Source organism: Musca autumnalis, unplaced genomic scaffold (genome assembly GCF_047663935.1).
Source record: "Musca autumnalis isolate F117 unplaced genomic scaffold, ASM4766393v1 scaffold_5, whole genome shotgun sequence".
Lineage (NCBI taxonomy): Eukaryota > Metazoa > Arthropoda > Insecta > Diptera > Muscidae > Musca > Musca autumnalis.
This window is the reverse complement of record NW_027412088.1, coordinates 198,436,359-198,558,254: the sequence shown is the minus strand read 5'-3', so window position 1 is coordinate 198,558,254 and position 121,896 is coordinate 198,436,359. Positions and strand designations below refer to the sequence as shown.

General features: G+C 35.0%; 2 protein-coding genes across 3 annotated transcripts; both read left to right on the top strand.

The window, feature by feature from the left end:
- The first annotated feature begins 2,006 nt into the window (after positions 1-2,006).
- LOC141387696 (uncharacterized) lies at positions 2,007-67,334 on the top strand. 2 transcript variants are annotated; one of them, XM_073957769.1, is made up of 5 exons: positions 2,007-2,171; positions 2,328-2,437; positions 64,593-64,775; positions 66,012-66,202; positions 66,274-67,334. In XM_073957769.1, exons 2-5 carry the CDS (start codon positions 2,419-2,421, stop codon positions 66,568-66,570), a joined length of 690 nt encoding a protein of 229 aa, XP_073813870.1. In that variant the 5' UTR covers positions 2,007-2,171; positions 2,328-2,418; the 3' UTR covers positions 66,571-67,334. The 2 variants fall into 2 exon arrangements, with proteins under 2 accessions (XP_073813870.1, XP_073813871.1); XM_073957770.1 differs by lacking the exons at positions 2,007-2,171; positions 2,328-2,437 and adding an exon at positions 56,743-57,043.
- Positions 67,335-113,102: 45,768 nt separating this feature from the next.
- On the top strand, positions 113,103-121,391 carry LOC141405386 (uncharacterized). Its single transcript, XM_073989655.1, has 4 exons — positions 113,103-113,576; positions 113,703-114,233; positions 114,338-114,447; positions 118,463-121,391. Exons 1-4 carry the CDS (start codon positions 113,226-113,228, stop codon positions 120,855-120,857), a joined length of 3,387 nt encoding a protein of 1,128 aa, XP_073845756.1. The 5' UTR covers positions 113,103-113,225; the 3' UTR covers positions 120,858-121,391.
- The last annotated feature ends 505 nt before the right edge of the window (positions 121,392-121,896 follow it).

The window sequence follows — 121,896 nt, the reverse complement described above, 5'->3', positions numbered from 1 at the left end:
TAATGTATATGATAAATCTGTTTTGTTGATACGTGTTTAGTACAAACAAACTTTGTTTTTGTTGTTTTAGGGTGTTTACTATCTCATTATGAAGAAAAACTTAAAAAAGGAGGATGTCAAAATTTGACTTTTGCAAAAAAACCGTATTTGGAACCAACGTGTAATTATACCAAATTACATAATTTTGGTCGGAAACTATTAAAAATGCTTGCGCATCCCTAATGTATGGCATGCAACAAGTGCTCTTTGCATGACATGCTGTATCAGCGTTGCCAGTATTTTTTAGACTCATTTCCCCAACTTGTCCAAAACTTTTCCCCAAAATTCCCCAGATTTTATTGAATTTCCTCAAAAAAATCCCCAATTCTTTTTTTACAAATAATTACAAAAAAATTAAAATTAGTTTTATTTTATTATTAAAATTCATATCATTAAACTTGTAAAGTATTCTATATACCTATATATGAATTAAATTAACGATAATCAAAACTTCATTTTCAAGTGATTCAGAATCATTAGTCTTATTGGATTTATATAAATTTGTATAATGAAAGAGTTGTAACATTTCTTTAGCTGGGTCAAAAATTCTACAACAAATGGAGTTGTTAGAAAATTGATTATTTATTCTAGTAACTCGTACTGCATTTTATTTCTGAATATGGTTCAAAATAGAAGACTCTTTCTACTTAAGAATTAAGGCCTGGGTACATAAGCTGCCTCGCCTAGTTGCCTGGCTTTCATACTTCATTTCTGTCATAACAAAAATAAGAGAATAAAGAAGACCGAACAAATTTCGAACTGGTTGCCCTTTTCTTTTTTATTCTTTTATCAGAAGCAAGCAAGGTAAGCAGGCGAGGCACCTTATGTACCCAGGCCTTCACTTGTTGGAACGGAAAGCATATTTAATACCATCTCCAATTTACGAATGATAACTATCTCCATTGCGATTCGTAAACAATCGTGGTGATTTTTGTGTTGACAACTGGTTCTAAAAAGGTTTGTATAGAGCTAAATTGTGTTGACCCAGTGAATTTTTTCACTATCTTCTTACTTTTATAAATGGTTTCAATATCGAGTGCACAGGGAAAAATGCATATTAGCAATGTGTATCGGTTTGAAAACTTAGATTAAGGCCCGTTCTTACATATTTTCTTTAAAATCCCTTTTTGTTATACTTTACTTTAAGAAAAATAAGGAATAAAGTTCGCATTACCAGGGATTTGTTATTACATCTTACATTCCATTTCAAGCAAAACCGTCTGTATACATCAAATTTACTCAAATTGGGTTGGTTAATTTGAATTTGCTCTTGTTTTTGGGCGCACTTTAAATTTTAAAAGAAACTCAAAGTTCCTTTTTAATTTATCTGGCACTTATTATTAAAGCAAACTTGTAGGAATAAAAAAAGGGTTATCTGTCCGATATCGGCCAACATTTAACTACAAAAAGGATATAATAACGGGACTTAGCATATTTATCTCCTTTATAATTGGAGTCATGAATGTTAAATAAAGTTTAATTTAATCATTGCCAATCAATACAGTAATCATTTCTGCAGTTAAGTCCCCTTCAGCAGTTGAAATGACGGAAAATGTTATTTCAATTCAATCCACTGTTCTAGTACGCTGTCAGTTGTCGAACCGCATGATAACACTTCAAATCTTCAAATCTGTCATAAATTATTACAGCAGCGACCAGTTAGTATATGATGCATGTTATTTGTGCGTCACGCGTGCGCTGCTACTATTAACGTACTGAAATTAAAAGATGATCTGAAGTAATTAGCCAAAAAAGAAATTCCCCAAAAATCCCCAAATATTTTTCAGATTTCCTCAACATTTTCCCAATTCCCCAAGTCGAAATTTTTTTCCCCATTTCAAATAAAAATTCCCCAATTTGGGGAAAAATCCCCAATACTGACAACGCTGTGCTGTATTGTGCTCTAGGTTCGTTTCGAACATGTTGTTGTAGAGTGTTGTTTTTGCCTTCGTTAAGTTTTAACAACAGTTTTTGGTTGGTTTGTTGGTTGTTCGTTGTATTACTTAACGAAGTCAGAGGCATTGGTATGTAACCAAATCTTTGCTAAGCAATTCAATGTTAAATGTGTTTACGTCGTGAACGGTTGTTTGTGGAAGAATAATTACGAAGAAAATTTTCAAATTTCCAAAAAAGTAAAGAAAAAAATTATAGTATTTGATATAATATAAGAATATTGATGACAAAATAAACAAATAAATTTGAAACAAGAGTGTTATACTTTTAAATAATAATTTTCAAATATAAAAAATAAATAAATTTATTTACAAATCTTTTAAATATTATTTCAGTTCGCTTACAAAATAAAACGAGATAAATCTCTGTCAAAAATACATATTTTTTTAAATATAAACGTAAAGAATCTCAACAACAACAAACAAAATGTTCAGCTCATTCACAGGTAAACAAAAAAAAATATATATTATAACATTTATAATATCAAATAAAACATTTATTTTATTTATATTTATAAAAAGGAACATATGTCAAATATTATAAATTATTAAATATGGAAACAAACACAAAGTATTTATATTTGCGGCATTCAAAAGCAAAAAATAAACAAAAATTCTAGAACAATTTGCAAAATGATGAAATCATAGCCAATTGGAGAAAAAACATATTTTTCGTGTATTTTTTAATTAAAAATATTTTTTTTTTTGAGAAATTAATTGGATTTTTTTAAACTTCAAATGAAATCACTTTGAATTGATTTGAAAACAAAAAACCAGAACCATATGATGACCATAAGCAATCAATTTTCTCCATATTTTCACTTTTCATTTTCATTGTGTTTTTTTTTCTGATTGGATGGCCATGTTAGTCATCACCAGACACATCGAGCCAAATCTCCTTGATACCCATTACCTAATAAGAGTCATACTACCATTTCCTCCATCACTTGGCCATTTATCCTTTGTGTTGTTGTTTGTTTTTCGTTTAATTTGAGGCACATGTACTCTGACACCCATACATACACACACAAACACATACACACAATGGAATGTTACGATATGGTAACACGTATAAAGGATAAATTTGTTGTTTTTTATTGACTGACTTCCAAGGATATCCTTATTGCCAACCAAGCCAACAACAATAACAACGGCGCCACTAAGTGACAACTTGCTGGCTGGCTGGCTGCCCTGACTGGTTGACTGAGTAACACAATGATGAAAGATTAGGTCATCAATTGATAAATGAAGTGAAAGACAGAAACAAATGAGAACAGCAATGCTACTACAATACGAGAGGATTATAACAACAACAACAACTCAGCAGCAGAACAAAACTTAAAAAGTTATGCATGCAACAACATCATCAACATTCATAATGCACAGTGGGATGGTTTTGGAAAAAACATCAAATGCTGTTTACAGTTATTCTGAAGAAAGAAAATGGTTTTCTATAGATCGAATGCTGTTTAGAAATATTATGAAGAAAGAAAATCTTCGGTTCCCTTCGCAAGCTATCATATAAGGGATATACTTGCTTCAGAAGTTGCGAAGATTATTTTTCAATAACTTTATAAGATGTTTCGAACTTCCAGTAAGCATAACTAATGTTCGGAGAACAAACATTTTTATTATGGTGTCAAAGGATACAAACTACGGCGTATACGAAAGCATCCTTAATGGCAAGAGGTAATCCTCAAAATTTGTATGAGACATTGGCGACAGTCTTGAGTAGTCTACGGCCTGCTTTCAAGGATAGCTTTAGACAAAAAACTTTAAAAACAATTTTAGGTGGTCTTTAACAAATTTAAAACCTTAAGCGCACCTATTGACGATCATTAGACGGTCTTCTGAAGATAAAAGGACTTTGGGATGTCTTCAGTTAATTGAAGAGCTCTTCTATGGATATAAAAAGGCTGTATGAGGTCCTACAAAGAAGAGCTTCAAGGGATTGATCGTCTGTCGATAGGAGAACTTTAGGAAGTCCTAAATACACACAATAGGTTTCACATATATTCAATAAAGGCGTGGATACATAAGCTGCCTCGCCTGCTTGCCTTGCTTTTGATAAAAGAATAAAGATGGCCGAGCCAATTTTCGAACTATGTTGCCATTTTTTTATACTGTTATCAGAAGTAAGCTGCCGAGAATTCTTTTGTACCTAGGCCTTAAGACTCTCAAGTAAACATATGATGTTAAGGAGGCCTATTGAAGAATTCGAGGGGGCCTTCTGTCGATTGAAGAGCTTTTCTACATACCGTTAAAGGCCTCCAAAAGACCTTATACAGAAAGACATTCAGGCCAGTGTTTCTATGTTTTCAAATAAAATACGCTTTTAAAGTCGCGTCATCAAAACTTGTAACATGTTTTCAATTTGCTGCATGTCCTTTTACCAGAAAACAAGTGCCTTTGTGTCTATTTTGGCAATCCGCTCGTCATTGCCCAAGTCGTGACAACCATCAAACACATCATCTGCTTTATTAAATTCCAGTTCTTTCATGATATTTGCTTTGTTGCCGTACTTTTTAATAGTAAAACTCGTAAAAGAGAGAAAGAGAAAACACTTGTTGTCACATAAAAGTTTTTTTCAAAAAGTTCGGGAACGCAAACATGGAACAAACGTCAAAAAAGCTGGAATAAATGTCAAAGTCGGCGTAGCAGCCAATCAGACGGCGGCATCCATGTTACTATTTTTTACACTCTCAAATTTGTTGGCCGGTATCTCGTGAATAAATGCATCAATGCTGTCTTCCAATGCGTCAATTGAAGCGGGCATGTGTGTATAGATATGAGCTTTAACATAGCCCCACAAAAAATAGTCTAAAATCGTTAAATCGCACAATCTAGGCGGCCAATTGACCGGTCCCGAACGTTAAATTAAATGTTCACCGAACTCGCCTCTCAATAAGTCCATTGTTACGCGTGCTGTGTGGCATGTGGCACCGTCTTGTTGAAACCACATGTCATGCAAGTCAGGCTCTTGCATTTTGGGCAAAAAAAAGTTGAATATCATCTCACGGCAGCGCTCACCATTCACAGTTACATTACGATTCGCATCATCTTTGAAGAAGTACGGTCCAATGATGCCACCAGCCCATAAACCGCACCAAACTGTGACTTTTTCTGGATGCATTGGTAGCTCTTGCAATGCTTCTTCTGATCTTTACCCCAAAATCGACAATTCTGCTTATTAACGTACCCATTGAGCCAAAAATGAACTGACCATAAAATGGAAGAAGCGCGCGATGAACTTTCTTAACAGAGCACGCATTTTGATATTAAAATTCAATAATTTGCAAGCGTTGTTCGTTTGTAAGACGATTCATTGTTAAATTATAGACCAAACTGAAGATGTTTGACAGTGAAACAAAACACCAAACGTGCGTCAGCTGTTTAAACTAGTGTTGCCAAAAAGATAATAGATACAAAAATAACCCATAAGATATAAGGCTTTAGGAGAGCTATTGAAGAACTCTTTTATGGATAAAAGAGTTTTATGCCCGATTTAGACTATGCTGGATTTAGCAAATCCAGTGGATTTAAGTTGTCATTTTCATACAACATATTTCAAATATAGCCAGATAATTGCTAAATCCAGCGTAGTCTAAATGAGCTTTTAGAGGTCGTCTAAAGCAGGCATGACCAAAAAGAGAACGGAGAAAATGTGAATGTATTCAAAATATTGGCGACTTATACCAGTGTGATAGGAAGTTTGTATTCACGCAAGCTATAAAACAATAACAAATCAAAACATTTGTTCTCTTTTGTACGATCTTTCTGTGCATTCGGGTCGTGTGCGTGTAAGTTGCCGAAAATCATCGGCACCGCCGTGCCAAATGTGACCATGCTTGGCCTAAAGACATGAGAGGGATATATTTTATTTTACTTATGACAGGAGATAAAACCTCCATGAGGTCTTCCGTAGACATAATGGGTCTTTAGGGAGTTTATTTTGAAGAATATTCGGAGGAGTTTAAAAAAAAGTGTACTTTATAAGCTCTTATATAGATAATATACCTCTAGGAATGGTCTTTATGAAACAAATAAAAACAATTTTCTTCATATTTTTCGCGACGTTTCGTTGGCTTTATTCCAACATTATTAAATTATTGAAAATCCCAAATTGAAGAATAATATCCAGTTAGAAGTTTTTTTTACTGTGGACATTGCGCAAGTTTTTCCTTTAATTTCCCCAAGGTTGGAATTATATGTTTTATCACACGAAAGAGAATAAAACACAAATTAAGATAAATTAGGAAAGAACGATTTTTGGAAGTTTCTTTCGACGTTTCACCCTCAAAAAAGATTCCCCTGATTAAATGATTAACAATTTAAACAAAACATCTACAAAAATATCCATTTATTTCTGTTTCAACAAAAACCGAAAGAAACATTTGACCGTTCTGAGCAGGGCTGATGTAAACCTAATATAACCTTCTTTATGGATTTGACATTTGAAATTCAATGTATGAAGTAAATCCGGTTATATGTAAACGTAATGGCTCATTTAGACTAGCCATAAATCCTCAACTAGATTTAATAAATCCAGTACAAATCTCATTGCATTGAGATATACCTTTGGAGGATTTAAATGACAGTCAGCTGATTTTTGTCCAGAGCTCAATTACCAAGGTAGATGCATCAGCCCATCTGATCGAATATTGAACGAAGTTGTTGTAAATTTAATTCGTCTCAAAAAACATACGGCAAATTACAAATTTATTGTTTAATATTGAAAATATTCACACATTATGCTACTAATGAGCAAATAATGAATGATTGTGGTGTTTTGCCATCGTAAATATTAGTCTTGGTTGAATAAAATCAACTTTGTATATCGAAGCAAATTTAATTTTTTCGCCTTGTTTACAAATTTTGACATTTTAAATTATTTTTGTTGTAGCAATTCACCGATGCATCTACCTTGTTTCTTGTGGCAGCTTGCAACTTTTTGTATTTTCTAGCAACATGTTGCAAAAAACAGAGTTGTATACGAGGATTTATGCTGGATTTAAAACAAATTCACTTAATACGAGGATTTATTTTTGTATGAAAAATCTGGTAGATGTTGGCCGGATTTAGCAAGTAGAACCTGATAATGCACTAAATCCGGCTAATGGTGTCATATCTAAATGGGCTATAATGTTAATTCATTTCATATTTTGCTCAACGTTTTGTTCCAACATCATAAGGAGGGCCTTCTCTTTATTAAAAATTATAAGAACGAGAACATTTTCCAATTAGAAGTTTTTTATTGTGGAAGTTTCTCTACATACAATTAGTTTATTTTTTACATATTTTAGTAATTTTATCTTTTTCATAATACTCGAATTTTGTATAAATAAATTTTCCTTTACTTTCGCTGTAAATTTTTCCTCACTTCATCCCACTGTTGGCATGATGTGCGTTTTGGGGGAGTGAAAACAGCACGTCATTCAATATTCTTCCAACTCCACCTCCACTAATGATGAAAATTGATAAGTGGAACAAACGAAACGAACAATTGTCTAGCCCAAAACATTTGACCTTTTTCCTCTTCCAAAAACACAAAAGTGTAAGGAAACAAGAAAAACTTTCTAAATTTTAAGAAAAAACAACCAAACCAAAAATTAATCAATTTTTCTTTCCCTGATAGCTCTTTAAAGAGTTATTTATTTATAGTTTTTTTTCATCACACACAGTGATTTATTTTGGGAGTTATTTTCGGTCAACACCCTCCCCCAAAATTCCCCCCAACCATATTTCAAAAAAACAAATGCATTTTTTAAACCTTAGTTTGTCTGATGCAAACAGAAAAAATGCATAAATGCATGCATGTAGCCATGTTGTGTTGTTGTTATGCATCATATGTTTGATGTATGATGACGTTGTCTGATAACAATCAAAACAACAACACCAACTTTTAGCTTTTAACAGCATCATTTGTGGTTATTGTTGTTGTTTGGGAATTGTTTAGGTTGTGGCTTGGCTTCTGAGTACTCCATCTCCATAGTGGCTTGTGGTGGCATGGCTGTTTATCATGGATTGGTTTGATGTGAAGTATTTATGCATAGGCATTCGTATCTGTTTTCTTTACATATGTATATATTTACCATATGGAAGCATCATTTATTATGTTTTTATTATGTTTTGTATGGCAGCAGCCGGCAGATAATGGGGAATCTTTTTTATTATTCCTCTTATTCTCTATAGCCTTTTCCAACATTTGTTAAAGGAGATTATTGGGTTTTTGTGTTATACCCACTTCTTCTTCTTAAGTGTATTTTCTCTACTCTTTTCAATTAATTGCGTTTTAAAATGTCGTATACAGTAGGAGGGAGGATTATTGATGCAAATCAATATGAAAACAGATAACAATAGTGAAGATGTTGCCTAATAGCTTGTTTATGTTATTAGCTTTTGCAGAGTTAACCTCCTTTTAAGGATTTATTTGAAGTATACGCATTGAAACTGACAGTTGAAACGCAATGGATTAACTAAATCCAGTATGTAAACCATGGTAGAATAAGAAGGTGTTACATCAAATCATACCAAACGTCAAATTTGGTTACAATCCCTGCCAGCAATTGGAAGTGAGTTTTATCTAATTTTATAAATGAGGATCTTTTTGGTGTCTAATTTTCTGTAAAAATGCGACATTTGTCTAATATACAACAACAATTACATTGTTATCCCATTTGCATCGTATTCAGTCAAAATTTAGATAAAAATACGATAGGCAAATAACAAAAACAATTCTGTATCATTATGATGTCTATCTATTTTCCATCGTTTATTTGGATACAAATGAGATAGCTTACATTTATTTTTAGAACTGTTGTAATTTGAACAAATAAGACATTTGTATACAGATAGTTATATGCGACGGTGGTGCAATGGTAAGCATGCTCGCTTTGCAATCTGAATGTCCGGGGTTCGATTACCAGGTCAGGCGACATCACATTTTTCAAATGAAAAAATTAATATGAGCGACAAAAATTCTAAAAACATACTCGCATAAAATATAAAATATAATGAATTATAAATAAAAAACCAAAAAGCCAAAAATAAATCAAACAAAGGATTAACGACCAATGGGTCAACAATAATAACAACACATAAAATTTAAAAGAATTAAATCAAATCAAATAAAAAAGAAAGAAAAAATATTTTTTTCTTTTTATTTATTATTATTTTTATCAATGTTTTAGCTTATATTAATGCTTTATAGCTTATAATAATTTTGTCATTCAAAAAAAATGTCGATTGGCCTGGGAATCGAACCCGTGCATTCAGATTGCAAAGCAAGCATGCTTACCATTGCACCACCCATATTATCGTTTTAATAACTTTCTGCAGTGTCCAATGAGACACTCAAAAAAGTATCTAATGAGTGAAACAGTTCCTCCCGAGAGCATGATCTTATTGGATAAGAATGCGACTATCGCATTCGTTTGTGCAATCTAATTGAAGTGACTCATTGGACAAGAAACAGATAGCAAATGTTTGCAGGGAATAATGTATGTTGTGAATTGCTTGTTTACAATTTGTATGTGTTTTTATCCACAATAATGCATTTTGACAACTAGTCTGATAACCAGCTGTTTTTGCCGCTGTACCTGTATTATTGTGCCATGACGTAAACGTACTGTAATGGGGCTTCTACACGGTATACATATGCATATTTTAGAATATTGTGTACAACAAAAGGAAAACAGCTGTTTCGTTTGTTCGCAATATACAAAACGAAAAGAACAGAAAATGAATGAAAAATAAAATTTTGCTGTGTAGAAGGAAATACATATGGGCAAAAACCGGTGATAGTTGCTGTGCATAACATATATAAAACATAGCGTGTAGAAGCCAATTAAGAATGGGAATGTATTGTTTATGAAACGCATTATATCTGGTTTACATATACGAAATCCACTCGATTTCAACTGTCAATTCCATTGATCAAACGTGAAATGAAATCCAATTGTTTTCAGATGAGTTTTCATTTGACGTATACGCAAAGGGTTTGACAGTTGAAATCCACTCGATTTTGTAATGTAAACCAGCTATTATATTGAAGCTTTATTAAATCCGGTTATATCTAAACGTACTATAAATTAAGAAATCTAGTTGTTAGAATTTTGTTGTTTACATGTACACTTCAATAAAAAATACTTTAATGTAACACTTCTGACATATTGTATTCTACATTTTAATCATGGTAGAATAAGAAATGGTAGCAGCAATACACAGCTGACTGAACTGGGTTGTAACGTTAGTGTCAAATTTCATATGACATTTTATACATTTATTTCTATTTCGATGTACATTAGGGACATATATTTTTTGAGAAAAAAAAATATATCATTCGGAAAAAACCATTTCCCAGAAAGACTTCTTCATATCAATGATATGTAACCTCCTCCAAGTTCGAACGATAAGCCGCGCAGTAAATCTCCGCTTGTAGAGGCGATACAACGTTTGTTAATATGTGAGGTATTTTGTTAAAACAAAGCCCTAATAAACATGTGCTTCTTTGATTTCTAAAACAAAACATTGAAACAGCTTCTCCCTTTTCTATGAATTTCCAGCGACCCCAAACTTTTCTGCAAGAATTCTACTTTCTGCGAGAATTTATGCATTTAGTGGAATGATGTGGAAACATAAAAATTGAAAATGTAACGAATTTTCATTCATGTTTTCCAAAATATTCAACCAAATTTGAAAAATTATTAGTTTTTAAATTCCAATAATTTATAGACATTTCCTTGTTTTGTTTACAAATACAACTGGCAGTAACGTTACGAACAAAAACAAATTCCTTTGTGGTTGTTGTTCGAGTTGTATTTGTTGTAGTATTTACTTTACCTTATATTTGTTCTACCATGCATTTTAAACCTCTTTTTGAGGATTTATTTTGACGTATACGCATTGGAATTGACATTTAAAACCCATAAGGTTTATTAAATCCGGTAAAATGGAAACACACTATCACTCACCCCTTCTTGGTGCAACGATGGCAACCCCAGATTAACCAAGAAAAATCTTTGGGCTATCTTTGTTTCCATAATAACTTGGTGAATGTTCACGAAAGCTCTCTAAAAGTCGCATTTATGAAAATTTAATGACAGTTTTTTCATGGGTTAACGTTAACCGATCGCCATAAAATTTCAAGCAGAATGTTTTTTGAAATATTAGCGGGTAGGAGTCCCAAAAAATGTTTTTGGGTCAGTTTACTCTACCCATTGTTGAAGAAGAATACACCCACTGAACCACCAAATTTTTCGTAGCCTCGTAGGTTCACTTTCGTGTCACGAGTTAAAAACAACAACCGCGTGTAAAATGTGTAAGTGATGCCAAGTTTGTTATTGAAGTTTTCACGAGACATTCAACGGACCGTATGTGAAGAGGCATTTAATGGGTACTTTACACGATATGTTTTTACATATGAGTTGTCACTTTTTATATACAAAATGTATATGCTAATGGGGTTTCTACACGGTATGTTTTTTACATATTCATGCATAGCAACTGTCACTTTTTTTCGCCCATATGTAATTCCTTCTGCACGGCAAAATTTTATTTTTCATTCGTTCTCTGTTGTTTTCTTTATTTATATCGCGTACAAACAAAACAGCTGTTTACCTTTGGTTGTACAGACGAGAATAGAGCGCGTTCTATTCGAAAAAAAATACATATGTATGCACATAACACTTTGATGCATTGAAATTTCTGTATGGTTCAAACCATGTGTACAAAATTCAGATTTGTAAAAAGTGACAGTTGGTATGCACAAATATGTAAAAAACATACCGTGTAGAACACCCTTAAGTGACAACACATATGTAAAATAACATATCGTGTAAAGTACCCTTAAGCTATCAATTCCATTTAATATCTATCAAATAAATATTAAGTATTTGATCAAAGCATTTGTTTAAGGCACCAGTGTAAACTGGTTTTAACTACCTCGTATTTTTTCATGGATTGAGTGTTTTCCATTTAATATCTATGTATGAGAGAAGTCTCTCTTGTCCCATCCGGGATGTTTGTGGAACAATTATTATTATATATGTACATATGTATATATCAAATAAATGACGTGAAAAAACCGTCATATAGAAAAAATCTTCATATAATTTTTGTTATTGTTGTTTACAATTTTATGCCATTATACGGTATATTTTGTTGTTCCTTTTATGTTTCACAACTACATTCCTTTACACCCTTAACATAACATTTAGACATATTGTTTTAAGTGTAAACCTTGTATAATATCAAACTACTTTCTTGTGGGCCAAATATATACGGTCCGTTGTGTGACGCGTTGCGCGTTGAAAACAACAATCACATGAAAAAAAGTGATGCCAAGTTTGTTCTTCAAGTTTTCATGTGGTTGTTGTAACGCGACGCTCAACGCGCCGTTAATGGCCGGGGCCATTACTATAATGCAGTAATACGAATCTATTCATGCATATACTATGGACCTAAGGAAAATGTTGTAGCTGTGGAAATTCTCCACAAGATTGACCTTTATGATATTTTCGTAGGTTTTACCGTTTTTGAGATATAGAAGTTTAAATTGAGACAATGCACTGACTGTATCGCCTGCTTCTCCTATATTCTCCGGCGATTTTTTTTTTTGTTTCTTGAGATTTCTCATCTATGAGCCTTGTAGTTTCAGAATCTGCAAAAACTTCCCAGGTGTAAGCATCTTCCATTTAAATTTGGTTAAGGCACAACGTGTATCTGTGTATGTTATTTTATTAAGAAGAAGAATACCCACTGATACTCCATTATAATTTGGAGCCTCGTTGATATATTTCGGGCTCGTAATAACTCCCTCGTAATTATGTAGTTGAGAGAATGAATTTCTTCGTATGATGAGCATAATATTCGCCGTATAGCGTTTGTTTGCAAATTCATGCCGTAAGGTTAATTTTGTTGTTGCTTTTACTACTGTTTTAAGTGTAAACCAGGGGGTGCTCATTTCTTCACGCTAGCGTAAATTGAAAATAATGTTTGGTTTACATTTACGAAATCCACTCGATTTCAACTGTCAATTCCTTTGACTAAACGTCAAATGAAAACTCATCTGAAATCCATTGGATTTCATTTGACATTTAAGCAGTGGAATTGACAGTTGAAATCGAGTGGATTTCGTAAATGTAAACTTACTATAAGAATCAGTCGTTGTTTGGACTGCAACGGATAAACACATTTTCAAATTGAACACCCCTGGTGTAAACCTTGTATAACATCACCCCTTTTCTGGCAATAGTGCAGCAAAATACGAATAGTATTCTTGCAGACTCATCAATACATAGTACATACAACACACACCCGATGTGCAATAGCGAGTAAACAAAGAACTTTGTTTTACTAAGAACACCCACTGTGATAGATAACACCTCATTTTTGTAGCCTCGTTGACATATTTCGGGCTCCCAATAACTCCCTCGTATTTTTCTTGCACTGAGAGCATCTCTTCGGTATGTGGAGAATAATGTTTGTTATTGTTGTTTACAATTGCTACTGTGCGTTGTTGTTTGGGGTTTGTTGTCATGACTTGACTTGAATTGTTCTGCTGCTGCTGCTATGTTGTTTGGGTTATTTGTTGTTTTGTGTATTAGAACATGACTGTGGGGTGTTGTATATTGTGTTGTGTACACACCCAAATGGATTAATCATTTTAAAAGAATTCATATTTTATTAATTGCCATTAAAACGATTAGAAAGAAACAAAAGTGTAGTGGAATTTAAGAAAAATCAATAGCCACAATGAGCTAATATTCTAATGATTTTAAGGGGAGGAGGGAGAGAAGAGAGTGGGATTTATTGTCTAATGGGAGAGTAATGTGGACAAATTGATGTCTTTTATTAGAACTTATTATTTTTAAGAGGATTTTTGAGATAAAACTGACAAAAAAATGAAGATATGTATTTTTCACACAAAAAGTCATAAATAAACAAATGAACATATGAATGTATTTTGTCACCGAAAAAATGTGTGGAAGTAATGGAATGGAAAGAATAAAGGAATTCGAAAAGATGATGGTGGCAGATATGAATAGTTATTTATGAAGAAGAAAAATAATGCTGGTATTTTTCATAGAGTTTTTGAGAGATGGTAGAATTGTATCGTCAATAAGTCGATAATAGTACGTTTACATATAACCGGATTTAATAAACCCACATGTCAAGTAAATAAACAGGCTATAAGAAATAATGTGTGTTTGATGACCCTGTAACTCATTTTTACAAAGATGTCAATATTATAAGATAGGAAAAGTCAATTGTGAAAAATTAACTGTAGGTGGAGTTAACCTCTGTTGCTACGACATCATAGCAACATTCTGTTAAACGAAAACTGTTATTCATTGGAATATTGACAAGAAAAACATTAAAACTCAAGTTTGACGGCATTCGCTTTTGACTTTTTCATTGAATGAACAATAAAAAAAGAAAAGAAATAAATTTCAGCCACAAAACACGACGTTAATGTTTTCTGCCGCGAGAAATGGGAATCAAAAACGATTGGCATTGCTGTTATCAATTCCAGTGAGTTGTGTAGCCATCTGTAACCAAAATGTGGAACTATTAGCATATGTTTTTGGAAAATGCATTTCTTCTAGTCTTTATTGCTATACGTCTTTGATTTTTAAATGCAAATAAAAATTAAATTGTAAGGCATTTCTTCTGAGGAAAAAAAGTATGAATTAGATTTTGACAGAAACTTAAAACGCAAAATTATGAATGAAAAATTCAATTTCAATTCGTAATTACCGAAATTATAAGCATTTAAATTTTACCGATTGTTGACGGTAACTCAAAAAATGGGTTGAAGAATCGCATAACTGAACTTTTATAGGTGCAGTCTATTGGATATGACCTCCTTATAGTTTTTCTGTCAATTCTAAATCCATAGTTGATGTTTATGGTTTTCAATTTTCCAAATTTATAAAACATGTGTTAAATACATATGTCTTTGATCTTTGAACGTTCGCTCCAAAACCACTCATCTCGACTTTCCCACCATAATTCATTGTTTATTTTTTGTTGTTTTTGTATTATTTTCGCAACATAAAAATAAACCAAAATACAACAAATATTTTGAAATTTATTTTTATTTTCATGAAATAAAAAAATATATACACACTTCATGCCGCTAGCAACAGTGAAAACAAATTTAAATGTTTAGACTATGAAACAAGGAAATAATTTCCTATGAGTGGGTATCTTAAAAATATTTTAAATTAATCTCATTATTTCCAATTGATATTCAAGGGGGGTAACAAATGAACATTTTCAAAATTTTGGAAAAAAATATTGGCGTTTTATTTCACAACTTGTTATATTTGTATTTTTTTCTTTATTAAAATTTAATAAAAAATCATATTAGCAAACAAATGCCATTACTTCCTCTTCTTGTCTCTCCCCAGAAACCGCTATTTGTTTCCTTCCATTGCCATTATTTATTTGTACGAAGAAATGCCATCACGTATTTAATGGTCATTGTCTAAATTTAGCTTATTGCATAGAATTGATTACATTTTCAAAATATTATTATTAATTTATTCTAAAATATTTTTAATTTTTTGGCAAACAGAACAACAGAACAAAGAGCTGCGCCAAGAAACAATATTAGACAATAATTAGCAAGAACAAGAGGAACGAGCATTCAATAGCGATGGTATTAGCATGTCCTCTATGAAAGATCTACGGACTTCTATAGAAGATCTATGGTCTTCCTATAGAAGACCTATTTGTTCCTACAGAAGACCTCAGGTCTTCATACAGAAGACCTCAGGTCTTCCTACAGAAGACCACAGGTCTTCCTATAGAAGACCACAGGTCTCCCTATAGAAGACCACAGGTCTTCCTATAGAAGACCACAGGTCTTCCTATAGAAGACCACAGGTCTTCCTATAGAAGACCACAGGTCTTCCTATAGAAGACCACAGGTCTTCCTATAGAAGACCACAGGTCGTCCTATAGAAGACCACAGGTCGTCCTATTGAAAACCACAGGTCTTTCTATAGAAGACCACAGGTCTTCCTATAGAAGACCACAGGTCTTCCTATAGAAAACCACAGGTCTTCCTATAGAAAACCACAGGTCTTCTTATAGAAGACCACAGGTCTTCCTATAGAAGACCACAGGTCTTCCTATAGAAGAACACAGGTCTTCCTATAGTAGACCACCACAGGTCTTCCTATAGTAGACCACCACAGGTCTTCCTATAGAAGACCACAGGTCTTCCTATAGAAGACCACAGGTCTTCCTATAGAAGACCACAGGTCTTCCTATAGAAAACCACAGTTCTTCCTATAGAAGACCACAGGTGTCTTCCAATTGATGACCACAGATCTTCCTATAGATGACCACAGGTCTTCCTATAGATGACCACAGGTCTTCCTATAGATGACCACAGGTCTTCCTATAGAAGAGCACAGGTCTTCCTATAGAAGACCACCACAGGTCTTCCTATAGAAGACCACCACAGGTCTTCCTATAGAAGACCACCACAGGTCTTCCTATAGAAGACCGCAGGTCTTCCTATAGAAGACCATAGCTCTTCCTATAGAAGACCGCAGGTCTTCCTATAGAGGACCACATGTCTTCCTATAGAGGACCACATGTCTTCCTATAGAAGACCACAGGTCTTCCTATAGAAGACCATAGGTCTTCCTATAGAAGACAACAGGTCTTCCTATAGAAGACAACAGGTCTTCCTATAGAAGACCACAGGTCTTCCTATAGAAGACCACAGGTCTTCCTATAGAGGACAACAGGTCTTCCTATAAAAGACCACAGGTCTTCCTATAGAAGACCATAGGTCTTCCTATAGAAGACCACAGCTCTTCCTATAGAAAACCGCAGGTCTTCCTATAGAAGACCATAGCTCCTCCTATAGAAGACCATAGGTCTTCCTATAGAAGACCACAGGTCTTCCTATAGAAGACCACAGGTCTTCCTATAGAAGACCACAGGTCTTCCTATAGAAGACCACAGGTCTTCCTATAGAAGACCACAGGTCTTCCTATAGAAGACCACAGGTCTTCCTATAGAAGACCACAGGTCTTCCTATAGAAGACCACAGGTCTTCCTATAGAAGACCACAGGTCTTCCTATAGAAGACCACAGGCCTTCCTATAGAGGTCTTCCTATAAGACGACCTGTGGACTTTTATAAGAAGAACTGTGGTTTTCTATGGGAAAATTGTAGGGCATTGGCCTACTTTAAGGATTTTGTGGTCTTCTGTACGAAGACATGTGGTCGTCTATATTTACTTTTATATTGTTTTTTTATTCATTGTGTATTTTTTCTTTTAATTTCATAACGGAAAAATACCCCTTAACCACAAACACCCCCAACCAAAAGAATATGTACTCCAACACAAAAATAAAACCCCGCTATGTATGACACATTCCGGCCACTACAAAACGTTGTTTTATTAGCCATAAAGCAAAACAAGAAGTAACATTTCTTTAATACAACATTTATCACCAAGTTTCAAATCATATTAAACCAAAAAGTTTTATTCAGATGACGTCAGATTTCTTCTTTCTCTATACACTTTTCAATTCATATGTCATGCATAAATTCCAAAAATGAAAAGCAAAAAAAAAACTATTCATTCATAGCTTAGTAGTCAGTCATCAGCTATTTTGTCACGTTCTCTTTCGTCTCGACCAAAAAACAAGCGATTCATATGCAAATTCTACAATTTCCGTTCACTGTCTTTTGTATCTTTTATTGTTGTTGTAAATTATTCGTAAATCGTAAAACGCAAAAATTTGTAATAGAATTGAAATAAAAAAAATCTATCGAAATTCTCAACACGAACACAATCTCTATTTCTATAATTTTTTTCTATTAACTCTATAACTATTTCTATGACTAACTCTGTTTGATAATTTTTAATTGTTTTATTTGAAAAAAATATATTAACACAAAATGCAGGCAAATCTAACTGTAAGTATCTTCCTTCTTCTACTACTGTCTTCTCTTCAAAGCTATTTTTCAACATTTTTGGTAGTTGAGTTACTTAGAAAACAGTTTTTTGCACAATTTGCCTGGTATTGTGAAAAAATTTGCACGACTTTTCTATCAAATCGGCAATTTTTTAGATTTTTTCTTAATTTGTAGTTTGAAATCTAGTCAACTTTTTGTACTCTTAAAAAATTATGGCCGGTTTATATAAGACGATTTGAATTCATTTTTTTTCGAAATTTATTTTATATTACTTCATTTTATTTAATTTATTTTATATTATTTTATTTTATAATATATATAGTATAATATTTTATTTTCAATACCAATATTTCCATATTTCTGGAGTGTTATTTTATTTTAATATTATTTAATTTTATTTTACAAAAACAAAAAACAGAAGCTTTGTAGCAGTTTGAACGAATTTTTGAGAAACAGGTCATAATATTTTATTTTGTTTTATTTTATTTTATTTTATTTTATTTTATTTTATTTTATTTTATTTTATTTTATTTTATTTTATTTTATTTTATTTTATTTTATTTTATTTTATTTTATTTTATTTTATTTTATTTTATTTTATTTTATTTTATTTTATTTTATTTCATTTCATATTATTTTATTTTATTTCATTTTATTTTCAATACCCATATTTCCCTATTTCTGGAGTGTTATTTTGTTTTATTTTATTTTATTTTATTTTATTTTATTTTATTTTATTTTATTTTATTTTATTTTATTTTATTTTATTTTATTTTATTTTATTTTATTTTATTTTATTTTATTTTATTTTATTTTATTTCATTTCATATTATTTTATTTTATTTCATTTTATTTTCAATACCCATATTTCCCTATTTCTGGAGTGTTATTTTGTTTTATTTTATTTTATTTTATTTTATTTTATTTTATTTTATTTTATTTTATTTTATTTTATTTTATTTTATTTTATTTTATTTTATTTTATTTTATTTTATTTTATTTTATTTTATTTTATTTTATTTTATTTTATTTTATTTTATTTTATTTTATTTTATTTTATTTTATTTTATTTTATTAAATTTTATTTTATTTTACCCATACCCATATTTCCCTATTTCTGGAGTGTTATTTTATTATGTTTTGTTTTATTTTATTTTACTTTATTTTATTTTATTTTATTTTTTTTGTTTTTTTTATTTTATTTTTTTATTTTATTTTATTTTATTTTACTTTATTTTATTTTATTTTATTTTATTTTATTTTATTTTATTTTATTTTATTTTATTTTAATTTTATTTAATTTAATTTAATTTAATTTAATTTAATTTTATTTTATTTTATTTTAATTTTATTTGAATTTTATTTTATTTTCAATACCAATATTTTCATATTTTTGGAGTGTTGCATGTTATTCTAAATTTAGAAATCATTTTTGGGTGTCGAAACCTATTCATTTTAAATTAGTCTTCGATTTGAATGAAAAAAAATTGCTGAATGTTCTATATCTCAAACTGAGATCAATATATTTCCTAAATTTTCTTTCGACTTCATTTTGAGAAACTCAAATAAATTATTGGAAATCCTAACTTTGGAGACTATTGAAATGTACAGACTTCAAAAAATTTCCTCTTTGAAAAAAATAATCTTAAAATTGTTTTATTCAAATAAATTTAAAGAAAACCATTTACATTTATCTATTTCTAATTTTAAACAATACAAAAATATCTCAAATTTTCTTTCCTCAATTTAGATCGTCGTTTTTTTTCAAATTTCATGCCCACTAAATACAACAAAAATGTTTAAATGTTTCCCTAAACCAAAAATAAAAAAATAAACAATTTAAAGACAAACATTCAATGAACTTTAAACAATCACACGCACACACGCGAAACGCTTCCACCTCTGCCATCCATGCTTGCTGCTGCACCTAAGCTATGCAACGCTACCTTAATTGAAATGTGTGTCGCCGCGCTATAGAAAAGGCAACAAAAAATTGAAATGAGGAAAAATCACTCACACACGAAAATAAACATTTAAACATTCAAATTTTCTCTGTCTTGTCTTTAAATCACAAAAATAGAAATTTAAAGAAAATAAAAAAAAAAACCGAAATGAAATGAAAAATGAATGAAAGCGAAAGTTGTGTGCGTTTTTTTATGGGGAGAATGTTGCAAATAAGACCATAGGTGTATAGAGAAAATACAACACTTTTGACATTGCTGAGACTAATAGGTCGTTTTCCTGCCGTACCTGTTGAATGAAGACCAACTGGTCCAACAACTAGTCTTCTTTAGGAAGACCAACTTGTCTTCTATATGAAGACCTGAGGTCTTCTATATAAAGACCTGAGGTCTGCTATATGAAGACTGGAGGTCTTCTGTATGAAGACCTGAGGTCCTCTATATGAAGACCTAAGATCTTCTATATGAAGACCTGAGGTCTTCTATATGAAGACGTGAGGTCTTCTATATGAAGACCTGAGGTCTTCTATATGAAGACTTGAGGTCTTCTATATGAAGACCTGAGGTCTTCTATATGAAGACCTGAGGTCTTCTATATGAAGACCTGAGGTCTTCTATATGAAGACCTGAGGTCTTCTATATGAAGACCTGAGGTCTTCTATATGAAGACCTGAAGAAGTTTATGAAGATCTGCGATCTTCTATATGAACACCTGAGGTCTTCTATGTGAACACCTGAGGTCTTCTATATGAAGACCTGATGTCTTCTGTATGAAGACCTGAGGTCTTCTATATGAAGACCTGAGGACTTCTTCTGTATGAAGACCTGAGGTCTTCTATATAAAGACCTGAGGTTTTCTATATGAAGTCCGGAGGTTTTCTATATAAAGACCTGAGGTCTTCTATATGAAGACCTGAGGTCTTCTATATGAAGACCTGTGGTCTTCTATATAAAGACCTGAGGTCCTCTATATGAAGACCTGAGGTCTTCTATATGAAGGCCTGAGGTCTTCTATATAAAGACCTGAGGTCTTCTATAAAAAGACCTGAGGTCTTCTATATAAAGATCTGAGGTCTTCTATTTGAATACCTGAGGTCTTCTATTTGAATACCTGAGGTCTTCTAAATGAAGACCTGTGGTCCTCTATATGAAGACCTGAGGTGTTCTATATGAAGACTTGAGGTCTTCTATATGTAGACCTGAGGTCTTCTATGTGAAGACTTGAGGTCTTCTATATGAATACCTGAGGTCTTCTATATGAAGATCTGAAGTCTTCTATATAAAGAACTGAGGTCTTCTATATGAAGACCTGAGGTCTTCCTTATGAAGACCTGAGGTCTTCTTTATGAAGACCTGAGGTCTTCTTTATGAAGACCTGAGGTCTTCTTTATGGAGACCTGAGGTCTTCTTTATGAAGACCTGAGGTCTTCTTTATGAAGACCTGAGGTCTTCTATATAAAGACCTGCGGTCTTGTATATAAAGAGCTGCGGTCTTGTATATAAAGAGATGAGGTCTTCTATATAAAGTGCTGAGGTCTTCTATATAAAGACCTGCGGTCTTCTATATAAAGAGCTGAGGTCTTCTATATAAAGTGCTGAGGTCTTCTATATGAAGACCTGCGGTCTGAGGTCTTCTATATAAAGAACTGAGGTCTTCTATATGAAGACCTGAGGTCTTCCTTATGAAGACTTGAGGTCTTCTTTATGAAGACCTGAGGTCTTCTTTATGAAGACCTGAGGTCTTCTTTATGAAGACCTGAGGTCTTCTTTATGAAGACCTGTGGTCTTCTTTATGAAGACCTGAGGTCTTCTATATGAAGACTTGAGGTCTTCTATATGAAGAACTGAGGTCTTTTATATGAAGACCTGAGGTCTTCTATATGATGACCTGAGGTCTTCTATATGATGACCGCTATATGAAGACTGGAGGTCTTCTGTATGAAGACCTGAGGTCTTCTATATGAAGACCTGAGGTCTGCTATATGAAGACTGGAGGTCTTCTGTATGAAGACCTTAGGTCCTCTATATGAAGATCTTAGGTCTTCTATATGAAGACCTGAGGTGTTCTATATCAAGACCTGAGGTTTCTATGTGAAGACCTGAGGTTTTCAATATGAAAATCTGAGGCCATTTATATCAAGACCTGAGGTCTTCTATATGAAGACCTGAGGTCTTCTATATCAAGACCTGAGGTCATCTATATGAAGACCTGAGGTCTTCTATATCAAGACCTGAGGTCTTCTATATCAAGACCTAAGGACTTCTATATCAAGACCTGAGGTCTTCTATATCAAGACCTAAGGTCTTCTATATGAAGACCTAAGGTCTTCTATATGAAGACCTGAGGTCTGCTATATGAAGACTGGAGGTCTTCTGTATGAAGACTATATGTCTTCTGTATGAAGACCTGAGGTGTTCTATATCAAGACCTGAGGTTTTCAATATGAAAATCTGAGGCCATTTATATCAAGACCTGAGGTCTCCTATATGAAGACTTGAGGTCTTCTATATGAAGACTTGAGGTCTTCTATATGAAGACTTGAGGTCTTCTATATGAAGACTTGAGGTCTTCTCTATGAAGACCTGAGGTCTTCTATATGAAGACCTGAGGTCTTCTTTATGAAGACCTGAGGTCTTCTTTATGAAGACCTGAGGTCTTCTATATGAAGACTTGAGGTCTTCTATATGAAGACCTGAGGTCTTCTATATGAAGATCTGAAGTCTTCTATATAAAGAACTGAGGTCTTCTATATGAAGACCTGAGGTCTTCTTTATGAAGACCTGAGGTCTTCTTTATGAAGACCTGAGGTCTTCTTTATGAAGACCTGAGGTCTTCTATATAAAGACCTGCGGTCTTGTATATAAAGAGCTGCGGTCTTGTATATAAAGAGATGAGGTCTTCTATATAAAGTGCTGAGGTCTTCTATATAAAGACCTGCGGTCTTCAAATAAAGAGCTGAGGTCTTCTATATAAAGTGCTGAGGTCTTCTATATGAAGACCTGCGGTCTTCTATATGAAGATCTGAGGTCTTCTATATAAAGAACTGAGGTATTCTATATGAAGACCTGAGGTCTTCCTTTTGAAGACCTGAGGTCTTCTTTATGAAGACCTGAGGTCTTCTATATGAAGACCTGAGGTCTTCTATATGATGACCTGAGGTCTTCTATATGATGACCGCTATATGAAGACTGGAGGTCTTCTGTATGAAGACCTGAGGTCTTCTATATGAAGACCTGAGGTCTGCTATATGAAGACTGGAGGTCTTCTGTATGAAGACCTTAGGTCCTCTATATGAAGATCTTAGGTCTTCTATATGAAGACCTGAGGTGTTCTATATCAAGACCTGAGGTTTCTATGTGAAGACCTGAGGTTTTCAAAATGAAAATCTGAGGCCATTTATATCAAGACCTGAGGTCTTCTATATGAAGACCTGAGGTCATCTATATGAAGACCTGAGGTCTTCTATATCAAGACCTGAGGTCTTCTATATCCAGACCTAAGGTCTTCTACATCAAGACCTGAGGTCTTCTATATCAAGACCTAAGGTCTTCTATATGAAGACCTAAGGTCTTCTATATGAAGACCTGAGGTCTGCTATATGAAGACTTGAGGTCTTCTATATGAAGACTTGAGGTCTTCTATATGAAGACTTGAGGTCTTCTATATGAAGACCTGAGGTCTTCTATATGAAGACTTGAGGTCTTCTATATGAAGACCTGAGGTCTTTTATATTAAGACGTGGGATCTTTTATATGAAGACCTGAGACCTTCTATCTGAAGACCTGAGGTCTTCTATATGAAGACCTGAGGTCTTCTATATGAAGACCTGAGGTCTTCTATATGAAGACCTGAAGAAGTTTATGAAAATCTGCGATCTTCTATATGAACACCTGAGGTCTTCTATGTGAACACCTGAGGTCTTCTATATGAAGACCTGATGTCTTCTGTATGAAGACCTGAGGTCTGCTATATGAAGACCTGAGGACTTCTTCTGTATGAAGACCTGAGGTCTTCTATATAAAGACCTGAGGTTTTCTATATGAAGTCCGGAGGTTTTCTATATAAAGACCTGAGGTCTTCTATATGAAGACCTGTGGTCTTCTATATAAAGACCTGAGGTCCTCTATATGAAGACCTGAGGTCTTCTATATGAAGGCCTGAGGTCTTCTATATGAAGGCCTGAGGTCTTCTATATAAAGACCTGAGGTCTTCTATAAAAAGACCTGAGGTCTTCTATATAAAGATCTGAGGTCTTCTATTTGAATACCTGAGGTCTTCTATTTGAATACCTGAGGTCTTCTAAATGAAGACCTGTGGTCCTCTATATGAAGACCTGAGGTGTTCTATATGAAGACTTGAGGTCTTCTATATGTAGACCTGAGGTCTTCTATGTGAAGACTTGAGGTCTTCTATATGAATACCTGAGGTCTTCTATATGAAGATCTGAAGTCTTCTATATAAAGAACTGAGGTCTTCTATATGAAGACCTGAGGTCTTCCTTATGAAGACCTGAGGTCTTCTTTATGAAGACCTGAGGTCTTCTTTATGAAGACCTGAGGTCTTCTTTATGGAGACCTGAGGTCTTCTTTATGAAGACCTGAGGTCTTCTTTATGAAGACCTGAGGTCTTCTATATAAAGACCTGCGGTCTTGTATATAAAGAGCTGCGGTCTTGTATATAAAGAGATGAGGTCTTCTATATAAAGTGCTGAGGTCTTCTATATAAAGACCTGCGGTCTTCTATATAAAGAGCTGAGGTCTTCTATATAAAGTGCTGAGGTCTTCTATATGAAGACCTGCGGTCTGAGGTCTTCTATATAAAGAACTGAGGTCTTCTATATGAAGACCTGAGGTCTTCTATATGAAGACTTGAGGTCTTCTATATGAAGAACTGAGGTCTTCTATATGAAGACCTGAGGTCTTCTATATGATGACCTGAGGTCTTCTATATGATGACCGCTATATGAAGACTGGAGGTCTTCTGTATGAAGACCTGAGGTCTTCTATATGAAGACCTGAGGTCTGCTATATGAAGACTGGAGGTCTTCTGTATGAAGACCTTACGTCCTCTATATGAAGATCTTAGGTCTTCTATATGAAGACCTGAGGTGTTCTATATCAAGACCTGAGGTTTCTATGTGAAGACCTGAGGTTTTCAATATGAAAATCTGAGGCCATTTATATCAAGACCTGAGGTCTTCTATATGAAGACCTGAGGTCTTCTATATCAAGACCTGAGGTCATCTATATGAAGACCTGAGGTCTTCTATATCAAGACCTGAGGTCTTCTATATCAAGACCTAAGGACTTCTATATCAAGACCTGAGGTCTTCTATATCAAGACCTAAGGTCTTCTATATGAAGACCTAAGGTCTTCTATATGAAGACCTGAGGTCTGCTATATGAAGACTGGAGGTCTTCTGTATGAAGACTATAGGTCTTCTGTATGAAGACCTGAGGTGTTCTATATCAAGACCTGAGGTTTTCAATATGAAAATCTGAGGCCATTTATATCAAGACCTGAGGTCTCCTATATGAAGACTTGAGGTCTTCTATATGAAGACTTGAGGTCTTCTATATGAAGACTTGAGGTCTTCTCTATGAAGACCTGAGGTCTTCTATATGAAGACCTGAGGTCTTCTTTATGAAGACCTGAGGTCTTCTTTATGAAGACCTGAGGTCTTCTATATGAAGACTTGAGGTCTTCTATATGAAGACCTGAGGTCTTCTATATGAAGATCTGAAGTCTTCTATATAAAGAACTGAGGTCTTCTATATGAAGACCTGAGGTCTTCTTTATGAAGACCTGAGGTCTTCTTTATGAAGACCTGAGGTCTTCTTTATGAAGACCTGAGGTCTTCTATATAAAGACCTGCGGTCTTGTATATAAAGAGCTGCGGTCTTGTATATAAAGAGATGAGGTCTTCTATATAAAGAGCTGAGGTCTTCTATATAAAGACCTGCGGTCTTCAAATAAAGAGCTGAGGTCTTCTATATAAAGTGCTGAGGTCTTCTATATGAAGACCTGCGGTCTTCTATATGAAGATCTGAGGTCTTCTATATAAAGAACTGAGGTCTTCTATATGAAGACCTGAGGTCTTCCTTTTGAAGACCTGAGGTCTTCTTTATGAAGACCTGAGGTCTTCTTTATGAAGACCTGAGGTCTTCTTTATGAAGACCTGAGGTCTTCTTTATGAAGACCTGAGGTCTTCTATATGAAGACTTGAGGTCTTCTATATGAAGACCTGAGGTCTTCTATATGAAGACCTGAGGTCTTCTATATGATGACCTGAGGTCTTCTATATGATGACCGCTATATGAAGACTGGAGGTCTTCTGTATGAAGACCTGAGGTCTTCTATATGAAGACCTGAGGTCTGCTATATGTAGACTGGAGGTCTTCTGTATGAAGACCTTAGGTCCTCTATATGAAGATCTTAGGTCTTCTATATGAAGACCTGAGGTGTTCTATATCAAGACCTGAGGTTTCTATGTGAAGACCTGAGGTTTTCAATATGAAAATCTGAGGCCATTTATATCAAGACCTGAGGTCTTCTATATGAAGACCTGAGGTCTTCTATATCAAGTCCTGAGGTCATCTATATGAAGACCTGAGGTCTTCTATATCAAGACCTGAGGTCTTCTATATCCAGACCTAAGGTCTTCTACATCAAGACCTGAGGTCTTCTATATCAAGACCTAAGGTCTTCTATATGAAGACCTAAGGTCTTCTATATGAAGACCTGAGGTCTGCTATATGAAGACTTGAGGTCTTCTATATGAAGACTTGAGGTCTTCTCTATGAAGACCTGAGGTCTTCTATATGAAGACGTGAGGTCTTCTATATGAAGACCTGAGGTCTTCTTTATGAAGACCTGAGGTCTTCTATATGAAGACGTGAGGTCTTCTATATGAAGACGTGAGGTCTTCTATATGAAGACGTGAGGTCTTCTATATGTAGACGTGAGGTCTTCTATATCAAGACCTGAGGTCTTCTATATGAAGACCTGAGGTCTTCTATATGAAGACCTGAGGTCTTCTATATAAAAACCTGAGGTCTTCTATATGAAGACCTGACGTCTTCTATATGAAGACCTGTGGTCCTCTATAAGAAGATCTGTCTTCTTAGAACAAGAAGACCTGGTATTTGTCTTTGTTTTCGTGTGCAAGTCTATACGTCCTGAGATAATGGCCTTAAAGCTCCGAGAAACCCTGACTGCACCAACTAAAATGGCAAATCTGCAAGATAATTCTTGCAGGGAGTTTCAGATAGGTCCAAACTTTTCACATCGTATTATTTCATTCAGTCATATTTTAGGTTGGATTAATGACTCTATCGGTCCTTCGGGTACCTCCCACACAAAATTTGGAAAAAGTGAAGTTTAAAGGGGTGAGTACATAAGCTGCCTTGCCTGCTCACCTTGCTTGCTTCTGATAAAAGAATAAAAAAGAAAAGGGCAACCCAGTTCGAAATTTGCTCGGCCTTCTTTATTCTTTTATTTTTATTATGTCAGAAATGAAGCAGGAAAGCAAGGCAATCAGGCAAGGCAGCTTATGTACGCAGGACTTAAGAGCTCCTTTCGAATCGTTTTGAAATTTATTCCAACAAGTTCTTCTTGTGGGCCCTGTTACGATGTCAAAATTTTCTCTTCCTGAGATAATACCCAAAAATTTAAAAAAGCCTGCCGGCACCAACTAAATTGGGTAGTACTTAAGATAACCCTCAAAGAGAGAAACCGATTTGGTCCAAACGTTGTACATCGCTTAATTTTTTACATCCTCGAATTATGTTCGAATAACAACTATATCGGATCACTCCACCCACCCAAATCTTTAGAAAGAGTACAGTTTAGAAAGAGTAGAGTACAATTTTTATCGGGCGCAAGTCCATACTTCCTTAGAAATTGGCCGAAAAACTCAAAAACCCCTATAAACGTCAAAAGTATTGTGTTTGATTTTTTTCTTTAGGTTTGAGGCTAAGAGTGTCGGCTCAGCTGATTGATATTTTTACTTGTTTTTTGTTTCTTTGAGAGTCACCACTTGCTGCCCTTCTTTTCCTACCCTTCTCAGTGTAGTTTCTGTATTTATTGTGAAATATTTCATTTAGTGTGGGAACTAATTACAGACGTTCCATAGGCTTCATCACACAGGGTATGGAATGCATGAAGCTATGCATCTTGTTTTCATTTTCCTCAAAATTAACCTCAAGATTCATTTACAAAAAAAAAAAAAGAAAAAAAAAAACAAATCCAGGATTGTCTTGTTAAATTTTATTTGCCCCCTCAATCAACGACCCGTCGTATACCGGTATCACAAAACAACCTTAAGTATGTGTGTGTGGCTGTGTGTGGGTTGCAGCCGGCAATAAGTTACAAAATATGTTGTCTTACAAACTACCCACGTTATAACTTCAGCATAGAGACAGACTCTGTGCCTCTGGTGTAAATTGGAGGAACAAAAAAAAAAAACAAAAAAAAAAAAACAAAAAAAGCGATCTGCTCGCCAATAATTACGAACCAGATGTGAAAAACATAAAGCACACAAATTTGTTGGCAATTGCTCTGGTTGAATATCTCGGCTGTGGTGCCGTGATTTTGGCGGTGGCGTTGTGTAGATTACAGGCAGCAGCGATAGAGTTTAATGCACTTTTGTCCCACAAATTTAGACAAGAAAAATAGAAAAAAAATAGAGACATACATACATATGTATGTAGCTACTGGCAAAAATCTGCAATACGCAAAACAATGACAACCATAATTGAATAATAAAAATTGGGATTTTTCCCTAAAGACACTGCCATAAAATTGTGGCATATGAGCGGATAGACAGACTCCAATGACTGTTATTTGGGCAAAGAAAAGAGATCACAAATTACAAATATTTCAATTGCTTTGGTTTAGTCACAAAGAAAACATGACTGACTGGCGGACTATCTTTAATCGCCAACGTCATGTCATCAAGATAAGCCATCATCAGCAGCAACCTCCTCATCATCTTCTGTATCAGCATCGTTATTATTGTGGACTGGAATTATTTGCAATCTATGAAAGACAAAACGCCATTATACACACACACCGAACCGAACCGAACACCACGCCATGAACTCATCATCAAATGCTTCTTGCATTCTCGGTTTTGTTCGCAACGCAATTTGTAGTTCTCACCATGAATGAAGCAAAGCAACGAGAAAAGCAAGAAAAAAAATCTACCCAAGTACGCCAAGCCACAATGCAATTTGTCTGCAGAATAGCAGTCGGTGTGGGGAATACAAAACGAGTATCTATTTATTCTCAATCTCAATATATGGATATAATTTCTTATGTCCGTCCGACCGATTGGGTAGTGCCTGCCTTTGTTTGTGTGTGTATTTTGCATTGTAAATATTGGCAAAAATTCCTTTGTTGTTATTCTTTACAATTTGCCCACCACCTCCTCCTCCTTCCGCCGTCTTAGAATCATTACTACCATGGCATTTTGTAAATATTTACAAAAATTTTGAAACGTAGACAGACGACCAACCGGCCACATGGTCATGTTAATGTTTCTAAAGTAATTTATTATACACATATTTACATACATATATACATATATTTAAAATCTATATCTAAATACGTAAATTATTGCAAACATTTAAATAAAATCGCTTTTAGTAGAACACTTGGCTCTCTGCGTCAAAGTGCACCACTCATCATGCATACAATGTAGTTTTGAAGGTCACTTTTTGTATTTAAATGGAAATATTTGTAAAAGATTTTGAAATTTGAATATGAAGCCAAATAAATGTATAGAGAAGACCGCAAGTCTTCAGATAAAATCCTCAAATCTTCTTATAGAGGACCACAGGAAGAATACATGTTCTCTTATAGAAGACCAGAGATCTTCTTTATGAAGACCACAAATCTTATTCTAAAAGACCACATCATTTATTATAGAAGACAGCAGTTCTTTATAAAGCAGACCCATCATCTTATAAAGACCATAGGTCTTGTTATAGAGGATCACAGAATTTCTTATAGAACAAAGACCTTTAGAAGACCTAAAATTTTCTTATATAAAACCAAGTCTTCATATAGAAGACATAGGTCTTCATGTAGAAGACCTCAGGTCTTCATATAGAAGACTTCAGTTCTTCTTATAAAAACCTCTGGTCTTCATTAAGAAAACTGCATGTCTTCATATAAAAGACCTTAAACCTTCATATAAAGGACCTCAAGTCTTCATATAGAACACCTCTGATCTTCATATAGAACACCTCTGATCTTCATATAGAATACCTCAGGTCTTAATATAGAATACCTCAGGTCTTAATATAGAAGACCTCAGGTCTGCATATAGAAGACCTCAGGTCTTCATATAGAAGACCTCAGGTCTTCATATAGAAGACCTCAGGTCTTCATATAGAAGACCTCAGGTCTGGTGTTCATATAGAAGACCTCATGTCTTCATATAGAAAACTGCAGGTCTTTATATAGAAGATCTCAAGTCTTCATATAGAAAACGTCAGGTCTTCATATAGAAGATCTCAGGTCTTCATATAGAAGATCTCAGGTCTTCATATAGAAGATCTCAGGTCTTCATATATGTAGAAGATCTCAGGTCTTCATATAGAAGATCTCAGGTCTTCATATATGTAGAAGATCTCAGGTCTTCATATAGAAGATCTCAGGTCTTCATATATGTAGAAGATCTCAGGTCTTCATATAGAAGATCTCAGGTCTTCATATAGAAGATCTCAGGTATTCATATAGAAGATCTCAGGTCTTCATATAGAAGACTTCAGGTCTTCATAAAGAAGACCTCAGGCCTTCATATAGAAGACCTCAGGTCAGCATATAGAAGACCTCAGGTCATCATATAGAAGACCTCTGGTCTTTATATAGAAGACCTCTGGTCTTCATATAGAAGATCTCAGGTCTTCATATAGAAGACCTCAGGTCTTCATATAGAATACCATATAGAAGACCTCAGGTTGTCATATAGAAGACCTCAGGTTTTCATATGGAAGACCTCAGGTCTTCATATAGAAGTGGACATCAGGTATTCATAAAGAAGACCTCAGGTCTTCATATAGAAGATCTCAGGTCTTCCTAAAGAAGATCTCAGGTTTTCCTATAGAAGTTCCCAAGTCATCCTATAAAAGATCTCAGGAAGACTTCGGGTCCTCATATAGAAGCCTCAGGTCTTCATATAGAAGACCTCAGGTCTTCGTATAGAAGACCTCAAGTTTTCATAAAGAAGACCTCAGGTCTTCATATAAAAGATCTCAGGTCTTCATATAGAAGATCTCAGGTTTTTATGTAGAAGTTCTCAATTCATACTATAAAAGACCTCAGGTCTTCATATAGAAAACCTCAGGGATTCCTATATAGAAGACCACAGGTCTTCATATAGAAGACCACAGGTCTTCATATAGAAGACCTCTGGTCTTCATATAGAAGACCTCTGGTCTTCATATAGACCTCTTGTTTTCATATAGAAGACCTCTGGTTTTCATATAGAAGACCTCAGGTCTTCCTATAGAAGATTTTAGATCATCCTGTAGAAGATCAATTATCTTCCTATAGAAGATCTAAGGTCTTCACATAAAAAACCCAAATCCTCATATAGAAGATCGCAGGACTCAGAAGACCTCAGGTCTTCATATAGAAGATCTCAGGTCTTCATATAGAAGATCTCAGGTCTTCATATAGAAGATCTCAGGTCTTCATATAGAAGATCTCAGGTTTTTATGTAGAAGTTCTCAATTCATACTATAAAAGACCTCAGGTCTTCATATAGAAAACCTCAGGGATTCCTATAGAAGACCACAGGTCTTCATATAGAAGATATCAGGTCTTCATATAGAAGACCTCAGGTCTTCATATAGAAGACTTCAGGTCATCATAAAGAAGACGTCAGGTCTTCATATAGAAGACTTCAGTTCTTTTTTATAAAAAAAAACTCTGGTCTTCATTAAGAAAACTGCAAGTCTTCATAAAAAAGACCTCAAGTCTTCATATAGAAGGCCTCTGCTCTTCATATAGAAAGCCTCTGGTCTTCATATAGAAGACCTCAGGTCTTCATATAGAAGACTTCAGTTTTTTTTTATAAAAAAACCTCTGGTCTTCATTAAGAAAACGGCAAGTCTTCATATAGAAGGCCTCTGGTCTTCATATAGAAGGTCTCTGGTCTTCATATAGAAGACCTCAAGTCTTCATATAGAAGATCTCAGGTCTTAATATAGAAGATCTCAGGTCTTCATATAGAAGATCTCAGGTCTTCATATAGAAGATCTCAGGTCTTCATATAGAAGACCTCAGGTCTTCATATAGAAGATCTCAGGTAATCATACAAAAGATCTCAGATCTTCATATAGAAGATCTCAGGTCTTCATATAGAAGATCTCAGGTCTTCATATAGAAGATCTCAGGTCTTCATATAGAATATCTCAGGTCTTCATATAGAAGATCTGAGGTCTTCATATAGAAGATCTCAGGACTTCATAAAGAAGACCTCAGGTTTTCATATAGAAGACCAATGGTCTTCATATAGAAGACCATAGGTCTTCATATAGAAGACCACAGGTCTTCATAAAGAAGACCACAGGTCTTCATATAGAAGACCACAGGTCTTCATATAGAATACCACAGATCTTCATATAGAATATCTCAGGTCTTCATATGCAAGATCTCAGGTCTTCATATAGAAGATCTCAGGTTTTTATGTAGAAGTTCTCAAGTCATATTATAAAAGACCTCAGGTCTTCATATAGAAAACCTCAGGGATTCCTATAGAAGACCACAGGTCTTCATATAGAAGATCTCAGGTCTTCATAGAAGACCTCAGTCCTTCTTATAGATGATCTGAGGTTTTCATATAGAAGATATCAGGTCTTCATATAGAAGACCTCAGGTCTTCATATAGAAGACCTCAGGTCTTCATAAAGAAGACGTCAGGTAATCATACATATAGAAGACTTCAGTTCTTTTTTATAAAAAAAAACTCTGGTCTTCATTAAGAAAACTGCAAGTCTTCATAAAAAAGGCCTCAAGTCTTCATATAGAAGGCCTCTGCTCTTCATATAGAAAGCCTCTGGTCTTCATATAGAAGACCTCAGGTCTTCATATAGAAGACTTCAGTTCTTTTTTTATAAAAAAAAACCTCTGGTCTTCATTAAGAAAACTGCAAGTCTTCATAAAAAGGACCTCAAGTCTTCATATAGAAGGCCTCTGCTCTTCATATAGAAAGCCTCTGGTCTTCATATAGAAGACCTCAGGTCTTCATATAGAAGACTTCAGTTTTTTTTTATAAAAAAAAACCTCTGGTCTTCATTAAGAAAACGGCAAGTCTTCTTATAGAAGGCCTCTTGTCTTCATATAGAAGGTCTCTGGTCTTCATATAGAAGACCTCAAGTCTTCATATAGAAGATCTCAGGTCTTAATATAGAAGATCTCAGGTCTTCATATAGAAGATCTCAGGTCTTCATATAGAAGACCTCAGGTCTTCATATAGAATATCTCAGATCTTCATATAGAAGACCTCAGGTCTTCATATAGAATATCTCAGGTCTTCATATAGAAGATCTCAGGTAATCATACAAAAGATCTCAGGTCTTCATATAGAAGATCTCAGGTCTTCATATAGAAGATCTCAGGTCTTCATATAGAATATCTCAGGTCTTCATATAGAAGATCTGAGGTCTTCATATAGAAGATCTCAGGACTTCATAAAGAAGACCTCAGGTTTTCATATAGAAGACCAATGGTCTTCATATAGAAGACCACAGGTCTTCATATAGAAGACCACATGTCTTCATATAGAATACCACAGGCCTTCATATAGAATACCAAAGGCCTTCATATAGAATATATCAGGTCTTCATATAGAAGATCTCAGGTATTCATATAGAAGATCTCAGGTCTTCATATAGAAGATCTGAGGTCTTCATATAGAAGATCTCAGGACTTCATAAAGAAGACCTCAGGTCTTCCTGTAGAAGATCTCAGGTTTTCCTATAGAAGTTCTCAGGTCTTTGTATAGAAGATCACATATCATCCTGTAGAATATCACTTATCTTCCTATAGAAGATCTAAGGTCTTCACAAAGAAAACCCAGACCCTCATATAGAAGATCGTAGGACTTAGAAGACCTCAGGTCTTCATATAGAAGACCTCAGGTCTTCATATAGAAGATCTCAGGTCTTCCTATAGAAGACCTCAGGTCTTCATATAGAAGATCTCAGCCCTTCACATAGAAGACCTCTGGACTTCATATGGAAGACCTCAGGTCTTCCTATAGAAGACCTTGGGCCTTCCGTCATATAAAAGACCTCAGGTCTTCCTATAGAAGATCTCAGGTTTTTCTATAGTAGTTCTATTTTCATCTTATAAAAGAACTCTGGTCTTCCTATAGAAGACCTTAGGTCTTCATATAGAAAACCTCAGGTCTTCATGTAGAAGATCTCAGGTCTTCCTATGGAAGTTGTCAAGTCTTTCTATAAAAGACCTCAGTGCTTCCAATAGAAGATCTCAGGACTTCCTATAAAAGATCTCAGGGGTTCCTATAGAACACCTCAGGTCTTCATATGGAACAACTCAGGTCATCATCTAGAAGACATCAGGTCTTCATATAGAATGCCTCTGGTCTTCATATAGAAAACCTCAGGTCTTAATATAGAAGGCCTCAGGTCTTTATATAGAAGACCTCAGGTCATCATATAGAAGAAGATCTGGTCTGGTCTATAGAAGATCTCAGGTCTTCATATAGAATATCTCAGGTCTTCACATAGAAGATTTCAGGTCCTCATATAGAAGAGCTCAGGTTCCCATATAGGAGACCCCATGCCTTCATATGGAACACTTCAGGACTTCGAATAGAACACCTTAGGTAATCATCTGGACGACTTCATGTTTTCATATATAAGGCCTCAGGACTTTATATAGAAGAATTTAGTTCTTCTTATGGAAGATTTCATGTCTTCCTATAGATTTAAAGTCTTACTATAGAGGATCCTAAGTCTCCCAAGGAGAATCTTAGGTCTTCCTATAGATAGAAGATCTCAGGACATAAGGTTTTCATATGGAATATCTAAGGTCTTCCTGTAAAACAACTGAGGTCTTCATTTAGAAGACTCCATGTCTTCATATAGAAGACTTCAGGTCTTCATATAGAAGTTCTTAGGTCTACATATAGAAGATCTGAGGTCTTCGTATAGAATATCTCAGGTCGTCCTATAAAAGACCTCACGTATTCATATAGAGTATCTCAGGTCCTTCTGTAAAAGACCTAAGATTTTCATATCGAAGACATCTGGTCTTCATATGGAAGATCTCAGGCCTTCCTATAAAAGATTTCAGGTTTTCATATAGAAGATCTCCGGTCTTCCTATAGAAGATGTTAGGTTTTCCTATATTAGATCTTAGGCTTCCTATACCACATTCCTTTACACAGCAGTTCTTTGGTCTTTATACAGAAGGAAACATGAGCTTAGTTCGGCTAAGGCTTACCGATTTGAAATTTATTTTATACAACAACATTTAGTAGTATACAACAAATAGCAAAAACAAAATAAAAAAATAAAATAACGAAAAAATTCTTAAATATTTATAACGTCATCCAACCATAAAATACTGCGCACAAATGCACTTTTTGTAGTATAATGGAAGCAACAACTACTACAACAGCAAAAAGTGAAAAGAATAATTAGCTATGCTTCGCTTACATTTCAACAAAGACCAGCAAAAAGCGGTCCAGTTAGAACACGCTTTGACTATACCTCACAAACACACACACACACACACTCTCATACAAAATCAAATGCCAGAAAATATTTTGAAATGTGTTACCATTTTGTGAAAATTTAAAATAAAAACAAATTTAAATTTATTTTCAAATTATTTTACTGCCGGCATTTATTTTGACATAATTATTACAACAATTTTTGAAGGCCTTCTGTTAAATATTGAAAAAAAAATTAAAAAAAAATCTTCATAAAATATAAACAAAAATCAAAAAATAAATAAACAATAGCAAAATGTGAAAATTAATACAAATATTTATATTTAGTAAACCGGAAAGATAAGCTGATTGTTTTTGTTATTGCATTTAGGCGATGTTACGAGATGATAATCGAATCAGTTCCCCATAAAGCCCCCGCACTTGAGAAATCACCGCTGGCTGAGTCATCAAAGTCTTACTTTGATGAAGTGACAGCAGGTTTTTTGTAGCAGATAGATTTTTTGTTTTGCTGTTAAGTTAATCATTAGCCAGCCTGCCAGCGAACAAACAAATTGCGCACTTAATGATCCCACAACATTTCAGTGCATTTTTTTGTCTTTCAGAAATAAAGACAAATTTATTTATATTTAAATATTATTTCATGTATGTATATGTAAGTATGTGTGTGTGTATTTGTATTGCGAAGACGTATGGCTGCATATTGCTGGCGCTGTTACTGTCTTTGGCATTTGAAACCCATTAATAAATAAATAATTGTTCAATTAAGCTTTTGTTTATAATTGCAAAAGGAGCCGAGTGGGAACAAAGGCAGGCATGAAATAATTTCTAGGCATTACAACAACAAATAACAAGCAAAAGGAGTGCCACTGCAAATGTGAAAAACATGTTCACGGTGCGATTTAGATAACCTGGAATGTGATATCGCATATTTCCATATCGTCAGACAGAGGGCCAGGCGGATAGCCAGCCAAGACACATCAATCAATGTAATTAGACAAATTCAAGGTGATGAGATGTTTTCCTTAATTATATGGGAAATTTATGGTTCCTGAGAAAGGGCTACAGTTTTGACTACATATACGATTGGAAACGTTTATGGGATTGAGATCTTTTCGAAGAAGAGCTCAGGGCCTTTCTCTCACAGAAGAGCTAATGGTATTCTTATAGAAAAGCTTATGGTCGTCTTCTCATAGAAGATTTTAAGGTCTTCTCATAGAAGAGCTTAAGGTTTCCTCATAAGAAGAGTTTAAGGTCTGCTCATAGAAGAGCTCAAGGTCTTCTCATAGAAGATCTCAAGGTGTTCTCATAGAAGAGCTCAAGGTCTTCTCATAGAAGATCTCAAGGTCTTCTCATAGAAGCATCCTTTCGTTCCGAAAGGGTCTATAATAGAAGCACCTTTTCGTTTTGTAAGGATCTGTAAGAATCTATAGAAGCACCATTTCGTTCCGAAGCAATCTTTCATTCCGAAAGGGTCTATGGAAGACCCCTTTTGTTAGGAAAAGGTCGATAGAAGCACCCTTTCGCTCCGAGAAAGTCTGTAGAAGCTACCTTTCGTTCGGTAAAGGTCTAAAGGTCGTTCCGAAAGGGTCTTTAGGAGTATCCTTTCAGAAGTGGCCCATAGAAGCACCCTTTCTTTCGGAAAGGTTCTATAGAAGAAACAATTGGTTCCGAAATGGTCTATAGAAGAAACCATGGGTTCCGAAAGGGTCTATAGTAGCACCCTTTCTTTCAGACAGGGTCTATAGAAGCACCCTTTCTTTCAGACAGGGTCTATAGAAGCACCCTTTCCTTCAGACAGGGTCTATAGAAGCATCCTTTCTTTCAGACAGGGTCTATAGAAGCATCCTTTCTTTCAGGAAGGGTCTATAGAAGCACCCTTTCGTTCCGAAAGGTTCTATAGAAGCACCCTTTCGTTCCGAAAGGTTCTATAGAAGCACCCTTTCGTTCCGAAAGGTTCTATAGAAGCACCCTTTCGTTCCGAAAGGTTCTATAGAAGCACCCTTTCGTTCCGAAAGGTTCTATAGAAGCACCCTTTCGTTCCGAAAGGTTCTATAGAAGCACCCTTTCGTTCCGAAAGGTTCTATAGAAGCACCCTTTCGTTCCGAAAGGTTCTATAGAAGCACCCTTTCGTTCCGAAAGGTTCTATAGAAGCACCCTTTCGTTCCGAAAGGTTCTATAGAAGCACCCTTTCGTTCCGAAAGGTTCTATAGAAGCACCCTTTCGTTCCGAAAGGTTCTATAGAAGCACCCTTTCGTTCCGAAAGGTTCTATAGAAGCACCCTTTCGTTCCAAAAGGTTCTATAGAAGCACCCTTTCGTTCCGAAAGGTTCTATAGAAGCACCCTTTCGTTCCGAAAGGTTCTATAGAAGCACCCTTTCGTTCCGAAAGGTTCTATACAAGCACCCTTTCGTTCCGAAAGGTTCTATAGAAGCACCCTTTCGTTCCGAAAGGTTCTATAGAAGCACCCTTTCGTTCCGAAAGGTTCTATAGAAGCACCCTTTCGTTCCGAAAGGTTCTATAGAAGCACCCTTTCGTTCCGAAAGGTTCTATAGAAGCACCCTTTCGTTCCGAAAGGTTCTATAGAAGCACCCTTTCTTTCCGAAAGGTACTATAGAAGCACCATTTCGTTCCGAAAGGTTCTATAGAAGCACCCTTTCGTTCCGAAAGATTCTATAGAAGCACCCTTTAGTTCCGAAAGGTTCTATAGAAGCACCCTTTAGTTCCGAAAGGTTCTATAGAAGCACCCTTTCGTTCCGAAAGGTTCTATAGAAGCACCCTTTCGTTCCGAAAGGTTCAATAGAAGGAGCCTTTCGTTCCGAAATGTTCACTAGAAGCACCCTTTCGTTCCGAAAGGTTGTATAGAAGCACCCTTTCGTTCCGAAAGGTTGTATAGAAGCACCCTTTCGTTCCGAAAGGTTGTATAGAAGCACCCTTTCGTTCCGAAAGGTTGTATAGAAGCACCCTTTCGTTCCGAAAGGTTGTATAGAAGCACCCTTTCGTTCCGAAAGGTTGTATAGAAGCACCCTTTCGTTCCGAAAGGTTGTATAGAAGCACCCTTTCGTTCCGAAAGGTTGTATAGAAGCACCCTTTCGTTCCGAAAGGTTGTATAGAAGCACCCTTTCGTTCCGAAAGGTTGTATAGAAGCACCCTTTCGTTCCGAAAGGTTGTATAGAAGCACCCTTTCGTTCCGAAAGGTTGTATAGAAGCACCCTTTCGTTCCGAAAGGTTCTATAGAAGCACCCTTTCGTTCCGAAAGGTTCTATAGAAGCACCCTTTCGTTCCGAAAGGTTCTATAGAAGCACCCTTTCGTTCCGAAAGGTTCTATAGAAGCACCCTTTCGTTCCGAAAGGTTCTATAGAAGCACCCTTTCGTTCCGAAAGGTTCTATAGAAGCACCCTTTCGTTCCGAAAGGTTCTATAGAAGCACCCTTTCGTTCCGAAAGGTTCTATAGAAGCACCCTTTCGTTCCGAAAGGTTCTATAGAAGCACCCTTTCGTTCCGAAAGGTTCTATAGAAGCACCCTTTCGTTCCGAAAGGTTCTATAGAAGCACCCTTTCGTTCCGAAAGGTTCTATAGAAGCACCCTTTCGTTCCGAAAGGTTCTATAGAAGCACCCTTTCGTTCCGAAAGGTTCTATAGAAGCACCCTTTCGTTCCGAAAGGTTCTATAGAAGCACCCTTTCGTTCCGAAAGGTTCTATAGAAGCACCCTTTCGTTCCGAAAGGTTCTATAGAAGCACCCTTTCGTTCCGAAAGGTTCTATAGAAGCACCCTTTCGTTCCGAAAGGTTCTATAGAAGCACCCTTTCGTTCCGAAAGGTTCTATAGAAGCACCCTTTCGTTCCGAAAGGTTCTATAGAATCACCCTTTCGTTCCGAAAGGTTCTATAGAAGCACCCTTTCGTTCCGAAAGGTTCTATAGAAGCACCCTTTCGTTCCGAAAGGTTCTATAGAAGCACCCTTTCGTTTCGAAAGGTTCTATAGAAGCACCCTTTCGTTCCGAAAGGTTCTATAGAAGCACCCTTTCGTTCGGAAAAGTTCTATAGAAGCACCCTTTCATTCGGAAAGGTTCTATAGAAGCAACTTTTCGTTCGGAAAGTTTCTATAGAAGCACCCTTTCGTTCCGAAAGGTTCTATAGAAGCACCCTTTCGTTCCGAAAGGTTCTATAGAAGCACCTTTCGTTCCGAAAGTGTCTATACAAGCAGTTTTTCGTTCCGAAACGTTCTATAGAAGCACCCTTTGGTTCCGAAGGGGTCTATAGAAACAGCCTTTCGTTCCAAAGGGGTCGAAAGAAGCTTCCTTTCCTTCAGAAATGGTTTTATAAAACTCCCATTGGTTCTGAAAGTGTCTATAGAAGCAACGATTGGTTCCAAAAGGGTCTATAGAAGCAACCCTTTGGTTCCGAAAGTGTCTATAGAAGCAACCCTTTGGTTCCGAAAGGGTCTATGGAGGCACCCTTGGTTCCGAAAGGATTTATAGAAGCACTTTTTGGATCCAAAAGGGCTTCGAAAGAGTCTATAGAAACACCCATTGGTTCCGAAAGGGTCTATAGAAGCACCCTTTGGTTCCGCAAGGGTCTAGAGAGGCACCCTTTGGTTCCGAAAGGGTCTATAGAAGCACTTTTTGGATTCAAAAGACGCAATAGAAGCACCCTTTGGTTACGAAAGGGTCTATAGAAGCACCCTTTGGTTCCGAAAAGGTCTTTAGAAGCACCCTTTCGTTCCGAAAGGTTCTATAGAAGCACCCTTTCGTTCCAAAGGTTCTATAGGAGCACCCTTGCTTCCGAAGGGTTCTGTAAAAGCAACCTCTCGTTCCAATGGGTCTATAGAAGCACCGTTTTGTTCCGTAAGTGTCTATTGAAGCACCCTTTCTTTGCGTGTATGAAGTCCTTATATAGAAGACCACAATTTTGATCATCTTAGAGAGTATAAAGTTCTTCCTATAAAAAAATGATTTAATCCATGAGGTGTTCTTATAAAATATCATGAGGTATTCCTTTGCAAGATCACAAGGTCTTTGTAGAGTTGGCCATGGGATCTTCATTAAGAAGATTTAGATGTCTCTATAGAAAACCATGACATCAACAATTAATTCTTGCTCGTATTATTTTTGTTTATAAACATAAATAAAATTAATCATTGCTACCCTTTTGTTATCGCCAACAATAACAATGACTAGAGAACCAAAAACCGGCTTCAAAACCCACAAAATAACAAAATCAAGTTACAGCAAACAGCAAAAACAACTTCTTTGCCATAACAAAACAAAAAATACTTCGACTTAAAAACATTCTTTAAAAATGATGATAATGATCGTAGAATGAATGATGTTCATCAGCGTCATTAGGTAGGTTGGTTGAGTGGAACTTTTTTCTGTTGCTTTCAATCTGTTCTTTTATCAACGACAACAATAAAGGCGTGAAAGCTGTTACCGGCCAAAACAGACAAGACAAAAACGAAAACACAACATGAACTTAAGACAATCCAGCCAAACAAGAAACCTGAGAAGAAGACGAAGAAGAAGAATAGAACACAACAATAACAAAAACAGCTTGTAAGCCACCGAACAAGTTTTGCCAGTAACGTGACCAACAATGATTTGGCTATGGTTGGGCTTCTTAACTTCACTGGAGGCAAACAAAAACAAGGAATATTTCTTGACAGGAAAAAATGAAAAATTACACGCCAACACACGTGCAACACAACAGAAAGGAGAGAAAGATCGCCTTAGCATCACTTTGGAGGGGGAAATACTTAGCATGATTAATGATTCAGGTACTCGCGTACTCAAGTATGACTATGTTGCAGTTGAAAGCAAAAAACGAAAAAAACTAGAAAATTCCTCTGGTATTTCAGATTTCCTCTAGACTAATTAAAATTCCCCTGGCAAGTCGGCATTTATTGGCTAATGGCCAAAAAGTGTGCTATTTTATTACGCCATACTATGACCGAAACGATATTCATATTCTACGTTTTAAGTTAAGTTCAAGCCATAAATAGTTGGCAAGTGCTAGCATTACTGTTTTTTTTTTTGTTACTTTTTATTTTTTCATACTCCTGCCACCGGAGGAGAATAAAACCGACAAAAATTGTCAGATATGTATCTCGGCTACAATTCGTATGCCACCAATAATAAATCGGCAATCGACCGGTCGTTCTGAGTTGTTGGTAGCAGCAGCACAACTTTTTTACGTTTTACGTTCGTTCTTGGTAAGCTACGTGGTTGTAGCTTTATGGCTCTGTACTGTTCTACTTCTACGCTGGTCGTACGTACGCTCGCTCGTTCGTTGGTTCGTGTGATGATGTCATGTTCATTTAATTCAAGGGCAACCTACTTTTTTTGCCCAGAGTGTTCATTCTAGACATAACTGGGGATACATAGCAGTCATCAAATATACGTACATACATACCTACTGGATGAACATGATGTAGCTACGTAAAATGTTCGAGCCAAAACTACAAACTCAAAAAAACCTGAGGTTGTATGTAGAAATAATGGTGTTGGGTGTCATTGTTTTGTGGTTTTGCTGTTAGAATTAAAAAAACACCAAATAATCTGACAAATAAAAACTGAAACAAAATTGTTCCGCAACAAATCACATTCCCCACTATGATGCTAATAGTGTTAATTCAGTTAAAAAAATTATTTGAAAATTAAAAAAAAGGTAGATGATTTGAAAATACAGTAAAAACTATTTATAACGAATGGAGAAAATATCACGTGTTAAATTTAAGGATTAAAAGAAGAGAAAAACTATCCTATGAGAAGACCTTAGGCTCATGCAAGAGAAGGCCTAACGATCTTCTAAGAGAAGTCCTTTAGATGTTGTATGAGAAGACATAAATCATTTCAATGAGAAGGTATTAATCTCTTCTTTGAGAAGGCCTAAAGCTCTTTAAAGGGAAGACTTAATGCTCATCTAGTAGACGACCTTCAACACTTCTATGAAAAGACTCTAATCGTTTCTTTGAGAAGATCTTAAGCTCTTCGATGAGATGAAGGCCTTAATCTGTTCTTCTACGAAAAGGCACCTGAAGCTGTTGCTTTTCTCATTAAATTTTATCCCTGAAGATGGTTGACGATATATATATATATAATTGTTCCACAAACATCCCAGATGGGACAAGGGAGACTTCTCTCATATCAATGAGTGCACGCCGATTCATATTGGCTCAATGATATGGGACCTACTTTTTATTGCCGAGTCCGAGCGGCGTGTCTTACGACACCACTTGTAGAAAAGTTTTTCATGGCTTAAATACTCAGGAAATGGCGCCAGCATTACTGAGGGGGAATTTTGCCACCGTTGAAAATTTGATGTTGCTTGGCCTGGGATTCGAACCGCAGACCTTCTGAGTGCAAGGCAGACGTGCTAAACATTACACCACGGTTGACGATGTCAACCGAAATAAAAATAAACAACGAAACAACAAAAATAAACAAAAAACGTTGTTTATTTTTGTTGTTTCCTTAAGCCGAAGAAACATCAAACAAAAAAAAAGAGGAAAGAAAACCTTAAGAAGTTCCTTTATGCGAAAAAGACATTAAACACTTCTAGGAAAAGACTTGAAACTTTTTACGAGAAGACCTAAACCTTTTCAAAAAGAAGACTTAAAATACTTCTATAAGACATAAGCTCTTCTATGAGAAGACTTCATGGTCATCTATGAGAAAATCTCATGGCCGTTTATGAGAAGACCTCTATGAGATGACTTTGGATCTTCTATGAGAATCTTCTGAGTCTTCTATGAGAAGATTTTAGAGTTTTTTTATGAAAAGACTTCATGATCTTCTATGAGAAGACTCCATAATATTCAATAAGACGAACTCTTTTCATAGAAGACATGTTGATCGTTTATAACAAGGCTTCTATGAGAAGGCCTCACGGTCATCTATGAGAAGAGCTCATAAACATTTACAAAAAGGTCTGGTAAACTTGTATGAAAAGATCTTACGGTCCTCCATCAGAAGATCTCATGGTTTTCTATGCGAACTACTCAAGGCAAAGTACTTATGGTATTCTATGAAAAGACTTCGTAGTCTTCTATGAGAAGACCTCATGGTCTCCTATCAGAAAAATTCATAAGATGATCTCATGGAGTTCTATGAGAAGAATGTGCTGGTCTTCTGTGGGATCACCTACGAGAAGGCATCATTGCCTACTATGGGAAGACTTCATGGCCTGCAATGAGAAGACTTCATGTCCTTCTATGAGAAAACCTTTTAAGGCATCTACGGATATATTGAACATCTTTTAGAACGTCGTCTGTTCTATAGAAAACTTCTTACAACGTATTTCATTCTATAGAAGACCTCTTAAGGCGTTTTTTATCTATAGAAGACCACTTAAGGCGTCTTCTAATATATAAAAGAACGCTAAAGGCGTCTTCTGTTTTATAGAAGGCCTCTTAGAGCGTCTTGTATTCTACAGAAGACCTCTTAAAGCGCCTTCTATTCAATAGAAGGCCTTTTAGACCGTCTTCTGTTCTATAGGAGACCTCTTCGAGCGTCTTCTGTTCTATAGAGGATTCCTTCAAGCGTCATCTGTTCTATAGAAAATCTCTTCGAGCTTCTTCTGCCCTATAGAAGACCTCTTCGAGCGTCTTCTATTCTATAGAAGACCTCTTTGATCGTCTTCTGTTCTATGGAAGACATCTTCGAGCGTCTTCTATAGAAGACCTATTCGAGCGTCTTCTGTTCTATAGAAGACTTCTTCGAGCGTCTTTTGTTCTATAGAAGACTTCTTCCAGTGTCTTTTGTTCTAAAGAAGACCACTTCGAGCGTCTTCTATTCTATAGAAGACCTATTCGAGCGTCTTCTGTTCTATAGAAGACCTCTTCGAACGTCTTCTGTTCTATAGAAGACCTCTTCGAACGTCTTCTGTTCTATAGAAGACCTCTTCGAGCGTCTTCTGTTCTATAGAAGACCTCTTCGAACGTCTTCTGTTCTATAGAAGACCTCTTCGAACGTCTTCTGTTCTATAGAAGACCTCTTCAAGCGTCTTCTGTTCTATAGAAGACCTCTTCGAGCGTCTTCTTTCTATAAAAGACCTCTGCGAGTGTCTTCTGTTCCATAGAAGACTTCTTCGAGCGTCTTCTGTTCTATAGAAGACCTCTTCGAGCGTCTTCTGTTCTAGAGAAGAACTCTTCGAACGTCTTCAGTTCTATAGAAGACCTCTTCGAGCGTCTTCTGTTCCATAGAAAACTTCTTCGAGCGTCTTCTGTTCTATAGAAGACCTCTTCGAGCGTCTTCTGTTCTAGAGAAGACCTCTTCGAACGTCTTCAGTTCTATAGAAGACCTCTTTGATCGTCTAATGTTCTATGGAAGACCTCTTCGAGCGTCTTCTGTTTTATAGAAGACTTCTTCTATCGTCTTCTATTCTATAGAAGACCTCTTTGATCGTCTTCTGTTCTATGGAAGACCTCTTCGAGCGTCTTCTGTTCTATAGAAGACATCTTCGAGGGTATTCTGTTCTATAGAAGACTTCTTCGAGCGTCTTTTGTTCTAAAGCAGACATCTTCGAGCGTCTTCTGTTCTAGAGAAGACCTCTTCGAACGTCTTCTGTTCTATAGAAGACCTCCTCCAGCGTCTTTTGTTCTATAGAAGACCTCTTCGAGCGTCTTCTACTCTATAGAAGACCTCTTTAAGCGTCTTCTGTTCTATAGAAGACATCTTCGAGTGTCTTCTGTTCTATAGAAGACCTCTTCGAGCGTCTTCTATTCTATAGAAGACCTATTCGAGCGTCTTCTGTTCTATAGAAGACCTCTTCGAGGGTATTCTGTTCTATAGAAGACCTCTTAGAGCGTTTTCTATTCTAAAGAAGACCTCTTCAAGCGTCTTCTGTTCTATAGAAGACTTCTTCGAGCGTCTTCTGTTCTATAGAAGACCTCTTCGAGGGTATTCTGTTCTATAGAAGACTTCTTCGAGCGTCTTCTGTTCTATAGAAGACATCTTCGAGCGTCTTCTGTTCTAGAGAAGACCTCTTCGAACGTCTTCTGTTCTATAGAAGACCTCTTCGAGCGTCTTCTGTACTATAGAAGACCTCTTCGAGCGTCTTCTATTCTATAGAAGACCTCTTTGATCGTCTTCTGTTCTATAGAAGACCTCTTCGAGCGTCTTCTGTTCTATAGAAGACATCTTCGAGGGTATTCTGTTCTATAGCAGACTTCTTCGAGCGTCTTTTGTTCTATAGAAGACATCTACGAGCGTCTTCTGTTCTATAGAAGACCTCTTCGAGCGTCTTATATTATATAGAAGACCTTTTTGATCGTCTTATGCTCTATGGAAGACCTCTTCGAGCGTCTTCTGTTCTATAGAAGACCTCTTCGAGCGTCTTCTCTTCTATAGAAGACCTCTTTGAGTGTCCTCTATTCTATAGAAGACCTGTTCGAGCGTCTTCTGTTCTATAGAAGACTTCTTTGTGCGTCTTTTGTTCTATAGAAGACCTCTTCGAGCGTCTTCTGTTCTATAGAAGACCTCTTCGAGCGTCTTCTGTTTTATAGAAGACCTCTTCGAGCGTCTTCTGTTCTATAGAAGACCTCTTCGAGCGTCTACTATTCTAAAGAAGACCTCTCCAAGCGTCTTCTGTTCTATAGAAGACTTCTTCGAGCGTCTTCTGTTCTATAAAAAACCTCTTCGAGTGTCTTCTGTTCTATAGAAGACCTCTTCGAGCGTCTTCTTTTCTATAGAAGACCTCTTCGAGCGTCTTCTGTTCTATAGAAGACCTCTTCAAGCGTCTTCTAATCTATAAAAGAACTCTGAAGGCGTCATCTGTTTAATAGAAGACCTCTTCGAGCGTCTTCTATTCTATAAGGACCTCTTAAGGCGTCTTCTAATTTATAGAAGGTCTCTTAAGAAAACTTCTAATCTATTGAAGACCTCCCAAGGCGTCTTTTAATCTATAGAAGACCTCTTATGGCATCTTCTTATCCATAAAGAACCTCTTTAGGCCTATTCTGATATATAGAGATCTCTCGAGGTGTCACTATTCTACAGACGACATTCTCAGGCTTATTAAATTGTATAGAAATTCTTCTATGGAAAGAGCGCATGGTCTTCTACAAGAACAGCTCGTGGTCTTCTATGTGAAGACGAAGACTTCCAGGTCTTCTCTACGAAGACTTCCAGGTCTTCTATACGAAGACCTCCATGTCTTCTCTACGAAGACCTCCAGGTCTTCTCTACGAAGACCTCCAGGTCTTCTCTACGAAGACCTCCAGGTCTTCTTTACGACGACCTCCATGTCTTCTCGACGAAGGCCTCCAGGACTTCTCTACGAAGACTTCCAGGATTTCTATACGAAGACCTCCATGTCTTCTCTACGAAGACCTCCATGTCTTCTCTACGAAGACCTCCATGTCTTCTCTACGAAGACCTCCATGTCTTCTATACGAAGACCTCCAGGACTTCTCTAATAAAACCTCCATGTCTTCTCTACTAAAACCTCCATGTCTTCTCTACAAAGACCTCCAGGTCTTCTTTACGAAGACCTCCAGGTCTTCTTTACGAAGACCTCCAGGTCTTCTCTACGAAGATCTCCAGGTCTTCTCTACAAAGACCTCCAGGTCTTTTCTACGAAGACCTCCAGGTCTTTTCTACGAAAACCTCCAGGTCGTCTCTACGAACACCTCCAGGTCTGCTATACGAATACCTCCAGGACGCCTTTAGGAAGACCTCCATGTCTTCTCTACGAAGACCTCCATGTCTTCTCTAGGAAGACCTCCATGTCTTCTCTACGAAGACCTCCATGTCTTCTCTACGAAGACATCCATGTCTTCTCTACGAAGACCTCCAGGTTTTCTATATGAAGACCTCCATGTCTTCTCTACGAAGACCTCCATGTCTTCTCTACGAAGACCTCCATGTCTTCTCTACGAAGACATCCATGTCTTCTCTACGAACACCTCCATGTCTTCTCTAGGGAGACCTCCATGTCTTCTCTACGAAGACATCCATGTCTTCTCTACGAAGACCTCCAGGACTTCTCTGCAAAGACCTCCAGGTCTTCTATACGAAGACTTCCGGGTTTTCTATACGAAGATCTCCAGGTCTTCTATACGAAGACCTCCAGGTCTTCTATACGAAGACCTCCAGGTCTTCTATACGACGACCACCAGGTCTTCTGAATGAAGACCACCAGGTCTTCTATATGAAAAAGGTCTTCTATACGAAGACCTATAGGTGTTCTATACGAAGACCTAAAACTCTTCTATTCGAAGATTTCATGGCCTTCTATACGAAGAACTTATGGTCTTTCATATGAAGACCTCGTGGTCTGCTATACGAAGTCCTCTATTAGAAATCCTCATCGTCTTCTTTAAGGAGTGTTCATGGTCTTCTATGAGAAGACCTCATTTGTCATCTATCAGAAGACCTCAATATCATCTATACGACGATTTCATGGCCTTCTCTATGTAGACCAAATTGTCTTCTCTAAAAGACCACATTGTTTGTTAGGTCCCATACCATTGAGCTAATATGAATTGGGGTGCACTCACTGATATGAGAGAAGTCTCCCTTGTCCCTTTTGGGATGCTTGTGAAACAATTATATGGAAGACATACGGGAAGACCTTAAACTCTACTATGAGATACCTCTTCTTCTGAAAAGGTATAAATCGATTCAATGAGAAGACCTCATTTACATATGAGATGACCTAAAGTTCTTCAAAGAACAACTTTTAAGCTCGTCTTTATATTGTCCCATTTGTCATTTTGTCGTGTTCGCCAAGCAATAGCGGATGCTGTTTTTTTTTAATAACATTCATAATTTTATAAATTTTTTTTATTTCTAAGCAAAATTTATTATGGAAAGCCTCTTAGAAAAAAAAACACCCCCACTGAGAAAATTGAAAAAATTAATTCAAGTGTGTTGAGAGAATCTATTTAAAATGCAGCAAAGACCTCTCTCATTACATGAGGGGCCATCAATTAGCTTAGAACGAAAGAAATGCCTCTTCTTTTCTATTAGATTGTGGAACGTGCAATCTAAATGCATCTTAACATTCCAAAATAGAAAAAAGAAACAAAAGTCAAGTTTAATTAAATTCAATTAATTTTGATAAACCTTCCAGTTTTATTAAAAAACACTAATTGGAGATTGTTGGTGGTGGCTATTGACATGAATTCCGGTGGCCCATTATTTATTTATAACACAATTGCCATTTTGATAATGCGGGTCATAAATGGGCCAATGGGGTTGTTCTATTATCTGGCATCATTTACATTAAAACGTATTAAATTACACGAGAATACCAAGTGATTGATGGGCTGCTTTGGTAGTTGTATTAAAAGCTCGCCCTTCCTCTCCCCCAAATTTGGAAATTTAATAGAGTTTTTATGGCATTTTTGGCTCCCCATTAGCTATGCGGCATATATTTTTTTTTAATTTTATATGAATCATCAATTTCATTACAACAATGTAATCTATTATTGCCACCAAAGTAATATACCAAAATATAAGTTCAAAAGGTCATAATATTTGTGAATGTCAGATAAACATCTCGGGAGACTATTTACCTACACTAAGGCAAAAAAAAAACAATAGTGAAAAACAAGTATGTCAGAACCTCAATTAAATTCTTTTATATTTAACAATAAAAAAAAAACAAATACCGACCGACCATGAGTGAATTCTGACACAAGCAAATGCGTGAGGGTTTGAGGCAACAATGTTTGCGTGTCATAAACTAATTTACCAACAGGTAAACTAAAAAAACCCCAACCCCACAATGACTTCCCCGTTTTTCCATTGTCTGGGTTATTTAGTTTAGCCTTCTTTGTTCTTAAATCTCAGCCAAAATCTTCTTTAAAGATTCAAAATCTTGCTTAACTTAAATCATAAAAAAATATTCACACGTTTTAACATGATTTTTACTTCCTTTAATTAAAATGTTACTTCTTTCTGGGCTACTCCCTCCTCCTAACAATGATGTCATTCATTTTGTGAAAAAAACAACTTCTTTAGCAATTTTATTCTCTCACAATTTACCGACGAAAGGGTGTTCCCTTTCTTTGTTTGTTTTTCCTTTTTCATTGGCGTCATGTTTATTTGTTTGTTGGTTTTTATTTTTTGCTTCTGGTGGGAAATTTTATGAGCTGCACATGCCTGAATTATCTTGCCTTTGGTAACTAACAACGAACAACTACTGAAGCCTAGCCAGCCAACCAGTAACGTAAAAGGGAAAACTCAGGTACTTTGCAGTAGCTGGAGTTCAAGGTTATGACAGTGACCTCAATGCAAGGGAAACAACAACAACTTCGTGTGTTGTTGTGAAATAAATGGAAAATTCATGAAAATTTCATGAGGAAAAAACTCAGTTTTTTATGGAGTTGTAGTTGAGAGTAGAAAACTTAAATTTTTTAACGAAGTTATTACAAATATGCAAAAAATATAAAGTATTCTTCCTTCTCCAATTGGACCATGAGGCCTTCACATAAAATACCATAGGGTCTTCACATACATATATCAGAAGTCTTCTTATAGAGGACCCGAAGTTTTCCTATAGAGGAGCAGAGCTCTTCCTATAGAAGAGCGGAGAATAACCCATAGAAGTCCAAAGGTCTTCCTATTGAAGACCGACGACCAAAGGCCTTTCTGCAGGACATCATAAGGTCTGCCTATAGAAAGCCAAGATGACTTCTTACGTATGACCATGAGGACTTTCTATAGAAGTCCAAAGATGTCGTCCTATAAAAGATCAGAGGTTTGCCGTTTCCTATGGAAGACAGTAGGTTTTCCTGTAGAAGACCAGAGGTCTTCTTATACAGAAGACTAGTGAACCTCCTTAAGAAGATATTAAAGTCTGCTATAGCAAACCAAGATGTCTTCTCAAGTATGACCATAAGAACTTTCTATAGAAGCCCAAGATTTCTTCCTTTAAAATATCAGAAATCTTCTTCTTCATGTACAGAAGACCAGAGACTTTCCTACACAAGAGCAGAGGTCTTCTTCCTACAGGTAACTACAGATCCTCCTACAGAAGACATGAGGTCTTCCTACAGAAGGTGAATGGTGTTCCTGCAGGAGACCAGATATCTTCCAACACGAGATCAGACCACTTCCTATAGAAGACAAGATATTTTCCTACACAAGACCAGAGGCCTTCCTATAGAAGACCGGAAATCATCCAATAGAAGAAAAAATGTCTTCCTATACAAGAACAGAGGTCTTCCTACAGAAGAACAGAGGTCTTCTTATAGAATATGATCATGAAATCATCCAATATAAGACCATAAATCTTTCTATACGTGGAAGTCTTCCTTAGGAAGACAAGAATGTTTTCCTATAAAAGCTTTTCTATAAAAGAGCAGAGGTCTTCCTTAAAAAAACCGGAGATCGTAACATAAAAGCCCGGAAATTATACCATAGCAAGACCAGAGGTCTTCCTATATATGATCAGATGTCTTCATGTAGAAGACCACAGGTCTCATTATACAGAACCGAAGATCTTCATATAGAAGACCAGACATGTTCTTATAGCATGCAAGGTCCTCCTACAGAACACCATTAAGTCCGCTTATAAAACACCAGAAGTGTTCTTGGAAGACCAGAGGTCCTCTTCTTCCAGAGGTTTCCTATAGAAATCCCAAAGCTTTCTATAGAAGATCAGAGGTATTTTATAGAGGACCAGAGGTCTTCTGCAGACCTTAGTCCCATAGACGACCGAAAGTCTTCCTACAGAGGATCAAAGGTCTTCTCATAGAGGATCAGGGGCCTTCTTATGGAAGACCCGATGTCTTCTTATTGAAGACCAAAGGTCTTCCTATAGAAAACCAAAGGTCTTCCAATAGAAGACCAGAGGTCTTCTTATAGAGGACCCCAAGTATTTTTGTAGAAGACCTGATGTCATATAGAGGACCGGAGATCTTCCCATAGAAGACCTGAGGGCCTATAGGGTACTGGAAGTCTTCTTATAGGGGGCAGGGGTTTTCCTATAGAAGACCTGAGGCCTTCTTATAGAGGAATAGAGGTATTTCTATAAAAAAAAGGACCAGAAGTTTTCAAAAACGAAGATCAGTGGTCTTCTTATAGAACAGCTGAGGTCCTATAGAAGACAAGAGGTCTTCTTATAGAGAACTAGGGGTCTTCTTAAAGAAGACTGGAGGTCCTCCTATAGAACACCTGAGGTCCCATAAAATACAAGAGGTCTTCTTATAAAGAACTAGAGGTCTTCTTAAAGAAGACTGGAGGTATTTCTATAGAAGACCCCTGGTCTTTCTATAGAAGACCCGACGTTTTTCTATAGAAATAGGTCTTCTTATAGAACACCTGAGGTCCTATAGAAGATAAGAGGTCTTCTTATAGAGAACTAGGGGTCTTCTTAAAGAAGACTGGAGGTCTACCTATAGAAGACCCGAGGTATTTCTATAGAAGACCCCAGAGCTTTCTATAGAAGACCCGAGGTTTTCCTATAGAAAGAGGTCTTCTTATAGAACACCTGAGGTCCCATAAAATACAAGAGGTCTTCTTATAGAGAACTAGGGGTCTTCTTAAAGAAGACTGGAGGTCTTCCTTTAGAAGACCCGAGGTATTTCTATAGAAAGAGGTCTACTTATAGAACACCTGAGGTCCTATAGAAGATAAGAGGTCTTCTTATAGAGAACTAGGGGTCTTCTTAAAGAAGACTGGAGGTCTACCTATAGAAGACCCGAGGTATTTCTATAGAAGACCCGAGGTATTTCTATAGAAGACCCCGGAGCTTTCTATTGAAGACCCGAGGTTTTCCTATAGAAAGAGGTCTTCTTATAGAACACCTGAGGTCCTATAGAAGACAAGAGGTCTTCTTATAGAGAACTAGGGGTCTTCTTAAAGAAGACTGGAGGTCCTCCTATAGAAGACCCGAGGTATTTCTACAGAAGACCTTAGGTCTTCCTATAGAAGACCCGAGGTATTTCTATAGAAAGAGGTCTTCTTATGGAACACCTGAGGTCCTATAGAAGACAAGAGGTCTTCTTATAGAGAACTAGGGATCTGCTTAAAGAAGACTGGAGGTCTTCCTTTAGAAGACCCGAGGTATTTCTATAGAAATAGGTCTTCTTATAGAACACCTGAGGTCCTATAGAAGATAAAAGGACTTCTTATAGAGAACTAGGTGTCTTCTTAAAGAAGACTGGAGGTCTACCTATAGAAGACCCGAGGTATTTCTATAGAAGACCCGAGGTATTTCTATAGAAGACCCCAGAGCTTTCTATAGAAGACCCGAGGTTTTCCTATAGAAAGAGGTCTTCTTATAGAACACCTGAGGTCCCATAAAATACAAGAGGTCTTCTTATAGAGAACTAGGGGTCTTCTTAAAGAAGACTGGAGGTCTTCCTTTAGAAGAACCGAGGTATTTCTATAGAAAGAGGTCTACTTATAGAACACCTGAGGTCCTATAGAAGATAAGAGGTCTTCTTATAGAGAACTAGGGGTCTTCTTAAAGAAGACTGGAGGTTTTCCTATAGAAGACCCGAGGTTTTCCTATAGAAAGAGGTTTTCTTATAGAACACCTGAGGTCCTTTAGAAGACAAGAGATCTTCTTATAGAGAATTAGAGGTCTTCTTAAAGAAGACTGGAGGTTTTCCTATAGAAAGAGGTCTTCTTATAGAACACCTGAGGTCCTATAGAAGACAAGGGGTCTTCTTAGAGATCTAGAGGTCTTCTTAAAGAAGACTGGAGGTCTTCCTATAGAAGACCCGACGTATTTCTATAGAAGACCCCAGGTCTTTCTATAGAAGACCCGAGGTTTTTCTATAGAAGACCCGAGGTCTTTCTATAGAAGACCCGAGGTCTTTCTATAGAAGACTCAAGGTCTTTCTGTAAGAGACCAGATGTCTTTTTGTAGAAGACCAGAAGCCTTATTGTAGAAGACCAGAGGTCTTCTTATAGAGGACCAGAGGTATTCTTATAGAAGACCTGAGGTCGTATAGAGGACCGGATGTCTTCTGATAGAAGACTTGAGGTCCTATAGATTACCTCAGGTCTTCCAAAAGAATACTTCTGGTCCTCTATAAGAAGACCTCTGGTCTTCTACATTGAGACTTCTGGTCTTTTACAGAAAGACCTCGGGTCTTCTATAGAAAGACCTCGGTACTTCTATAGAAAGACCTACGGTCTTCTTTAAGAAGACCTCTAGATCTATATAAGAAGACCTCTTGCCTTCTATAGGACTTCAGGTGTTCTATAAGATGTATTCTCATAGAGGACCAGAGGTTTTCTTATAGAAGACCATATGTCTTCTAATAGAGGACCGAAGATCTTAAAAAAGGGGTCCTCTTGTAGAGGTCCAGAGGTCTTTCTATGGGGGACCAGGGCCAGAGGTTTTTTATAGAGGACCAGAAGTCTTCCAAACATTACCAGATGTCTGCTTATAGTAGACTAGAAGTCTTCTTATGAAGGACCATAGGTCTTCAAAAGAAGACCAGATGTCTGTTTATAATAGACCAGAAGTCTTCTTATAGAATGCTGAAAAGTCCCCTTACAGAACACGATGAACTTATCAATAGCTGTTGTCCATAGGACTTTCTATAGAAAGCCAGAAGTTCTTGTTTTGAAAACCAGAAGTCTTCATATAGAGGACCAGATGTCTTCTTAGAGAAGACCTGAGGCCCTATAGACTAGAAGGCTTCTCATAGAGTACCAGATGTCTTCTCATGTAGGATTAGCGGTCTTCTTAAAGAGGACCAGAGGTCTTCCTTTAGAAGACTAGAGGTCTTCATGTAGAGGACCACAGATTTTCTTATAGAGGACCAGAGGTCTTCATATAGTAGACTTATTATAGAGTACCAGAGGTTCTGTTATAGAGACCCGAGATCATTCTGTAAAACACTAGATGTCTTTTTGTAGAAGACCAGAAGTCTTTCTGTAGAAGACCAGAAGTCTATCTTCTATTCTTATAGAAAACCAGAGGCTCTATAGACTAGAAGTCTTCTCATATAGGACTACATGTCTTCTCATGCAGGATCAGCGGTCTTCTTAAAGAGGACCAGAGGTCTTCATATAGTAGGCCAGATGTCTTTCTTCTTCAGAAGTTTTCTTATAGAAGGCCCGAGATGGTTCTGTAAAAGACCAGTTGTCTTTTTGCAGAAGACCAGAAGTCTTATTTTAGAAGTCCAGAAGTCCTTCTGTATTAGACCAGTGGTCTATCTGTTGAAGACCAGAAGTCTTTCTGTAGAATACCTTAGGCTTTCCTATATTAGACCAGTGGTATTTTTGTAGATTATCATAGGTCTTCCCATAGAAGACCAGAAGTGTTGCCAGAAGACCGGATGTGTTCTTATATAGGGCCAGAGCTATGTACAGGATTAGAGATCTTCCTGTGGAAGAAAAGAGGTTTTCTCACAAAAGACAAGTTATCTTCTTCTTATAGGTTCTTCTTATGGTATATCAGAGCCCTTCTCATAGAAGACCATGAGGTTTTTCTGAACAATACCACAAGGTGTCGTTTATACAGAGGCCTTTCTGTAGAAGATCAGGGGTCTTCTAATGGATGGCCACAAGGTCTACCCATAGGAGATAATGTGGTATTTCTATACCCTGATTTCTTCCTATGGATGATCATGGAGATTTCTCAAAGATATTCACGAGTCCCTCTAATAATTAAAAAAATTAAACCAAAAAGACCATACGTCCATATGAGGAGAAGCCTTTTTATAAAAAAGTTTGGGGTCTTGCTGCCGAAAACTATGAGATTTCCTTATAGAAGGTGTCTCATTGATGACCACCAGCACTATATCGAAGACCATAAGGTCTTTCTATAGATTATCGTAAAGGTCTTTCCATAATACCATGAGCTCCATCTTCTTATAAAGGCCATGGGAGCGCATGAGTTGTGACCGTACTTATATGCATAGTGGTTTTTGAAGTGATCTATTTTGTTCATCTGTAATATGAACAAAAATATTCTCAAATAAAATATAATTTAAAATCGTTTTAAATAATTATTTTGGTCCGGAAGACTCTGGAAGACCTTTTTTAGAATGATATGAGGCAATGAGTATGTTTCTGCCTAAGTATAGTCCCAAGCATTATAGCGCCAATACATGCATATGATCCCACAAATATCCCCGACAGGACATGGGTCAATGAGGTTGAGGGATAAATATTAGTTCGATTCATGTTCAAGTTCGATGACAGAGAAGCTACTCCACAGCCGATATGTTTGATGGGCCGCTTCCAACGGCGAAAATTGTGGTTGTGTGGGAACGAATTTTCAGCTTTCCTCTTTCACGTGCAAAAAATCATCGGCCATTAAGCTCGACTCCAACAATAAATTAATTAAAATTGATATTAATATGATCTACGCCTTACTAGGCAAAATTAAAAATAAATCAATTATCGTTGCTTTATGAAATATGATTCTATAAATCCATTGTAAATTAATATTAATTATACGCACTTAGGACCAAAATGAACGTAATAAGTTTTGCAGGCTGTTTTTCTTCCGTAATTTCTTTAAGTATGAAGGCAGTTTCCTTAGATTTGTTGTGCATACATGAACTTTACAATGAAAGTTTGAAAGAAGTGTTCCTCAGGATCCTAAAACCATTCACCGTATGTCTATATCAATTCGCTTTGCTTTAAAATAATCGATTCTTTAAAATGCAAGCAAAATTAATATTAGTTATACGCACCCAAGATCGAATTGAAAATAATTTAGTTTTGCAGGTAAATAACAAACAATTTCAAAGGGAGATGGTGTAAAATTGCAGTTGAAAACTTTATTAATATTATCTAATGTTGAGAAACTTAATAAATCATATGATTCTTCTTAATGGTTGTATGAAATCATCTATGGAAATTATTTTTGTTAATTTAAGTCTTGTGTACCTCAGTGAATGGAAAAAGGCACAGCAAGTTTTATTCAACTTCAAAACAATAATAAATATTGCAGCAATAGATGTTTTGAAAATTAGAAAATAATTTCGTGTTAATATTTACAATTCTTGAGTCAAGTTTTCTGCTAAGATAGACTGTCTTGAAGATTGAAAAATAATTTCAGGTGCTAATTTTAAAACATTTCTCTCCTCCCTTCTCCAAGATTTTAAAGTTAGTAATTATTTGTTTATTTTTATTCTTCGGTGTCATCACTCGGCACGACCACCACCACTATCATCGTTTCTCCGTCTCTGTGGTGCCATATATTACTGTGTTTTTTAGTTTAACCTCTGCTTCGTTGTTAGTTTTGTAGTATTCGTTTGTTTTCCTGAAATTCTATGCATTTTAAATTCGTAGTTTTTTTTTTGTAGTTTTCTCCTCATATTGTGATTTAGGTATGAGATTTTTGTTGTTATTGTGTTTTAATTAGAACATTAGACGAATGCCGGTTTCGTAGCCACACAAAGTAACCAGGGTCAATCAGTTTTCTACGAACAGCAAACGAAAGCAGTTGTGTTTTTCGAGAAGAGAAAAGTAATAATCAAAAAAGAAAGTTTAAGAAAAATGTTTTCATGTAAGGAGAAGTTTTTTAAAAAAACTAATTATAATTCTTTAAGGAAGAATATTGTGAATAAATAAAAATTGTAATTTATGGAGTATAAATTTAAGAGAAAAATCCACAAAATGTCTTCATCGTTGTGCATAGTTTTTCTTCGTTTTTTTTCCTGCCATGACTCATGCGAAAATTGTGAAAGAAAATATCGTATAGATGAACTCATCCTTGCTGTTGTAGTTGTATTACCTTCAGTGTATAAAAACTACGTAGTTTCAAGTACAAGTGCACTTACCCGGAGTCAATACAATATAACAAATTTTATGTAAAATAAAATTTTAGAATATATCGTTTTTTTATTATTAACAATTGTGTGAAATTTTATGGTTGAATGAACTGTGTTTTGTGTGTGTGTTTTTTTATTTATACAAATAATTATAGTTTCCATAAATAATGTTAATTAAGTGGGCCATAAAAATAGTTTTGATTTTTAGTATTTTTTTGTGTTTTATTGTTTCGAAACAATTTTTTGTAATGAATATTCATAAAGCAAACCAAGTTGATGAGTGATGAATCAAAATAGAAAAATATATAAATTATTTTAAAGTGTTATTGCGGAAAATTTTTGAAGAAATATAAGAAAAAATGGTTGCACACATAATCGTTTTAGATATTTTTGGAAGGCCATGGGTCGTAGGAACTGAAATTCCCACAAAGATTATTAATATACCCACGAAGATTATTAATATCAAAATATAAACGAATTCCTCAACATTTACAGAAATTAATATTAGGTACACGCACCATGGGAAATTTAATATTTTTTAGCCATATAGGAATATTTGTAATATCCAAAAACGTGTTTATGATAATGAGGATATTCCAGCCCAAAACGCCATAAAAATCCTTGTTACATTATAAACCCACTTGCAGGTCAGGGCAGGAATATTTAAAAGATTTAAAACATTGAAGGCAGTTCTGTAGCAATGTTATCAGAATACTGCAGCCTGCCACATAGTTTAAATGTCCTTGTGACATAATAAAGCCACTTCCAGGCTTGGGACAAAATGGTTGCTTTATGAAGTAGAAAAATGTGTTTTTCTTAAAAGGAATTGGGAATTTCTCCTCATTTTAATTGCACACTCGAGTGGTTTTGGCATTTTTGGATAGCCAGTGGTCCTGTGAATGGAATCCAATTGACAGAATATCCATATCAATTATAGTTTCTTTAGAATGACACATTTGTTCCGATTTCACAGAAATTAAAATTAATTATACGCATCATGGGACATTCATAGATTTTTCACGCATAAAGTAATATTTAAAAGAGTTAAAACATTGAAGGTAGTTCTGTAGCAATGATAACAGAATACTGCAACCTGCCACATGGATTAAATGTCCTTGTGACTTAATAAAACCACTTACTGGGTCGGGGAAAAATGGTACTCTCATAGAAAAAATTTCTTTTTCTTAAAAGGAATTGGGAATTTCTCCTCATTTTAATTGCACACTCGAGTGGTTTTGGCATTTTTGGATAGCCAGTGGTCCTGTGCATGGAATCCAATTGACAGAATATCCATATCAATTATATTATCGTTAGAATGACAGAATTGTCCCGATTTCACAGAAATTAAAATTAATTATACGCATCATGGGACATTTTTAGATTTTTTTTTTCGCATAAAGGCATATTTGACAGATTTAAAACATTGCAGACAGTTCTCTAGCAATGTTAGCAGAATACTGCAGCCTGTCACATGGATTAAATGTCCTTGTGACTTAATGAAGTCATTTCCAGGCTCGGGGCAAAATGGTACTCTCATGGAAAATTTTGTTTTTTCTTAAAAGGAGTTGGGAGTTTCTCCTTATTTTAATTGTACACTTGCATGGTTTTAGCATTTTTTGGCAACCAGTGGCCCTGTGAATGGAACCCAATTGACAGAATATCCATATCAATTACATTTTCTTTAGAATGAAATAATTGTTCCGATTTTACAGAAATTAAAATTAGTTATACGCTCCATGGGTCATTTATAGACTTTTTACGCATAAAGGAATATTTGTAAGATTTAAAACATTGCAGACAGTTCTGTAGCAATGTTACCTGAATACTGCAGCCTGTCACATGGATTAGATGCCCTCGAGGCTTTAAAAAGCCACTTTCAGCGTAGGGGCAAATTTGTTTTTCTTAAAAGGAGTTGGGAATTTCTCCTCATTTTAATTGCACACTCGAGTGGTTTTGCCATTTTTGGATAGCAAGTGGTCCTGTGAATGGAATCCAATTGACAGAATATCCACATCAATTATAGTTTCTTTGCAATGACACATTTGTTCTGATTTCACAGAAATTAAAATTAATTATACGCATCATGGAACATTTTTAGATTTTTTACGTATTAAGGAATATTTGACAGATTTGAAACATTGAAGACAGTTCTGTAGCAATGTTACCAGAATACTGCAGCCTGTCACATGTATCAAATGTCCTTGTGACTTAATAAAGCCACTTTCAGGCTAGGCGCAAAATGGTACTCTCATAGAAAAATGTGTTTTTCTTAAAAGGAATTGGGAATTTCTCCTCATTTTAAATGCACACTTGCATGGTTTTAGCATTTTTGGGTATCCAATAGTCCTGTGAATGGAATCCAATTGACAGAATATCCATATCAATTATATTTTCTTTAGGGTGTAATAATTATTCCGATTTCACAGAAATTAAAATTAATTATACGCATCATGGGACATTTTTAGATTTTTTACGCATAAAGGAATATTTGACAGATTTAAAAAATTGAAGACAGTTCTTTAGCAATGTTACCAGAATAATGCAGCCTGCCACATGGATTAAATGTCCTTGTGACTTAATAAAGTCACTTTCAGGCTATGCGCAAAATGGTACTCTAATAGAAAAATTTGTTTTTTTTTTTTTAAAGGAGTTGGGAATTTCTCCTCATTTTAATTGCGCACTTGCGTAGTTTCGGCATTTTCGGATAGCCAGTGCACCTGTGAATGGAATCCAATTGACAGAATATCCATATTAATTATATTTTCTTTTGAATGACACAATTGTTCCGATTTCACAGAAGTTAAAATTAATTATACGCATCATGGGTCATTTATAGATTTTTCACGCATAAAGGAATATTTATCAGAATACTGCAGCCTGTCACATGGATTAAATATCCTTGTGACTTAATAAAGCCACTTCCAGGCTAGGCGCAAAATGGTACTCTCATAGAAAAATTTGTTTTTCTTAAAAGGAGTTGGGAATTTCTCCTCATTTTAATTGTACACTCGAGTGGTTGTGGCATTTTTGGATAGCCAGTGGTCCTGTGAATGGAATCCAATTGACAGAATATCCATATCAATTATATTTTCATTAGAATGACACAATTATTCCGATTACACAGAAATTAAAAGTAGTTATACGCACCATGGGACATTTTTAGATTTTTTACGCATAAAGGAATATTTGACAGATTTAAAACATTGCAGACAGTTCTGTAGCAATGTTACCAGAATACTGCAGCCTGCCACATGGATTAAATGTCCTTGTGACATAATAAAGCCACTTCCAGGCTCGGGACAAAATGGGACTCTCATAGACAAATTTGTTTTTCTTAAAAGGAATTGGGAAATTCTTATACGCACCTTAGGGCAATTTTTAATAATTCATGGATTTTGTAGTCATAAAGGAATATTTGGAACATTTCCATAGCAATGTTACGAGGATATTTTAACCTGCCACATGAAAAAGAAATGACTGCTAATTAATAAACCCAGTTACAGGGCAGGAACATTTTGCTACTCTCACAGAAATAATTTATCTTAGAAGATAAGGAGTTTTCATGAAAATGTTAATTGCACACTTTAACATTTCGAATATTTTTGACTAGCCAAGGGTCCTGAGAATATAACCCTATTATTGAAATGTTCATATAAATTAGACTTTCCTTAATATAACACATTTTTTTAATTACAGAAAAATACAAATTAATTTTACGCATCACGGGACGTTTAAGAACTTTTCAGCTATTTTGAAATTTTTGTTTTTATGACAGATTCAAAACAATATCATGACAATTTTACGAGATGATTTTAACAGGCCACATGTGTATACAGATTCTAAAATACTAATGAACCCACTTACAGGGCAGGCTTCCTTGGAAACAATTTTTTTTTTTCTTAGAAGAAATATAATTTTATAGTCATTTTGCTTGCACACTTGAATGGTTGGGATAGTTTTGGATAGCCGAGGGTCTCATGGATCGTACCCAATTGACAGTATAGCTATATCAATTAGATTTTCTTTAAAATAGCACGATTTGTGAGATTCCATAAAAAATAAAAATTAATTACACGCACCATGGCACAGTGGTCCCAAATCCAAATTTTCTAGCCAAAACTATTTCAACGTCCATTTTGTATTGAAATTAATTATTATTTATAATAAATGTGTACAAACACCAATTCTTACGTTTTATCGACCAAAATGACCAAAAACTGCCAAAATTTGTTGAACAGGGTGGTCCCGTTGTGTGGGGTCTAAACCAAAAGATTGACCTATGTTAATAATTTTTGGTACGAAGGATTCATATCTTCCAAGAGGTCAAAATGCCAAATTTCAGCCGAATCGTGTCGCTAAAATCCAAAAAATATCTAAAATCGGATGGTACTTTTATGTGGGGGCTATGACAAAAAATGGACCTATTTTCAAAAAAATTATACATATTTGTTTTCTACACTTTTAAGGAAAGTCGGTTGATAAATGTGGGTATTACCGTTCTATTTCAATTGGATACTACGTACAATCACAACAGGTATTTACAAAAAATTCTCCCATCTTGAAATAGAAAAATCCACTTTATTTTAACTGTGCCAAATTTTAGCAAAAATTTATTTCTCAATTTATTAGTTCAGTACCCCAGCTATCTTCCGAAATCAATTTGGAGGTGGAAAAACTTGGACATTTTTTTAAAAGTTTAAGAATATTTAAAAAGTATTTGTAAAAAATAATTTTTAATATATATATATATAAAAACATTGATTTTATTACGCTAATTTTACAAATTTCATCGTTCTTTTTGTAAATATTATGAAAGTACTCATTAACAGCTTCCCGATTCATAAAAACTTTGGTCTCACTTCTGTATATTTATGCAGCGACGCAATACAACAAAAATTGTATATTTTACAACACAAAGTCTGTTTTATTTTTACATACAAAATTGTCAACTTTAGTAGTGTGCCAATCAACGAATACTAACGATATTTACAAAAACTAATTATTTTCAGATGACTTGATGCGTTTTTTATTATTCTGTGCAAAAAAAAATTAAAATTTCGAAACTTCAAAAATAGGGTTTTGGCCAAAAATTTCCTGATTGAAACCTATGTGCATGGGTCATTTATGGATTTTCAGGTATTATGGAATTTTCGTTTTACTTTAAACATGCAAACCGATTCCATAATAACCGATTCCATAATAACTTTTCTGACCAACCACATGATCATGAGAACTCCATAAAACAATTAAGCCACTTAGAGGACTTTCGCCCACAGAAAAAATTGTTTTTTCTTAAAGAAATATAATTTTCTAGATATTTTGTTTGGAAACATGAATGACTTCAGCATTTTTGGATAGTCGAAGGCCCTGTGAATGCTATCAAATTGACAGAATATCTAAATCAATTCTATTTTCTATACAATATTAAAACTAACAAGATTACATAAAAATTAATATTAATTATACGCACCTAAGGCCAAATATAAATAAAGTACAATTCTTAGGCTATAAACAAAATTAATAATTTTTTTTTTGGAAAATTTTATAAATTTTTAAATTATTTTTAATTAGCTGCTCTACATTTCACAAAATTTTCTTAGAATTGCATTGTTATGCTTCGGGAAAATTCAGAGAATCGTAGATGGGAGGAAATTTGTTTTGCGAATTTTTTTTAATTTTTAATTTTTTTTTTCAACTAAGGCCCTGTGAATGCTATCAAATTGACAGAATTTCTAAATCAATTACATTTTCTTTAAAATATTAAAAATACCATGATTAAATATAAATTAATATTACTTATACGCACCCTATGTCAACTAGAAATAAAGTTGAATTCTTACGCTATAAACAAAATTAATAAATATTTTCTTGGAAATGTTCATACATTTTTAAAATATTTTTTAATTAGCTGCTCTACATTTCACAAAATTTTCTTAGAATTGCATTGCTATGCTTCGTGAAAATTCATAGAATCCTGGATGGGAAAATTTTGTACTGTGATTTTTTTTTTAATTGTCAACTAAGGCCCTGTGAATGCGATCAAATTGGCAGAATTTCTATAAAATATTATAAATACCAAGATTACATAGAAATTAATATTAGTTATACGCGTCTTAGGTCAATTATGAATAAAATAGAATTCTTAGGCTATAAACAAAACTAATAAATATTTTCTTGGAAATTTTTATACATTTTTAAAATATTTTTAATTAACTGCTCTACATTTCACAAAATTTTCTTAGAATTGCATTGCTAAGCTTCGAGAAAATTCATAGAATCCTGGATGGGAGAAAGTTTGTATTGTGATTTTTTTTAATTGTCAACTAAGGCCCTGGTGAATGCTATCAAATTGACAGAATTTCTAAATCAATTATATTTTCCTTATAATATTAAAAATACCAAGATTACATAAAAATTAATATTACTTATACGCACCTTATGCCAATTACAAATAAAGTTGAATTCTTAGGCTATAAACAAAATTAATAAATATTTTCTTGGAAATTTTCATATATTTTTAAAATATTTTTTAATTAGCTGCTTTACATTTTCTCAGTACTGCATTGCTAAGCTTAGTGAAAATTCATAGAATCCTGGATGGGAGAAATGTTGTATTGTGTATTTTTTTAATTGTTAACAATTGTCCTGAAAACTCAATGGCCGCATATTTATAGAAATGCTCACAAAGTACACATCTTATGCTACCCTAGACTAGTTAAGGGCACACTAGATAATGTGTTTTTTTTTTCTTGGTAGAAATCTAATTTTCTAGGCAGTTTGCTTGCACACTTGCATGATTTTATAATTTTTGGATAGTCAAGAATCCCGAGAATACAACCCAATTGTTATAATATGTATATCAATTATATTTTCTTTAAAATATTAAAAATACCAAGATATTCAATAAATTAATATTAGTTATACGCACCCTAGGACCATTTACAATAAAATAGTGCTTTCTTGGCTATAAGCAATGGTAATTAATAAATTTTTATTATTATTTTATTACTTTTTGTCTCTAGCTGCTCTACATTTCACAACATGTTCTTGTGTATAAATTAGAGCCTTAGAACTGCATCACTATGCATAGAATTCATTGAATTTTGGAACGAAGAATTATTTTCCGTATTTACGTTAAATTACAAACTACCATCCTGCAGCTAGATTTGCATAGCTCTAGCAATGCTCGCATATTACAAACCTTATATTACCGTAGACTAGTCACGCTTTTAAATTTTTCTAGTGTACAAAATATCTAATTCAATGTATAATTTTTCCTTTCAGCCTCCCTTAAAAGCTTGGGCGATAAGACCGCCAGCCTTTTCTCCAAGAAGAAGGAAGAAGTTGAAAAATTGGCCAATGAAAAAGTAAATGACGTTAAAGAAGCGGCCGAAGATCAAGCCAAGAAGGTCGGTGAATCGATACAAAAGACCAAGAGCGAAACTGAAAAATTGGCTGCTGATGCTGGTGAGTAAAATTTAAGGAAAAAAAAATTAAAAAAAAAAAATAAAAACAAAATAAATATTTTTGAAAGTAATTTAAAATACCCCTCAGCAATGTTGGCGACATTTCCTGAGTATTTCAGCAATGTTAAACTTCTCTACAAGTGGTGTCTTAAGACACGCCGCCGTTCGGTCTCGGCGATAAACAGCAGATCCCATATTATTGAGCTAATATGAATCGGGGTGCACTCATTGATATGAGAGAAGTCTCCCTTGTCCCTTATGCGATGTTTGTGGAACAATTATTATTATAATTTAATTATGCCGAGACATCAAGGCAATGTTTGCGGATCATCATAATATCCTTTTGGGGAAAAGACATTCCAGCAATAAGTGTGGATTTTTAAGGGACTCTCCGGGACATAGGCCTAAATATTTATTTCTTGAGAGCTTTCATGATTTTTTAAAAAATATATAAATGAGAGTTTCCGATCTCAAATCGCTGATAATTAAATAAGCTTTAAAATCGTTGACTTTTGTTTTGAAAGCTTTCAGAAATATTATGGCAATTATTTTTATATTTTGAACTTTTAACCAAAATGTTCGTAAAAGCTTTTTGGAGCTTCATAAAAGTACTTAAACTTTTTAAATAATGCCGTTCTCAAAGTTTCCTATAATTTTGAAAGTATTGTGGTTTTTGAAGAAAAGTTTTCGAGAGCTTTGAAATGATTGTGGATAATTTAAAGAACATTTTTCTGAAAAGTGATAAGTTTCTGTACTTTTGAAAGAATGGATATTTTAAATATGATATTCCTTTAAAGCTTTCTATTTCTACATTCAGGCAATAAGTGTGGATTTTTAGGGACTCTCCGAGACATAGGCCAGAATATTTTTTTCTTTAGAGCTTTCATGCTTTTTTAAAGCATATATAAATGAGAGTTTCCGTTCTCAAATCGTTGATACTTAAATAAGCTTTAAAATCTTTAATCTTTGTTTAGAAAGCTTTCAGAAATTATTTTTATATTTTGAACTTTTAACCAAAATGTTCGTAGAAGCTTTTTGGAGCTTTATAAAAGTACTTAAAATTTTTTAATAACGTCATTCTGAAATTTTGCTGTAATTTTGAAAAAATCGTGGTTTTTGAAGAAAAGTTTTCCAAAGCTTTTATTGGGGTTTTATGTTGGATTCGTGACAGTATTTAATTTGTCCCAGAGTTTCTAATAAAATCCTTGCTTTTTTCATTTCTTTCTCTATTCCATAGCCAAGGAAGCTGCTGATTTAGCTGCGGAAGAAGCCAAAAAGGCCGAACAGGCTGTTGCTGATGGCGTGGGCAAGGCCAATGCTGCCGTTGACAATACCAAGAATGTTATCAACAACACCACCCAACAGGTCAACAATGTTGCATCCAATACCAAACAAATTGCTGGCAATGTAGCTGAAGCCTCAAAACAGGTAAGAAAATAAGATAAAATAAAAATAAGAGGAAACACATAACTTATGTTTTTAATTTAATTTTATTCCAGGCCGCCGCCAATGCCGTTGACCAAACCAAAAAAGCCGCCAATGATGCCATCAACAAATCCGTCAAGGCTGCCGAACAGGTGATCGAGGATAAAATGAAACAAGCCGAACACACTGTCGATGAAACCGTGAAAGCTGCCAGCCAAACTGTTGATCACAAAATTGCCGAGGCCAATCAGTTTGTCGATCAAAAGAGAGTGGATTTGGAAAAGACTTTGCAAGACACCGCTCAACAGGGCCATGACTTGGCTGCCCAGCAAGCTGCTGGTTTAATGGGCAAATTGAATTTGGCCAAATAAATTCTATAAGCAGAACCAGCTAGAGCAGAATAACATTAAAACTAACTAACAAAAGGATATTAAAAGTAAAAAAGCAACAGCAACAACAACAACATTAACAGCTTCTTCAATTAGAAACAATAAGAAAAACAAAACCATGAAAAAAAAATTTTAAATGTGCCGTGCCAGTTTTGTGATTTTTTAAAAAAAGAAAAAAAACTTTTCCTTAAAATACTCTCTTCAGTGTAAAAGGAAATCTCTAAGAGAAGGAATGCAAATTGTTAATCTCTATTTTTTTGGTGTATGTCAAAAAGCATTTTTTGAACTATAAATAGTTAACACGAGGCCTAAATAAAAAAACCAACAATCTAAAATCTCTTTCTCTTCTACACACACACTCACACAGGCAACAAAATCGCTTTGTAGTTTGTAAACAGAAACAGAAACAACAACAGCAAACAGAACTATGTATTTAAAAATAATACAGGAAATTGTAACACTATTTGCAGCTAAATAGTGAATTAAGTACCGTTTATATATACAAAAAATATATTTTTTAGATATTTTTTCTTTGTTGCAACGGAAGAATTTTTTAACTCAAAACAAAATGGGAATTTATATTTTTTATAGCAACAACAACAGCAACAACAAGAACTTCTTTTATGTAGTAATTTTTTATCGTATGTATTTCTGAAATTGTTTTCTTTTGTTAGTCTTACTTTTTTCCATCCTTATTTTAACTTTTTTTTGCAAACCATAGCAAAACGATCAAAAAAGAAAGAAAATTCTGTATTTTTATTGATATTAGTTTTTAATTTATTTTTTTGTATTATAAAAAAAAACATATTTTTTCTTTATTTTTAATTAAAAAATGATATATAAATGTAATTTCTTAATAAAAATGAATTTAAAATAAATAAAAAAATTAAAAAAAAACAACAATAATTTTGTGTAATTAATGGATCATAGGACAAAAATATTTTTGGAAGACGTAAAAAAGACCATATGGTCTTCCCAGAGAAGACCATGTGGTTTTCTTAGAGAGGTCATGAGGTTATGATATGAGATGATATGTTCTATAGAAAAAGCCGATACAGAGTACCATGAGTACCACGAAGATGATGAGGTGTTCTCATAGAAGACCATGAGATCTGTTTATAACAGACCATGAGGTCTTCTTAAATATGGCCAAAACTTAGGGTCTTCTTAGGGAAGACCACGAGATCTACTTATAGCAGACCATCAGGATTCCTTAAGAACACTATGAGACTTTTTTTATAGAGGACCACGAGGTGTTCTTATAGAAGACTACGAAGTTTTGTTATAAAAGACTATGACGTCTTTTTATAAGAGATCTTGAAACCTCAATATAGTATTACTGTAGAAGACGATGAGGCCCTGTTAGAGAAGGTCTCATATAGTAAACTAGGCTGTCTACCTTCCAAAGCCCATGAGGACATCTGGAAGAAGATCATGAGGACTTCTTATAGCGGAAAGTGAAGTTTTCTTCTTATAAGGCCATGAAGTCTTCTTTTAGAAGCCATTGACGTCTTCATATAGAAGCCCATCAGGACTTCTTATAGTGAACCACGACTACTTCTAATAGAAGACCATAAGATTACTTATAGGGACTTATAGGGAAACATGAGGTCTTCCTATCGAAGACCATGAGGTCTTGTTATAGAAAGCCATGAGATCTTCTTAGAGAAGACCACGAGGACTTCTTACAGAAGACCATTAGCACTTCAGGGGACTCTGAGGATTTCAGAGGACCTTGAGGTCTGCCACGACTGCTTATAGAATAGAAATCCATGAGTTTCTGTTTTAGAAGGCCATGTGGTCAGCGTCTAGAAGGCCAGGAAGTCTTTCTATACAAGACATTGAGGTCTTCTTATAGAACACATTGAGGTCTTCCTATGGAAGACCAGCATGACTTTCTATAGGGGACAATGAAGTCTTCCTATGGAAGACCGTGATATATTATAGAAAACCGGTGATCTTCTTATAGAAGGCCATGAAGTCCTCTTATAGAAGATTTTGATGTCTTCCTATGGAAAACCATGATGTCTTCTTATAAAAGTCCCTGAGGACTTTCTCTGGTAGGGCCCGATGCCTTATAGTAAACCAGGAGGTCTTTTAATAGAAGACCAGGAGGTATGCCATAGAATTTCATGAGTTCTTCCTGTAGAAGGACATGATTACTTTTTAATGTCTTCTTAGATTTCTAAAGAAGACCACAAGGCCTTCATAAAACAGACCATGAGGTCTTTTTATAAGAGACCTTCAAACACACCTATTTTTATAGTAGATCTTGGGGTCTTCTAATAGAAGAACAGAGACTTCTTGTAGAAGACAATGAGGATGACCACAAGGACATCTTAAAGGGGACCCTGAGATCATCCTATGGAATACAATGAAACCTTGTAGAGGACCAAAAGGTCTTCTTAGAAGAAGACCATGAGAACTTATAATAGGGGACCTTGTGGTCTTCCTATGGAAAACCATTATACATTATAGAAGACCAAGAGGTCCTCTTATAGAAAACCAAGAGGTCTTCCTAAAGAAGGCCTTGATTTCTTCCTATAGAAGACCATGAGTTCCTCGTATATGTTCGTATGCAATTTCTTTTCTAAAGAATAACATGAGGCCTTCGTATAGAAGACCAGAAGGACCTTGTATAGAAGACCATGACACCGTACATAAGGCCATGAGGTATTCTTATGGAAGACCATGATTACTTCTTATAGGGGACCATGAGGTCTTCTTATAGAAGAGACCAAAAGTTCTTCGTGGAGAAGACCAAAAGATGTTCTTAGAGAAAATCAAAATGTTTTCTTAGAGAAGACCGTGAGGACCATGAGATCTTCTTAAAGTAGACCAAGAGGTCTTCTTATGAAAGGCCATTTAGTCTTTTTATAATAGATGACAATTGAAGGACATTCGGCCTTTTTATTGACTACCTTGAGGTCTTCTTGTGGAAGACCATAAGGCCTTCTTATGGACTTCAATGAGGTCTGCTTATGGAAGGAATGAGGTCCTCTTATGGAATACAAGAAGTTCTTTCCATCGAAGACCATGAGATCTTCTTAGAGAAGGCCATGAGATAATTTTATAGAAGAAATCGAGGAAGTCCTTGAATGGAATACCTGGAGGTCCTTCTATAGAAGACCTGGTTTTCCTTCTACAGAAGACCTGGAAATCCTTGAATAGAATACATGGATGTCCTTCTTTAGAAGACATGAAGGTACTTCCATAGAAGACCTGGCGGACCTTCTATAGAAGACCTGGAAGTCCTTGAATAGAATACCTGTAGGTCCTTCTTTAGAAGACCTGAAAGTCCTTGAATAGAATACCTGTAGGTCCTTCTTTAGAAGACCTGAAAGTCCTTGAATAGAATACATGGAGGTCCTTCTATGGAAGACCTGGAGGTCCTTCTATAGAAGACCTGGAAGTCCTTGAATAGAATACCTGGAGGTCCATCTTTAGAAGACCTGGAGGTCCTTCTATAGAAGATCTGGAAGTCCTTCTATAGAAGACCTGGTGTTCCTTCTATAGAAGACCTGGAAGTCCTTGAATAGAATACATGGAGGTCCTTCTTTAGAAGACCTGGAACTCCTTGAATAGAATACCTGGAGGTCCTTCTATAGAACAGCTGGAGGTCCTTCTTTAGAACAGCTGGAGGTCTTTCTTTAGAAGGCCTGTAGGTCCTTCTACAGAAGACCTGGAAGTCCTTGAATAGAATACATGGAGGTCTTTCTTTAGAAGACCTGGAAGTCCTTCTATAGAAGACCTGGAAGTCCTTCTATAGAAGACCTGGAGGTCCTTCTATAGAAGACCTGGAGGTCCTTCTATAGAAGACCTAGAAGTCCTTGAATAGAATACATGGAGGTCCTTCTTTAGAAAACCTGGAGGTCCTTCTATAGAAGACCTGGAGGTCCTTCTATAGAAGACCTGGAAGTCCTTGAATAGAATACCTGCAGGTCCTTCTATAGAAGATCTGGAAGTCCTTCTATAGAAGACCTGGAAGTCCTTGAATAGAATACATGGAGGTCCTTCTTTAGAAGACCGGGAGGTCCTTCTATAGAAGATCTGGAAGTCCTTGAATGGAATACCTAGAGGTCCTTCTTTAGAAGACCTGGAGGTCCTTCTATAGAAGACCTGGAAGTCCTTGAATAGAATACATGGAGGTCTTTCTTTAGAAGACCTGCAGGTCCTTCTATAGAAGACCTGGAGGTCCTTCTATAAAAGACCTGGAGGTCCTTCTATAGAAGACCTGGAGGTCCTTCTTTAGGAGACCTAAAAGTTCTTGAATAGAATACCTGGAGGTCCTTCTTTAGAAGACCTGGAGGTCCTTCTATAGAAGACCTGGAGGTCCTTCTATAGAAGACCTGGAGGTCCTTCTATAGAAGACCTGGAGGTCCTTCTATAGAAGACCTGGAAGTCCTTCTATAGAAGACCTGGAGGTCCTTCTATAGAAGACCTGGAGGTCCTTCTATAGAAGACCTGGAGGTCCTTCTATAGAAGACCTAGAAGTCCTTGAATAGAATACATGGAGGTCCTTCTTTAGAAAACCTGGAGGTCCTTCTATAGAAGACCTGGAGGTCCTTCTATAGAAGACCTGGAAGTCCTTGAATAGAATACCTGCATGTCCTTCTAAGGAAGATCTGGAAGTCCTTCTATAGAAGACCTGGAAGTCCTTGAATAGAATACATGGAGGTCCTTCTTTAGAAGACCGGGAGGTCCTTCTATAGAAGATCTGGAAGTCCTTGAATGGAATACCTAGAGGTCCTTCTTTAGAAGACCTGGAGGTCCTTCTATAGAAGACCTGGAAGTCCTTGAATAGAATACATGGAGGTCTTTCTTTAGAAGACCTGCAGGTCCTTCTATAGAAGACCTGGAGGTCCTTCTATAAAAGACCTGGAGGTCCTTCTATAGAAGACCTGGAGGTCCTTCTATAGGAGACCTAAAAGTTCTTGAATAGAATACCTGGAGGTCCTTCTTTAGAAGACCTGGAGGTCCTTCTATAGAAGACCTGGAGGTCCTTCTATAGAAGACCTGGAGGTCCTTCTATAGAAGACCTGGAGGTCCTTCTATAGAAGACCTGGAGGTCCTTCTATAGAAGACCTGGAGGTCCTTCTATAGAAGACCTGGAAGTCCTTGAATAGAATACCTGGAGGTCCATCTTTAGAAGACCTGGAGGTCCATCTTTAGAAGATCTGGAAGTCCTTCTATAGAAGACCTGGTGTTCCTTCTATAGAGGACCTGGAAGTCCTTGAATAGAATACATGGAGGTCCTTCTTTAGAAGACATGGAGGTACTTCTATAGAAGACCTGGAAGTCCTTGAATAGAATACCTGTAGGTCCTTCTTTAGAAGACCTGGAAGTCCTTGAATAGAATACCTGGAGGTACTTCTATAGAACAGCTGGAGGTCCTTCTTTAGAACAGCTGGAGGTCCTTCTTTAGAAGGCCTGGAGGTCCTTCTTTAGAAGGCCTGGAGGTCCTTCTTTAGAAGGCCTGGAGATCCTTCTATAGAAGACCTGGAAGTCCTTGAATAGAATACATGGAGGTCTTTCTTTAGAAGACCTGCAGGTCCTTCTATAGAAGACCTGGAGGTCCTTCTATAAAAGACCTGGAGGTCCTTCTATACAAGACCTGGAGGTCCTTCTATAGAAGACCTGGAAGTCCTTGAATAGAATACCTGGAGGTCCATCTTTAGAAGACCTGGAGGTCCATCTTTAGAAGATCTGGAAGTCCTTCTATAGAAGACCTGGTGTTCCTTCTATAGAAGACCTGGAAGTCCTTGAATAGAATACATGGAGGTCCTTCTTTAGAAGACATGGAGGTACTTCTATAGAAGACCTGGAAGTCCTTGAATAGAATACCTGTAGGTCCTTCTTTAGAAGACCTGGAAATCCTTGAATAGAATACATGGAGGTCTTTCTTTAGAAGACCTGGAAGTCCTTCTATAGAAGACCTGGAAGTCCTTCTATAGAAGACCTGGAGGTCCTTCTATAGAAGACCTGGAGGTCCTTCTATAGAACAGCTGGAGGTCCTTCTTTAGAACAGCTGGAGGTCCTTCTTTAGAAGGCCTGGAGGTCCTTCTATAGAAGACCTGGAAGTCCTTGAATAGAATACATGGAGGTCTTTCTTTAGAAGACCTGCAGGTCCTTCTATAGAAGACCTGGAGGCCCTTCTTTAAAAGACCTGGAGGTCCTTCTATAGAAGACCTGGAGGTCCTTCTATAGAAGACCTGGAGGTCCTTCTATAGGAGACCTAGAAGTTCTTGAATAGAATACCTTGAGGTCCTTCTTTAGAAGACCTGGAGGTCCTTCTATAGAAGACCTGGAAGTCCTTGAATAGAATACCTGGAGGTCCATCTTTAGAAGACCTGGAAACCCCTGGAGTACTATCCCATGAAAATCATGCAATTTATGAATATAAATAATGAACCGCCCTCAGTCTCCGTCCAAACGAGGGTGCTAAGAATCCCCGTGCTAAGAATAACCTGAATATTGGTACCTGGAACGTACGAAGCCTATATGAATCTGGAAAATTAGCTAATACCATTAATGAGATGAATAAACTGAATATTGATATACTTGAAGTTTGCGAAACATGGTGGCCTGATAATGGAGAATTTGCATCTCAAAACGTCAAAATATTTTACTCAGGAAACCTGAATAGAACTCATAGAAACGGAGTAGATGTCATTTTAAAAAACCACATAGCACAATGCGTAATAGGATTTGTACCAAAATCTGACAGAGCAATGCTTATAAAGTTAGAAACAAAACCCTTAAAACTAAATATTATACAAGTGTATGCGCCCACTGCAGATAAGAGCAAAGAAGAAGTGGAAGATTTTTACGAAGCTGTAAAATGCCTAATAAATATGACAAAACCCCATGATATAACTATCATCCAAGGAGACTTTAATGCCAAAGTTGGACAAGATATTGTACCAGGCATAACAGGAAAATTTGGACTAGGCGAGAGAAATGATAGAGGTGACAGACTTATTCAATTCTGTCAAGAATATGGGTTGAAAGTTACAAATACAATGTTCTGCTTGCCAAAAAGAAGATTGTATACCTGGAAATCCCCTCAGGACAAACCAACAAATATAATACGGAACCAGATAGATTATATTTTGATCAATAAACGCTTTTCTTCATGTGTAATGAAGACATCCACATATCCAGGGGCAGATGTTCCATCGGACCATATCCTGTTAATGACAAAAATAAGAGCAAAATTGAAGAGAAACCCAAAGAGAAAAACACGTGGAAAACTCAATACTGGAAAACTGGAGGAACCAAGGGTTAGGACAAGAATGAGGGAGATCATTGATCAAGAATTCAGAAAAATTTAAGCTGCAGATAGTGAACAAATGTGGAATTCTGTTAAAAATACGCTAAAATCCATAGCGGACAATAATCTAGGAATCACAACAAAACCACAAAAGAATGAATGGATGACAAAGGAGATACTAGATCTGATGGAGGAACGTCGAAGACATAAAAATCGAAACTACGAATTATATTACGAATTAAATAGAGAAATACAATCCGCAATCAGAATTGCGAAAAATAATCTCATAAACAGGCAATGCCAGGAGATTGAAAGATTGCAACAATTAAATGACGATTTCAATCTTCACAAAAAAATCAAAGAAATGGCAGGTGTATACCGCAAATCAATACCTAAAATTCTATACAATAAGGAAAATGAACCTATTTTTGATATATCAGAAAAGATGATAATATGGAAAGAGTACATAAAGCTCCTTTTTACCGACCAGAACCGATCAACATATGTGATGATGACGAATGAACCGCCAGAAGGAACATCAATAACCAAACAAGAAATTGAGTCAGCAGTAAAATCCTTAAAACTTAAAAAAGCATGTGGTCCTGATGAGATTCCATCGGAAATATTGAAGTTAATAGACGGAGATAACATTAATATTTGATAATGCTATTTAACAACATATATGAGACCGGGGAATACCCAAATGACTGGCTGAGATCAAAGTTTATAACTATACCAAAGAAAACCCAGCCGATACACTGCAGTGACTATAGACTTATCAGCCTAATGAGCCATGCATTGAAGATTTTATTAATTATAATTAATAAGCGAATATATGAGAAGCGTGAAAAAGTTATGGGTGCTTCCCAATTTGGTTTTAAGGAAGGCATGGGAACCCGCGAAGGTCTTTCTTCCCTACAAATCTTAGTTGAAAAATGCAAAACTGTTCAAAAAGATATATATATATATATATATATATATATATATATATATATATATATATATATATATATATGCTTTATTGATTACGAAAAGGCTTTCGATACAGTACAGCACGACAAGTTAATAGAGATTCTTACGTCCATTGGTATCGGGCAGAATGAAATTCGATGTATAAAAAGCTTGTATTGGCATCAGACTGCACATATTGACGTAAACGGAGAATGCACGGAAGACATAGTAATATCAAAAGGTGTCCGACAAGGATGTATATTATCCCCCTTATTGTTCAATGTATACTCCGAAAGAATATTCCAAGAATCTATCAATGATGTCAAAAAAGAAATCCTGGTTAATGGTACTTTTCTCAACAATATTAGATATGCCGACGACACAACCATACTAGCCTATAGCATTGCAGGGCTGCAATACCTACTTACTAGACTAACAACACACAGTGAAAGATATGGTCTAAAGATAAATATTAAAAAACTAAGTATATGGTTATTTCCAAAGAAAGTATGGGTAATCAAACACAATTAAAAATTAAAGATATGGACGTGGAAAGAGTACATAGCTTTAAATAACTCGGTGTCACAATAAATGACAAGTGGAACATTTCAAATGGAATAAGAAACAGAATCGAAATGGCGAGAGAAGCTTTTGTAAAATACAAGAAAATTTTTTTAAGTCATGATATTACTATAAAGTCAAAACTAAGATATCTGAAAACATATGTATGGTCTGTTTTGCTATATGGAGTCGAAATGTGGACCCTGAAGGCAGTTGACATGAAAAAACTTGAAGCTTTCGAGATGTGGACTTACAGACGAATTCTAAAAATACCATGGACCAAGTTTGTAACGGACAATGAAGTACTGCGAAGAATACACCAAGAAAAAGAGCTAATACGTACAATAAAGAAACGAAAAACAGCATATCTTGGACATATCATGCGAAACAGCAAATACAAACTACTCCAAAACATTATCCGATGCAGAATAGAAGGCAGACAGTTCAGGGGAAGAAAAGAGAAGTCTTGGATTAACAATATTCAGGAATGGACCGACATAAATGATGCTGCAACTCTACTCAGCAGGTGCAGAAATCGACAATATTTTGCTGAAATAATAAACAACTTATAAATACATATGTATGTACAGTATCGGCCAAAACTAAAGCACCCCCTCAGTAAATTTTTTTGAAATGATAATTTTTTTATGAAAACTAAATTATAAATTTATATTTTATTTTTCTTTTTATTTATTTATATCTTTATAATTGGAAAATACCAAAATAAGGAATTCAGAATTTAATAAATAAAAGTTAAAATTCAAAAAATATTTTAGGTCGCAAATATAAGCGGACAAAACTAAAGCACCCCCCATTTTGAGGTACAACAAAAACTATTGAAATCAATATTTCGTTGCGTATCCTCTATTCTGAATGACACAATCACATATTTTTGGTATAGAAGATACTAAATTATTAATTACTGCAGGCGAAATAATTGATTTTCGGAAAATTTAGCTTAAATCCTCAAAATACTGAAAATCGGAAGGTACCGTTATATGGAGGCTATACCCAAACCCAAATTACAGCTAATTTAGTAGGAAAATGTGGCTAAAATATCCGAAATACCGAAGATCGGAAGGTACCGCAAAAAGGGGGCTACACCAAAACATTAGCCGATATTGTTCATATTCATCCAAAAATGATGCTACAGCATCCACTAGTCAAATACAATACGCTAACGTTTAAAAATTAGCAAAAGAACGAATTGCAGAAGAACGATAGACGCCGGCTTATTCAGTCGTCGCGACGACCAGCAAAAAAACCTTTCATATCGACTCAAAATGAAGGAGCCAGACTGGCATTCGCCTAGACCCATTTGAACTGTTTTCCGATGAATCTATGTTTAATTTAAAGTATTCAGATGGTAAAAGGCTTGGACCAAATGGGCAACAGTTAAATCCTAAATATTGCAAAGACGCTATAAAACATGGAGGCGGAAGGTTTTTTGCTGGTCGTCGACTGAATAAGCCGGCGTCTACCGTTCTTTTGCAATTCGTTCTTTTGCTAATTTTTAAACCTAAGGGATTTAGTATTTGACCAAAGAATGCTGTAGCATCATTTTTGGATGAATATGAACAATATCGGCTAATGTTTTGGTATAGCCCCCTTACAGCGGTACCTTCCGATCTTCGGTAATTCGGATATTTAAGCCACATTATCCTACTAAATTAGCTGTAATTTGGTACTTAGGGTTCTTAGTGGTCACAAAACATATCCACCAAAAATCGTGGACCTGGGTCCACGTTTGGGTATAGCCTCCATATAACGGTACCTTCCGATTTTCAGTATTTTGAGGATTTAAGCTAAATTTTCCGAAAATCAATTATTTCGCCTGCAGTAATTAATAATTTAGTATCCGTTGTGCCTAACAGATGTGATTGTGTCATCCAGAATAGAGGATAAGCAACGAAATATTGATTTCAATAGTTTTTGCTGTACCTCAAATGGGGGGGTGCTTTAGTTTTGTCCGCTTATATTTGCGACCTAAAATGTTTCTTAAATTTTAACTTTTGTTTATTAAATTCTGATCTCCTTATTTTTGTATTTTTCAATTATAAAGATATAAATAAATAAAAAGAAAAATAAAAAATAAATTTATAATTTAGTTTTCATAAAAAAATTATCATTTCAAAAAAATTTACTGAGGGGGTGCTTTAGTTTTGGCCGATACTGTATATGCACTTAATATAATGTAATATATTTTATGTAATTGCACTGATCGCCATAAATTCGTAAAACGAATAGGTAGATAAAGAAGAAGAAGAAGTAGTTCCTTCTATAGAAGAATTGTAGGTTATTCTATAAAAGACTTGGAGGTGTTTCAACAGAAGACCTGAAGGTCCTTCTATGGAAGACTTGGAGGTATTTCTATAGAAGTCCTGAAGGTCCTTCTATAGAATACGTAACGGTGCTTCTAGAGAAGACCTTGAGATCCTTCTATAGAAGACCTGGAGAACCTTCAATAGGAGACTTGGATGTCCTTATATACAAGACCTGGAGGTCTTTCTATAGAAGACCTTGAGGTCCTTCTATAGAAGACATGGAGTTCCTTCCATAGAAGACCTGGATGACCTTCTATAGAAGACTTGCAGGTCCTACTACAAAAAGCCAGGAGGTCTTCTATAAAAGAATAGGAGGCCTTTTTATGTAAGAGCATATTTTTTCCTATATAAGTCCATAAGGCCTTCTTATAGAAGATAAGTAGGTCTTTCTTTAGAAGACGAGGAGGTTTATCTATGGAAGGCCATAGTGTGTTTCTATAGAAGAGTATAAGGTCTTCTTTTAGAAACTAGGGAGTCTTTCCATAAAAGACAAGGGGGTCTTCTTATATAAGACCCTAATCTCTTCCTATAGAAGACCATGAGACTTTATAGAAGACGAGGAGATCTTTGTACAAAAGACTATGAGGCCTTTACACAGAAGACCACGAGGTCTTTCTATAGGAGACGGGCCTCCTTTCTTAAAAGACCATTAAGTCTACCTATGTATATAAGTTCAAGTGTTCTTCCTATAGAAAACTGTGAGACCTTCCTCTAGAAGATTAAAAGTTCTTTCTATAGAAGGTCTTTATGTGGAAGACCAGGAGGTTTGGTCATAGAAGACCATGCAGTTTTCCTGTATTTCTATTGAGGATCATGAGAACATCTTAAGCATTGTAGTCTTCTTATAGAAGAGCTTGCGGTCTTCTTACAGAAACCAAGAAGACTTCTTGTGGAAGGTCATGAGGTATTACTAGAGAAATCCGTAGGTCTTTTTTATAGAATATCAGGTTCTGTCATTCGTTTTTATTTGTTTTCCCCCTAATGTAAAGGTACTGTACATTATATTTCATATCAGTGCGCCATCTATGGAAGAAATTTTATGTTGCCAATGATGGTACTAAGAGTAAGGTTTGTGTCTCTGATATGTTGCCAATCACCCTCTAGTCAATTCAATAACTTTTATGAATAGAAGTAGCTGTAGTTGACATTTATTTCCCTAGGTGATGTGGACATTACAGAATAAGAAGTTGATATGGGTTAGGTAAGAGTTTTTGTGTTCATACAATAAATCAGGGCTGTGAAGTCGATGCATTTTCGGTTAGACTCTTAATTTGAATATGAAACCATTTTTTCACCGAAATATGGAAAAACTTTTGAAAGTTTTCTATATTTTGACCATAACTGTTAGGATATAGTAACCGGATATCCAAAAAAAAAAAACATTCCTTCGAATACAAAAAGGTGAAATACTATGCTTCACGAGTGCTTTGTTATAGAACTCCAATAGAGTTTGAGACAGAAGATTTGTTAGATTTTTAGTTCAAGATTCGAATGTATTTTCAAAAAAAAAAAAAAAAAAAAAGAAAAAACGAATTATGTATCCCATAGATGACCCGAATTAACTTAAAAAAAAGGATATCACGCAACGTACAAATCGCATTTGTTGTCCGATTCCGCTGAAAATTGGGGAAGATAATTTTTTAGCCATAGGAAGAAAGTTGTGGCCTTTAGTGAGAATTAGTTCAGATCTTGATATGGTTAGGTTAGGTTCAAAAGAGGGCCGATATAAGAACCGCCACATGCCCGTATGGACATACACTTAAGCCGGGATAGGCCTGTTGTGCGCTCTAATTGCGGAAGCCTAAGGGGAATAAATTTTTTATTGCTTAATTTATTAAAAGAAAATAAATTTATCAGTTAAGAAATTTTGTGCCACTGACATAATCTCTTAAGTATTTGAACTCCCTTGTCCTAATTTGGTGGAGTTCTAGTATAGTGTTATTTCCCAGAAATTGGTTACTTAGCGCCGCAAAGGCTGGGCAATGATAGAGATAGTGTTCCCACGTTTCGTCGTCCTCTCCGCATGCTCTGCATTCACTGCTTTCTGCACAACCAATGTTGTGCAGGTGTGCTTCTAGCCCTAGGTGTCTTTTGAGGATGCCTGTCAGTCTACTAATGTCCTTTTTACTCATTAAAAGTAGTTGCTTTGTTTTATCCTCGTCTGGGTTTCCCCAGAGGATTTTTGTGTTTTTCCCTTTATCTTCAGTGTTCCAGAGGGATGTATGGGCGTTTTCTGCCCATGCCTTTAACTCTAGACGCGCCGCTTTTAAAGGCTTAGCATTATCTAGGCTTATCGTAGTTTGCTCCCTGGCTTGCCTTGCCAAGGAGTAAGCTATCTCGTTACCCCTAATCCCTTTATCTCCTGGCACCCATATAATGTTAACCGAACCATGGTGGGAGTAGTCGTTGATTGACTTTTTACACTGCAAGACAGTTTTTGATTTCACCGTCTTGCTTTTTATTGCTTTAATTGCTGCTTTACTGTCCGTTAGGATGTTTACAGTGATTGGCCTTGTGTTAGCTTTAAACCAGTTCAGAGTATATTTGGATTCTATCCCCTAAGAAGTATTATAAAGTCGTCAGCATAGCAGATGGGTTCAGATGTGTTCAAATCCCTCGTCGGTTAAGGTCATTAGGAGACTATTTATGGTGGTAACCCATAGGAGGGGTGATAGTATTCCTCCCTGTGGCGTCCCCTGGCCAACTTTGCCTCTTTTGTTACGTCTTGTAGCGCGCAGCTTATCCATCTATTCCTTAGCATATGGTCTATCCAGTGCCTCAAGGCCCGGTTTACCTAAAATTCTTCTAAGGAGTGGATTAGTGTTTCGGTGCTGACGTTGTTGAACACTCCTTCGATGTCAATGCATACTGCGAGTGTAAACAGCTTCATCTCGAAGATTCCCTCTATATGGTGTACTGCCTCATGTAATGCGGTTTCCACTGATCTGCCTTTTACGTATACGTGTTGTTTGTTGCTTCAAACATATACATATAAAACACCTGTAAATAAATTGCATTTTCCAAATGTGAAATTAATAAATTCCGTCTTCTCTTTAACCTGTTAATAAAAAAACTCAACTTTATTGAAGATGTTTTTCAATCTCAGTTTAACAATGAACATGAATTGAATTATAAACTTGATAGCCCATCAAAACAAGTTTTTCCTCTCTCTTTTTAACTTCATTAATGACGATAACAATCGACACCCTTTCGGACACCCGCTCTATCTTCTTCTTCGTATAACACTAAAAAAATCCCATTACATTTCCACTTAAATCAAACTGAAAATGTAGTCCAGCAAATGGTGAGGTCTCTCTAAAAGGACCGACTCTAAAGGGAGGGAAACAAATAACCAATAAAGGACAATCAAAGCGGAAATTGAGGATAGTTCAATCGCTGATTTTATGATTCATTTATGGCGAAGGTGTTATGCAGGACAACATAACTGTCAAACACATCCACACACACACACCACCTGCAGAGGATGGTACAGGTGCTGGACACAATGGTAAATAAATGAAGAAAAAACGGCTAATAAAAAAGAAAACTAAGTGATGAAAATGAAATAAATGGTAAAAAATTCTCGTTTTAATATTGTTATTGAAAGTGAAGGCATTATTGTGACACATTTCTTTTCACTACCCTCCGACTTCCCCCTTTCATTATACCTAATGGTAATGTGCTTTGGATAGTTTCGAGGGTAATTTACAATAATTGAAGTCATCAGCTTGGAAGGCGATGAAAAACATAGAAAAATGATAGTGAAATGAAAAATTATATTCAATTTTAGATAAACTAAACTAAAATCGATATCAATGAAAAAAAAAAAAACATTACACAAAGAGAGTATTGGAATTAGAGAAATTGGGACAAAATAGAAATATAATAAACATACATACATACATTTACACATTTTTAAAGAAACTAAAAATTCAATCAAGTAAAAAATTCTTTAAAAAAATCACGATTTGTGGGCCTTAAAAATTCTTTAAAAAATTCACGATTTGTGGGCCTTAAAAATTCTTTAAAAAATCCACGTTTTGTGGCTTATGAAGAGGCTTCAAAAATTCTTTTAAAATTCACGTCTTGTGGCTTCCAAGGAGGTTTTAAAAATTCTTTCAAAAAATCGACATTTTGTGGCCTCCAAGAAGGCCTTAAAAATTCTTTAAAAAATCCACGTTTTGTGTTCCTTAGGGAGGCCTTAAAAATTCTTTAAAAAATCCACGTTTTGTGTTCCTTAGGGAGGCCTTAAAAATTCTTTAAAAAATCCACGTTTTGTGTTCCTTAGGGAGGCCTTAAAAATTCTTTAAAAAATCCACGTTTTGCGTTCCTTAGGGAGGCCTTAAAAATTCTTTAAAAAATCCACGTTTTGTGTTCCGTAGGGAGGCCTTAAAAATTCTTTAAAAAATCCACGTTTTGTGTTCCTTATGGAGGCCTTAAAAATTCTTTAAAAAATCCACGTTTTGTGGTCTATGACGAGGCCTTAAAAATTCTTTAAAAAATCCACGTTTTGTGGTCTATGACGAGGCCTTAAAAAATCTTTAAAAAATCCACGTTTTGTGTACCTTACGGAGGCCTTAAAAATTCTTTAAAAAATCCACGTTTTGTGTTCCTTAGGGAGGCCTTAAAAATTCTTTAAAAAATCCACGATTTGTGTTCCTTAGGGGGTTCTTAAAAAATCTTTAAAAAATCCACGTTTTGTGTTCCTTAGGGAGGCCTTAAAAATTCTTTAAAAAATCCACGTTTTGTGTACCTTAGGGAGGCCTTAAAAATTCTTTAAAAAATCCACGTTTTGTATTCCTTAGGGAGGCCTTAAAAATTCTTTAAAAAATCCACGTTTTGTGTTCCTTAGGGAGGCCTTAAAAATTCTTTAAAAAATCCACGTTTTGTGTTCCTTAGGGAGGCCTTAAAAATTCTTTAAAAATCCACGTTTTGTGTTCCGTAGGGAGGCCTTAAAAATTCTTTAAAAAATCCACGTTTTGTGTTCCTTATGGAGGCCTTAAAAATTCTTTTTTGAAAAATCCACGTTTTGTGGTCTATGACGAGGCCTTAAAAATTCTTTAAAAAATCCACGTTTTGTGGTCTATGACGAGGCCTTAAAAATTCTTTAAAAAATCCACGTTTTGTGGTCTATGACGAGGCCTTAAAAATTCTTTAAAAAATCCACGTTTTGTGTTCCTTAGGGAGGCCTTAAAAATTCTTTAAAAAATCCACGTTTTGTGTTCCTTAGGGAGGCCTTAAAAATTCTTTAAAAAATCCACGATTTGTGTTCCTTAGGGGGTTCTTAAAAATTCTTTAAAAAATCCACGTTTTGTGTTCCTTAGGGAGGCCTTAAAAATTCTTTAAAAAATCCACGTTTTGTGTACCTTAGGGAGGCCTTAAAAATTCTTTAAAAAATCCACGTTTTGTATTCCTTAGGGAGGCCTTAAAAATTCTTTAAAAAATCCACGTTTTGTGTTCCTTAGGGAGGCCTTAAAAATTCTTTAAAAAATCCACGTTTTGTGTTCCTTAGGGAGGCCTTAAAAAATCTTTAAAAATCCACGTTTTGTGGTTTATGGGGAGGCTTTAAAAATTCTTTAAAAAAATCCACGTTTTGTGGTTTATGGGGAGGCTTTAAAAATTCTTTAAAAAATCCACGTTTTGTGTTCCTTAGGGAGGACTTAAAAATTCTTTAAAAGAATCCACGTTTTGTGTTCCTTAGGGAGGCCTTAAAAATTCTTTAAAAAATCCACGTTTTGTGTTCCTTAGGGAGGCTTTAAAAATTCTTTAAAAAAATCCACGTTTTGTGTTCCTTAGGGGGGCCTTAAAAATTCTTAAAAAAATCCACGTTTTGTGTTCCTTAGGGAGGCCTTAAAAATTCTTTAAAATTTAAAATTTAAAAATTCTTTAAAAAAATCCACGTTTTGTGGTTTATGGGGAGGTTTTAAAAATTCTTTAAAAAAATCCACGTTTTGTGGTTTATGGGGAGGTTTTAAAAATTCTTTAAAAAATCCACGTTTTGTGGTTTATGGGGAGGTTTTAAAAATTCTTTAAAAAATCCACGTTTTGTGGTTTATGGGGAGGTTTTAAAAATTCTTTAAAAAATCCACGTTTTGTGGTTTATGGGGAGGTTTTAAAAATTCTTTAAAAAATCCACGTTTTGTGGTTTATGGGGAGGTTTTAAAAATTCTTTAAAAAATCCACGTTTTGTGGTTTATGGGGAGGTTTTAAAAATTCTTTAAAAAATCCACGTTTTGTGGTTTATGGGGAGGTTTTAAAAATTCTTTAAAAAATCCACGTTTTGTGGGATATGGGGTGGTTTTAAAAATTCTTTAAAAAATCCACGTTTTGTGGGGTATGGGGAGGCTTTAAAAATTCTTTAAAAAATCCACGTATTGTGGTTTATGGGGAGGATTTAAAAATTCTTTAAAAAATCCACGTTTTGTGGGGTATGGGGAGGCTTTAAAAATTCTTTAAAATTAAAAAATAAAATTTAAAAATTCTTTCACATTTTGTGTTCCGAATGGAGGATTTAAAAATTCTCTAAACAATCCACGTTTTGTGGGATATGGGGAGGTTTTAAAAATTCTTTAAAAAATCCACGTTTTGTGGTTTATGGGGAGGTTTTAAAAATTCTTTAAAAAATCCACGTTTTGTGGTTTATGGGGAGGTTTTAAAAATTCTTTAAAAAATGCACGTTTTGTGGGATATGGGGAGGTTTTAAAAATTCTTTAAAAAGTCCACGTTTTGTGGGATATGGGGAGGCTTTAAAAATTCTTTAAAAAATCCACGTTTTGTGGTTTATGGGGAGGATTTAAAAATTCTTTAAAAAATCCACGTTTTGTGGGATATGGGGAGGATTTAAAAATTCTTTAAAAAATCCACGTTTTGTGGTTTATGGGGAGGATTAAAAAATTCTTTAAAAAATCCACGTCTTGTGGGGTATGAGGAGGCTTTAAAAATTCTTTAAAAAATCCACGTTTTGTGGGGTATGGGGAGGCTTTAAAAAATCTTTAAAAAATCCACGTATTGTGGGGTATGGGGAGGCTTTAAAATTCTTTAAAAAATCCACGTTTTGTGGGGTATGGGGAGGCTTTAAAAATTCTTTAAAAAATCCACGTTTTGTGGTTTATGGGGAGGATTTAAAAATTCTTTAAAAAATCCACGTTTTGTGGGGTATGGGGAGGCTTTAAAAATTCTTTAAAATTAAAAAATAAAATTTAAAAATTCTTTCACATTTTGTGTTCCGAATGGAGGATTTAAAAATTCTCTAAACAATCCACGTTTTGTGGTCTATGGGGTGGCCTGAAAAATTCTTTAAAAAAATCTACGTTTTGTGGCTTCCAAAAAGGCTTTAATAATTCTTTACAATAATCCACGTTTTGTGGATTTTTCAAAAAAATTAACGAAAGCTTTAATTGCTATTTTTTCACAAAAATGGTCCTTGTTTGCAGAATTTTGTTATAGTTTCTCTAACCAAGTCAATTATCTCTTTTTCAATTTTTTACATGGATTTTATGGCTCAGAACAATGTGTTAAAAATCGTTTCGTTTTGTTTTGTTTTTTTATTCCAACTCTCATTTGCTTCATTGCTTTTGTGTAACGAACCAACTTTGATCCCGATGGGGGGGATTTCCATATTCACAGTCACATAGTTAAAGTTTAAGCTTCTCTGGTTTTTATTGTTGTTGTTTTTTTGTTTGGTTTTAGTATATCTATTGTCAAATAAAGCTACTCGAAAAAAGTTTCGGTTTTTCCAAAAGGATTCAAAGCTTTAGTCAAATATGGCAATGGTAATTTTGTGTTCGTTTTTTCGTTAGAATTGGAAACTAATGAAGTTTTAGTTGGAGTTAATAAAATTTAATGGAGCACAGGAGATAGAGGCAGGGGGATCTGCACAGACATTGTTTGGTTTTTAACAACTAAATAAAATGTAGTTAATTAAGTGCAGTTAGGTTATGGTCTGTTTGAAGTTCATCCGAAATGACAAAAGTTTGTACGAAAAAAGTACTCAAAAAACTAGGGAAACAAGAATTGGTAACCAGGCTAGTGATAATCCATGGACATGAATGGTCCAAATTTGATTAGTACTTGAAAAATGGTAATCCCATATTCCTTTCTTTTTCTCCAGATTAATTATATACAATTTATATTGAAAAATTAAAAGCTCATGAATTCCTGACCATTACCATATCTCTTTCTCCCACATAAATGTATATTTTTCAAATGTAAATCCTTTTTAAAAGAACATATTTTACCAACGTTAACCTTACCATTCAATTGTCCGGTGATTCTTCTTTTTTTTGGGAAATTCAAAATACTGCATTATCCTCCACCTAAATAAGAGTAAAAAAGTATCCTTTGTGTGCACACAATAGCCAACCAGTTTTATATGTGACAGAGGCTAAAGGATTTAACAAGTGACTTATTATGGTCCGCAACAAAAAACGGGTCCACGAAATGTGAATGAATAGAGAATTGATGCAAAAAAAAAAAAAAAAAGACATTGATGTGTTAGGGTGAAATGAAAAAAAAAAATCGCAATAATGATTTTTTTAAATTCTGGCTATGGCCCAGGAAACGTGGATCTTCTTATGAAATTTTAAAGCTTTCGTACAGAGTTTTTAAAGCCTTCCAATAACCCACAAAGCGTGGATTTTTAAAGAGGTTTTAAAGCCTTCCCATAACCCACAAAACGTGGATTTTTTAAAGAATTTTTAAAGCCTGCCAATGAACCACAAAACGTGGATTTTTTAAAGAATTTTAAAGCCTGCCACTGAACCACAACACGTGGATTTTTTTAAAGAATTTTTAAAGCCTGCCAATGAACCACAAAACGTGGATTTTTTAAAGAATTTTTAAAGCCTGCCAATGAACCACAGAACGTGGATTTTTTAAAGAATTTTTAAAGCCTGCCAATGAACCAAAAAACGTGGATTTTTTAAAGAATTTTGAAAGCCTGCCAATGAACCACAAAACGTGGATTTTTTAAAGAATTTTTAAAGCCTGCCAATGAACCACAAAACGTGGATTTTTTAAAGAATTTTTAAAGCCTGCCAATGAACCACAAAACGTGGATTTTTTAAAGAATTTTTAAAGCCTGCCAATGAACCACAAAACGTGGATTTTTTAAAGAATTTTTAAAGCCTGCCAATGAACCACAAAACGTGGATTTTTTAAAGAATTTTTAAAGCCTGCCAATGAACCACAAAACGTGGATTTTTTAAAGAATTTTTAAAGCCTGCCAATGAACCACAAAACGTGGATTTTTTAAAGAATTTTTTAAAACCAACAAAACGTGGATTTTTTAAGGAATTTTTAAAGTCTGCCAATGAACCACAAAACGTGGATTTTTTAAAGAATTTTTAAAGCCTGCCAATGAACCACAAAACGTGGATTTTTTAAAGAATTTTTAAAGCCTGCCAATGAACCACAAAACGTGGATTTTTTAAAGAATTTTTAAAGCCTGCCAATGAACCACAAAACGTGGATTGTTTAAAGAATTTTTAAAGCCTGCCAATGAACCACAAAACGTGGATTATTTAAAGAATTTTTAAAGCCTGCCAATGAACCACAAAACGTGGATTTTTTAAAGAATTTTTAAAGCCTGCCAATGAACCACAAAACGTGGATTTTTTAAAGAATTTTTAAAACCCACAAAACGTGGATTTTTTAAAGAATTTTTAAAACCCACAAAACGTGGATTTTTTAAAGAATTTTTAAAGCCTGCCAATGAACCACAAAACGTCGATTTTTTAAAGAATTTTTAAAACCCACAAAACGTGGATTTTTTAAAGAATTTTTAAAGCCTGCCAATGAACCACAAAACGTCGATTTTTTAAAGAATTTTTAAAACCCACAAAACGTGGATTTTTTAAAGAATTTTTAAAACCCACAAAACGTGGATTTTTTAAAGAATTTTTAAAACCCACAAAACGCGGATTTTTTAAAGAATTTTTAAAACCCACAAAACGTGGATTTTTTAAAGAATTTTTAAAGCCTGCCAATGAACCACAAAACGTGGAGTTTTTAAAGAATTTTTAAAGCCTGCCAATGAACCACAAAACGTGGATTTTTTAAAGAATTTTAAAACCCACAAAACTTGGATTTTTTAAAGAATTTTTAAAACCCACAAAACGTGTATTTTTTAAAGAATTTTTAAAACCCACAAAACGTGGATTTTTTAAAGAATTTTTAAAACCACAAAAATTTGATTTTTTAAAGAATTTTTAAAATCTGCCAATGAACCACAAAATGTGGATTTTTTAAAGAATTTTTAAAACCCACAAAACGTGGATTTTTTAAAGAATTTTTAAAGCCTGCCAATGAACCACAAAACGTCGATTTTTTAAAGAATTTTTAAAACCCACAAAACGTGGATTTTTTAAAGAATTTTTAAAGCCTGCCAATGAACCACAAAACGTCGATTTTTTAAAGAATTTTTAAAACCCACAAAACGTGGATTTTTTAAAGAATTTTTAAAACCCACAAAACGTGGATTTTTTAAAGAATTTTTAAAACCCACAAAACGCGGATTTTTTAAAGAATTTTTAAAACCCACAAAACGTGGATTTTTTAAAGAATTTTTAAAGCCTGCCAATGAACCACAAAACGTGGATTTTTTAAAGAATTTTTAAAGCCTGCCAATGAACCACAAAACGTGGATTTTTTAAAGAATTTTAAAACCCACAAAACTTGGATTTTTTAAAGAATTTTTAAAACCCACAAAACGTGTATTTTTTAAAGAATTTTTAAAACCCACAAAACGTGGATTTTTTAAAGAATTTTTAAAACCACAAAAATTTGATTTTTTAAAGAATTTTTAAAATCTGCCAATGAACCACAAAATGTGGATTTTTTAAAGAATTTTTAATGCCTGCCAATGAACCACAAAACGTGGATTTTTTAAAGAATTTTTAAAACCACAAAAATTTGATTTTTTAAAGAATTTTTAAAATCTGCCAATGAACCACAAAATGTGGATTTTTTAAAGAATTTTTAATGCCTGCCAATGAACCACAAAACGTGGATTTTTTAAGAATTTTTAAAACCCACAAAACGTGGATTTTTTAAAGAATTTTTAAAACCCACAAAACGTGGATTTTTTAAAGAATTTTTAAAACCCACAAAACGTGGATTTTTTAAAGAATTTTTAAAGCCTGCCAATGAACCACAAAACGTGGATTTTTTAAAGAATTTTTAAAGCCTGCCAATGAACCACAAAACGTGGATTTTTTAAAGAATTTTTAAAGCCTGCCAATGAACCACAAAACGTGGATTTTTTAAAGAATTTTTAAAACCCACAAAACGTGGATTTTTTAAAGAATTTTTAAAACCCACAAAACGTGGATTTTTTAAAGAATTTTTAAAACCCACAAAACGTGGATTTTTTAAAGAATTTTTAAAGCCCACAAAACGTGGATTTTTTAAAGAATTTTTAAAGTCTGCCAATGAACCACAAAACGTGGATTTTTTAAAGAATTTTTAAAGCCTGCCAATGAACCACAAAACGTGGAGTTTTTAAAGAATTTTTAAAGCCTGCCAATGAACCACAAAACGTGGATTTTTTAAAGAATTTTTAAAGCCTGCCAATGAACCACAAAACGTGGATTTTTTAAAGAATTTTTAAAGCCTGCCAATGAACCACAAAACGTGGATTTTTTAAAGAATTTTTAAAGCCTGCCAATGAACCACAAAACGTGGATTTTTTAAAGAATTTTTAAAACCCACAAAACGTGGATTTTTTAAAGAATTTTTAAAACCCACAAAACGTGGATTTTTTAAAGAATTTTTAAAACCCACAAAACGTGGATTTTTTAAAGAATTTTTAAAACCCACAAAACGTGGATTTTTTAAAGAATTTTTAAAACCCACAAAACGTGGATTTTTAAAGAATTTTTAAAACCCACAAAACGTGGATTTTTTAAAGAATTTTTAAAACCCACAAAACGTGGATTTTTTAAAGAATTTTTAAAACCCACAAAACGTGGATTTTTTAAAGAATTTTTAAAGCCTGCCAATGAACCACAAAACGTGGATTTTTTAAAGAATTTTTAAAGCCTGCCAATGAACCACAAAACGTGGATTTTTTAAAGAATTTTTAAAGCCTGCCAATGAACCACAAAACGTGGATTTTTTAAAGAATTTTTAAAGCCTGCCAATGAACCACAAAACGTGGATTTTTTAAAGAATTTTTAAAGCCTGCCAATGAACCACAAAACGTGGATTTTTTAAAGAATTTTTAAAACCCACAAAACGTGGATTTTTTAAAGAATTTTTAAAACCCACAAAACGTGGATTTTTTAAAGAATTTTTAAAACCCACAAAACGTGGATTTTTTAAAGAATTTTTAAAGCCCACAAAACGTGGATTTTTTAAAGAATTTTTAAAGTCTGCCAATGAACCACAAAACGTGGATTTTTTAAAGAATTTTTAAAGCCTGCCAATGAACCACAAAACGTGGAGTTTTTAAAGAATTTTTAAAGCCTGCCAATGAACCACAAAACGTGGATTTTTTAAAGAATTTTTAAAGCCTGCCAATGAACCACAAAACGTGGATTTTTTAAAGAATTTTTAAAGCCTGCCAATGAACCACAAAACGTGGATTTTTTAAAGAATTTTTAAAGCCTGCCAATGAACCACAAAACGTGGATTTTTTAAAGAATTTTTAAAACCCACAAAACGTGGATTTTTTAAAGAATTTTTAAAACCCACAAAACGTGGATTTTTTAAAGAATTTTTAAAACCCACAAAACGTGGATTTTTTAAAGAATTTTTAAAACCCACAAAACGTGGATTTTTTAAAGAATTTTTAAAACCCACAAAACGTGGATTTTTAAAGAATTTTTAAAACCCACAAAACGTGGATTTTTTAAAGAATTTTTAAAACCCACAAAACGTGGATTTTTTAAAGAATTTTTAAAACCCACAAAACGTGGATTTTTTAAAGAATTTTTAAAACCCACAAAACGTGGATTTTTTAAAGAATTTTTAAAACCCACAAAACGTGGATTTTTTAAAGAATTTTTAAAACCCACAAAACGTGGATTTTTTAAAGAATTTTTAAAACCCACAAAACGTGGATTTTTTAAAGAATTTTTAAAACCCACAAAACGTGGATTTTTTAAAGAATTTTTAAAACCCACAAAACGTGGATTTTTTAAAGAATTTTTAAAACCCACAAAACGTGGATTTTTTAAAGAATTTTTAAAACCCACAAAACGTGGATTTTTTAAAGAATTTTTAAAACCCACAAAACGTGGATTTTTTAAAGAATTTTTAAAACCCACAAAACGTGGATTTTTTAAAGAATTTTTAAAACCCACAAAACGTGGATTTTTTAAAGAATTTTTAAAACCCACAAAACGTGGATTTTTTAAAGAATTTTTAAAACCCACAAAACGTGGATTTTTTAAAGAATTTTTAAAACCCACAAAACGTGGATTTTTTAAAGAATTTTTAAAACCCACAAAACGTGGATTTTTTAAAGAATTTTTAAAACCCACAAAACGTGGATTTTTTAAAGAATTTTTAAAACCCACAAAACGTGGATTTTTTAAAGAATTTTTAAAACCCACAAAACGTGGATTTTTTAAAGAATTTTTAAAACCCACAAAACGTGGATTTTTTAAAGAATTTTTAAAACCCACAAAACGTGGATTTTTTAAAGAATTTTTAAAACCCACAAAACGTGGATTTTTTAAAGAATTTTTAAAACCCACAAAACGTGGATTTTTTAAAGAATTTTTAAAACCCACAAAACGTGGATTTTTTAAAGAATTTTTAAAACCCACAAAACGTGGATTTTTTAAAGAATTTTTAAAACCCACAAAACGTGGATTTTTTAAAGAATTTTTAAAACCCACAAAACGTGGATTTTTTAAAGAATTTTTAAAACCACAAAAATTTGATTTTTTAAAGAATTTTTAAAATCTGCCAATGAACCACAAAACGTGGATTTTTTAAAGAATTTTTAATGCCTGCCAATGAACCACAAAACGTGGATTTTTTAAGAATTTTTAAAACCCACAAAACGTGGAATTTTTAAAGAATTTTTAGAACCCACAAAACGTGGATTTTTTAAAGAATTTTTAAAACCCACAAAACGTGGATTTTTTAAAGAATTTTATAAAACCCACAAAACTTGGATTTTTTTAAAGAATTTTTAAAGTCTGCCAATGAACCACAAAACGTGGATTTTTTAAAGAATTTTTAAAGCCTGCCAATGAACCACAAAACGTGGATTTTTTAAAGAATTTGTAAAGCCTGCCAATGAACCACAAAACGTGGATTTTTAAAGAATTTTTAAAGCCTGCCAATGAACCACAAAAAGCCTGCCAATGAACCACAAAACGTGGATTTTTTAAAGAATTTTTAAAGCCTGCCAATGAACCACAAAACGTTGATTTTTTAAAAAAAATTTTAAAGCCTGCCAATGAACCACAAAACGTGGATTTTTTAAAGAATTTTTAAAGCCTCCCCATAAACCACAAAACGTGGATTTTTTAAAGCCTGCCAATGAACCACGAAACGTGGATTTTTTAAAGAATTTTAAAGCCTGCCACTGAATCACAACACGTGGATTTTTTAAAGAATTTTTAAAGCCTGCCAATGAACCACAAAACGTGGATTTTTTAAAGAATTTTTAAAGCCTGCCAATGAACCACAAAACGTGGATTTTTTAAAGAATTTTTAAAGCCTGCCAATGAACCACAAAACGTGGATTTTTTAAAGAATTTTTAAAGCCTGCCAATGAACCACAAAACGTGGATTTTTTAAAGAATTTTTAAAGCCTGCCAATGAACCACAAAACGTGGATTTTTTAAAGAATTTTTAAAGCCTGCCAATGAACCACAAATCGTGGATTTTTCAAAAAATTTTTAAAGCCTGCCAATGAACCACAAAACGTGGATTTTTTAAAGAATTTGTAAAGCCTGCCAATGAACCACAAAACGTGGATTTTTAAAGAATTTTTAAAGCCTGCCAATGAACCACAAAAAGCCTGCCAATGAACCACAAAACGTGGATTTTTTAAAGAATTTTTAAAGCCTGCCAATGAACCACAAAACGTTGATTTTTTAAAAAAATTTTAAAGCCTGCCAATGAACCACAAAACGTGGATTTTTTAAAGAATTTTTAAAGCCTCCCCATAAACCACAAAACGTGGATTTTTTAAAGCCTGCCAATGAACCACGAAACGTGGATTTTTTAAAGAATTTTAAAGCCTGCCACTGAATCACAACACGTGGATTTTTTAAAGAATTTTTAAAGCCTGCCAATGAACCACAAAACGTGGATTTTTTAAAGAATTTTTAAAGCCTGCCAATGAACCACAAAACGTGGATTTTTTAAAGAATTTTTAAAGTCTGCCAATGAACCACAAAAAGCCTACCAATGAACCACAAAACGTGGATTTTTTTTAAAGAATTTTTAAAGCCTGCCAATGAACCACAAAACGTGGATTTTTTTAAAGAATTTGTAAAGCCTGCCAATGAACCACAAAACGTGGATTTTTTAAAGAATTTTTAAAGCCTGCCAATGAACCACAAAACGTGGATTATTTAAAGAATTTTTAAAGCCTGCCAATGAACCACAAAACGTGGATTGTTTAAAGAATTTTTAAAGCCTGCCAATGAACCACAAAACGTGGATTATTTAAAGAATTTTTAAAGCCTGCCAATGAACCACAAAACGTGGATTGTTTAAAGAATTTTTAAAGCCTGCCTATGAACCACAAAACGTGGATTTTTTAAAGAATTTTTAAAGCCTGCCAATGAACCACAAAACGTGGATTTTTTAAAGAATTTTTAAAGCCTGCCAATGAACCACAAAACGTGGATTATTTAAAGAATTTTTAAAGCCTGCCAATGAACCACAAAACGTGGATTTTTTAAAGAATTTTTAAAGCCTGCCAATGAACCACAAAACGTGGATTATTTAAAGAATTTTTAAAGCCTGCCAATGAACCACAAAACGTGGATTGTTTAAAGAATTTTTAAAGCCTGCCAATGAACCACAAAACGTGGATTATTTAAAGAATTTTTAAAGCCTGCCAATGAACCACAAAACGTGGATTGTTTAAAGAATTTTTAAAGCCTGCCTATGAACCACAAAACGTGGATTTTTTAAAGAATTTTTAAAGCCTGCCAATGAACCACAAAACGTGGATTTTTTAAAGAATTTTTAAAGCCTGCCAATGAACCACAAAACGTGGATTTTTTAAAGAATTTTTAAAGCCTGCCAATGAACCACAAAACGTGGATTATTTAAAGAATTTTTAAAGCCTGTCAATGAACCACAAAACGTGGATTGTTTAAAGAATTTTTAAAGCCTGCCAATGAACCACAAAACGTGAATTATTTAAAGAATTTTTAAAGCCTGCCAATGAACCACAAAACGTGGATTGTTTAAAGAATTTTTAAAGCCTGCCTATGAACCACAAAACGTGGATTTTTTAAAGAATTTTTAAAGCCTGCCAATGAACCACAAAACGTGGATTTTTTAAAGAATTTTTAAAGCCTGCCAATGAACCACAAAACGTGGATTTTTTAAAGAATTTTTAAAGCCTGCCAATGAACCACAAAACGTGGATTTTTTAAAGAATTTTTAAAGCCTGCCAATGAACCACAAAAGTGGATTTTTTAAAGAATTTTTAAAGCCTGCCAATGAACCACAAAACGTGGATTTTTTAAAGCCTGCCAATGAACCACAAAACGTGGATTTTTTAAAGAATTTTTAAAGCCTGCCAATGAACCACAAAACGTGGATTTTTCAAAAAAATTTTAAAGCCTGCCAATGAACCACAAAACGTGGATTTTTTAAAGAATTTGTAAAGCCTGCCAATGAACCACAAAACGTGGATTTTTAAAGAATTTTTAAAGCCTGCCAATGAACCACAAAAAGCCTGCCAATGAACCACAAAACGTGGATTTTTTAAAGAATTTTTAAAGCCTGCCAATGAACCACAAAACGTGGATTTTTTAAAGAATTTTTAAAGCCTGCCAATGAACCACAAAACGTGGATTTTTTAAAGCCTGCCAATGAACCACAAAACGTGGATTTTTTAAAGAATTTTTAAAGCCTGCCAATGAACCACAAAACGTGGATTTTTCAAAAAAATTTTAAAGCCTGCCAATGAACCACAAAACGTGGATTTTTTAAAGAATTTGTAAAGCCTGCCAATGAACCACAAAACGTGGATTTATTAAAGAATTTTTAAAGCCTCCCCATAAACCACAAAACGTGGATTTTTTAAAGCCTGCCAATGAACCACGAAACGTGGATTTTTTAAAGAATTTTAAAGCCTGCCACTGAATCACAACACGTGGATTTTTTAAAGCATTTTTAAAGCCTGCCAATGAACCACAAAACGTGGATTTTTTAAAGAATTTTTAAAGCCTGCCAATGAACCACAAAAAGTTGGATTTTTTAAAGACTTTTTAAAGTCTGCCAATGAACCACAAAAAGCCTACCAATGAACCACAAAACGTGGATTTTTTTTAAAGAATTTTTAAAGCCTGCCAATGAACCACAAAACGTGGATTTTTTTAAAGAATTTGTAAAGCCTGCCAATGAACCACAAAACGTGGATTTTTTAAAGAATTTTTAAAGCCTGCCAATGAACCACAAAACGTGGATTTTTTAAAGAATTTTTATAGCCTCCCAATGAACCACAAAAAGCCTACCAATGAACCACAAAACGTGGATTTTTTTAAAGAATTTTTAAAGCCTACCAATGAACCACAAAACGTGGATTTTTTTAAAGAATTTGTAAAGCCTGCCAATGAACAACAAAACGTGTATTTTTTAAAGAATTTTTAAAGCCTGCCAATGAACCACAAAACGTGGATTTTTTAAAGAATTTTTAAAGCCTGCCAATGAACCACAAAACGTGGATTTTTTAAAGAATTTTTAAAGCCTGCCAATGAACCACAAAACGTGGATTATTTAAAGAATTTTTAAAGCCTGCCAATGAACCACAAAACGTGGATTGTTTAAAGAATTTTTAAAGCCTGCCAATGAACCACAAAACGTGGATTGTTTAAAGAATTTTTAAAGCCTGCCAATGAACCACAAAACGTGGATTATTTAAAGAATTTTTAAAGCCTGCCAATGAACCACAAAACGTGGATTGTTTAAAGAATTTTTAAAGCCTGCCAATGAACCACAAAACGTGGATTTTTTAAAGAATTTTTAAAGCCTGCCAATGAACCACAAAACGTGGATTTTTTAAAGAATTTTTAAAGCCTGCCAATGAACCACAAAACGTGGATTATTTAAAGAATTTTTAAAGCCTGCCAATGAACCACAAAACGTGGATTGTTTAAAGAATTTTTAAAGCCTGCCAATGAACCACAAAACGTGGATTGTTTAAAGAATTTTTAAAGCGTGCCAATGAACCACAAAACGTGGATTGTTTAAAGAATTTTTAAAGCCTGCCAATGAACCACAAAACGTGGATTTTTTAAAGAATTTTTAAAGCCTGCCAATGAACCACAAAACGTGGATTTTTTAAAGAATTTTTAAAGCCTGCAAATGAACCACAAAACGTGGATTTTTAAAGAATTTTTAAAGCCTGCCAATGAACCACAAAACGTGGATTTTTTAAAGAATTTATAAAGCCTGCCAATGAACCACAAAACGTGGATTTTTTAAAGCCTGCCAATGAACCACAAAACGTGGATTTTTTAAAGAATTTTTAAAGCCTGCCAATGAACCACAAAACGTGGATTTTTTAAAGAATTTGTAAAGCCTGCCAATGAACCACAAAACGTGGATTTTTAAAGAATTTTTAAAGCCTGCCAATGAACCACAAAAAGCCTGCCAATGAACCACAAAACGTGGATTTTTTAAAGAATTTTTAAAGCCTGCCAATGAACCACAAAACGTTGATTTTTTAAAAAAATTTTAAAGCCTGCCAATGAACCACAAAACGTGGATTTTTTAAAGAATTTTTAAGGCCTCCCCATAAACCACAAAACGTGGATTTTTTAAAGCCTGCCAATGAACCACGAAACGTGGATTTTTTAAAGCCTGCCAATGAACCACGAAACGTGGATTTTTTAAAGAATTTTAAAGCCTGCCACTGAATCACAACACGTGGATTTTTTAAAGAATTTTTAAAGCCTGCCAATGAACCACAAAACGTGGATTTTTTAAAGAATTTTTATAGCTCCCAATGAACCACAAAAAGCCTACCAATGAACCACAAAACGTGGATTTTTTTAAAGAATTTTTAAAGCCTGCCAATGAACCACAAAACGTGGATTTTTTTAAAGAATTTGCAAAGCCTGCCAATGAACCACAAAACGTGGATTTTTTAAAGAATTTTTAAAGCCTGCCAATGAACCACAAAACGTGGATTTTTTAAAGAATTTTTAAAGCCTGCCAATGAACCACAAAACGTGGATTTTTTAAAGAATTTTTAAAGCCTGCCAATGAACCACAAAACGTGGATTATTTAAAGAATTTTTAAAGCCTGCCAATGAACCACAAAACGTGGATTGTTTAAAGAATTTTTAAAGCCTGCCAATGAACCACAAAACGTGGATTGTTTAAAGAATTTTTAAAGCCTGCCAATGAACCACAAAACGTGGATTATTTAAAGAATTTTTAAAGCCTGCCAATGAACCACAAAACGTGGATTGTTTAAAGAATTTTTAAAGCCTGCCTATGAACCACAAAACGTGGATTTTTTAAAGAATTTTTAAAGCCTGCCAATGAACCACAAAACGTGGATTTTTTAAAGAATTTTTAAAGCCTGCCAATGAACCACAAAACGTGGATTTTTTAAAGAATTTTTAAAGCCTGCCAATGAACCACAAAACGTGGATTTTTTAAAGAATTTTTATAGCCTCCCAATGAACCACAAAAAGCCTACCAATGAACCACAAAACGTGGATTTTTTTAAAGAATTTTTAAAGCCTGCCAATGAACCACAAAACGTGGATTTTTTTAAAGAATTTTTAAAGCCTGCCAATGAACCACAAAACGTGGATTTTTTAAAGAATTTTTAAAGCCTGCCAATGAACCACAAAACGTGGATTGTTTAAAGAATTTTTAAAGCCTGCCAATGAACCACAAAACGTGGATTGTTTAAAGAATTTTTAAAGCCTGCCAATGTACCACAAAACGTGGATTTTTTTAAAGAATTTGTAAAGCCTGCCAATGAACCACAAAACGTGGATTTTTTAAAGAATTTTTAAAGCCTGCCAATGAACCACAAAACGTGGATTGTTTAAAGAATTTTTAAAGCCTGCCAATGAACCACAAAACGTGGATTGTTTAAAGAATTTTTAAAGCCTGCCAATGAACCACAAAACGTGGATTGTTTAAAGAATTTTTAAAGCCTGCCTATGAACCACAAAACGTGGATTTTTTAAAGAATTTTTAAAGCCTGCCAATGAACCACAAAACGTGGATTATTTAAAGAATTTTTAAAGCCTGCCAATGAACCACAAAACGTGGATTGTTTAAAGAATTTTTAAAGCCTGCCAATGAACCACAAAACGTGGATTATTTAAAGAATTTTTAAAGCCTGCCAATGAACCACAAAACGTGGATTATTTAAAGAATTTTTAAAGCCTGCCAATGAACCACAAAACGTGGATTGTTTAAAGAATTTTTAAAGCCTGCCTATGAACCACAAAACGTGGATTTTTTAAAGAATTTTTAAAGCCTGCCAATGAACCACAAAACGTGGATTTTTTAAAGAATTTTTAAAGCCTGCCAATGAACCACAAAACGTGGATTTTTTAAAGAATTTTTAAAGCCTGCCAATGAACCACAAAACGTGGATTTTTTAAAGCCTGCCAATGAACCACAAAACGTGGATTTTTTAAAGAATTTTTAAAGCCTGCCAATGAACCACAAATCGTGGATTTTTCAAAAAATTTTTAAAGCCTGCCAATGAACCACAAAACGTGGATTTTTTAAAGAATTTGTAAAGCCTGCCAATGAACCACAAAACGTGGATTTTTAAAGAATTTTTAAAGCCTGCCAATGAACCACAAAAAGCCTGCCAATGAACCACAAAACGTGGATTTTTTAAAGAATTTTTAAAGCCTGCCAATGAACCACAAAACGTTGATTTTTTAAAAAAAATTTTAAAGCCTGCCAATGAACCACAAAACGTGGATTTTTTAAAGAATTTTTAAAGCCTCCCCATAAACCACAAAACGTGGATTTTTTAAAGCCTGCCAATGAACCACGAAACGTGGATTTTTTAAAGAATTTTAAAGCCTGCCACTGAATCACAACACGTGGATTTTTTAAAGAATTTTTAAAGCCTGCCAATGAACCACAAAACGTGGATTTTTTAAAGAATTTTTAAAGCCTGCCAATGAACCACAAAACGTGGATTTTTTAAAGAATTTTTAAAGCCTGCCAATGAACCACAAAACGTGGATTTTTTAAAGAATTTTTAAAGTCTGCCAATGAACCACAAAAAGCCTACCAATGAACCACAAAACGTGGATTTTTTTTAAAGAATTTTTAAAGCCTGCCAATGAACCACAAAACGTGGATTTTTTAAAGAATTTTTAAAGTCTGCCAATGAACCACAAAAAGCCTACCAATGAACCACAAAACGTGGATTATTTAAAGAATTTTTAAAGCCTGCCAATGAACCACAAAACGTGGATTGTTTAAAGAATTTTTAAAGCCTGCCTATGAACCACAAAACGTGGATTTTTTAAAGAATTTTTAAAGCCTGCCTATGAACCACAAAACGTGGATTTTTTAAAGAATTTTTAAAGCCTGCCAATGAACCACAAAACGTGGATTTTTTAAAGAATTTTTAAAGCCTGCCAATGAACCACAAAACGTGGATTATTTAAAGAATTTTTAAAGCCTGCCAATGAACCACAAAACGTGGATTATTTAAAGAATTTTTAAAGCCTGCCAATGAACCACAAAACGTGGATTGTTTAAAGAATTTTTAAAGCCTGCCAATGAACCACAAAACGTGGATTTTTTAAAGAATTTTTAAAGCCTGCCAATGAACCACAAAACGTGGATTGTTTAAAGAATTTTTAAAGCCTGCCAATGAACCACAAAACGTGGATTATTTAAAGAATTTTTAAAGCCTGCCAATGAACCACAAAACGTGGATTGTTTAAAGAATTTTTAAAGCCTGCCAATGAACCACAAAACGTGGATTGTTTAAAGAATTTTTAAAGCCTGCCAATGAACCACAAAACGTGGATTTTTTAAAGAATTTTTAAAGCCTGCCAATCAACCACAAAACGTGGATTATTTAAAGAATTTTTAAAGCCTGCCAATGAACCACAAAACGTGGATTATTTAAAGAATTTTTAAAGCCTGCCAATGAACCACAAAACGTGGATTTTTTAAAGAATTTTTAAAGCCTGCCAATGAACCACAAAACGTGGATTATTTAAAGAATTTTTAAAGCCTGTCAATGAACCACAAAACGTGGATTGTTTAAAGAATTTTTAAAGCCTGCCAATGAACCACAAAACGTGGATTGTTTAAAGAATTTTTAAAGCCTGCCAATGAACCACAAAACGTGGATTATTTAAAGAATTTTTAAAGCCTGCCAATGAACCACAAAACGTGGATTGTTTAAAGAATTTTTAAAGCCTGCCTATGAACCACAAAACGTGGATTTTTTAAAGAATTTTTAAAGCCTGCCAATGAACCACAAAACGTGGATTTTTTAAAGAATTTTTAAAGCCTGCCAATGAACCACAAAACGTGGATTATTTAAAGAATTTTTAAAGCCTGCCAATGAACCACAAAACGTGGATTATTTAAAGAATTTTTAAAGCCTGCCAATGAACCACAAAACGTGGATTGTTTAAAGAATTTTTAAAGCCTGCCAATGAACCACAAAACGTGGATTTTTTAAAGAATTTTTAAAGCCTGCCAATGAACCACAAAACGTGGATTGTTTAAAGAATTTTTAAAGCCTGCCAATGAACCACAAAACGTGGATTATTTAAAGAATTTTTAAAGCCTGCCAATGAACCACAAAACGTGGATTATTTAAAGAATTTTTAAAGCCTGCCAATGAACCACAAAACGTGGATTATTTAAAGAATTTTTAAAGCCTGCCAATGAACCACAAAACGTGGATTGTTTAAAGAATTTTTAAAGCCTGCCAATGAACCACAAAACGTGGATTTTTTAAAGAATTTTTAAAGCCTGCCAATGAACCACAAAACTTGGATTTTTTAAAGAATTTTTAAAGCCTGCCAATGAACCACAAAACGTGGATTGTTTAAAGAATTTTTAAAGCCTGCCAATGAACCACAAAACGTGGATTTTTTAAAGAATTTTTAAAGCCTGCCAATGAACCACAAAACGTGGATTTTTTAAAGAATTTTTAAAGCCTGCCAATGAACCACAAAACGTGGATTTTTTAAAGGATTTTTAAAGCCTGCCAATGAACCACAAAACGTGGATTTTTTAAAGAATTTTTAAAGCCTGCCAATGAACCACAAAACGTGGATTTTTTAAAGAATTTTTAAAGCCTGCCAATGAACCACAAAACGTGGATTTTTTAAAGAATTTTTAAAGCCTGCCAATGAACCACAAAACCTGGATTTTTTAAAGAATTTTTAAAGCCTGCCAATGAACCACAAAACGTGGATTATTTAAAGAATTTTTAAAGCCTGCCAATGAACCACAAAACGTGGATTGTTTAAAGAATTTTTAAAGCCTGCCAATGAACCACAAAACGTGGATTTTTTAAAGAATTTTTAAAGCCTGCCAATGAACCACAAAACGTGGATTTTTTAAAGAATTTTTAAAGCCTGCCAATGAACCACAAAACGTGGATTATTTAAAGAATTTTTAAAGCCTGCCAATGAACCACAAAACGTGGATTGTTTAAAGAATTTTTAAAGCCTGCCAATGAACCACAAAACGTGGATTGTTTAAAGAATTTTTAAAGCCTGCCAATGAACCACAAAACGTGGATTTTTTAAAGAATTTTTAAAGCCTGCCAATCAACCACAAAACGTGGATTATTTAAAGAATTTTTAAAGCCTGCCAATGAACCACAAAACGTGGATTATTTAAAGAATTTTTAAAGCCTGCCAATGAACCACAAAACGTGGATTTTTTAAAGAATTTTTAAAGCCTGCCAATGAACCACAAAACGTGGATTATTTAAAGAATTTTTAAAGCCTGTCAATGAACCACAAAACGTGGATTGTTTAAAGAATTTTTAAAGCCTGCCAATGAACCACAAAACGTGGATTGTTTAAACAATTTTTAAAGCCTGCCAATGAACCACAAAACGTGGATTATTTAAAGAATTTTTAAAGCCTGCCAATGAACCACAAAACGTGGATTGTTTAAAGAATTTTTAAAGCCTGCCTATGAACCACAAAACGTGGATTTTTTAAAGAATTTTTAAAGCCTGCCAATGAACCACAAAACGTGGATTTTTTAAAGAATTTTTAAAGCCTGCCAATGAACCACAAAACGTGGATTATTTAAAGAATTTTTAAAGCCTGCCAATGAACCACAAAACGTGGATTATTTAAAGAATTTTTAAAGCCTGCCAATGAACCACAAAACGTGGATTGTTTAAAGAATTTTTAAAGCCTGCCAATGAACCACAAAACGTGGATTTTTTAAAGAATTTTTAAAGCCTGCCAATGAACCACAAAACGTGGATTGTTTAAAGAATTTTTAAAGCCTGCCAATGAACCACAAAACGTGGATTATTTAAAGAATTTTTAAAGCCTGCCAATGAACCACAAAACGTGGATTATTTAAAGAATTTTTAAAGCCTGCCAATGAACCACAAAACGTGGATTATTTAAAGAATTTTTAAAGCCTGCCAATGAACCACAAAACGTGGATTGTTTAAAGAATTTTTAAAGCCTGCCAATGAACCACAAAACGTGGATTTTTTAAAGAAATTTTAAAGCCTGCCAATGAACCACAAAACTTGGATTTTTTAAAGAATTTTTAAAGCCTGCCAATGAACCACAAAACGTGGATTGTTTAAAGAATTTTTAAAGCCTGCCAATGAACCACAAAACGTGGATTTTTTAAAGAATTTTTAAAGCCTGCCAATGAACCACAAAACGTGGATTTTTTAAAGAATTTTTAAAGCCTGCCAATGAACCACAAAACGTGGATTTTTTAAAGGATTTTTAAAGCCTGCCAATGAACCACAAAACGTGGATTTTTTAAAGAATTTTTAAAGCCTGCCAATGAACCACAAAACGTGGATTTTTTAAAGAATTTTTAAAGCCTGCCAATGAACCACAAAACGTGGATTTTTTAAAGAATTTTTAAAGCCTGCCAATGAACCACAAAACCTGGATTTTTTAAAGAATTTTTAAAGCCTGCCAATGAACCACAAAACGTGGATTATTTAAAGAATTTTTAAAGCCTGCCAATGAACCACAAAACGTGGATTGTTTAAAGAATTTTTAAAGCCTGCCAATGAACCACAAAACGTGGATTTTTTAAAGAATTTTTAAAGCCTGCCAATGAACCACAAAACGTGGATTGTTTAAAGAATTTTTAAAGCCTGCCAATGAACCACAAAACGTGGATTATTTAAAGAATTTTTAAAGCCTGCCAATGAACCACAAAACGTGGATTGTTTAAAGAATTTTTAAAGCCTGCCAATGAACCACAAAACGTGGATTGTTTAAAGAATTTTTAAAGCCTGCCAATGAACCACAAAACGTGGATTTTTTAAAGAATTTTTAAAGCCTGCCAATCAACCACAAAACGTGGATTATTTAAAGAATTTTTAAAGCCTGCCAATCAACCACAAAACGTGGATTATTTAAAGAATTTTTAAAGCCTGCCAATGAACCACAAAACGTGGATTATTTAAAGAATTTTTAAAGCCTGCCAATGAACCACAAAACGTGGATTTTTTAAAGAATTTTTAAAGCCTGCCAATGAACCACAAAACGTGGATTATTTAAAGAATTTTTAAAGCCTGTCAATGAACCACAAAACGTGGATTGTTTAAAGAATTTTTAAAGCCTGCCAATGAACCACAAAACGTGGATTGTTTAAAGAATTTTTAAAGCCTGCCAATGAACCACAAAACGTGGATTATTTAAAGAATTTTTAAAGCCTGCCAATGAACCACAAAACGTGGATTGTTTAAAGAATTTTTAAAGCCTGCCTATGAACCACAAAACGTGGATTTTTTAAAGAATTTTTAAAGCCTGCCAATGAACCACAAAACGTGGATTTTTTAAAGAATTTTTAAAGCCTGCCAATGAACCACAAAACGTGGATTATTTAAAGAATTTTTAAAGCCTGCCAATGAACCACAAAACGTGGATTATTTAAAGAATTTTTAAAGCCTGCCAATGAACCACAAAACGTGGATTGTTTAAAGAATTTTTAAAGCCTGCCAATGAACCACAAAACGTGGATTTTTTAAAGAATTTTTAAAGCCTGCCAATGAACCACAAAACGTGGATTATTTAAAGAATTTTTAAAGCCTGCCAATGAACCACAAAACGTGGATTATTTAAAGAATTTTTAAAGCCTGCCAATGAACCACAAAACGTGGATTATTTAAAGAATTTTTAAAGCCTGCCAATGAACCACAAAACGTGGATTGTTTAAAGAATTTTTAAAGCCTGCCAATGAACCACAAAACGTGGATTTTTTAAAGGATTTTTAAAGCCTGCCAATGAACCACAAAACGTGGATTTTTTAAAGAATTTTTAAAGCCTGCCAATGAACCACAAAACGTGGATTTTTTAAAGAATTTTTAAAGCCTGCCAATGAACCACAAAACGTGGATTTTTTAAAGAATTTTTAAAGCCTGCCAATGAACCACAAAACGTGGATTTTTTAAAGAATTTTTAAAGCCTGCCAATGAACCACAAAACGTGGATTTTTTAAAGGATTTTTAAAGCCTGCCAATGAACCACAAAACGTGGATTTTTTAAAGAATTTTTAAAGCCTGCCAATGAACCACAAAACGTGGATTTTTTAAAGAATTTTTAAAGCCTGCCAATGAACCACAAAACGTGGATTTTTTAAAGAATTTTTAAAGCCTGCCAATGAACCACAAAACCTGGATTTTTTAAAGAATTTTTAAAGCCTGCCAATGAACCACAAAACGTGGATTATTTAAAGAATTTTTAAGGCCTGCCAATGAACCACAAAACGTGGATTTTTAAAAAATTTTTTAAACCTGCCAATGAACCATAAAACGTGGATTATTTAAAGAATTTTTAAAGCCTGCCAATGAACCACAAAACGTGGATTTTTTAAAGAATTTTTAAAGCCTGCCAATGAACCACAAAACTTGGATTTTTTAAAGAATTTTTAAAGCCTGCCAATGAACCACAAAACGTGGATTTTATAAAGAATTTTTAAAGCCTGCCAATGAACCACAAAACGTGGATTGTTTAAAGGATTTTTAAAGCCTGCCAATGAACCACAAAGCGTGGATTGTTTAAAGAATTTTTAAATCCTGCCAATGAACCACAAAACGTGGATTGTTTAAAGAATTTTTAAAGCCTGCCAATGAACCACAAAACGTGGATTTTTTAAAGAATTTTTAAAGCCTGCCAATGAACCACAAAACGTGGATTTTTTAAAGAATTTTTAAAGCCTGCCAATGAACCACAAAACGTGGAATTTTTAAAGAATTTTTAAAGCCTGCCAATGAACCACAAAACTTGGATTTTTTAAAGAATTTTTAAAGCCTGCCAATGAACCATAAAACTTGGATTTTTTAAAGAATTTTTAAAGCCTGACAATGAACCACAAAACGTGGATTTTTTAAAGAATTTTTAAAGCCATCCAATGAACCACAAAACGTGGATTTTTTAAAGCCAACTTATGGCCCACAAAACGTGGATTTTTTAAAGAATTTTTAATGCCTACCAATGAACCACAAAACGTGGATTTTTTAAAGAATTTTTAAAGCCTGCCAATGAACCACAAAACGTGGATTTTTTAAAGAATTTTTAAAGCCTGCCAATGAACCAAAAAACGTGGATTTTTTAAAGAATTCTTAAAGCCTGCCAATGAACCACAAAACGTGGATTTTTTAAAGAATTTTTAAAGCCTGCCAATGAACCACAAACCGTGGATTTTTTAAAGAATTTTTAAGGCCTGCCAATGAACCACAAAACGTGGATTTTTTAAAGAATTTTTAAAGCCTGCCAATGAACCACAAAACGTGGATTTTTTAAAGAATTTTTAAAGCCTGCTATGAACCACAAAACGTGGATTTTTTAAAGAATTTTTACAGCCTGCCAATGAACCACAAAACGTGGATTTTTTAAAGAATTTTTAAGGCCTGCCCATGAACCACAAAACGTGGATTTTTTAAAGAATTTTTACAGCCTGCCCATGAACCACAAAACGTGGATTTTTTAAAGAATTTTTTAAGCCTGCCCATGAACCACAACACTTGGATTTTTTAAAGAATTTTTAAAGCCTGCCAATGAACCACAAAACGTGGATTTTTTAAAGAATTTTTTAAGCCTGCCCATGAACCACAACACTTGGATTTTTTAAAGAATTTTTAAAGCCTGCCAATGAACCACAAAACGTGGATTTTTTAAAGAATTTTTAAAGCCTGCCAATGAACCACAAAACGTGGATTTTTTAAAGAATTTTTAAAGCCTGCCAATGAACCACAAAACGTGGATTTTTTAAAGAATTTTTAAAGCCTGCCAATGAACCACAAAACGTGGATTTTTTAAAGAATTTTTAAAGCCTGCCAATGAACCACAAAACTTGGATTTTTTAAAGAATTTTTAAAGCCTGCCAATGAACCACAAAACGTGGATTTTTTAAAGAATTTTTAAAGCCTGCCAATGAACCACAAAACGTGGATTTTTTAAAGAATTTTTAAAGCCTGCCGATGAACCACAAAACGTGGATTTTTTAAAGAATTTTTAAGCCTCTTTATGGCCCACAAAACGTGGATTTTTTAAAGAATTTTTAAAGCCTGCCAATGAACCACAAAACGTGGATTTTTTAAAGAATTTTTAAAGCCTGCCAATGAACCACAAAACGTGGATTTTTTAAAGAATTTTTAAAGCCTGCCAATGAACCACAAAACGTGGATTTTTTAAAGAATTTTTAAAGCCTGCCAATGAACCACAAAACGTGGATTTTTTAAAGAATTTTTAAAGCCTGCCGATGAACCACAAAACGTGGATTTTTTAAAGAATTTTTAAGCCTCTTTATGGCCCACAAAACGTGGATTTTTTAAAGAATTTTTAAAGCCTGCCAATGAACCACAAAACGTGGATTTTTTAAAGAATTTTTAAAGCCTGCCAATGAACCACAAAACGTGGATTTTTTAAAGAATTTTTAAAGCCTGCCAATGAACCACAAAACGTGGATTTTTTAAAGAATTTTTAAAGCCTGCCAATGAACCACAAAACGTGGATTTTTTAAAGAATTTTTAAAGCCTGCCAATGAACCACAAAACGTGGATTTTTTAAAGAATTTTTAAAGCCTGCCAATGAACCACAAAACGTGGATTTTTTAAAGAATTTTTAAAGCCTGCCAATGAACCACAAAACGTGGATTTTTTAAAGAATTTTTAAAGCCTGCCAATGAACCACAAAACGTGGATTTTTTAAAGAATTTTTAAAGCCTGCCAATGAACCACAAAACGTGGATTTTTTAAAGAATTTTTAAAGCCTGCCAATGAACCACAAAACGTGGATTTTTTAAAGAATTTTTAAAGCCTGCCAATGAACCACAAAACGTGGATTTTTTAAAGAATTTTTAAGCCTCTTTATGGCCCACAAAACGTGGATTTTTTAAAGAATTTTTAAAGCCTGCCAATGAACCCCAAAACATGGATTTTTTAAAGCCTGCCAATGAACCCCAAAACATGGATTTTTTAAAGAATTTTTAAAGCCTGCCAATGAACCACAAAACGTGGATTTTTTAAAGAATCTTTTAAAGCCTGCCAATGACCACAAAACGTGGATTTTTAAAAGAATTTTTAAAGCCTGCCAATGAACCACAAAACGTGGATTTTTTAAAGAATTTTTAAAGCTTGCCAATGACCACAAAACGTGGATTTTTTAAAGAATTTTTAAAGCTTGCCAATGACCACAAAACGTGGATTTTTAAAAGAATTTTTAAAGCCTCCCAATGAACCCTATTATCCCTCTGCAGGATTAATTTTGGCTTATTGACCAGAAAAACGTTCCAAAGTTGTCCCGCAAAATTGAGTTCTCGCTTGATTTAAGTGGTACGCTTTAAAAAATGAAGTCATGGAGATTTAAATTGTGCCATTTATATCCACAACTGCATGTCCGACATTTGAAAGTAAAACTAAAAAAAACATCCTAAAGTTAATCGACGTAACCAGATGCGTGTTGACCATAAAAATGTCATTAATAAAAATGATATTGTTGACATTTCAGACAAAAAAGTTCGGCATTTTTGCAAATGAAGTTAATAAAAGAATCAACAAAATTGGCCGCCACAAAGCCTGTTGATATCCGCCCAAAACAGTTGGCATACAGCTGCTGGTCGGTCAGGCCATGCCACTTTTTGTGTTCATTCACATTGCATGACATTTTTCATAAGTTTAACTAACAAATATTTATGGGGTAATGAGAGTTTGTACTACAACATGTGGGAGACGGAAGTTCGGGTGAGGGGAGTTATTAAGACCTTCCATATGTGCTGTGAATGAATGTTAAAGGGTTATAACAAAGTGAACAAGAGCTCATTCTTACTCCCTTTCTGAATCACATTCATGCCATTTAAAAACACGATTAATGCACGTTGATAAACGGGTTATGGTTACGCTAATTAATCGTTAGGTGTCGCATTGAACACAAACAAACACGTAACGAGGCACATGCGGGGAACTTGTGTTCAGCTGCTTCTTGTGGTTTTACCACATTCCAGGATAAAAATCAAAGCTAAAACTACACCTCTTCCTAAGCGCCCTTAGGCCTATAACAAATACAGCAGGCTTTTGGAATCTTGTAATGCGTGCTAAAACCTGCCATGTTACCAAACAATTTGGTATTTATGTTTATTACAGGTCACACAAAAATGATGCCAATCTGAATAGAGGGTCCACAATGACCCTTTACTTTAGAAATTTTCAAACATTTATATAAAAAAAGTTTTAAAATTAGTTTTTGGTTTTTTTGTGCGGCCAAAAAATTTATTAGTTTTTATTTTGTAACAATCAAAGCGATAAAAGTTTAATAAATGGTTCGGTGTGGCGTGTGTGTGCGGCAAGTGATTGTCGGTCGCAAGTCGCCACCATTACACGCTTAACTCTTTCATGTGTGGTTATCGTCACGTATTGTGAGGTGTTCATTAAAGTTGTTATGGAAAAACAACACAAATTATGGCACACCATTCAAAAATAAAGCGGAGAAAGTGTAAAAAAATGCCCTGAGGGTAGATAGAGGTTAATATAATATTTTACAATGGCTATTGGTTGATTATTAAAAAAACGGAAAATAAAGGGGAGGTATGGGGAGGAAAGGAAACAGAAGGGAAAGGGTTATAGGAAAGGGCTAAACATTTTTTGCAAAATCCACGTTTAAGGCCCTAAAAATTGGCCTTTAAAATTTATTAAAAAATCCACGGTTTGTAGCCACAGAAGGACGTTAAAAATTCTTTAAAAAATCCACGGTTTGTAGCCACAGAAGGACGTTAAAAATTCTTTAAAAAATCCACGTTTAAGGCCTTAAAAATTGGCCTTTAAACTTCTTTAAAAAATCCACGTTTTGTAGCCACAGCAGGACCCTAAAAATTCTTTAAAAAATCCACGTTTTGTAGCCACAGCAGGACCCTAAAAATTCTTTAAAAAATCCACGTCTTGTGGGCCATAGAAAGAGGCTCTAAAAATTCTTTAAAAAATCCACGTTTTGTGGTTTATGGGGAGGCTTTAAAAATTCTTTAAAAAATCCACGTTTTGTGGTTTATGGGGAGGCTTTAAAAAATCTTTAAAAAATCCACGTTTTGTGGTTTATGGGAAGGCTTTAAAAATTCTTTAAAAAATCCACGTTTTGTGGTTTATGGGGAGGCTTTAAAAAATCTTTAAAAAATCCACGTTTTGTGGTTTATGGGAAGGCTTTAAAAATTCTTTAAAAAATCCACGTTTTGTGGTTTACGGGGAGGCTTTAAAAATTCTTTAAAAAATCCACGTTTTGTGGTTTATGGGGAGGCTTTAAAAATTCTTTAAAAAATCCACGTTTTGTGGTTTATGGGGAGGCTTTAAAAATTCTTTAAAAAATCCACGTTTTGTGGTTTATGGGGAGGCTTTAAAATTCTTTAAAAAATCCACGTTTTGTGGTTTATGGGGAGGCTTTAAAAATTCTTTAAAAAATCCACGTTTTGTGGTTTATGGGGAGGCTTTAAAAATTCTTTAAAAAATCCACGTTTTGTGGGCTAAAAAGTCTTTAAAAAATCCACGTTTTGTGGTTTATGGGGAGGCTTTAAAAATTCTTTAAAAAATCCACGTTTTGTGGTTTATGGGGAGGCTTTAAAAATTCTTTAAAAAATCCACGTTTTGTGGTTTATGGGGAGGCTTTAAAAATTCTTTAAAAAATCCACGTTTTGTGGTTTATGGGGAGGCTTTAAAAATTCTTTAAAAAATCCACGTTTTGTGGTTTATGGGGAGGCTTTAAAAATTCTTTAAAAAATCCACGTTTTGTGGTTTATGGGGAGGCTTTAAAAATTCTTTAAAAAATCCACGTTTTGTGGTTTATGGGGAGGCTTTAAAAATTCTTTAAAAAATCCACGTTTTGTGGTTTATGGGGAGGCTTTAAAAATTCTTTAAAAAATCCACGTTTTGTGGTTTATGGGGAGGCTTTAAAAATTCTTTAAAAAATCCACGTTTTGTGGTTTATGGGGAGGCTTTAAAAATTCTTTAAAAAATCCACGTTTTGTGGTTTATGGGGAGGCTTTAAAAATTCTTTAAAAAATCCACGTTTTGTGGTTTATGGGGAGGCTTTAAAAATTCTTTAAAAAATCCACGTTTTGTGGTTTATGGGGAGGCTTTAAAAATTCTTTAAAAAATCCACGTTTTGTGGTTTATGGGGAGGCTTTAAAAATTCTTTAAAAAATCCACGTTTTGTGGTTTATGGGGAGGCTTTAAAAATTCTTTAAAAAATCCACGTTTTGTGGTTTATGGGGAGGCTTTAAAAATTCTTTAAAAAATCCACGTTTTGTGGTTTATGGGGAGGCTTTAAAAATTCTTTAAAAAATCCACGTTTTGTGGTTTATGGGGAGGCTTTAAAAATTCTTTAAAAAATCCACGTTTTGTGGTTTATGGGGAGGCTTTAAAAATTCTTTAAAAAATCCACGTTTTGTGGTTTATGGGGAGGCTTTAAAAATTCTTTAAAAAATCCACGTTTTGTGGTTTATGGGGAGGCTTTAAAAATTCTTTAAAAAATCCACGTTTTGTGGTTTATGGGGAGGCTTTAAAAATTCTTTAAAAAATCCACGTTTTGTGGTTTATGGGGAGGCTTTAAAAATTCTTTAAAAAATCCACGTTTTGTGGTTTATGGGGAGGCTTTAAAAATTCTTTAAAAAATCCACGTTTTGTGGGCTAAAAAGTCTTTAAAAAATCCACGTTTTGTGGTTTATGGGGAGGCTTTAAAAATTCTTTAAAAAATCCACGTTTTGTGGTTTATGGGGAGGCTTTAAAAATTCTTTAAAAAATCCACGTTTTGTGGTTTATGGGGAGGCTTTAAAAATTCTTTAAAAAATCCACGTTTTGTGGTTTATGGGGAGGCTTTAAAAATTCTTTAAAAAATCCACGTTTTGTGGTTTATGGGGAGGCTTTAAAAATTCTTTAAAAAATCCACGTTTTGTGGTTTATGGGCGAACTTTAAAAATTCTTAAAAAATCCACGTTATGTGGTTTATGGACAGGCTTTAAAAATTCTTTACAAAATCAACGTTTTGTGGTTTATGGGGAGGCTTTAAAAATTCTTTAAAAAATCCACGTTTTGTGGGCTATGTGAAGGTTTTAAGAATTCTTTAAAAACCCAATTTTTATTTCCGTAACCTCTCTGGTCGATTCCCAATTGCATTTTTGCTTAAATATGAATTAAAATCCTTGTTTTTATACCCTCAGCATTTATGCTAACGAGGGTATATACACTTTCATACGGGCAAAATGTGCCTCATCGAAGTAATGGTTTTAGACCCCAAGTATGTTTGGACGAAATGTGTTTCAGACAATTTGGAGTCGGTTGAGCAATGTCCGTCCGTCTGTCTGTCTGTCTGTCTGCCTGTCTGGCTGGCTGGAGCGCACGATAACTCTCGAACGGATGAACCGATTCGGTTCAAATTTTGGCTTTCGTAATATTTTGCCCAAACTTAGTTTAAGTTCGAAGATGAGCTATATCGGTCCACTCCTTCCGGTACCTCCCCCACAAAAGTTTGAAAATGTTCGGAAAATTTGTGCGCACGATAACTCTTGAAGGGAGTTACCGATTTGGTCCATACTTTGCCCATCGTGGAGCGTGTGCCAGACTTAGATCAGGTTTTAATATGGACTCAATCGGTCCACTCCGTCGGGTACCTCCCACACAAAAATTTGGAAAAGTTCAGTTTAGGACCATCTCTCGAATCGCTTTGATTTTTGCTTTAGCAACTAGTATTCACTGCCCTCCATACGCCGGTATAAGTTTCATCAGGGGCAAGTCCATACTTCCTGAGAAAATAGCCTGAAAGTTGCAAAAAATCCCTATGACACCGTGTGAGGAGGTTGGAGGGCAAAATAACTCTCGAACAGGTCTGCCGATTCGGTCCAAAGTTTGGCCTTAGTAATATTTTGTCCAAACATAGTTTAAGTTCGAAGATAAGCCATATCGGTCCACTCCTTCAGGTAGTCAGTTGTAAAATACCCCTATGGTACCATATGTAGTGGCTGGAGATCCATTCTTTTTAGTATCTCCTCCGCAAAACTTTTGATCTCTAATCCTAATCAACATTTTTTTCAGTTCAAACGCCGAAATTTTTTAAAACTCCCAAAATACATGCGTTTTTTGGAAAAAATTGTTTCAATATACACAGGCTGAGGGTATATCTCTGTCGGCAAAGCCGACTGATACTTTTTTACTTGTTCTATCCCACTTTTTTCTGTCACAAAGCCCAAGGATATGAATACCCAACAAATAGGTAAGGACAATGGGAACATAACTTTGTAATTTATTGAAACAAACATGGAACCGGCCACGAGCAACAAAAACATACAAAGCAATATATGTATTTTTTATCTGTGTGTAAAAATATTTGATCTCTCCCCCACCCTTTTTGCATGTTAAAGTGTCATGACACGAACATTTGTGTCCTTTGCAATCCAGTCACTGCACCATATTCATGGACTATGGGAAAATGCATTGTTTTTCATGGAAATCCATGAAGGCACAGACACACATTCACACATACATGAACATGGAAAATGACATTAAGTCATCAAAAGGAGGAAAAAATGTAAACGCAGTTAAGCAGTCAGTCAGTGTTACGGACAACATTGATATAGGCGGCGACCATTGCCTGGTCAAAGCTTTTGAGATTAACTCGTTAGGTTAGTTTCAAGGGACACGCATTTCTACAATGAGGTTACCGCGACTCTCAGCAACAAATCAAAGCCTTACAACACCACCACATGTCGCTGTTGTTGTTGGTTTTATCCAAATTCTGGTAATTTGTCTCTTAACCCAACCATCTCTGGGACGAACAGCTGCCTCTAGACAAAAGGCTTTAGAACAAATATTGGATAGCGGACAAAGCCGTGCCGCCTCGGATGACAATGATGATGATTGTGACAACGCAGATGGTATCTATCATCGACCACATTTCACCAAAGGACGTTCGGTTATGGTGCAATTGTTTGAGTGGAAATTTGTGGATGTTGCCGAGGAATGTCGCACATTTTTGGGACCAAAGCGATATGGCGGAGTACAAGTGAGTAGTAGTCGCTGTATTTCACCACTTTGTGGTAACCAACAGCAACAACTGCAATAATGTCTAAATATTAACTGTTCTTTTTGGGGGTATTTTTTCTAAACTTCCTTCCAACCACCCATCCAGCTGTCACCCGTGCTGGAGCATACTGTAATTAAAACGGATGGGCTTAATCATCCATGGTGGCAACGTTATGAAACTGTCTCCTATCGCCTAAGTTCGCGTTCTGGCGATGAAACCGACTTCTATTCCATGAGTCGTATTTGCAACGATTTGGGTGTTCGCCTCTATGTGGATGTGGTGTTAAATCACATGGCAGCTCCGCCACATTTGCTGCTAAAGAACAAAACCACACCATCACCAAATGAAGATTTTATTGTCAACACTTTGTTGGCAACGGATGTTAACATTTCCCAATCTTCATATCCTGATGTTCCCTATACGGCAAAAGATTTCCATCGCACCTGTTCCATAAACCTGGCTGCCTCAAATGCCCAAGAAATGCGTAATTGTCAGCTAAACGGACATCCTGATTTGGATCATTCCCATGAAACGGTACGGCAAGCTATTGTGACGATGCTAAATAAATTTATTGATATGGGTGTTGCGGGATTTCGCATTGATTCAGCCAAATATGTTTGGCCAATTGATTTGAAGGTAAGTGAGGAATAGAGGCATGTGCAGCATATAAAAGCTAATGGTGAAATAAGTATACCACAGTGAGTGACTTTTGTTGTTGTTCTTTATCTTGTTTGTTACAGCTTATTTACGAACAGCTCAAGGATTTGAATACGGAATATAATTTCCCGGAAAAGTCAAGGCCATTTATGTATCACGATGTCTTTGACATGGGTCTGGATCAGATATCGAAGTGAGTATAAACTATGTATTCTTATTTTCTCAAAAAATAATTCCAGATCTGTAGATCATCTTATAGAAGAGCTTTATGTATTCCTTAAAAATTCTTTAAAAAATCCACGTTTTGTGTTCCTTAGGGAGGCCTTAAAAATTCTTTAAAAAATCCACGTTTTGTGTTCCTTAGGGAGGCCTTAAAAATTCTTTAAAAAATCCACGTTTTGTGTTCCTTAGGGAGGCCTTAAAAATTCTTTAAAAAATCCACGTTTTGTGTTCCTTAGGGAGGCCTTAAAAATTCTTTAAAAAATCCACGTTTTGTGTTCCTTAGGGAGGCCTTAAAAATTCTTTAAAAAATCCACGTTTTGTGTTCCTTAGGGAGGCCTTAAAAATTCTTTAAAAAATCCACGTTTTGTGTTCCTTAGGGAGGCCTTAAAAATTCTTTAAAAAATCCACGTTTTGTGTTCCTTAGGGAGGCCTTAAAAATTCTTTAAAAAATCCACGTTTTGTGTTCCTTAGGGAGGCCTTAAAAATTCTTTAAAAAATCCACGTTTTGTGTTCCTTAGGGAGGCCTTAAAAATTCTTTAAAAAATCCACGTTTTGTGTTCCTTAGGGAGGCCTTAAAAATTCTTTAAAAAATCCACGTTTTGTGTTCCTTAGGGAGGCCTTAAAAATTCTTTAAAAAATCCACGTTTTGTGTTCCTTAGGGAGGCCTTAAAAATTCTTTAAAAAATCCACGTTTTGTGTTCCTTATGGAGGCCTTAAAAATTCTTTAAAAAATCCACGTTTTGTGTTCCTTAGGGAGGCCTTAAAAATTCTTTAAAAAATCCACGTTTTGTGTTCCTTATGGAGGCCTTAAAAATTCTTTAAAAAATCCACGTTTTGTGTTCCTTAGGGAGGCCTTAAAAATTCTTTAAAAAATCCACGTTTTGTGTTCCTTAGGGAGGCCTTAAAAATTCTTTAAAAAATCCACGTTTTGTGTTCCTTAGGGAGGCCTTAAAAATTCTTTAAAAAATCCACGTTTTGTGTTCCTTAGGGAGGCCTTAAAATTCTTAAAAAAATCCACGTTTTGTGTTCCTTAGGGAGGCCTTAAAAATTCTTTAAAAAATCCACGTTTTGTGTTCCTTAGGGAGGCCTTAAAAATTCTTTAAAAAATCCACGTTTTGTGTTCCTTAGGGAGACCTTAAAAATTCTTTAAAAAATCCACGTTTTGTGTTCCTTAGGGAGGCCTTAAAAATTCTTTAAAAAATCCACGTTTTGTGTTCCTTAGGGAGGCCTTAAAAATTCTTTAAAAAATCGACGTTTTGTGTTCCTTAGGGAGGCCTTAAAAATTCTTTAAAAAAAATCCACGTTTTGTGTTCCTTAGGGAGGCCTTAAAAATTCTTTAAAAAATCCACGTTTTGTGTTCCTTAGGGAGGCCTTAAAAATTCTTTAAAAAATCCACGTTTTGTGTTCCTTAGGGAGGCCTTAAAAATTCTTTAAAAAATCCACGTTTTGTGTTCCTTAGGGAGGCCTTAAAAATTCTTTAAAAAATCCACGTTTTGTGTTCCTTAGGGAGGCCTTAAAAATTCTTTAAAAAATCCACGTTTTGTGTTCCTTAGGGAGGCCTTAAAAATTCTTTAAAAAATCCACGTTTTGTGTTCCTTAGGGAGGCCTTAAAAATTCTTTAAAAAATCCACGTTTTGTGTTCCTTAGGGAGGCCTTAAAAATTCTTTAAAAAATCCACGTTTTGTGTTCCTTAGGGAGGCCTTAAAAATTCTTTAAAAAATCCACGTTTTGTGTTCCTTAGGGAGGCCTTAAAAATTCTTTAAAAAATCCACGTTTTGTGTTCCTTAGGGAGGCCTTAAAAATTCTTTAAAAAATCCACGTTTTGTGTTCCTTAGGGAGGCCTTAAAAATTCTTTAAAAAATCCACGTTTTGTGTTCCTTAGGGAGGCCTTAAAAATTCTTTAAAAAATCCACGTTTTGTGTTCCTTAGGGAGGCCTTAAAAATTCTTTAAAAAATCCACGTTTTGTGTTCCTTAGGGAGGCCTTAAAAATTCTTTAAAAAATCCACGTTTTGTGTTCCGTAGGGAGGCCTTAAAAATTCTTTAAAAAATCCACGTTTTGTGTTCCTTAGGGAGGCCTTAAAAATTCTTTAAAAAATCCACGTTTTGTGTTCCTTAGGGAGGCCTTAAAAATTCTTTAAAAAATCCACGTTTTGTGTTCCTTAGGGAGGCCTTAAAAATTCTTTAAAAAATCCACGTTTTGTGTTCCTTAGGGAGGCCTTAAAAATTCTTTAAAAAATCCACGTTTTGTGTTCCTTAGGGAGGCCTTAAAAATTCTTTAAAAAATCCACGTTTTGTGTTCCTTAGGGAGGCCTTAAAAATTCTTTAAAAAATCCACGTTTTGTGTTCCTTAGGGAGGCCTTAAAAATTCTTTAAAAAATCCACGTTTTGTGTTCCTTAGGGAGGCCTTAAAAATTCTTTAAAAAATCCACGTTTTGTGTTCCTTAGGGAGGCCTTAAAAATTCTTTAAAAAATCCACGTTTTGTGTTCCTTAGGGAGGCCTTAAAAATTCTTTAAAAAATTCACGTTTTGTGTTCCTTAGGGAGGCCTTAAAAATTCTTTAAAAAATCCACGTTTTGTGTTCCTTAGGTAGGCCTTAAAATTCTTTAAAAAATCCACGTTTTGTGTTCCTTAGGGAAGCCTTAAAAATTCTTTAAAAAATCCACGTTTTTGTTACTTAGGGAAGCCTTAAAAATTCTTTAAAAAATCCACGTTTTGTGTTTCTTAGGAAGGCCTTAAAAATTCTTTAAAAAATCCACGTTTTGTGTTCCTTAAGGAGGCCTTAAAAATTCTTTAAAAAATCCACGTTTTTTGTTCCTTAGGGAGGCCTTAAAAATTCTTTAAAAAAATCCACGTTTTGTGTTCCTTAGGGAGGCCTTAAAAATTCTTCAAAAAATCCCGTGTTGTGTTCCTTAGGGAGGCCTTAAAAATTCTTTAAGAAATCCACGTTTTGTGTTCCTTAGGGAGGCCTTAAAAATTCTTTAAAAAATCCACGTTTTGTGTTCCTTAGGGAGGCCTTAAAAATTCTTTAAAAAATCCACGTTTTGTGTTCCTTAGGGAGGCCTTAAAAATTCTTTAAAAAATCCACGTTTTGTGTTCCTTAGGGAGGCCTTAAAAATTCTTTAAAAAATCCACGTTTTGTGTTCCTTAGGGAGGCCTTAAAAATTCTTTAAAAAATCCACGTTTTGTGTTCCTTAGGGAGGCCTTAAAAATTCTTTAAAAAATCCACGTTTTGTGTTCCTTAGGGAGGCCTTAAAAATTCTTTAAAAAATCCACGTTTTGTGTTCCTTAGGGAGGCCTTAAAAATTCTTTAAAAAATTCACGTTTTGTGTTCCTTAGGGAGGCCTTAAAAATTCTTTAAAAAATCCACGTTTTGTGTTCCTTAGGGAGGCCTTAAAAATTCTTTAAAAAATCCACGTTTTGTGTTCCTTAGGGAGGCCTTAAAAATTCTTTAAAAAATCCACGTTTTGTGTTCCTTAGGGAGGCCTTAAAAATTCTTTAAAAAATCCACGTTTTGTGTTCCTTAGGGAGGCCTTAAAAATTCTTTAAAAAATCCACGTTTTGTGTTCCTTAGGGAGGCCTTAAAAATTCTTTAAAAAATCCACGTTTTGTGTTCCTTAGGGAGGCCTTAAAAATTCTTTAAAAAATCCACGTTTTGTGTTCCTTAGGGAGGCCTTAAAATTCTTTAAAAAATCCACGTTTTGTGTTCCTTAGGGAGGCCTTAAAAATTCTTTAAAAAATCCACGTTTTGTGTTCCTTAGGGAGGCCTTAAAAATTCTTTAAAAAATCCACGTTTTGTGTTCCTTAGGGAGGCCTTAAAAATTCTTTAAAAAATCCACGTTTTGTGTTCCTTAGGGAGGCCTTAAAAATTCTTTAAAAAATCCACCTTTTGTGGTCTATGCGCAGCCTTAAAAATTCTTTAAAAATCCACATTTTGTGAGCCACAATAATACTATTATCATCCATTCCTTCTCATCTCTATTTTCAGAACTGAATACGCCACCTATGGCGTGGTAACTGAGTATTTATACGGCGCCGAAATATCAACGATACTGCGTGGAAAAGCTCCTCTTAGCTCTCTCATCAATTGGGGTCCAGCCATGGGATTTCTGCCTCATCCCGATTCCCTCGTCTTCATTGATTCGCATAACACCCAACGCGGACTACCGCCCCAATTGGGTAAAAATCGGGCCTTGACCTACAAACAGCGCCACAAATATATTATGGCCAATGCCCTGATGTTGGCCCACCCCTATGGACGCATAAAGAGAATAATGAGTTCCTATTACTTCAAAAATCCTGATCAAGGACCTCCTGTGGCTGAGGAAGGCGAAGATGAAATACGTTCTCCTGAATTTAATGAACAGCAGCAATGCACCCCCACCTCTGGTTGGGTATGTGAACATCGTTGGCCACCGCTGGTACAATTGGTGAAAATGGCCAATTACTTTAGCAAACCTGGCCAGCGGGAAGAAAGTGTCATTCACTTCCAAACCAATGGACCGAATCAGATTGCTTTTTGTCGTGGTCAGAAGGCTTTTGTGGCCATGAATAATGATGTGGAACGTGATATGGAAATGGAAGTTTATACCTGCCTGGAAGAGGGTGTGTACTGTGATGTGGTGAGTGGTGGTTTGAAAAAGGGTGGCCAAGAGTGTCGTGGTCGTAGTTTGGAGGTAAATGCGGATGGTTTTGCGAAATTGAATTTGCCAGGGCCGTCGGAGGAGAGTGGTGATGCAGGTGAAAGTGACGGGTTTACACTTGATGCTGTGGGCGATGCGGAAGAGGGGGATGTGGTGGAAAGTTATAGTGTTTTGGTAATATATGTGGGGTCAAGAGTGGGTGCGGATGTAGAAGATGAGGAAGACGAGGTTGTTGAGGGTAAGGAACCTCCAATAGATGAAGATCCTTTGTCAGAGCCTGAGGAAGGAGAAGATGGTGGTGAAGGGGAAGTACCAAATGAGAAAAATGGTGAAGACTTTACTTTCTCCCCCATTGAACCACCGGAAGAAAATGATGTCACACCTAAGGAAGAGCAGGCGGATGGTGGAGAAGACAATGCCGAGGAACCCAAAGAAGACACGGAAACTGCTGTAGAAGATGATGGCCAAGCAGGTGTGGAAGAACCTGCTGAGGAACCTGAACCCGGGGAACCTGGGGAAGAGGAAAATAAAGAAGGCGAAGAAGGTGGCGAAGACACTCAAACTGAAGGCGATCAGAAGCCTGCAGAGGGAGATGAGGAAGCCCCCAAAGAACAAAGTGGTGAAGACTTTACGTTTGCCCCTTTAGAACCACAGAAAGAAAATGATGACACACCTGTGAAGACGAATGGGGAAGATGGCAATGCCGAAGAAGCGCCTGAGGAAGCCGTTGAGAAAGAAGGAGAAGAAGCTATTGAAGATCAAAATGAAGATGCAGGTGATCCAGATGAGCCAAACCCGGGAGAAGAGCCAGAACAAGATACACCAGAGGAAGCAGAAAATGAGCCAGCAGAAGAAGTTGAGTCCAATGATAACCCCGAAGAGGCTCCGGAAGATGGTGGAGAATCTGAAAAGCCCGATGAGGAACCAGTTGCTCCTGAGGCGACAGAAAATGAGCCCGGCGAAGAAACTAAAACTAATGAAAATCCCGAAGAGACTCCAGAAGAAGTTGAAGGAGGTGAAGAACCCCAGCCTGATGAACCCAATGAAAAAACAGATGAGAATGATCCAGACGGTGAACAAGAAGGTGGAGAGGGGGATGCTAATCCAGATGAGGAAGCTGAAAATTATGGAGAGGAAACGGAACCTATTGGTGAGCCTGAAAAGTCTCCAGAAGAGAAAGAAGAAGCAGAATCCGTTGATGAAAACCCTGAAGAAGTAGCAGAAAACGAGCCTGTGGAAGAAACAGAACTTGAGGAGAATCCCGATGATGCTCCAATTGGTGGCGAAGAAACCGAACCTGAAGGAAATCCAGAAGAAGACACAGGTGAGGCTGCTAACAATACCGAAGGCGAGAATGAAGTAACTCCAGAGGTCACCGGCGAAAACGCGGACAATGAAACCACTACAAAATGTCCCCCCAAACCTGAGGAGCCTGAGGAGAAACTTATCGACAAAATTGATCAAAGAAATGCCCAAAATGGCGACGAAGAAGACACAGAACAACAACTTGAGGTACCATTGGGTGTTACAGAAAGCATAACATTCGCACCAATAGAAGAGGGGGCAGAAACAAATACCCAAGATACCCAACTAAATGCCACAGTGGAAATCATTGCCCCCAATGTGGGCGTGACAGAAATGCAAATTGCGGCAAACAACTCAAATGCTGCAGTAAAGAAAGACGAGGTCCAAGTGGCTGGTGTTTTCCAGGCAAGTAGAGATCGTCAAGGCAATGGATAGCAATTAATGAGGCCTTCCATGTTCCTCTTTCACATTGTGGCTGGAAAATGTATGCTAATTGATGTGGATTTAAAGAAAATATTTTTGCAATTTAAATGGCTTTTGGCAAATTGGAGGTTGGTGGGGTTTAAAAGGCCTTAGATGACATGACCGCAGCACTTTACTACAAACCACCTGCAATCACTACGAAGAAATAGACATTTAAGAGTTCACCTTTTATAGCACAACCACCACACACTCACCAACACAAAAAGGGACAATATTTTACTTATCCTTAACAATGTATTCATGATGTTGGTCCTGCCACAGAAGGACACAAAAATAAAATGCTCTCAACATTTTAACAATAAAAATCTTACAATGTTTTGTAAATTGAAAATGGAAATAAAAAGAGGCAAAGGAGAACTTCGTTTGGCATTCGCACACACACATACACTGATGTAAACACTGAAACACACACATACACTGATGTAAACACTGAAATGCATGCGATTACATTCTTACGATAAAAGTATGGTTTTTGATTTTCCTAAATGGTGTTTTCTGTTTGCATCAGATGCACATTTGGTGGGGCACAGTGGTCATGGAACCAAAGTCGTCGTTATGAAGAACTGGGGTCTCCTATAAAAAGATCTGTGGTCTCCTATAGAAAAATCTGTGGTTTTCTATAGGAAGACCTGTGATATTTTTTAGGCAGACCTGGTTTCTTCTATAGGATGATCTGTGGTTTTCTATTAGAAGACCTGAGGTCTATTATAGGAAGACCTCGGGTCTTCTATAGGAAGACTTGTGGTCTTTTATAGGAAGTGCTCTAGTCTTCTGTAGGAAGATCTGAGGTCTTCTGTAGGAAGATCTGATGTCTTCTCTAGGAAGACGTCAGGTCTTTTAAAGGAAGACCTGTGGTCATCTATAGGAAGACCTGTGGTCTTCTATAGGAAGACCTGTGGTCTTCTATAGGAAGACCTGTGGTCTTCAATAGGAAGACCTGTGGTCTTCTATAGGAAGACCTGTGGTCTTCTGTAGGAAGACCTGTGGTCTT

What these genes read in the sequence shown, in the direction of transcription:
- LOC141387696 (XM_073957769.1), top strand. An exon ending in AAAATTGGCTGCTGATGCTG is followed by an intron (nt 64,776 to 66,011) that starts GTGAGTAAAATT and finishes TCTATTCCATAG; the next exon opens with CCAAGGAAGCTGCTGATTTA. An exon ending in TAGCTGAAGCCTCAAAACAG is followed by an intron (nt 66,203 to 66,273) that starts GTAAGAAAATAA and finishes ATTTTATTCCAG; the next exon opens with GCCGCCGCCAATGCCGTTGA.
- LOC141405386 (XM_073989655.1), top strand. Translation starts at nt 113,226, where the DNA reads ATGAGGTTACCGCGACTCTCAGCAACAAATCAAAGCCTTACAACACCA. An exon ending in TTTGGCCAATTGATTTGAAG is followed by an intron (nt 114,234 to 114,337) that starts GTAAGTGAGGAA and finishes TGTTTGTTACAG; the next exon opens with CTTATTTACGAACAGCTCAA. An exon ending in GGTCTGGATCAGATATCGAA is followed by an intron (nt 114,448 to 118,462) that starts GTGAGTATAAAC and finishes CTCTATTTTCAG; the next exon opens with AACTGAATACGCCACCTATG.